This window comes from Rosa chinensis, chromosome 1 (assembly GCF_002994745.2).
Source record: "Rosa chinensis cultivar Old Blush chromosome 1, RchiOBHm-V2, whole genome shotgun sequence".
Classification (NCBI taxonomy): Eukaryota; Viridiplantae; Streptophyta; class Magnoliopsida; order Rosales; family Rosaceae; genus Rosa; species Rosa chinensis.
The window spans coordinates 58250977-58393746 of NC_037088.1; the positions used below are offsets into that span (position 1 = coordinate 58250977).

The window sequence follows — 142770 nt, forward strand, 5'->3', positions numbered from 1 at the left end:
GTACGTTGAGTATGAGAAATACAAAACTCGGAGGAGACAGAAAATTGAAAAAGAGGAGAGAAAGAGGAGAAAAGTTTTCTTTGTTTAGTTGTTTACTTGTTATTTGAAGACCGCAACATATTTTAATCATACATATATATAATAATTTTTTCCCTCCAAAATGTTGGGGTGTGCTGCAGCACACCTTAGCCCACCCCTACATCCGTGCCTGGTCTTGACATTGATCTCTCTAATCTTATTACATGCATAATGAGCTTGTGATTAACAATCCCCAACTAATAACAATCTGAATTAATTTTTGTGATTCGTAAATGCCCGACATGCTTTTTGAAAAGGCGTTCATCTGGAAGATACAACTGGCGATAAAAATTAATACATGATTAGTAAAAATGAAAATTAATTAAATTGAAAAGAAACCCAACACCCACCTAATTAAACTTCTTGCATGGAGATGAGGAAACTTTTGTATTAGTTTAAGCCTTGACCCATGAACTTTATAATTAGACTATTGCTAGATTAACAACTCAATGACTCATCAGTGTGTATTAATTATATTGTCAACTCCAAATACAAACTATTATTAAATATGAACGCTCGTCGTTTCAAAAACAAATATGAACACTCGTTTGACTGTTTGAGCTTTCGGCAAACACCGATAATCTGGACTTTGGTCTTTAGAACAGCTGGGTGCTCCCATATTCTAGTAAAGTCAAACAAAATCGCTTTGGGAACTTTTGCCGGAAAATGCTTCTTTAACATCCCAAACGCCAATAAGAACTCACTTATGGAAGAATAGGTCGGTTTATTTATAATGAAAAGTTATATAGTTCAAATATATAGCGGAAGATAGGTTTACACTTTTATTCTCGTCCAATAATTTACACCGCATTGTTTACTCTCACCCTGATTTTCTACTTATTCACGCAAATCTCTAAACAACGTACCATTTTATTTATAGCTCATCTTGATTGAAAATTATGTAGTATATGTGTTTAGTCTAAATATAAATTTCATTTTTTCTAACAAAATTTTAATGTGACCACGATGTTTACACTGTTATCGGGGCTAACTACTAAAGTAACTTGTTGGTGTGACCATATTCAAGATAACATACTTTACATTGTGATCTAAGATTTTTGTTGACTAATGATTGGTGTATTCAATTAGGCATCAAATCAAAGAAGAGCAATTGCATGCTAGTTCTACAAGAATTAATTAGGGTCATAATCTTAAATTCAATGCAATAGCTGTACCTAATGCCAAACAGATTGGGACCGAAACTAACTGGAATCGTGCGAGTTTTGACAGCAACATGCAATGACTCTAAAATTGCTCAAATCTTAGATTCAACAGGTGAGATTATTCTCATTCAAGCTTTCTGGTCCAACCACATGTCCCTTTGCATCTATCAAATTGTCATCCCCAATTGTCCGTTTGCAACCTATTTGGGACCATATCTACGAATATTGTCAAAATCAAGGCAATAAGGGAGGCCATCTGGTTTTAGGGTTTCAAACTTCTGTGTATTTGACAAAGAAAAGAATTAAGTGCACGCATGGACCAGATTGCAAATCCAAAAGCCTATGACTCCTTTTTTCCAAACAATGGGACAAAGATTTTGGCATGCTAAATGGACGGTGGTAGAAGCCTAGGCCTCCCACAGACCACAGTGGTAGATGAGAGTACAAATCGGAAGATGTAACGTTACGATACAATTTATAAGCCAAATTCCAGATCAATAAGCAAGACGATGAGTAATTGTACTAAATTCGATCTCTCAAGTTGAACACATTCACTTAAGCTGATAGGCCTAATTTTCTCAACCATACATAATTCGACCATATGTACCTTATCTCTATTGACAAGATTCACAACTTCTAGAGACATGCTAATTCTATGATTAGGGTGGAAAAGAGTATCAATTGCAGCTTCCAAGCCAATTTAAATGTCACAATCCAATAACTAGAAAAATAGTGCTAAATGAATCACTTTTTTCAGTATAATGCATCTTACATTATTTGACAGCTAACATGATATAGCCACATAATTTAATTAAACTTTATATGTTTGATTTTGTGTTATATTAACAGCCACATAAGATAAAATGTATGTGATATCTAAAAAATTGATTCACCTATCATTATTCTAATTATAATAAACACGTATATCTTAACTGTGTAGTTGTATATGATTATGAACCACAACATCCCCCACAACACTCGAAATTGACTCATAATTTGTGTAGGAATTGATTAGACGAATGGATGATGATGATTAGCTAGCTTCAACAAAGACAATATGAAAAAATAAACGAGTTCGGTATGCTTTCTCTCTCAATCAGTCATCCTCATGACCAAGGCCGAACTCAGTTGCATGCAGTTGTAAATTTTAAGATATAAAGCGATAATAGCGATTAGTTCCTTCCATTCACCCACTTATTTTGTTATTTTCTCCCAAAATTCAAGCTTTGTTTAGTCTTAGTCTCCAACACTCACTCTCAGCATCGATGAAAGAACCAATTAAACAATAAGAAACTTCTATTGAAGAAATTAGGATTTTTAAATTTTAACTCTTATACAATAAGGCATCGATCTCCAAGGTGGATTAGTTCAGTGAGAGTTGGTGACCATCTCCGGTCATGGAGAGTTTTTCGAGCGGAAAGCCTCTAACGGTTAGAGAAAGGTTGTTGAAAACGTAATCGCCAAAATGTTACTTATATATGATAAAACTCGTAGTCTACTCAAATCGATGCCAACTTCATCTAGTCTCCGACTTTAACATGAATCCCGTGGTTTTATGTTTAAATCGACACTTGACGTTTTTCCTACATTTCATATGTAATGCTTGGAAAAGAAGTAGGAAATTTATCTTTGTTACTTTCTCATTTAAATGATGTCCTACATAGTGTCGTTGAAAATGTATTCGCCAAAATGTTACTTATAAATGGTAAACCTCGTAGTTTACTCAAAATCTCAATTCTCAGATCAACTCCAACTCTGTAAAATAGGGCGACGCCCCTATCAATTGGCATTTGGCAAGTACGTCTCGGTTTGGGCTCAACCTGAGATCGAGACCCAGATCTCCAAAAATCCAAAATGATTAACCCAGGAAACATTGACAAGCAGGCCCAAGTCGATTGGACCACTAAAGATACTGGCTGAGTTTGTTTTCATCACATTCTATGTTTAAGAAGGTTAAGAATCTATTCTCAAAAAGGGCAAAAAAAAAAAAAAAGGGTTAAGAATCGGATTTTAGGGTTTAGGAAATTTTCAGACAAAAATTTTCTGTAAAATTGACAGACAAAATTTTTCTGTAAGCATTAAACTAAGTTTTCTATGAAAGTAGTTATGGAACCTACAATAAAAAAATTTCAACTCCAATTCGGTGAAAAATTGAGATTTTAACATCACAAACATATTAAATGCGTCATACTACAACAATTAGCGAGTGTTTACTTGTATTTTCATTTATTCCAACGTTTTGTGAGGCATCTAACAGGTTGTTAATGTAGAAAGATTTCTCCACAAAATGTCGAAATAACACCCCAACCCGCGAAATCCGATTCCTCCCTCAAGAGGGTTTTCAATGGTGTGACACTGTTTTGGCATATGCTAAGCATAAATCCTCAACAGAATGGTGTATGGCATCACCTGTCGCACTCCGAACCAGATGGCCTGCAATGCAAATTCACTCAAATATCTAAGATCTTCTGTCTAAATCAATACATCTGGCATGAGAGGTTTTCATTCTTACAGCTAACCAAGCACCCATTCAGGGGGATGCGTATTCTAAGATTACTCATAAGCACTTGAATAATATCTAAAGCACTTCTCCTTCAAGCTAAGGATCGAATAATATCCGGTTCCAGACACCTTCTCAAGATATTTACCATTTACAGGCGTAATACCACAAAAATAGGTACATCCAGCGTGCGCCATTTGGTTCCTCCTAATCTGTTGGCTATGCTGGGCTTATCTTTAATGCTTATTGGTTGGAACTAACAATAAGAATCTAAAAGAATATAGATGCCATGGTTGTTGAGCTAAAGAAGAAATATCTGCTCAAGACTTCCATGCAGGACCAGCTAACCAACCTAAAACCAGCCCTGCAGCCATTGATGAAACAAGCTTGGGTTTAATCTCAAAGTTCATTCTGTACTTTAAATTTGTCGATATCTCTCTGTCACTATCTATATGGGGTTTAATGGAGCTTCATTTTGCCAAACGATAAAGACACACCAAAGAACTAAAAAGAAGAGAAAAACCAATGCAACTGTGAACTGGGTAGACAATATTATTATTGCTATCTTTTAAGAAATAATGACAGGAAGAGTAAGATGGACAGTAAACTGAATCTGACTTCCACTTCCAATTACAATTTCATTGAAGCTATAACAATCTAGCTATTTTAGCTCAAGAAAGCAGGTAATCTAACTCCAATTCAGCTCATGAAACTTGACAAGGCTCTAGGATAAACAAGGTATAGGTACCTTGCTAGAGCCGCTCTTTTATGCTGCAGCTGCTGCTGTTCTTCTTCTTCCTAACTATTTCGAGCTCTCATGCGATTCTCAATCTCAAAGAATCTCCCTTGTCACCAAATTTATGCGCTCGAAACAAGAGCCGAGATTGAATTCATTCTTTCCCTCCATATTTACGGTGAATGAATTCACAACCAAACACCAATCACCAATGCTTTACGCCAAAAGCTTTTACTTTTTACCATATCACAACCCCACTGTTAACCTCCATAGACCAAGTCCTGCGCGTCCGGGCCGTGGAAGCTGGCCTCTCCGAATTGGATGGCCTCACCCTCCTGTCGTTCATCGGCGCAGGCCTCACTTCCGGCCAGGAACTCGGAGGAGAAGACGACCGAGGCGCAACTGCCCTGCCACCGCTGAAACACGAGAACAAGCCTCTAACAAACCGCCTGACTCCACCTCTGCGTCTTCCTCTCCCGCCGCTCCTCGACCACGAAACCCTCCTCGGCGCGCCGCCGTTAAACCCGCCGTCCATCTCCGTATAAACCACCGGAAGCTCCCTATCGCCGCCGCCGGCTCTTCTCCCGCCGGCGGCAAACCTCCCCACCGCGAATCCGCCTCCCGGAAGCCTCCAGATCGTCAGCGCGGCGTTCTCGCCCTCACTCAGAGCCGCCGCCGGATTCACCACCGCCGGAGAGTCCACCGGCAGCTCTTGCCGGCACACCGGACACGAATTCCGCTGCGCAAGCCACGGCAGGATGCAATCGGAGTGGTATATATGCTTGCAAGGCATCTCTCGAACTTCATTTCCCAATTCAAATTGCTCTTTGCACACGGCGCAGTGAGACTCCTCCGCCACGTGCGAATCGTCGAGCTCGATCGTCGGCAACGACTCCACCGCCGACTTCGCCGCCGGCCGCTGATCGTACCGTCCGATTCCGTTCAAATCGATCTGCGAAAGCTGACTCAACAGGCGGTCGAACCCGGACCCGAGTAAAAACTCCGACATGTTATTCGGCAAGGGCCGAAGACCCGACCTGGATCCATCGTCATAAAACAGCTCGAAACCCCTTCCCTCATTCCCCGCCTCAGTTCCGCGCACCACGATGACCGGATTGAACACCGATCGGTCACCTCCACCGCCGTTGTTGTTTCTGCGAGGTCGTCGGAGATCATGATTGGAACCGAAGCGGTTGTTGGCTCCGATCATGTACATCGCAGCAGCGGAACGGCGCAAATCCACGTGGACGGAGCGGGCCGGGTTGCCGAGCTCTTCCACAAACCCACTGCCGCAGTCCGGACACACCACCGGTGAGTCGCCGGTGCCGGTGAAAGCCCTAATGAACCTGCTACATCTGTAGCAGTAACATGACGTCGTCGCTGCGGACATGTAACACGATCAAATTCTCTCGATCCGAACACCAAAAATCAACACTGAATGAATCGAGCAAACAAATTTGAATTTGAATTTGAAATCCAAATTATGATCAAGAAGAACTCTAAAGGACTGTTTGGTAAAAACACAGAGAGGAAGAAGACGGAGTTCGGCTTTGAGTGTTAGCGTGTTGAGGGAAAAATCGATTTTATGGAGAGGGGGATCAAGTTATTAACGGCAAAAGCGCGTAGGAGTTGGCGTGGCGGTAACGCTCATGGGGAGGGGGGTACGTGGCGGGGCGTGAGTGGGCGGAGTGGTTACGACGTTTAGTAGCGTTAGAGATGTGGGACTGTGAGGTAGGAACGGAACGAGTCGGTTAATTGGGCAACGGGTGGATAAAGCCGAAAGGAGAAGGGGCGCCGTTTTTCTGAACACCTGAGCCGGCGCAAGGGTTTAGCCGAAGATTCGGCTCAGGTGGAAAATATTATATTATATTTGGCTGTTTTTCCTGGAGAAGTCTGGAATGAACCAAAAGATTTGCAGACCAGCAAATGCCGTCTGTTTTTCTGTTAGACTGACCAGGTCAACTCACATAGGACAAGTTAGATGAAACAGTAAAGTATGAAGTTACACAAGGGGCTTTTAGGGGAGAAGGACATAGGCGGCTGCATCGAGGAGGAGAGAAGTTTGCAAGACTAAAAATAGTAGCCTCCGCCATTCTTCCTCTCTACGAAACATCAAAATTTCCTTTATATGGGTTGGCATCAAAACCACGAAAAATATCTGGTCTGGGCTCCTTCTCTCTCTAGTCTTTTTTTACAGCTAATAACTTGTGCTGCTAGCTATCTCACCGCTTTGAAGTGAGCGCAAAACCATTCGATGGAACCCAATCGTCTCACCGGTTTGATCGATTTTTGGTCCTTGATCTTACTCTAAAGTAGTAGTAGAATGACCCAGACACTGAGAAATTTTTGAGGTTATTCACAATCCAAGTTTGCTTTGCTGCCATTTGTGGATGCATGTCAATGTCATCTTCTTCGAAACCAAGCATCAATTCTATCTGAATTGGATCCTTCTGCTTGGTTTTCTGTAGATGCAACTTACTTCTATAGGAAGCTGGATTCGGAGATAAATACCAGAAATCCCTCCTCGTTTTACATCACGGCACATAAATTACACTTAACGTCTCAATAACGGTCAACAAAAAGTATCCAAATTCTTAGGCTGTGAACTAGCCACGTCAGTGGGGCCCCTTTGGTCTACAAAACTTTTGGTTCATTCCAACCTACTCCATTTTTCCTAACCAAATTAACAAATTTCCCCGACACTGGGTCAATCATGGATGTGAGAGTAAAGGTGATTACCTTATTTTTAAATGAATATCATATCGATATAGTAATAGCTCAAGCCAGAAAGGGTCATTACATATCCTCCCTCATTATAAGTTAGATAAAGAGTTTGTGATAATAGCACAATGATACATAAATTAAGTCCAATCATTTGACGGTTCCATGCTCATAAAGAGAGCATACATACTATTAAGGATAAATTTCAGTTTAGTACGATGTGGTTTGGGGGTAACATCATGTCAGTCCCTGCTCTTTCAATTTGATCAGCAACACCCCTGTGTTTTCAATTTCAATTAGCCGTACCCAAATTTTATTGTTTCGTCCAATTTGAACGTTAACTTTGACTGGATTGACAAAGTAAAATTTAGATGGAACAGTAAAATTTGGTCACGGCTGATTGAAATTGAAAGCAAAGGGGCGTTGCTGATCAAATTGAAAGAGCAGGGATTGATATGATGTTACCCCCAAACCACAGGGTACTGAACCGAAATTAATCCAACTATTAACTACCACATAGTAAATAGGTAGAGTAAACTAAACTCAAAGAGACAATGACGCTTACTAAAAACCTAGAAGCATAGCTCCCTAACAAAGTAAGGAATTATTGTAGTCAAATGACTAAATTAAAAAAATAGGGCCTAGGTCAAAACAACCTAGCCCAAAGTAGCAACCAACAGCCCCAAGAAAATACCCAACTCAGGCCCAACAAAGAATGGCTTGACCCAAGCCCAAAGTCCATCTTTAACCTCATTGGTCGTCGACCGCCGCAACCCAGTGCCAAACCTCGCCGCTGCAACCCAACGTCGGACCTCGCCGCCTCAATCCAATGCTGCAACCCACGTCCAAGCCCTACTAAGCCACGCGGCGTCAAACCCATCCTTCCAAGATGCAGCCGATCCAGCACCCTTCCATCATGTTGCCAATCTTGGAGGTGCCTCGATGAAGCGCGACCTGCGTTGAACCATCGCCCACCACGCCCAAGACTTCGTCTGGTGCTCATCGTCAAACCATCTAGCCAAACCACCTCCCAAGAGACTTCCAGGCATATGGTGTTCAAACACATGTCCGACAGCAACCCATTAACGATAAGGAAGACCGACGCCAACCATGAGTGCCGCCGGACAAGGAGGAATTCGCAAACCCTAGACTCAAGATCATTCGAGCTTTTTGGAGCTCTTCCTCACCCCTTCACTTAGGTGATTACCTCATTACCTTATAAAATGTAATTAAGTTAGTTTTTTCTTTATTTGCTATCTTTTTTTTTTCTTTCAATTTTTGTCTTTTTATTAATTTTGTGTTCGGAGTGTTTTAAAATATAAATGACATTTATATATATATAAAAATTGAGTCCTCAGCTATACATTAAAATCTATTAAAGAGTATATCGGATCATGGACTATTTTATTTTATTTTTTGTAAATTTATTTACGTGGTTATATTTGATAATTACACATTTTTTATTAGTTAAATTAAGGTTTTATGAAGGGTAGGCCTGCTCACCTAAGGGACGGTTTTTAAGAGACTATAAGGGACAAGTGAATCTGACGGCTAGAAATAAATGCACAGTTTAAAGTTGTTATAATTTCTGCTTTTATATTTAATACATGCGGTTGAGATGTATTTGTCCCTCACAATCTCTTAGGTGAGCAAATCCTTTATGAAGGGTGAGGTGGTGAATAATTTGATTACAACTAACATACATCTTGAATATCAAGTATGTGATAAAAAAATTAGCAATTATACTTGACGCTGTTGACGATTTAAAGAAAAAATAAAACAAGCGATCCCCCCAAGGCCTTATATTTGTGTTTCCAAAAGTTTACATCAATTTCAGTCTTACTTACATGTTTATATTTTAATTTTTTATGACTAGTGAAGATGCTTAACACCGTAAGGTCCAAGTAGTGTGAAAGTGAAAATTAGATTACACTCTTATATAACAAATTATAATTTGTGTCTATTTGTATGAAAAGCACAAGCAAGATTGATACTCCAAGCCCTATGATCTTCCAGACACAAAACCAAATGATTTTCTTGCCCAATAAGATATTTTCATCAGTGGACACAATCTCATACTATTTTGTATCAAATGATGCCGATTTCATCAATGGACACAATCTCATACTATTTCTCTACCAAATGATGCCGATTTTCAGTAACCAAACCAAACAAAAAATATCAAACAATTAAAATCTTAGGCAAAAAAAAAAAGAACCCGCTAGAGCTTCTTATCGATTTCTTGGGTGAGAACATCGAAATAGGCAGAGCTTCTCGGCGTGAAAGAACCTTGTGGCATTGTAATGATTACGATATAGACAACCTCCTCCTCGAGATCATCAACACACCCAAAATCTCAATCTTTATCTTTGTAATCAAACTCTTTGGCAAAGATGTTGAGCCATTTGCGCATCACAACTCAAAGTTAAAATTAATGCCAAAGCTTGATTGAAGAACCTAATCGAACCATCCAGTGAAGAACTAATTGAACAACACAATCCAAGAACCTAGATCGAAGAAGCCTAAATCCCAGGCTCGATCCCCTTCTGCTTCTCGAAACCCTAATCCCAAATTCTCTGCTCTGCTTTGTTCTTCAGTTTCCCAATCCATCACTATCGAATAACTATGGTCCAGATTCCAATCGAAGCCAACCATTCAAAGCTACAACCACCGTCGAAAGATGTCAAGAGTGAGTGTCGTGCATAATAAGGACGAGAGGACGAGAAACTAGAAACCTCCAAATTTTAGGCCTTACTGGATTCGAAGACAAATCTCGAATTTAGGGCTTTTTGAGGTGGGGATTGGTACCAGAGAGTCGGGGCTTCAGAGTTGGGGTAGCTATTGAGTAAGTCGAAGAGAGAGTCGGTCAGATCGATTTGGGTCGCAACCAAGATTGAGGAACAGTAAGAAGAAAACGAAAAAATTCTTATTAATTAGAAAAATATGTAACCGTTTCAAAAAAAAAAATTGTAATAGGGATAGTTTGTACATTTTGTCCAAATTTGAATTGTAAAGCTGAAAGGTGCAGCCCAATGTCAGCTCTAGCTCAACACATGACATCACATTTAGACAAGAATTTGAAATTTAGACGCGGCTTATGCGATTTGGAAGTGCAAGGACCAACGTAATTAAAATTCGAAAAGATTGACCAAACTGATTTTCGACCCAAAGTTTTAGAGAGTAAACTGAATTTAATCTTTATTAATGAGTAGAGTTCATAGTTTGATGTAAGAACCCATCCATTGTGCAATTGAAAAAAAAAATATACATATATATATAAATTAATTTAATAAATTACTAGACTTTACAAAATGATTTTTTTTTTCTATAAAAAGAAAATAGGAGATCACCAAATTATTAAAAAAAAGGCAAGTGGCTTAAGTAATAACTGAATGTTTTGGATGAGCCTAATTATTTTAGAAATTGGCATCCAATTGCTGAAGTGAGCGAGGCAGCTATGCTCGACTTGAGAATGGCTCGGCTGGGCGTTCAAACGTGCCACGCCATACGAGCTGACTCATCATGAAAACCACTGTCCAACACGTCATTATATTTTGCTGACATCGCCTGCTTCCCTGATCTTTTTTTTTCATTCAGTGCCAATCATATATTTGTAGTCTAGCATGGAGAAAGAAATTTGGAATATTCAATTTTTATTACGATAGTTCTTCGAACTCCATTAATCCAATCCTCCATTGTACCAACATGGAAAAACTTCAATTAGTTATTTTACCTACATGCTAAATATCTTTCGAGTTTGGTGATATATGAACCAAGTTGCTCAAGCTTGCGAGAGTGATGTTGACTATGACACAATTTATGTTATGTAGGACTGACTTCGAAGTCAGTCTTTTTTTGTTTCACAATGTTATGGATGGACACCAGTAGTGGTTGTAATTTTTTAGGATAGTTTTACCTTCATTGGTGTGTTAAGCTAATAAAGTTATCATTTCGGTTGTGAAAAAAAAAAAAAAACATTCATTCAAGTCTTAGCTCATTTCGTTTATGATATATCTAATTTATAAGTGCGTGAACTTAAATTTGACTCATAAACAACTAATTATTGTGTGATTTATGAAGAAGTACAAATTTTTCTACATAACTCCTAATAAACAATCCTAGACGTGAAGAATAAAAAATAAGGTTTTCTTTGCTTGATTTTAAACTGTTATTAGTAAGATTTTATCTATTCCACTTCTTTAACTATTATTAATAATAAAAAAGAGCTCGCTATTTTAAATTATTTTTTTTTTGACTCAATTTAGAGATCCACCAGACAGCTCAATAGACCACTACTAAAAAGTTCAACTTATTTGAACTTTAGGGTTACCATGCATATCTGCAAGAAGAGCTAACTGCATGTGAATTGCCCAGCACTCACGAAGATTAGATATGTATAGGGGTGGGTTCGGTTCTGTACCGGAGCTGCAGGCCCAAAACCGCCTACCGTACCAGACTAATTTGGTACATAAAATCTTCTCCCATTACCGACCACAGAAGTCGGTATACCAAGATCTCGGTATCGGTTGGTTGGGCCTCTAACCTAGTTTATAATTGGGCCATAATCCGGCTACGACCCAACTGAAATTTTAAAAAGCCCAAACCTGCTTTGTACCTGAAAAACATAAAAGTCAACAAGATCATCCTCTACCGCACAAAACTTCAATTTTTCATCTGATACCAAAGTCCAAAACCACTTTTAAAACAACAACAATCAAAACATCGAACTCAACCTTTTCAACACATCAACCTCAAAACCTCATTCTTTGTCCCCCTTCTCCCCATTTCTTCTTATCAACCAAATTGAATTAACATCAAATCAGATAGCACACAGTTCAACAACAAAAACCCAACATGCATGCACCAGAATCAAACCCAGAACAACAAATTCTCCAAAAACCCAATAGACCCAGATCTACGAATCACACAAAACAAACAAAAGCATTGAAATTGGAAGCAAAGCAAAATAAGCAAATAGCAGCGCACCTATAAAATGCAGGTCGTACTCACCAGCAATAGGAAATCTGGGAATGAATCGAATGGATTTGATGTGATGTGAAATGAAATCGAATGGTTCGATTGAAGGAGATGCCGTCCAGGTTTGGGCTCAGGGAGTGCCAAACTGAGGGAAGAGGAAGAAGATGAAGAAGAAAGAGAAAAAAAGAAAAGAAAAAAGGAGACCGAGAGTTGAGAAAGATTGACAAAAAAAAAAGAAAAAAGAGAGAGAGTAAAGATGACGACGGGGAGAACGTCGATCTTTAGTTTTTGGAGGAGGAGCAAAGGTGGGGTTGACCGGTTGAGGAAGAAGAAGAAGAAGAAGAACTAAAGAAGAGAAAGAAGAAGAGAGAAGGAGAGGAATCTGGAATCGTGTGAGGTAGAGGAAATTTTATATTGGCAGTAGTGGAGTACCCACAGTCCCATACTATTAATAAAAATTAAAATAAATAATATTTATAAATTATATGGTACGGTACGGTATACCGTAAATGTATAAAATTACATACCATTACCGTACCGTCTTCATGTAGTCGGTTCGGTACAACCGTACCGAGTTTTTGGTTACCCAGTTTTCGGCTACCAATTCAGTTGGCTCGGCTCGGATGCGGTTGGTACGGTTTGATTCGGGAGAATTTGCCAGCCCTAGATATGTATATATACATAACAAAATTGGCGCCATTACCAAATATATGAAACTAAAATTTCAAACCAATCTCACCAAAATACGAACCCATCATCAACTTAAAACCAGCCCAACCAATCCCACCAAAATATGAAAAATAAAAACAAAACAAATTAGATATGAACAATTCTTAGGTTCACCCCTAGGGTGAATGAGCATATTCACCCCTATTGACTATTAACATACTTTTATTTAATAAATTTATAATCCAACGGTCCATATCTAAAATTAGCCTTTAAAGATTATCTCTGTAAAAAATTAAGCGAATCAGAAATCGTTTAATTATCTAATTGAATCAAACAAATGGATGGTTCTAACAACACTTACTACTATTATGATGAACCGTCCATGTATTTCATAGAAATGAATAACTGAAAGGTCTTCAATTTGATTGATTTTTTACAAAGCTAATCTTTGTATTACGTTATACAACATGAATGGTTAGATTAGAAAATTATAAAGTTATTATGCGTTAATCGACAGTGGGGTGAATATGCTCATTCACCCTAGGGGTGAACTGAAGAATTGTTCATTAGGTATCACGTGCTAATCAAATTTCCGGGTGAATTTAGAAGTTCATGTATGTGCGTTCACCATCCTCAAGCTGGAGCCAAACCTAAATTAGGATGACCAAGATTAATCTACCAAATCAAATGTCTTCTGTTAATTCCAAGACCCAAAACCATTTACAAATAATACCATCATCATCAATTACACTGGTACTTTATTTTGACAAAAACAGAAAAAGAATAAATCAACACACACAGAAAAAAATTACAAACTCAACACTCAGAAAGCATGCACCAAGCGAAGAATCATTATTCCTTCATTGTCTTTGTGTTAAACGGCATAAAGGTCCTCACAACCTTCTTAACTCCGTCAGCTAAAGAAGTACAACTGACGGTTCCGTCGTTCCCGGCGAGCACCTTGTACTTGTCCTTCCTGGTGAAGTTGGTGCATTCGAACCCTAACGTGGCGGCCAAGATCCTCTGCACGTAATTAGCAACATCGTGAGGACTCTTCCCCGACGAACAGGTAGCTTCAATTGGCAACTGGTTCAAGAACGTGACCTCATACACCGGTCTAGGGTTCATGAAGAAGAAAATGGGGTCCAAAGCCTTGCAGCCCTTGGCCGTGGTTGCATGGAAGAACCCAACCCTATAGTTCATGGCCACGGGGACAATTCGGTCCGTGAGCTCGGCAAAGAGTGCGCTGAACCTCAACAAGAAAGGCTCGCGACACGTCGTTCCTTCGGGGCAGACCACTAGATCTCCTTTGGAGAGTTCACGCTTGATTTTCTCGGCGTCCACATGTCGGATTCGGGTTAATCGGACGGTGGGGATCGGGGATATAATCTCGGAGAATCGAGAGACAGAGTATGTGACGGCTGGAATCCTACGGCCGAGTACTGTGGACAGCACGACGGGGTCCATTAGGGTTCTGTGAGTGCAGACAAATAGTACGCCAGAGTTGTTGTTTTCGGGGACTGCGGGTGGGGGAGGGGGTTTGCCTTTAACGATGACTTTGCCGCCCAGTAACCGGGACACCAAGGGTTTAGCCCACATTGGCATCATCAAGCCCACGGTTATACGAATGAAGGCTAGTAAGATGCCTAGAGGCATCCATAGGAGGATTAAGAGAGCGGTGGATGGGGTCGGGCGCTTGACCAGTCGACCGTCGTGGAAGATCACGGGGAGGGGGCGGAGGAGCTGTTGTTCGTCCTTTTGGTTGGTCATCGTGAATGGTGGGTGCATTTGTTCCTGTAGATAAGCCAGTTTCCCATGAGGTGAAATGAAAGCTAGCTGTTGGTCTTACAATTATTTTGTATATCACATACATTACACGGAAATTGTTTTTCTAAATCTTAAAAGTATGAAACTTTGCCCATTAGTTCTCTGCAATCCTAGTTACTAAATATAACGTACATTTATGCCAAATAACAATTCGTCATATATACCACCAGATACTTCCGCACATTATTACCGATTAGAATTGGTAGGTGATGAATATATCAATATAAGGAAGAGTTAGTTTAGGGAACAGTCAATAACGCAAATATTCATTACCTACCTTACATGACGATAAAAACGAAGAACTTGATGATGTAGGCCTTCCCAACCCTAACGTAGGTTGTTTTAATTCCTCTGCAACCAGCTTGGCCACCCGGTCACAGGAATGACTGGATCCAACTTCACCCTGAACGAATCCTGTGGCTAGCCCAAATCGGTTCACAACAAGCTCGCAACCGATAACTTCATCAGCACGCAAATGCTCCTTCACAAACCTCTCCACCATTATCCTCGGCATCTTTGTCACCACAACCCGCTCGTCACAAGCACTGAACACCTTCCACGCCTCCATATCGACATCCTCCACGTAAAACTTCGGCAGCACAGCTCGAGCCACTGATTTGATCTCCGATTCGCTAACTCCTGCGACAGCAAAAAAGATCATGAGCTTGAGCCCTGCCTCCTCCCTACCTATCATCTCGAGAAACCGGATCACCGGAAACATGACTAGCAACAAGGTGAACCGGAACAACCCGGACGCCTCGAATGCCAGCAACATGAAGTAGGAGAAAGGGTCGGTGTCCTTGAGGAGTGTCCCTTCTAGCTCTGAAACAACAGAAGAATGATCCATTTGTGTAACTTCTTGCATGGGTTTTTTATGTTTCCCGGTTTATAAGGCACAATAAAGCAGTTTAAACAGTTTGCCAAACTAGTTACACCAAAATCTGTATTAATTACTCATTTTGGGTTTTGAGTAGATGTATCTGCAAGGAAAAGAGGATAATACGCAATGTTATATATACACAAAAGATCGTTTTCTTAACCCCAACAACAACTTCCTGAAGGGATCATGACAAAGTCCACTTGTTCACACCTAATTGGTTATTCTACTTAGTTAGGTCGCTTACTTAGTTGCTTTAACATTTCGATAATGGTGACGAGACGTAAACATGTTGGTTTATTCTTGTTATATAAGCTTTGGGAAAAGTTTGTAGGTGTGACAAAACTCATCACCCTAAAATGATGTTACTGCGTTAAGGAAATTTCTGGGAAACTTCCATTGTCGATCTCTTTTGGGTTTTCCCATGTTTTAGTGTTTTCTATATGCATTCATTGTTCTATCGTCAATTTAGACCAAAATGAAAAGTTCTATTGTCAACTTGTTCAGAATAACAGAACACGAAGTTATTTTATTTTTTATTTTTTTATAGAGGAATAGCCTAAACGGCTCACCCCTATTGAATTTTATTTCGAAGAAAAGAAAAGAAAAGTACAAAAGGAAGGAGGGGACATAAAACCAAAACTTCTCCAAAGAAAACAATCGGAAGAGAAAACAAATGAGAAATACAAAAAGAAAGTGTAACTAACGAACACGAAAATTACGCAACCCCAAGGAGTCATTCCCACAATGAGAACGAATAAGATTTGGGGGTACGTACGTCCCACCTTTCATTCAGAACACAAGTTACTTCAATGCTGTGTACGTTTGAGTTCATAGACACACTCACATGTCGATATATTCTCATGGTTCGTGCTTTAGAGCCACTGATCGGTTTAATCCTTATCTGCCGAAATGATATATAATCCCTCATCGTCCTGCGATGTTAAATACAAACAAAAATCTAATCTTAAATAACTTCTCTTAACATTGTCTGCAAACATTTTCTGAAAACCCAGCTAGCTTGGTTGAGAGCACAAATGTGTCTTCTCTGAGAGCCTGACCAAGCAATCAGATTGTACAGTGGACTTCACAAGTGTCTTATTCTTTTCCCTTCTCAATCACGTACCTTGGTTTCTACTCTCCCCCATTAATTGTGAAAATTGAGATTGAGATGATAGCATGATGGTCTATTAGGTACCATTTGTCTGTTTGGGTGTCCTTGATTTTCTTTTTTGATACTAATAATACGCAACTTTCATTCTGAACCCTGTATTATCCCAACTCTAGTTAAGAGTTTTGTTTATCACTGGTGACTAGCTAGTTTCAACTTTTTCTTTAATTAGATATTAAGTGGGGTCTCAAATATTTACTAATGCTAATGAATATCTTCAGTTATGAGACTTGAAGGGATTAAGTTGTTAAAATCAAATGTCCCGGCTAATTAGCAGTAATATCAAGTTGTTGAGCTGATTCAATATATTACGTGATTTGTTACTGGTAAATCCACAATCTATCCAGCTTTTGGACTAATTGAGTACGTAAGCAGCCGGTAACCTCTCTAATTCTCCATCTCTTTCCTTGAAAAAATATAAATTACCCTACTTAAAAATTTTAAAAAATAAAAATAAAAAGTTATAAACGACCAAGGCGGAACCAAATACTTCGATCAGCTGATCGATTTAATGTAAGTTCTGGAAGCTATGTTAGAGAGTTGTTAACGTACTTAAAAATTAAAAATTAATTCAAAAATTAACCCAATTAAGCATATTGCCCACAGCCCAACCAGTGCTCATTAAAATGATTTGGGCAAGTCTCATTGAATCTCAGAGCTGCATGCATTATATATACAAAGCTTGTAATCAAGAAGAATTAAACCAGCTGGAGTTAGGTTAGAAAACTGAGAACCTAGTGTTGCTAAATTCTTGCGAACAAACATGCTGGTTATAAATTTGGCCTGTCAAGTTGACACGCAATATTTTTCGGCTCACAGCTATAGTTAGGTAAAGGTTTGGTTTGAAGACGATGAAAACCTCTTGTTAACCCAGGAAGGAGGATGAGAAGGTACGTACCGAAAGCCTTTTTCAGCATATATATGGGTATGTTTGAGTGCGAGGTCGGAAGTAGTATTTTAGAATGAGGTGGACTAATTTTCTAAGTGTTACAATTAACACATTTTATTCTTCTTAATTTAAACCACATCACGTAATAAACAGATCTAAAATAATCAAATAGCCAACTGATCCAAAAATCTAATATTATAACTTTTGATAAAAATTTAATAACAAAAGTCTAAGACAAAAGTACATACCTACTCAAATTGTATCATGCGCTCTTGTATAGAAGCAAAATCTTTAATGATTGACTATGGATCATTGAGTATTGTACTATCATTATTGGATGTCGGAGCAGTAGGAACATAATCGATCTCTAGGTGTTGAATCAACAATAGGAACAAACTCTCTAGGCTCGAATATAAGAGACGTGACATGGTGATGCTCATCAGATACAAGGGTTGTACTGCTATTATAATCTTCTCTTATTTTCTCGAGCCATGAATCAAAGGTTTTTACTTTTTTTGTTGGTCGATTATGTTTGTCCATTTGTATTTTATTGACTTGAAGTCTTTTGACACTAAAAGAAAATCTCTATTTATATTTTATAGTGGTAGAGATACCAATTTATTTGTTTATCTTTACACCTACACCCCATCCATTTTCATGACAGTGAAATTCGAATCTGTGATCTCTACCGTATTGATTTTAACATAGCCAATAGGCCATAGTTAGTTCACCCGCAATGAGTTGCTGTGTGTTGAATGTTAATTGTGATGTAAATGTAAAATGACCGATATAAATTAGGCAACACCCTACCCTATCTAGTACTTCAAAGCTCAAAGCCCAAGATAGTCCTAACAGACCAGGCCTGGCATCTCTATATCCCAAACCCATCCTAACAATCCCCACCCAATTCTCACCAAGTTCAATAAATGGGCTGGATTTTCAGTTTCAGCTGTAAACCCTAATCTCACAACAAGTATTCTTTTCTGAAGCACGTCGGCTAGGTCTAGGTGACATGCACTTAAGCCATGAATTGCGCTCTGCCAAATTTCGAGGCTCTGCCTCACCCTCTCATCTTCGATTTTATATCAATTACCACACTGAAATACTGGAATGAAGGATAACATAAACAAATGGCTTAGCTTTCCTGCTATAAATATATGCTTGCATATATAGTAATACCAATCACCTAAGAGTCTCGGACACTTGAGCAATGCCTTAGAAAAACCAACATATTCTCCTAACCAAAATGTTTATGCATAACTAATCTAGGGTTCGAGATTCTCGGGTTAACCTAGCCATTCTGCAGGTATGATATTTTGAATTGATTATTGTTATACACGAAGTACGGACGTGGAGTCCATAATAAATAATAATGATTCTTGTAGAGGGAAGCGCAGACAAATCACGTGACCCTCCTAACCCTAATAACCCAAGGAGTGAGGGAGTGACTGATCAATGACCTCGACTCACATCATCGAGCTGCACATGTCATCTGCAACATCATCGTTATCAACTATTGCTTCTCCTTCTCCTTCTCCTTCTTCTTCTTCAGCAAAACTGCAAAACCCTAGCCAATATAAATCTAAACCAATTAACTAAGGCTGACATAATCAGATAACTAACATTGTCATCATGCTCCCCCGCTCTCTCTTCTCAGAGTGTGACTCTGTATAGTGTATTCAAATAAGAAAAGGCATCTTCTTCTTTAATCTTTAGCCCGTGGTTTGGGTTTATTTTGTTGGCTGGTTCCCCTGCATTTACTGAAAGTTTATATTCCACAGGCTTTTTAAGTATAGTGGGTGGCTGCGCTCCTCCAGCTTGTGAAATTTTAATTACAATTCACAATAAGAAATAAAAAAGAGCTAATTGGGTTAGGATGTTTGCAAGAGACCTATAGTGGTACAAAAAAATTGAGTATGGGTGCGCGTGGGACGAGAAGCTAGCACGCAACGTTACGAACACATTTAATTTTAAAAGATGGTATTTCAAAATTTTCATCTTAACGAATACGTTGTAAATAAACATTTCACATTATTTCTAATGAGATATAATTAAATAAGAAGTTAATATTTAGTTATATCAGTGTATTTTTCACTAAAAAAAATAGCATGAAATGTTTATTTAAAACGTATATGTGAAGATGAAAATTGAAAAGTACTATCTTAATTTAAAAAAAATAATCTTATCATCCCTTCTTCATGATCTATTCTTTTTGACAAATTTTGGGTGTTGCTGTTGGAATTGTCATTAGAAACCATGATAGGTAGGTTATTTTGTGCTTGCAAACTTCATGAAAAATTATGTGTCTTATGTCCTGTTATATGAGGCTCTTGTCGTAACAAAAGATTTTTTTGCTATGCACTAACGAGAAAATCTCACTATACTCCAAATGGAAGATGACTAACTTTAAACTAATGTTGACTTTGTTAATAATATATGCACCACACAGTACTGTCAATACTTGGCTACTCACTTCGAGAATATCAATATCTTTAAAATATAATTTCGCGATGTTAACTTCACTTTTGATCACATCATCATCTCTTACAGAAAATGACCATTTATTGTTAGTTTTACAAGCTTTTAATTTTAATTTCTTTTACTTCGATTGCTACAGAAATCTGCTTGTTTTGTAATTCCACAACGATTTTACCTTCACATTATATGGCTATATTGTACTATCCACTATATGCATAATTTCAACATAATAATGCTTATGTACGTTCACGACTCCCGTCTTGAATGCTTTCAAACGCTGTCAGCAAAAGGTTACAAAACAAGTTAAGAACAAGCTAAATGAGCACGTTCATTACTGTACAGTAGGTAACATAAGCTTCAATGCACCATTACATTTTCCTTGAACTTTCAGTCAAATTAATTATCTTCCAACTAATTCATCAATTCGCTGGAGATACAGTTTCGGATAAAACAGTTTCCAGCAGCAGAGGAAGAATTTACAGTTCAAAGATGACGATAAGCAATTAAGCATCACCCCAATCCGGAAATGGCACTTGCCAATACATGGACATATATACAACAAGGGTTTGCAGGTTGCAGAGAAAAACAAAGCAAGCGACCGAAAATGAAGATTCCAAAAAAAATATTTTGTTATTTGTTCACGATGACGTGGCGGGACACCACGAGTGCAACAACAAACCTGATCTTTTTCTGCAACACAGACAATCCTCTCGATCAAGTTGGGATGTGATCTCTGTAATGATAAAGTCTCCTCTCCCCAAAATGAGAGTGATATTCTAAACTCTACAAGACATGATGATGGTAAATGTGCTTTTGACCCAATAAATTAAGAGGATGAATGTGGCAAAGTTACTACTTAATTTAATTTACAACTTAACATGATTCTAACATAACAAGATATTTATCTCATTTAAATTTGATCTTATCAAATTTAAAAGAAATAATATTATATCGAAACTTAATATGTTATACTAAAGCCTTGAAAAACAGTCTGTAGTAACTTTATCAATCACTGTTAACTGAATTCTTGAAGATATTTTATAACGGCTTCATCATTAAAGGTCAATACAAATTTATATTATGATCAATAAGTCAAATTACTATAATCATAGTGGAAACTATATATGTGGAAAACTTTGTATGAAATCTCCAATTCATAAATTCGACATATAGATTTAATCAACTTGGTCCAAAACAAAATCTTAACTGAATCAAGAATCAACTATCTTTTATAGATTCCATCGTTATGGCCTTCCTCTATTAAAAGAAAAAAGAAGAAATCAATTCCCTACTCACAATCTAAACCTTTTATTCTCTCGTTCAATCTATTTTAGGGTTAAGTCTGTATATGAAGAAAGACATTTAAATACAAAGTTCATTGACGTCGAGTGTGAGGGAATGCAAACACGTGATAAATTTTTCCTCCGACCGAAATAAAATCTCATTCGCGTAGTTCATCATAACTGAAAATACACGAACATATTCTTTTGTGAAAGCAGTCCAAGCAAGATTTACTCTATGAATTAATGAGAATATCATTGGACAAGGTCTAAAAAATAATTACCTCATGTCATTCACAAGACACGTATATTCCCATAGCTAGTATATAGACTTGTATTGACTACAAGATACGTAATTACGTATACTGAGATTTCTTCCCCCAAATACACGAAACCCTAAAAAGAAAGAAAAATCTAAAACGTGCCTTAATTGTAGAGGTGAAAAACATGCTTTAGCATGTTAATCCATAGAAATTAAAGCCCAAAACAAAAGAGGCAGCAGTTAGTCCATGAAATATAGAACCCTAAAACACTACAAATCCTAGCCGTCCCTCTCCACATCCAACGGCTCAGACTCCCCCACTGCTCGTGCTTATCATTGCCCTCTTCCTCACTTCACTGTCTCCCTCCCTCTTTTTTCTCTTTCGCTCCTCAGCAAACCAAAAAAAAAAAAAAATGGCTGCCTCCATTTTTGATCATCATCCCAGTTCTTCCCTGCTCTCAATCCGATCCTCATAAAAATCACATCTTTAACTAAGAAAACCCAAATTTTCTCCGACCCAAAACTTTGAGCGACAATCCCAGTTGGGTTCTTCTGGCTTTCTCAGCTGAAACCCAACTCAAAGCTTCAATCTTTTTTCCCCAGTTTCTGGGTTTATCGTCTTCAAAATTTGTTTGATGAGTTCTTACAGTTGTGTTTGACATGGTTACTGATACGTATTCGAAGATGATGTCCGAGATGTCAATGCGATCCATGCTTAAGAACAACGGCGATTACAGTGAAGATTTGAGCCTTCTGATTCGTCAGCAGAGGCAAGAAGTGAGCGAGCGAGAGAAGGAGCTCAATCCATACAGAAGTGGGTCGGCCCCACCAACCGTAGAAGGGTCGCTGAACGCCGTCGGCGGTCTTTTCGACGCCGTTAACGGCTTTGCGAGCGAGGAGGAGCTAAGGGCTGATCCGGCTTATCATAGCTACTACTACGCCAATGTCAATCTCAATCCGCGGCTACCGCCGCCGCTGAGGTCCAAGGAGGACTGGCGGTTTGCGCAGCGGGGCGGCGCCGGAGGAGGTTCTGGGGTCGGAGGCATTGGGGATAGGAGGAAAGGCGGGAGGGGTGGTAGTGGTGAAGGGTCACTTTTTTCGGTGCAGCCGGAGAATGGGGCGGCGGCGAGGAATGGAGAGTGGGGCGGAGATGGGCTGATTGGGTTGCCCGGGTTGGGCCTTGGGAGTAGGCAGAAGAGTATTGCCGAGATTCTTCAGGTAAAGTTTTGATCTTTAATGGTTTTTCCTTGTTATCTGAATGTTTTTATGTGTTGTTGAACTAGTTGGGGGAAGTTGTTATCTTAAAACCATTCGTTTGTTATCTGAATCTGAATAGGGTGTTGAACGTGGTTCCATGTTTGTAGTACTAGTCGAGTAAAGTTGCCATCTTGAATGGTTTTCTTTGTTATCTGTATCTTTGTGTTTTGATGAAGTTGTTTGTTTGTGTTGGAACTAGTTGAATAGTTGATGAGTACTGCTATTAAGTGAGTATGTTTCAACCTTAGTTTACATGTTTATTCATTCTTATCAAGTATGACCAAGTTCATAAATTGTGTTAGTGACAGTTGCTTGTCTGAATTGTTACTATGAGTTGGGGGTGCTTTGGGATCTGTTCCTGTGGTCTTTTGGTTTTGTAAAGTTTTCCCTGATTAACTTTGATTTTGTTTTGACTGAAAAAATAAGGTTGATTTTTCAATATTTTCATCAAAGCTGTTGTCTTTACCTTTGGTATTGTGATGCAGGATGATATACAGAATACAACTGGCTCAAGGCACCCTTCTCGTCCAGCTAGCCGGAATGCATTTGATGATGGTGTTGAAACTTCAGATACCCAGTATGCTCAGATGCATCGTGATTTGGCATCTTTAGATGCTTTGCGCTCTGGTGGAAATAAGCAGGGTATGTCTGCTGCCCAGAACTTTGGTTCCTCGGGCTCTCATACTTATGCTTCTGCTCTAGGTGGCTCACTGTCAAGAAGCACCACACCAGATCCTCAGCTTGTATCTAGGGCTCCTAGTCCCCGGATTCCACCAGTTGGAGGAGGAAGAGCTCCTTCCACTGATAAAAATAGTGTCGGTGGTCAAAATTCATATAATGGTATCGCATCCAATGTGAAAGAGTCTGCAGATCTGGTAGCTGCCTTATCTGGTATGAACCTGTCAAAAAACAGTAGGATGCATGAAGAGAATCATGCACATTCACAGATTCAAGGTGATAACCACTTTGATATGCAAGGGGATCGGAACCATATTAAACAAAATTCATATATGAACAAGCCTGATTCAGGGAATTATCATTTGCATTCTGTTTCCCAGTCTACCAAAAACTCTTATCAGAATATGGCCAAAGGCAGTGGATTTGGGAGGGACCAGAACAACCCTTCACTGATGTCTGATGGGCTAGCTGAAATTAACAATCCTGCTGTATCTTCTGCTAACTCATACTTGAGAGGACCCTCTGCCCCAGCTCTTAATGGCCGAGGAAGCTCAGTCTCTCACTATCAGAGTGTAGACGGTATGAATTCCTCATTTGCAAACTATGGGTTAGCTGGGTATTCTGTTAGTCCATCGTCACCCTCCATGATGGGGAGCCCACTGGGTAATGGTAATTTACCACCCTTGTTTGAAAATGCTGCTGCTGTTTCTGCAATGGGTGGCTTGGACTCTGGAGCCTTTGGAGGAGGTATGTCTCTGGGACCAAATTTGTTAGCAGCAGCTGCTGAATTGCAGAATATGGGGAGGGGTGGAAATCATGCTGCCGGAGGGGCTCTTCAGATGCCCCTGATGGACCCCTTGTATCTGCAGTATTTAAGATCAAATGAGTATGCTGCTGCTGCACAGCTTGCATCCCTTCATGACCCCACAGCAGACAGGGAAGGCATGTATGTGGACTTTCTGGGGTTGCAAAAAGCTTATCTGGGACAATTACTTTCGCCTCAAAAATCACAGTTTGGTGCTCCCTACATGGGTAAGTCTGGTAGCTTGAATCATGGTTATTATGGAAATCCAGCATTTGGGCTTGGCATGTCTTATTCTGCAAGTCCCCTTCTTCCAAACTCTCCCGTTGGACCAGGTAGTCCTGTCAGACACAGTGACAGGAACTTGCGTTTTTCTTCGGGGATGAGGAACATGAGTGGAGGTCTCATGGGAGCTTGGCACTCTGAAACTGGTGGAAATTTCGATGAAAGTTTTGCATCCTCTTTGCTAGATGAGTTCAAGAGCAATAAGACTAAATGTTTTGAACTTTCAGAAATTTCAGGCCATGTTGTTGAGTTCAGGTATATATCTTCTGATGCTCTCTTAAACTTTTCCCTTTAATACTTTCCTGTATCTCTACAGTGTAATATACTCATACAATTCCTTTAACAGTGCGGACCAGTATGGGAGTAGGTTCATTCAACAGAAACTTGAAACTGCCACAACCGAAGAAAAGAACATGGTTTTTGATGAAATTATGCCCCAAGCCCTTTCTTTGATGACTGATGTGTTTGGTAATTATGTGATTCAGAAGGTGATTTCTCACTCCCTCGTAGATTGATTCACCCTCATCTGCTGGTTGCATATGTTATGTGTACTAGCATGTTTATGATGTGCAGGGTTGAAAAGAGATATTTAATAGTTCTTCATGTGGCTAACCTTTGCATTTTGAGTTCAGTTTTTCGAGCACGGTTCTGCAGCACAAATTAGAGAACTGGCTGACCAGCTCACTGGGCATGTGCTGACCCTTAGCCTTCAAATGTATGGCTGTCGAGTGATCCAGAAGGTATGTTCAGTCAGTTGTGGCAGTGACATGTCATATTGACTATCTTCCACATGCTATTTGGGTTTCTTGTGTATAAAACAGGTATAGTACCTTATACAAGTTTGTACACAAAAAATGTCTAATGGGGCGGCACGCTAATGATGTTATTATGGGTTCTGAACCTTTCGCTAATGATGTCTAATGGGGGGGGGGGGAATGCTACAGGTTTATTCTCTTTAGTGGATTACGTTAACAACATGATTTTAGCAAATTGAATTTGGTTATATCACTGAGGTTTATATGCTCTTAAAGAACACTATTATTTGGGATTTTCTTCAGTTATTTCCACGGAAGTGGGATATGACCTTAGGTATAGATCATCTAAACTTGGCTTACATAGTAGTACAAAAATTTATTTATATGGTTCAGTGAGAATTTGTAAAAAGTTGTAAACTGTTTACATGGTATGCATGCCATAGAACATGGGTTTGATACACAGTCGTTTTTATCTTTTAGGCTATAGAAGTTGTTGATCTGGACCAGCAGACTCAAATGGTCACAGAACTGGATGGTCACATTATGCGTTGTGTTCGTGATCAAAATGGGAACCATGTCATCCAGAAGTGTATTGAATGTATACCTGAAGATGCTATCCAGTTTGTTGTTTCAACCTTTTATGATCAAGTTGTGACACTGTCAACTCATCCATATGGTTGTCGTGTCATACAGGTAATATCCATTTTCCAATCAAGTTTATCTGTGCATGCCTGCCAATCATCTATGTAACTTGTGATTCTTAATGATATTTTTTTTATCTAACAGAGAATTTTGGAGCACTGCCATGATCCCAAAACGCAGCAGATAATGATGGATGAGATTTTGCATGCTGTTTGCACTTTGGCACAAGATCAGTATGGAAATTATGTTGTGCAGGTTTGTTGCATTTCTAGGAAACTTATATCTTGTCATTTCATTTTCATAAAGATAATAATCTCACATTGGCTAGATAGACTCCACAGTATCAATGGACCTCATTACTCAATAGACTAAGCTTGGGTTGGATATTGATGGCATGGTAACATGGCTTTATATCTGGCTCTCCACATTTTACTTCTCATCTTAAGCTCGACTTTGGTTGGTTCTTCATTAGTGGGACGGTTAGAATAATTCCACATTGAGGCACATTCTTGATAATTGTACCATATAGTACTCTCATATAGAACTCTCGATTTAGTAGCCATTCTTTTTGGGTTGAAGCTTAATTATGAATTATAATGTTGGTTAATGATATTTGTCAGGCTTCCTGGTGTTATATAAAATCAACTGGTTTAATGTAGGGATTGAATGGAACTTAGTAAAAAGATGATAGGCCCATTTTGGGGAGTTCTTGAACTCGATGGCTGAGTTGTTTTACGCATATATTTGATTTGCCTGTATTTTTGGCGAGTTCTCTTTCGACTTTGGGCAGATCTGTTTTTGACTGAATACCTTTTCAACACATCTGTTCCTTCGCCTTGTGAATTACTTTTACATGTCAAAGCTGCTTTGCTACTCATAAACTTTGAAACAACAAATATGCTGTGACTACAGTTGAATCTAAGCACTATAAGCTAATAGTTTAATGTTAACCTGAAGTGCACCTACTTGCTAACAACCCACCATCACCAACTCATATATTGTAATTTGTGATTTAATTTGAAAAAAAAAAATGATATTACCCCCTTGTGCTGCTGTATTTATCTCTGTTTTGCACTTCTATCTATTATTTTGAACTTAGTTATTAATTGATTTATATGTCATTTTACAGCATGTGCTGGAGCATGGAAAGCCAGACGAGCGCTCAGATATAATTAGGAAACTAACTGGGCAGATTGTTCAAATGAGCCAGCAGAAATTTGCCTCCAATGTTATAGAGAAGTGTTTAACTTTTGGAACTCTTGCTGAGCGCCAGGCCCTTGTCACTGAGATGCTCGGTACCACTGATGAAAACGAACCCCTTCAGGTTTGTCTTTTATTTGGCTCTATAAGTTTAAAGCATGAACTTTTTCTGAACATATTCACTTATTGTAATTATATTTTTAATTCCCGTCTTTTCTCATTGATCAATCTTCAATATTTGACTGTGTAGTCAAGTTTACGTCTTAAGAAGCTATTCCATACAGTTTCCCATATCTTTTTATTATACAATAGCTGAAATGGTGGCCCTTTAGGTTAACCATGGGTGAAACTAACTGGTTGGAAACCAAAGACTCATTGGCTTACTTCCTGATATCATCTTTAGATAGTTGATCCTTCTGTTCGTGTTGTGTGTTCATCCAATGCTAAATATGACATTCAACTTGATGTTATGGGTTGATGTATCTATCTATCTTGTTAAACTGAATAAATTACATCCTTCCACATAGTATGAATGATACTGAACTGTAATCGATGGCTATCCTATTACTTTAGGTTAACGAGGCCAATCTATTTCTTCTATTTATTTTTCTTCTTTTCTTCCTAAATACTAGCCACTTATTTTACACGTTGAAGCTTTTGTAATTTATTTCTTTGCTTTGTTGTTGTGAGATATTCCACTAGCTGATTTTGTGTGTCTCTGATAATGATTTTCTAGGAGTTTAAGATATGTAATTTCACGTCTTCGTCAACTGCTAATGTCCATTCTTCAATTTCTTTGTATGAATTTAGGCAATGATGAAGGACCAGTTCGCAAATTATGTTGTACAGAAAGTTTTGGAAACTTGTGATGACCAGCAACTTGAACTAATCCTTAACCGTATTAAGGTTCATCTGAATGCTCTGAAGAAGTATACTTATGGGAAGCATATAGTTGCACGTGTAGAGAAACTTGTTGCTGCTGGAGGTACTGTTTTCTTTCTCTTTCGTCTTTATTTCTAATTTTGTTCTTTGCCTTTGTTTGTACTTGAGACGCAAACCTTCATATGTTCTACGTTTATCTGATTGTATTGCATGTTGTTGTCCTATCCATCAATGCACATGTTTATGGTGCTTTCAGTATGGGTGCTCTGCTACACTTGCAGACTATAAGTGATCAACTATCATACTCCAAAACATGCATATGCCCCCCCCCCCCCACACACACACACACTTATCTTACCTATTCATGTGATGAATCTACTATTAGCATATACCTCCGCATATCTTGTCTTCAATGAAGTAGCATTTGGATAAGAAATGTAATTGTATCCATTCTACCTGCAGTGATGGTTTCATATGACACAGAAAATTACTTCCAAGTCACCTTTTGGGTTTTCCCCACTATAAGAATAATTAATGCAACTTTCAGTTTCTGATTGACATGCTGACAAAGAAATGACGATTTTCGACATATGCCATATGATTTGCAGAGAACTAACAAAAATCTGAATGTTTTGCAGAGAAGAGGATTAGCATCCTGACTCCACAATGTCCACCTGCTACTGCTACTGCTTAGATGGGGCGCGCGGGAATGAAGTTGTACAGCTAACTGAGGATAATATGAGCCCCTCTCTCTTTGTTTCATGTCTCTAGTAAAGGCTCTGTCTATTGATTCAAATGGATAGGAGCAATGAAAATAAAGATTGTTGGTTGTACTTAAAAAACTGTACATTGTTAGTTTGAGGATATACCTTAGAGTAGTCGCGGCTCAGACGGTGAACAAACCTGAGGCCCCTGCAGAGGAGATAATTTTAGTGTACAAGTTTTAAGGGTGTAAAAAGCAAGGCGGTAGTAGATTTTGTGGTCGTGACTGTACAAAAAGTATGTTACCAGGTGGAGTCCTCCATAAGTTTTTTTCTTTGATGTATGGTATTTGATGATTTTATATTTCTAATTAAGGAACCTTCCAGTTATAAAGGCTTTGAATCCATTTTTTTATTTTTTTTATTTCAGTTATTTTGATGATGCTATGCTGTATGGCTGTTATATGAAATGAAATGCTTTGCACTATAGAGTTATGTTGACATATTAGATCATCTAATTGGGTGTTTGATGCTCATTCAGTGATAATTCTTTGCTGTCTATGCTTCTTTTTAGCAGCCCATCTTTGGTTTATGTCTCTGATTTTGATAAAACGCCAGAGGTATCAAGAAAATTACTGGCGTTTTACTTTTCACTTTCAGTCCAAAGAAAAACAAATATTGGTTTTTATGCTGCGTTTCTTGATATGTTGAACAATTGTAGGAAAAGAAATGGTCATCTCATTTTAGCCATTTTTGAGGCCAAACTGGTAGATATATAGTTACTCCTACATCTGTCTGGCTCCAGTTTGAATGCTGCTCTTCCAAATTTCCAATACTAGGAAATAAATTAAAGAAAACAAAGAACCAAATGTTGCATAACATTGACAATTAGCGACAAAAATTCCAGAAGTTTCCTCTGCTAAAATATCATCCCAAGTTAGGGGGACAAAATGTGATGACATACCTAGGAGCCACACAGGTCTTGAGCCCTGTAGAATCATCAAAGGCATAACTATAAGCCTTGGGACAAATAGCCTTAAAAAGATGCCCAAAAACACTAGGCTTACAACTCTCTGGATCTGCAAACTCCCCAGTACAGCAATACCTATCTGTCTTTGCAGCCAAACAAGCACTCTTACAACCCACAACCCGACCTTGTTTCTTGACCACCAAGGCAAGGGGACAGCATACATTCAAGTCAGTCTCACAAGCAGCAACACCACATCCAACACCACCACCAATCGGCACCATGGAAATGGGAACGTTGAAACCATCAACCAAGCTCACATCGTAGAAATGCAAGGCGGATTTAGGAGTTCCGAGTGTCATTTCGACGAGTGTGGCAGGGGGGACTCCACCGAGTCCCCTACATTGTAGGAGCCCAGCGCAACTACCGGTTAGGCACGAGCCCTTGCCAGTGCTTGGATCAAAGCAGCAGCCTTGCCGCCCCCAAATTCTTCCGGACCAGTTCTCAGGGACGTCAAGGAGGAGTTGCTGGCCGCTGGGGAGATGGAAGCCGCCGTCTTGAGGAGTCAGGTGGCCGGCAGTGCCCAGGATCCCGGGCCATATGCTCTCCTTGCAGTTGTTCACTATGATGAGTTGAGTCCCATCTGCAACACAATAACACATAAAAGATAATGTTATAATGCAAGCCTTGGAAATCCAGAACTGCTTTAGAAACCAAGTAAGAAGATGAGAGTATACCAGTGAAGGAGAGGGAGATGAGGAAACAGAGGACTAGTGAGATTGGCATTTGATGATATGATATGAACAATGAAGATGAATCAGAGTGTTTTAAATAGGCGATTCCTTCTTTCACGCTATCATGAACGGAGTGGTAACTTTAAAGAACAACTGCACATGTAATAACGGTTACCAATTGCAAGAGATTCTTTGTATTATTTTGTAAAGTTCGCTGAAAAGTGAAAATTCACTTGCATGTAAAAAGCTTTCGTTTTAGACTGAAATTCGCAAAGCAAGCGTTTCAAAGTAACCAGTAAAACCTCCAACTTTAGTTCTTCTTTTAGCATGAGATTCCATCCTCTTTTGCTCAGAGTCTCATTATAGAATACCAAATTTATTGTGGATTGGATCTACTAGCCTTATGAACATGAGCCTTGTCTGGAAAAAGAAGCGAACAAAAATACATTGTTATCAGAGGCTCTTCTTTTTAAGATTTTGTTAACGAGCAAGCCTCGAGTTCTTGAATGGATTTGCACTTTGCTCTACTAACCTTTTTTGATTGAAGCTCCAACTCTCCAGGTTTGAAGTGAAATTACAAAATCCTATGTAACTCTCAGCAGTCATCAATCATCTTCTGCATAATTAGGTAATTAGGCTCAACGGATACACCAACAAAGTTTGAAGTGGGATTACAAATCCTATGTGGCTCCAAGTCTCGTGGTGTTCATTTTTGCTTGTGGGCAAAATCTTCCCATAATATAAAATATAAACGGACACACTTTTGCCGACGGAACTTTATTGACAAACTCTCTTATGACATTGAATTTTTTTCCGTAAAAATTCATATGCCGATTATTTTTTCATCGATAAAGGCCTACAAAAGACAACAATTTATAAATAGAAGAGATTTAGAATCCCTAGTTGAACTTCAACTACTTTAATTCTCAAATGAAGAAGTTTGAAGTTCATCTCATGAATCTGAATTCTAGAATTGGATCTTTCATGACATTGGTTTTTAATTGCAGAAAAAAAAAAATTTGATTGGAATGCATTCATCTATTGCGCTATGCAATCTTTCTTTTAAGTTTATTTAATATAATTTTTTAAAAAAGAATATATTTAATGGTCTCGAGCTTCGTGGGTTTACTTCACTTTCTCATGTCTGACCTTTTAAGAAACTATTATCGAACTAAATAATTTTGCCACCTCAACTACGCTTATGAGTCAAAGATTACGAGATCACATAACTAGTTCACTTCAATGCACCAGATCATTCTTTGCTTTTTTCTTATCTCCGCAAAATGTTGAATCATGACAAATTCTCATATACATGAACTAGTTAGTTCATCTATTACAATTTCTTTTTCCAATATTAAAATAAGTCTTAAATTCGGGTCTCTGTCTTAAATAATTAATAGGTTATTCTAAGAAAAATCATTTCTAACTAGACACCTAGAACACAATTTTTTTTTTTTTGATCAAACCTAGAACATAATTAACCATTTTATTCACCCAAATTCTCAACCTGATCAATTGTAGCGTTACAATATGCAACCCGCACGAAGTATTTGCTTTGATAAATAACTACCACGGATCGCCGGTTCAGTCAATTCGCGGGGCGGCGGTTGGTCCGAGTTTCAACTCTAGTCACGGGCCTCACGGCTCGTTAGCGAGGCGACCGGAACGTTAGGTAACCTCGTTCCCCAAACCCGTTCGAACCTCTAACTAATATTGCTCTGACCGGATCACCGGTTAAATCTGGTCCATCACAACCGGCTGAACCAAACCCTAACCGGCCCGTCCAGTCACCCGCCCACGGTTTATAAAAATCCTCCCTAACCACCTTAACTCGGTTCTGTTTCTCAAATTGGGTTCTCTGTCTCAGAAGCTTTCAAAGAAACCAAAAACACAAGTAAGCTCTCTCTCATTTCTCTCTCAGTTTTTTTTCATTTCCGTCATTCAATTACTGAAAAAGTTACAGTCTTGAATTGAATTGCTTGGTAAAGTTTGAATCTTTGAATCGAAAATTGAAGAAGAAAATGACTGTGTTGTAATGGGTTTTGGCAATTTTTACATGGAGTGGTTAATTTGTTGAGGTTGGTTTTTTTTTTTCTGAAATGGCTACAGGTTTGGTAATGGAGCCTGTGGCGATTACGTCACAGAAACATGACCCGGCTTGGAAACACTGCCAAATGTTTAAGAGTGGGGATAGAATTCAGCTCAAGTGTATATATTGTAGCAAGTTGTTTAGGGGTGGAGGGATTCATAGGATTAAGGAACACCTTGCAGGCCAGAAGGGCAATGCTTCCACTTGTTTGAGGGTTCCGCCGGATGTTCGGGCTTTAATGCAGCAGAGTTTAGATGGGGTTGTGGTTAAGAAGAGGAATAGGCAGAAGCTTGATGAGGAGATTACTAACATTACTCCCCCGCCGGATGGTGAGGTGGACTCACTTGGTGGGATTCAGAGTGATGTCAATAATGCGCTTGAGTTGACTGGAGTTCCACTTGAGACTAGTTCGAGGTTGTTGGTGAATCGAGAGGGGATAATGAGTGTTAGGAGTATGGATAGGAGGAAGAGGGGGAGAGGGAAAAGCTCTTCATCGTCCCATGGTGCTCATGGTGTCTGTAATAGTGGTGCATTGGTTTCTAGAAAAGTGAACAGTTATGTTCACGAGGCAATTGGGAGATTTTTGTTTGATATTGGGGCACCTCCGGAGGCATTGAACTCAGATTATCTCCAACCAATGATTGATGCAATTGCTTCGGGAGGTCAAGGGGTTGAGCCTCCCACGTATCATGATCTTCGGAGTTGGATATTGAAGAATTCGGTTGAGGAAGCGAGGAATAATATTGATAAACATAGGGCAACGTGGGGAAGGACTGGTTGCTCTATTTTGGTTGATCAGTGGAACACCGAGTTAGATAATGTTATGCTAAGTTTTCTGGTGTACTGTCCCGAAGGAACTGTGTTTTTGGAATCTATGGATGCATCAGCGATTATAAATTCCTCAGATGCTCTTTACGATTTGCTTAGGAGAGTGGTAGAATATGTTGGAGTAGGAGATGTAGTTCAAGTGATTACTAGCTGTGAAGAGCAATTTATAGTTGCAGGGAGAAGGTTGACTGATACATTCCCTACTCTGTATTGGATTCCATGTGCAGCTCGTTGTCTGGACTTGATACTTGAGGATTTTTGTAGCATTGAGTGGATACATGCAGTAATTGAGCAAGCTAGATCCATCACAAAGTTTGTGTACAATAACAATGTAGTTTTAAATATGGTTAGAAGGTCCACTTTTGGCAATGATATAGTAGAACCAGGAGTCACTCGCTTTGGTACAAACTTTACAACATTGAAACGACTGGCTGAGCTGAAACACTGTTTACAGGTCATGGTGACTTCGCAAGAGTGGATGGAGTGCCCATATTCAAAGGAACCAGGGGGATTGGAGATGTCAGATCTTATAAGTGACAGGGATCAATCATTTTGGTCCTCATGCACCCTGGTTGTTCGTCTGACAGGTCCTCTCTTGCGAGTTTTGAGAATGGTTGGTTGTGAGAAGAGGCCTGCAATGGGTTTTATTTATGCTGGAATGTATCGGGCAAAAGAAGCAATTAAGAAAGAACTTGTCAAGAGAGAGGAGTACATGGTGTACTGGAATATTATAGATCAACGATGGGAACAGCATTGGAATTTTCCTCTTCATACTGCAGGGTTCTACCTTAACCCTAAAATATTTTATAGCATTGAAGGAGATATCCATAATAGTATCCAGTCAGGAATGTATGATTGCATAGAGAGATTGGTTCCCGATATAAAAGTCCAAGATAAAATCATGAAAGAGATAATTTCATACAAGAATGCTGCCGGGGATTTTCGGAGGAAGATGGCCATTCGGGCAAGAGACACTCTGCTTCCTGGTGAGAGCTCATTATATTAAAGTTGATATTTAATTCCAACCGTATATTATAACATATCTTACAGTGCTTTAGTTATTAGCACTTTTATAGAGTACCTCTACCATTGAAGGAAACATATATAAGTTGCTTGATATGCTTTACAGACACAGGTCAACAGATAAAGGGTCTTTCTCAATCACAATAGTATACATGACCATCTATAAGCACTTTTATATGTTAGATCATTGTGCTTTGTTTCTGAACTCTAATTGATAGTCATTTGGAAGAAGCTCCCAGGACTTTTATTTTTATTTGATTGGTTAGACGGAAGCTCTTTGATCTTTTGGTTGTATTTGGTCCAACTCTTGATGCCGAGGGAAGGTACCTTCTATGCATACTGTATTTGTCATGCAAGTAATATTTTGACAAAAATATATTTGCCATTGTTCAACTGCTATCTATTTATTCCTTTAACATACTTGTCTCAGCTGAATGGTGGTCAACATACGGTGGCGGTTGCCCAAATCTAGCTCGCTTGGCAATTCGCGTTCTCAGTCAAACTTGTGGTTCAATTGGGTATAGGCAAAGTCAGATTCCTTTTGAGAAAGCACACAGCATAAGGAACTGCCTAGAGCGCCAACGTCTCAGGGACCTTGTCTTTGTTCAGTACAACCTACGACTCAGACAAATGTAAGCAGAAAGCAATTGAGCCTGTATGAATTTATCAATTGGGGCCAAAAATGGGAAGAGGAAAAAATTCATTTCTTGTTGCTAATTATAATTTATCTTTCTAACAGGGTTGATAAAAACATTGGAGAAGATTGTATGGATCCTATATCATTTGCAAGCATTAGCATTGTTGAAGACTGGGTAACAGGGAAAGACGTGTGCTCGGAAGACCTTGAGAGTTCAAGTTGGATGGCACTTGACTCACCCTCTGCTAGCACGATGCTTTTAGGACCCTCAAATGATGATGCCGAGGATTTGGGCTCTGGTAATTTTATACCTGGAAATGGGAGTGTTAATAATTACTGAATGAGCTTGGTTCTTTTAATTACATTGTTTATCTTGGTCGACATGCAGGGTTTTATGATGGTGAGATTTTCAGTAGGGGGAAAGACGGGGAAAATGAAATTGTTGAAGACAATGTAGAAAATCATTAGCACTGCATCCATGAGCTAGTCCCGTGGTTACGAATCACCACCTTGTTCTCTGCAATCAACCTAGTGACAATATTGTAAAGTAAATGTGCATGGGGATGTCTGGCAAATTTTGAAGCCTCAAAGACAGGTAGTTTTAGTTTTAGAGACTCTGATAATTAGAAGCAGATAGTTTGTAGCCATTAGTGTTAGTTAGTACTTATATGCCTCATCTGTTGTTGTGGCTTACGACCTTACGAGTAATTAATACTCGCTCGAACCATTAGAATCATCACAGTGTAATGTTGTATATGCAGTGAAGAACTTTAGCATGCATGATCACCTTCTTTTTTCCTATCCATATTTGCTCAACTTGGAAGGTAGTAAGGTTCTAATCTACATGTGAGCAGTTCCTTTAGTTTCATTACGCATTGTTTGATTGCTTGCGAATATTGTCTTTTTCAGTTATCAGGGTAGATACGCAATCTTCATATTTCAATCGCAGTCAAAACGTGCTCCACTTTTTGGCATTGGGAAATAGTCTACAACTCCAAGACTTTCCATATCCCATACCAAACATGTCCTTAAAAACCTATGCAACGTGATACATTTGACTTCATTCATAGGAACCTAATATAAAGTTAAATTTGTCGGTGTACTATTTAGATCCATGTTAGTATGGTCTCGAGCTTTCTAGATGTGGAAGAACTAGGTAGTCACTTCTTCATGTTTGCTCAGGCGAATTCAGTGCTAGACGATTGTTTCTAAATGTAAATGGTTGATGCATATATTATCATTCTGGTTTTGATATTACATGAAACTACCTTTTAACTAAAACAAAGAAACAAAAAAGACTGGTTTTTTTTTCAAGTTTCATACAGAAGAACCATCAAACTGTTGGGTAACTAAGTTGTCATGAATAGGCTTTTCATGAGAATAGGATTCTATATTCAGCTAAAAATGAAAACTCACTGAAGCTTTTTTATTATGGTTTGAATAATTATCTCTATAGTCTTCACATCCAACACAACTCCTAAACCATAATGATTGATGATGACAGGTGGAGGGGAACTGTTACAGTTGATGTTATACTTTAACATAACTGGATAAGCCTTTGAGAATTGAGACTGACCTAGTGAGTATTTTTTTTTAATTTTTTTTTTATGATAACTGACCTAGTGAGTATGACTTGCAAAGAATACCGACAGTAAATGAATTCTTCCTCTTTAAATATTAGGCTATCATTTGTTAGATTTGTTTAATCTGAAAGTCGCTCAAAGTCTACTTTGGTGGTTGGAGGTTTGCAGCCAACTCTTTCACTTTAAAATAAAGCAAAGCTATCTTGTTAACCCCTCTGCACTTCTTTAACAAGACAGGGAGACCTCCACTGATGAGGATGTGGGGAATTATGATTCAATGTGATTGAACCTAGAAGTTTCAAAGATGATTCGAATTTGCCACCATGAACCTAGCTTTAAGTCCATGGATTTTGGGTTAATACCATCTACACCAATATGACCTCACATATGGATTCCGACAGCAACACAATTTGCAAGGGAAACTTGGAATCAATCATTTCATCAACACCAAATGAAATTCAAATTATCATAAAAAAAAAAATGAAATTCAAAGAGGAAGAAGAGCAGCTTTCTATAACTCTAGATCAGACGAACACCATGTACCAGATAATTTACAATCCCAGAATGGGTAGGACAATAATCAAATTTACATACAAACTACGATAGCTCTATAATATTCAGCAAGAAAATATAGATTCAAAAGAGAACAAAAAAAAAAAAAAACACACAAACAGAAAATTGACACTATCTTGGGTAGCTACCGCCAGCTTTACCAGGTTCTGAGGGAGGTGATGAGCTTGAACCAGCTTCAAAATCAACATCCCCATCATCACATGACCAAGTGCTTGCCTTGTCAAAATATGAAGACGGAGGATACGAATAGGAATGTACATAGTCCTCAAACTCACCACCAGTACTACCATCACCGCCATCTTTTGACCGTTCATAAGCCCCCGGAGACGCCACTGCCTCGGGCAGCAGCAACTCGCCTTCCAAGTACCTCACTACCTGCCTCATCGTTGGCCTTGCCTTTGGCACATTGTTGGAACACATTATGCCTAACTTGAGCACCACAACCACCTCAAACTCATCAAACTCACCCTCCAATCTTGGATCCACAACATCAAGAATGGCACCAGCTTTCCACTTATCCCAAACCCAATCGACCAAAATGAGCTCCTCGGGCAGCGCTTTCTGCTCAATGGGCCTCCTGCCACACACCACCTCGAGCAAAAGAGCACCAAGAGCAAACACATCAGAACTTGGAGTTGGTTTCCCAGTCCTGGTGAGCTCAGGTGCAAGGTAACCCAACGTGCCGACCACTCTAGTAGTTGTTGGGTTTGAACCATGCTCATATAGCTTAGCAAGACCAAAGTCACCAAGCCTCCCATTCATCTCAGCATCAAGCAACACATTCCCAGCCTTAATATCTCTATGAATCACAGTCTGCTCCCAACCTTCATGCAAGTACAACAGCCCTGAAGCCACACCCTTCACAATCTTAAACCTCTCCTCCCAGCTCAAAATCGCTCTCGGATTCTCAAACAAGTACTTGTCCAAACTCCCATTAGGCATAAAGTCATACACAAGCAGCAAATCTCCTCTTCTTCTACACCACCCCAACAACTGTACCAAATTCCTATGGCGAAGCCGGCCAATACTCGCAATCTCAGACACAAACTCTTGCAAACCCTGCCTGGATTCATGAGATATACGCTTCACCGCAACTTGGGTATCCGAATTTGGCAAAGTGCCTTTGTAGACTTTCCCAAATCCACCAAACCCAATCACCTCTTTATCTCTAAAATGCCTTGTGGCCTTCTTCAGATCCTTGTATGCAAACCTATGAGGACCAATATCAAGCTCCCAAGCTTCAATCACATCCCGGTTCTTGATCTTCCTAACTACATAGAACCCCAAAACACCACAAGCAAACACAAACACCAAAGCTGCACCAACTGAAACACCAACTATTACCTCTTTGTGTGTCTTCTTAGCCTTAGGAAACTTTGCCAGAGTCTCCAAAGACAGAGACTTTGCCTCTCCATTCATCTTGAAACTCCAACCCAATATATAGTGAGAACTAGCCAACATCCCAGTTGATGCTGAAAACCCCACATACATATAATCTTGAAAAATCGGGGAGAGATCTACATCAAACGTCAAGATCGCAGTTCTAGGTTGTACAGAAGTAGGTGAAAGCTTCACAGTCACCTGGTTCTTCTCTGCATCGTAACTCACCCAAGCTTGGATCACATCCCCACTTGTAAGATTGAGCACTTTCTTTGTCGAACTCCCAGTCTCGTAATACCCAGCTGCAGTGGAAGCATTAGAAGTCAAGCTGTTTATATCAATCCCTACATGGTTGTCATTAATATCACCGAACTCGAAGTCTTGTACTGTGTCGAACTCAGCTGCGAATATGTGGTTGGAGAAGTTTCCGACGACTGTGGAGTTGAGAATCCCGAGGTACTGGCTCGGAAGAGAGCCCGGTAGCTCTTTTGACGGCGAGATCACGAAGGCGAGGCCGTGGCCGCCGAGTTTTGGATACTCCGGGTGAATAGAGAATGCAAAAGCGGTGGAGAAGGAGAAGGCTTTGCGGTTTGTGGAGTTGCGGAATCGGACTGGGGAGGAGTAGAAGGCGTGGCCGAGGACTCGGAGAGTGTCGTTTGTGAGCTTTAACATTCCGTTGGGTTCGATCTCTGCAACGCCGTTAAGGGTCATGTTGTTGCCGTTGGGGCCGTTAAAGCCGTTGCACATGAGCTCGAGGTCATCGGAGGTTGCTGGGTTTGAGAGGAAGAGGAGCAAAAGCCAGAAAAGGATGAGTCTTTGAGCCATAATGGAGGGGAGAGAAGAAATGGGGTGGTGTTAATTTGTGAAGAAATGAGAATGGTACGTGATGGGTTTTGATTGAAATTGTTGTTCTTTGTTCTTCCACCTTTTTTAAGTGCTTGGGTTTGGCTGGCTGTGGAAGATGGGAGAGAGAAGGGAGGACAAAAGAAGACAGGAAAGGGGTTTAGGGATGGTGAGTTGTGAAGAGGGAATATCTGCCATTTGATTGAGGATTATGATTGAAGGCTCCTTTACTGCTTAGTACAAATAGTCCTCCAAGCACTAGTTTTGGCTCTTTCTTTGAAGCCACAACTTCAGGTATCAAGCTTTTCCACACATGTTTTATCTGTGGTAATTAATCAGAAAAGCTTCACCAAAGCATATTCCATCAGAGATTCAAAAAGTAGTTCATGGTAAATCCTAATTCCTCGTCATTGACTCATCTCTCAAGTATACTTTGGACAAAAAAATTGCCTATAAAGTTTCTTCACCAAAGCATACTCCATCAGAGATTCAAAAAGTAGTTCATGATAAATCCTAATTCCGGGAGTGTATTCAGTGCACCTACAGTGTTTGGGCACTGACAGCACGTGGTCACGTGCCTAACGTTTTAAAAGCCTCCGTTAGTTTAGATTTGGTTAGTCAATATATGAAGTCTGTCCACCGAAAAAAGGTAAAAGGCAGTAAGATGAAAATTTTACCATCCCCACACACGGTGCTCGTGGGCGTAACTTCTAAACCTCCAAGGTTTGCCGCCGACTCCGGTTTTCTCAAATCTGAGATGAGAGATGAAGATTTTGAGTTGCAGCATGTATTTGAATCGTCGGGTGGCCCAAGTACGTTCTGATATTCTTAATCTTTTGGCACCCCGAAGTGAAAATTTCAGAAAATTGTGGCGTCCTCCTACTTTAATCTGTTTTTGTTAAATCCTTGGTATTTAGTATTGGTTTTCTTTCCTGCGCATTGTGGGATACATATGGGTTTTGGCAAGGAGGTTTTGATTTTCTGATGATGAGCTATTGTTTGGCAAACAAATTTTTCCTTTTACAGACATATGCGGTTATTCGGCTATAGAATTAGGTGGTTTTAATCCCATCTTGTTATTGGTGACTCTCGGATGAATTCTTTACTTGATCAGTGCTTATTTTAAATCTGGATTATGATATCTACAGTCTCAATTTTGTCAATGTGTTGGGTTGATTCCCTTTATCTTCATCTGTTGTGGCACTAAATTCATCTGCATTGGGATTACATTCTCTGAATTTTTGTTGTCAAGTGTGATTGTTAGATTTCTCTTTTACGGGATTTGTTTGTTTAGTATGATAGGTTTATGCTCTCTCTGTAGGGGAATTCTAAGTTATGCCTTCATCTTAGGTGCTACTGACCTTCTGAGTTGAATTCCTGCTTTGGATTAGCCTTGCTGTTGTTGGTATGGTTTAGAGGCTATGCCTCATTCCCAACTTTCAGGTGTTTCCTTCAGTATGGCTTTTGCTTCTGAGTGATTCATGGTGCTAATTAATGGAGTCATTGCCCGTGGCCGGAGAGGAGGAAGTCTACCCAATCTCCTCAGCAGTATTGTATGATAGACTTATGGGCATTCTAGGGTGAATACGCCGGAAGTTGCTGCGTGGAGATCACATGATTCAACTTAGGCATAAGGCCCCTATTGTATGTGTCATTACAAGCTAAATGATTAGGCAACAACAGTGTCGAGTCCTTTGATTTGTTTGTGTACTAAGCCAGATGCTCTTTTAAAGTTTGTGACATGTATTTGATTAGTTTAATCTCACTCTCGAGTGTTTATTGTTTTTCCTTTCTACTATGATTTCCTAAATGCCACCCAAGTCTTTTAAATTTCACAGAAGGTTGATCTAAACAAGAACTATATAAAGTTGGAGTTAAAGCAAAACAAGTATTGTACAAAGGGAAATTGTGGACTTAATTTTGATTAAGATTAAAGCCAATGCAAATGAGAAGTAGGAGTTAGACGAGATCAATCAAAGGTCTTTTTGTTAATAGCTTCAAATAAAGATCTAGGTCAACTGAAGATTTCTTACATGTCAAACCTTCTATCAAAGGCTTTCAAAAATACACAGTGATCACCCGGTGGAAGATTACTAGTTCTCAAATGCACGCTGATCACCGGGGACAACACAAGCAGTAAAACAAAATTTGTGTAGTAATCTTCTAGTTGAAGTAAACAAAAAAGTCAAAATATGCCATGTAATGTGCAAAATGTATGGAATATTGAGGGAGGAAATGAGAAGCTAATATTTAGAGTGGGTTTGATTTGACAAAGTAGAGTTAAAAGGCCAAAATGATATGACCAATTTAATAAACCACGAGTAGGTATATGGCTGAAAATATGGCAACTATAAATCAAAAGCACGAGAGCATTAGTATCAATGGAAACACATAAAATCCATTGTCCACGAGGTTTCATTAGTATGCAATTTTGAATAGAAAGGCTACTAATCAATGCACATCCAAGAGGTAACATAATACAACAGTCTGAATTCAAAAGGCCATTAGTATTTCCATAAAACCCATTGTCCTTGATATAAACTATCCTAGAAGGCCAGAACTACACATCCATAATGTTCCGTTACTGGAACAGTGTGTGTCCACCAAAACAACTGATGATTACAGATTTTTCAGAAACTGATCCCTGACCGCTTGTCAATCCTGACCAAACCATTTCCTAAACTTTGGAAAGCGACCTGTAGAAAATATAATAAATTATATGACTGAAATACGAACCCAAACAATGTTAAGGTTTAAACATCCTATATGTATGCATAGCTTGTCACTCCCCAATCCATACATTATGACATAAAGAACTATGACTACGTACGATACAAATAAGGAAAAGCAGAATAAAAGAAAGAAAGAAAAAACCTGCATTTAAAGAAATTCAATTTGGAATTGGAACTAAAATATTGCTTCTTTCAAAAGTCTAGTATGTTTCTACTTTCTACCATACAAATATAGAGATACAGATTTCAAAAGAACACATTCACAAATCCCTGACACCTAAGGGATCAGACTCAAAAGGTTTAGAAGATAGTAAGTTACTAACACAAAAACAAAACGAAAGGAAGAGTGGCAAAATTAAAACTCTATGCACTCTGCACTCATTCCATACGCTGCAACCTAAGGATCTGCACAATAGAATGTTTTAAGAAACAATTCTCAAACAACTTAAGGGTATGTCAAAAGGTGCTTAATAGGACTCAGAAATTAAACTAACGGAACCCAGAAATGAATGTCAACATAGTTCCGATTCTCCCAAAAGGAAATATGGAAAAGAAATTAGATTGAAAGAAATCAACCTTAGCACTCTGATAAAAACCCAATCTTCTTCCTCTCATCAGCAGTCAAACTGAACCCTCAAGTTGTCTCTCTCTCACTCCATACTTGCTCAAAAGATCCCTCATCATCACACAAGAAAAGTCTAATGTTCTTCTCTCTTAAAACACAAGTCCTCCCAGCAACAAAGAGCACCCACTGTCCACACTCTTCCAGAAAACTTGTAGATAGAACCAAAGTGAAAAACAAGAAGGCAAAATAATATATGGATAAACTAAAAGGTGTAGATAAAAGTTTCTATACCTTCTATGGTTGCTATTACGGAAAGAGCATGAGCAAGAGACTACACAACTTATTTCGTTCAACATAAGTTCCCTGCCCTAGAAAATAGCACTTTCAATACAAAACTCATCTCTATCCAGAAGCCATATTTTAGATGATTTCTAGAGATAGTATGCAAGTAAAAATACTCCCAAGAGACCAAAGACTATACTTGACCATTTACTCTATTATGCTAAACATGGGGAAATTGTCACAACCAATAGAAACCTTTATTTACACTCTATCTAATCAAAAACCGAAATGAGCAGAGTTGGAACAGGAAATCAAAATCATTAGAATACAAAGATGTAACTATGCAATCGTATTTGCATGAATGAACAAATAGAGTATAGACTATGGTAATTCAAAAATTGCTTTTCTTTAAGTAATATGACCTCGGTATATGAAAAAATTAAAACGTCCTGATAGGATTCTATGTCCTCAAAAACCATCAATAAGGAATTGACTTTGCTCCATAATTTGGATTCTCTAATCTAAATTGACTACACCGTATCAGTACAATCAACTCAATCGAAGCAAATATGTAGCAAACTCAATAGCCCGACTGCCCTAATTAACCATTAACATTAACTTAATTAAAAAAAAAAAAACAATGAAATTTATGATTCTCAGAACTGAATTGAGCATATTGAATATGGAGTATGCAAACCTGAGCTCACTGAAACAGAATCGGTCCCTGGATATCCATAACAAAACCACTTGATTTTGTTCTTTCCAAAATAATTATCAGAGCGTACCATTTGATTACATTCTGATACGGATTTCGATCGCCGACGAAACGCAGCGTTTTGATCAGCATCTAGTCTCTCTGAGCAATGCGCAGAGAGGTACCAATGTGCTTGATTCTCATCACAGAAGAGAGGCGAAAGAAACAGAGCTGGGTTTCTGAATTGAAATTTCTAGGTCAGCAGTCGGGGACGTACAACACCAGCAAGAGGAAATGAAATAGATCCCAGCCGAAACCCTAAAACTAAATTTGTTTTTATATATCCTCTCAAACGATGTCGTTCCATTCCTGACCTCGGTATACCAAAAAAATTGAAATGTCCCCCCAAAACAATTAAAAATTTGAATATCCCGCCTAATACTCCAACCCTAAACCTAACATCTCAATGATCTCATGAGTCATGATAAACCTTCCGGTAAAAAATTTGTGTCGATTCTAAATTCTAAAAATCTCAAAATTTTAAATTATGAATGTTATGTATAGTCGTTTTAATGAGAAATCCATTTTAGTAATTGTCTTACTTGACATCAAATGAGGTTAATTTTTTTCACAATACATATTGAAAAAGGGAAAAATTCACCAACGATTTTTGGACACTTTGGTGACTTTCAGAATGATACCTGAACTTGCAAAGTTATCAATGTAATACCTGGACTCATTTTTTCATATCAACGTCGTATCTATGAACAGTTTCTGTCACGGAGCCGTTAAATTTTGCACGTGCGATACACGTGAGTCACTTAATGAAGATAAAAAGACAGATTTACCCTAAAATTTGTTTGGAAAAATTCACCAACGGTGTTTGGACACTTAGGGGACTTTCAGAATGATACCTGAACTTACAAAGTTATCAATGTGATACCTGGACTCATTTTTTCGTATCAACGTCGTACCTACGACCAATTTCAGTCACGGAGCCGTTAAATTTTGCATGTGAGTAACTTGATGAAGACAAAAAGACCGATTTACCCTCAAAATTTTTATTCTTCTTCTCTTTCTTTCTTTCTTTATTCTTCTTCTTCTTTTTTGTTTTCTTCTTCCCCTGATTTGAATCTTCATGATTCAAATCATCTTGCTCGGCCTATTCCCACCGTCGATCGACGATCAAACACCGCTGTTGAGTCTTAATCCACCTTCATGCACCGCAGATGCTTCTGGTTCCTCCCACTTCAAATCTTACAGCAAATTGAAATTGTGCATTGAGTCTTCGCTGCTCACTCCGAGTTCATCCCCGCCCCCGACGACTTAGCCACCACTACTCTTGTTCTCTCCTCCGACCCCCTTTTATACACCATTGATCAGAAACTCAGACCCTGCCAGCCCTCCACTCTCAAATCACAGCTCCAATCCCACCTCGCCATCATCTCCCTCATTCTCGACATGCAACACCACCTCCACACCATCCTCACCTGCAACTTCACCAGTCTAGCGGACAACTTCGGCCTCCAGCCTAACTTCAATCAGAGGCAATTATCGGCAGACAAAGATTAACATTAACTTCGGCCTCCACACCATCCTCACCTGCAGAAAATTCAAGCTGTTCTGATTCACCAGCTCCGCCACTCCACTGCTGCCCACCATTGCGCCTCGCCAATTAGCAAACAAAGAACTCGGAGCCTCCACCATTGAGAAATGGCGGTGTGGGCGGCGAGCTGGACGTGGTGGTCCCTGCGGCCTTTGGCGGTGCAGACCTTGCTGTGGAGGTCCTTCCGGCCAGTGGCCCTTAAAATGTGGCCTCGAGCCTCCATGATTTCGCTAGCGGTGGAGGAAGAAGCAGTCCTTATCCCCAAACCCAATCAAGAAGCAGCGGAGGACGACGTCATTGCTCGGTGGTGGAGGTTGTTGTGGCTCTCCCCCATTTTTCTTCCTGCATATTCGATGGTGGGTTCATTACAATTTTTGAAGAACAGTTTATTGAGAGCGAATGTCAGGCTAAAAACATGGAGCTCGGCCATGTGAGAGTGTGGTTACGAACCTCCTAAAAACTAGAATCGTGACATAGTCTGTATTAATGTTTTAGGGAAGAAGGCTATTTTTATAATTTACATAGCATTTTTGGACAAAACTAAAACTATAATTGAACAAATAAGGATGATGTTCTCTCTGGCTGTGATTAAGGGAGTATAGATCAATGGGTGCAAATGTTCAATAGAGAAGAACATATAAGATTATGGATGTAGTGGCGGCTTCCAATTTAAGTTAAGGGGGAGGGGATTCAAAATCGAGATAAAAAGATGTGGGATGGCGACGATGACTATGACTAGGTCAAGAACGAAGAACACCTGAAAAAGCAAACTGAAATTTATTTAGCGAATTACACAAAACTAATTTTGTATTTATGTCATGTGAAAAGATTACCACATTGACTGGCGCAGGAAAAAAACGATGAAGAAGACTAGTTTTTTGACATGGTGCCTATTATGACTAGCTATACATGGCAAGGTTGGATCCACCATTAGATATTTATGATTTCTCAGACTGCAAGAAACCGTGGTGTGCTTATTAGTGTTGTTAAGTATATTCATTGATCATAAATAAAATATATCTCTCAAAACACATGAGTGGGATAAAAAATCAAAATTGACAAAATTAACTTTTAAATGCAATGTTTGAAAATTTTATGCGTATGGTAAAATTTTTATCCGCTTTCATATTTGTTTTTACCTCAATCTACATGGTTGATCGCAATGGCTATACTAATCTTAAAACTAAAATTCTCGTAAATGGTATGTTACAAATTATGTTCATAATAAAATTCAGCCTTACGTCTCGTGAAGTCGAGAGTTACATTTTTATTCATTTTCAAATTCATACAAGCAACGTAGTTTTATAAACGAGAGTTTCTATTGGGACCTCCAAATCTGCTCACTTGACCTCACTCTATTATGAATTATTAAATGACATATATAACCTACTATAAAATGACTATTAAGGACAATAATTATACAAAAAAATATTATATTTATTTTATGTAAACTTTCCAATTCAATAATATTAGATTGTATTTCTTATTATTTTCCTTATCTATTTTCATTTTCCAATTTCACTACAAACTCATTAAAGCATTCATATATATTTAATAAGAATTAAAAATATGATTAAGATCATTTGACATAAAAATGTATGATATATATGTTGAACGCATATTGGTGAGGGAAAAAAAAAATCCTCATTTGATTTATGATCTAAATCTAAGTCAATCCATTATATTTGCAAAATATAAATAAATAATCATGTGGTACAAAAAATACAGAAAAAAATTAAAAAACAAATGATTTTTTTTTTAGAATAAAAACAAATGTTTTCTTCATTTTTTTTTTTGCACAGCTAAAATAGAAAAAAAAAAACAGAATAGTTCATGGCATTTTCTTGAAATGACTAAATTTTTATTTTAAAGATAACATAATTTGTTTACAAATTATATGAGTGAGGTTATTTGAGGAAGTTTAGTGAGGTTTAGTGAGTAGATTTAATATTTGAAAATTTAATAAGAGGTGTAAAGAGCATAGAGGTCAAGTGGAGTAAATTTGGAGATTCCAATAGAAAAACTTTTTATAAAAATAATAAACCACCAAGTTTTATTTAAGTTTCTGATCTAAAAAAAAAAAAGGAAAAAAATGAAGTTTGATTTAAGTAGTAGTTTATTAAAAGAAAAAATTTAAAATCATAAAACAAATAAAAAAAATAAAAAAAATGAATAACTTCCAGTTGGCAGCCATGATTATTGATTTATTGTTGTATACCTCAGCCACTGTACCCAGGCATCAGCTGTTCAAAACTTGCATCCATTTTTGCCAAACATTCGAATTAAAAAAAAATAATAATTGGAAATTGAGGTCGATCTGAAACCTTCTTCTCCGTCACCGACTATATCAATCCACCGGACCCAATTAGGGATCTACTCCTCCATCACTGCTTGTGCTTCAATACCAGACTGAATTAAAATTGCTAGCCATCACCATCACTCGGACCCAAACCTTGCCCGGTTTTGACTCACCGCACTAGTTCACCGTCGACGCCGAGACCGACAGGACCTCTGGCCGCCGGATTCCGCATTGACCCCTAAATCCCTAATTAAGGACCCGATGATTAATTGTTTTCATGCCCAGGAAAATTATTCACATGGAAGATAGATAAACCCTCCTGCTTGATTGCAAGCTGACGAATCCAGATTTTACCTTTGTTTAATATTAATCCATCCCATGAGTTTTTACCGTGTTGACTAACCTTTTTTTGGGTTTCAATTGTCTTGACGGTCATCAAACAGACGTTAGTACCACGTGGGACCACAAAATAAGCTGAATTGCTCCCATTGGATATTGGGTATTATTTTAAAGGCGATTGTTAACCACGCGCGTCAGTGCATGTGCACTGACAGTGCATAGAATCCTCTTCCCTTTCCTTGTCATTGACTCATCTCTCAAATAAAATCCGGACAAAATTAATTGCCTATAAAGTTTCTTCACTAGAATAATAAAAAAAAAAAATGTTGCCTCTAAATTATCATTTAATCTCTAGATTAATTTATAGTACGCAATAACGGGTATAAAAAACAATAATAAATTTCATGAAAAGTTGGTGAATAGTGTAATCGGTGTAAGTGCATTAGCATCCAAATTATTTCATCGTTGATATAGTTTTGGTAGGCATTCTCTTTAAATAAAATTGATTTTGAGTTCCAACGCACAAAACATCCAAGTTGCTCCAATTTGCTTCATGCTCCCACATATGAAACTAAAACATTCAAATGCACTATTTGTATAGCTTGAGAAAGGAGACTTCTGGGAACTTGCTTTTATTTAATTTCTGGAGAAAATGCAGAAAATAGAACAGTTTTTACAAAAGGTTTTTATATCCTGTCTAGTGATATATTAATTATTCTGGTATTGGTTTGGTATATACCAGATTTGACATATAAATCATCACTCATAAGTCATAATCTTACTTGAAACATTGCATATTATTTTCTCATGATTAGGGCTGTCAATTCCAACACGACTCAATAACACGACTTGAAACCAGCAAGAAATAAAACTGATGGAACCCGTACGATTAAAAAGCGGGTTGACCGCCGGTCAACCAGTCATGACCCATTTAATAAATGAGTCGGCCGCGGGTCAACCCGTCAATACGAAGTGAACCCATATAACCCGATTATATATGCTATATTTCTTCATGAAATTTTGGACATTGGGAGTATTTGATCTTAGAATTGAACAATTTGAAATATTTTGCTTCATCATTATTGGATTTAATTATTTATGAATTATATATAATTATTTGTACTATTCGTCTTATAGAGTTTTTAGTGAGTTTAATCAATTTATGCATTTTTTTAGTTAAATGGGTCGCAGTGTTAACCCTTAAATGAGTCATTTTGTCAAACACGACACGACCTATTTATTAAATGGGTTAGACAGGTTGAAAACAGGTACCCCGTTTAATAAATAGGTTGAGTTTGAGTTTAAATTTTCAACACTATTAGTAAATGGATTTCGCTTTGTCTCTTGTGACACGACATGTACCTTGAGGCGACACGAACCAAACCCAACACGACCTATTGACAGCCCTACTCATGGTATGTGATTATTGATCAAGAACCCTATTATGTGATTTTTGTCCACCCTTCACAATTACCCCACTATTTCGACATATACAATACCTTAATTTTATGCAATAATTACGGATCATATATATATATGGCTACAACGTGTCATAAGCAGTAAATTAATATACCGGCTCCAAATTTCAGAATTTCATTACTCTAAAACATTATAGACACCTTTATAATAATTGTTATGTAAATCAGGCACATGATTGTGCATTGTTTGTCACTCTTCTTGTTTGTGGCCATTCACGATCGTCTTGATCCCTACGTAGTGAATTGCTGGTAAGATTTGTTGTTGTCGAACCATAGGACAGAGAAATGCTGTCCACTCTAAATTAAATAAACCAAAAACGTTACAAGAAACAAAATAATAAGAACCAAACACGTTTATTTATTTCACATAAAGAAAATCTCTGAAATGTTCATGGTGGAGCGTTACCGCGCATGATGTTCAATGCAACTGGATTACTAATTAACTGGTGTTATTACTGATCAATGCATGAAAGCACTTTTACAATGTAGTCATTTATTTCAATAAAAAGTTCTTTCATTTGTTTGTTTATTTAAACAGACAGAATTTGGAGGAGAATTGGAAATTTTTTTTTTTTTGATCAAATAAGAACTTCATTGACTATGAATCAATTACAATGAGTTGTGGAAAGACTGTAAGCAACCACCAGGATGATGAAATGCCCAAAGTTTTCCATACTAGACTTCACACTGAAAGTCCATACTGACACACTGATGGAGCCACTCAGGCCCCGACTCCAAACAAAGAAAAGGCTGACTAATTTTTAAGGCTTCCTTTGCTAGCCGGTGAGCAATTCCATTGCCTTCCCGTTTCACAAAGTGCCCACTACATGAACTAAAAGACTGAACTAACAACTTAACTTCATCCAAAATATGTCCTTCAAGACTCAAATCTTCAAAACTATTAGTGAAACTACTAATGACTGAAAGAGCATCACCTTCCACCTCCAGATGAACGAAGCCCACGTGCAACGCAAACCGTAAACCATGCAACAATGCCAAGGCTTCCACCGATCTTGGAGGAAGATTACCAACTTGTGGTACTGCCATCGCGCCTTTCAACTCTCCACGACAGTCTCGAAAAACCACCCCCAGCCCACTGCGACCGTTCTTCATATCACAGGCTCCGTCAAAATTCATCTTGATACAGTCAACAGAAGGTGGTTGCCAGGTGACCTGAGTTTGACGAACTGCCACCTTAATGGATTGAACCTTTTGTGTAGCCTTTTCAAATTCCATTTGCCACTCATTAGTAGCTTGTACCAAGGCATCCGGTCCCAGGCTTTTCTCCCCATGTCTGTGTAGATTCCGGTTACGCCAAAGCCACCATGAGATATAACAAAATTTAGTCAGCTCAGATATAGAGGCAGCAGAGTAAACATGATGTATAAGGTCAAGGAAGGATGGTTCCTGCCAACTTGTATGGGCCCCACGTAGAAAAGACTCTTTCCAAACTGCTTTTGCTCTAGGACAATCCCACAAAATGTGAATCACGGACTCCAAAAAGTCCCCACACTGCCAACAACTTGGAAATTCAAGAACTTTTCTAATTTTCAGATTTAGACCACATGGTAGGTAGTTGTTTGCAGCCCTCTACATGAAGACTTTGACTTTGTGGGGTAGATTGAGACTCCATAGTTTATTCCACAAGGACTTGTTGCCATTATGACTAGAGCCCGCCATTGTCCCATTTTTTCGAAATTGCAAGTCTCTAGCCACCCAATATCCTGATTTCACACTATAAATACCAGACTTAGTGAAATGCCAAACAAGCTTGTCAGGTACAGTTCTCAAACCAATAGGCATACTAAGTACCATATCAGCTTCATGAGGTAGGAAAATAGATTGCACCAGAGGCACATTCCATGCTCCCGAGGCAGTGAACAAACTGTCTACCTTCTGATGGACGGGGATTGGGACCGGACTTACCACCTTAAAACCAATTGGACAAGGCAACCACCGATCCTTCACTATACTTACTCTTGCTCCGTTCCCAATTCGCCAGCGAGTACCATTATCAATCACTTGTTTTCCCCACAGCAAACTTCTCCATATAGCTGAAGGTGTGAGACCCAAGGAAGCATCTAAAAAAGAAGAATTTGGGAAGTATTTAGCTTGAAGTAATTGGCTTACCAGAGAATGTTTACCCCAAAAAATCCTCCAAACCGTTTTTGCTAGCATGGCTTGATTAAAGGCCCTCAAATCTCTAAATCCAAGACCCCCCTCCTCCTTTCTTCTACAAAGTTTGTCCCAACTACACCAATGGATTCCTCGCTTCTCACCTCCTCTTCCCCACCAAAACGTACTTACTTTTGATTGAAACTTCTTGCAAACTCCAATAGGCAACTGGAACACACCCATGGAATAAGTGGGAATTGCTTGAGCAACTGCTTTAATCAATACAAGCTTACCCGCTTTTGAGAGGAACTTCCCTTGCCAACCTTGGAGATGAAAATCAAGCCGCTCATTTAACTTCCTGAAGGCTTCTTTCTTATTCCTTCCTATAGTAGTAGGGAGCCCCAGATGCTTTTCATGAAATTCAACGATCGGGACATTCAAAACATCTTTAATTTCATTCATCACTTGACTATCAACATTCGGACCAAAAGACAGGGCTGATTTCTGATAATTGATGCGTTGGCCTGCTGCTGACTCATAAAGAAGCAAACACTGCTTTAAAGACACACTCTCCTGAGTTGTAGCATTGACAAAAAGAAGGCTATCGTCTGCAAAAAGAAAATGTGAAATAGAAGGTGCTGTAGATGCTACTTTAACTCCCTGTATCAACCCAGAAGAATCAGCATGATGTAATAAAGCCGAAAGGCCTTCAGAAACAAACAGGAACAGGTAGGGAGACAATGGGTCTCCCTGCCTAATACCCCTTGTTGGCTTGAAATTACCAATTGGCTGACCTTTCCATAAAACTGAAAAAGAGACAGAGCTGACACACTTCATTATTAAGTCTACCCAACCCTCCGCAAACCCCAGCTTTGACATCACTGCCTTCAAGAAAGTCCATTCCACCCTGTCATACGCCTTACTGATATCCAACTTAAGAACTAACTTAGGAGATGCAGTGCCTTTTTGTGTTCGGATCGTATGGATAGTTTCAAAAGCTGCAATGACATTGTCCTGAATGTTCCTCCCAGGCACAAAAGCACTCTGTGTACCAGAGATTATGTCCGGGAGAAAAACCTTGAGCCTGTTAGCTATAGTCTTTGAAATTAGTTTATAAACAATGGAACAAAGGCTAATGGGTCTGAATTCTGTCACCTGTTGAGGACTTACACACTTAGGGATCAGAGAAAGAAGTGTATGATTGAAATCCTGAATCTCTTTACCATCATTCAATACTCCAAGACAAAATTCGCATACTGAATCACCCACTACTGACCAATAAGTTTTGAAAAATAAAGCAGACACACTTAGGGATCAGAGAATTGGAAATTTGATTTGTAATTGTAAATATAAATACCATTCAATTAACGTATTAAAACAAGTAATAAGACTTACATCAAAAACATTGATATAAATATGAATGGATAAATACGATATATTTTTTTATATTTCGCTACGTTTAGAACCTAGCTAATATACTGTTCTTTACACTCGTGTAAATTGGGTATATTTTTTTTGTAAGATATAAATCATATAATACGTCGTACATCATCATATGTATGTCACCCATGATGCAGATAGAATAAGTATTAATGTGAAGACAACAACTGTGACATGAGTCACATGAAAGCAACTTAAATAATCAAATTATTATTGACTCGTTGTTCCCTCAACTCTATTTTCTTCCATTTTGTTTCCTGATAGGTATTATTATTATTATTATTATTAATTTTTTTTTTTTGGGAGATGTTACATTCATGATTCATCAAGTGTTTCTAGACTTAATATTTTTAGCTAATGATTGTAGTGCTAAAACTAATTCCATTTTGGGTGCCATGCATATATATAATGGTTTGGAGAAAGAAATAGCTAAGTCACATGTTCTTTGTGATACATGCATACTGAAAATGAAAGTGATATTTTACAGTCAAATTAAAGTGGGTACCCTATCTCTCTGATTAATTTGATGATCGATCTACCTGGTGGGTAGACTATGACTACCTTCGTACGTCTGAACTTGAACATGGAGATTTGGTCGATTTCCACTTCTCCAATCGTATTGATCCCTACGGTTTTACCGCATCAACATCTCAATGTCTTCTCTTTGATTATTGAAAGTGCTGGTTATGCGTCTATGTGTGGAGTGTTTGTGTAAATGCCTAGCTTATGTCTCTTTAATAAGCAGGACTAAGCTTAAAGTATCAAGAGTGATTCTTTATCTAGGGAGGGTCTATGTCCATCCACAGTGTCTGGATAGATACGTTCTCACACCTAAGCCTAACCTAGCTCAACATATAAATGCATGAGAACACAGATTATAAGGTCCAAAAGGAAAGTCGTTGTAGGGAAGAAAGACTGAAAAGTTTGACCGCTGTGGATCTCTCCTTAGTCCTTAGAGCAAGTGCAGCGGTTGCCCTTTGTCCGGGCAAATTGGGGGAATGATGGTGTGTTGACCGGTCAAAGTCATTTTGTTGCTTCTACCGGTCCATCTTTGACCAGGCAAGCCTTGCCTTTTCATGACCAAGGCCAAAGAAACGGGCAAGCAAATGACTAAATTCTTGACTGGGGTTGAGGCCTGCCAGCTCGGCTGAGGAGAGAGAAGAGAGAGTTTCAGGGGTGAAAGTGAAGAAAAGCAGAAAAATCTATCCTTATGAAAAAGGACAAGAAATTTTTGCTATTTATAGAAAATTTTTAAATTTTCAAAAATTTATAACTAATTCATACGAACTCCGATTTTTGCATTCTACATATGCACGAACTCGTATCGACGATCTCTATAACTTTTATGAATGAAGTTTTCCCAAATTATGTAAGTGTAAAAAGTCGATTTTCGAGACCCCCCCTACAATTTTTTCTAACATCTCACACCCAAAAAAATTGTTTTCAATGAACAGTTAAAAAATATAATAATGAACAGTCTTGACCGGTCAAGAAAAACAACGGGTGTAAACCCATGTCCAGTGGCAGTGAATAGTAACTTGACCGGTCGAATTCTTGACTTCTCCAATTTGCCGTTTCTTGACTACGGGTGAACTTGCTCTTACTCTTGGAAAGTCCATGCAAATGAGTCGTTGTCCGGAACTCCGGAAGGAAGACTCTGTAAAGTTCCACCACCGTGGATCTCTTCCTGTTTTGGAAAGGCCATGCATTTGGAACGTTGTACGGAAGAAAGACTGTAGAGTTCCACCGCTAGCTGTGGAACTCTTCCTCTCCTGGAAAGGCCATGAAAATACGCTATTTGGATGGTGATGAAGATTCACATGTTTTTTTTAGCAGAAGCCAGTGTTCCTCGTGGGGGTGGTGATCATATATAAGATCAATTAGGGTGGGCCGGTCTATATATAACCCCACGTGTTGTTTTAGAGTTGAAAGTCCATGGTGAGTTTTTCTTTGAGGGAGAATTGGAGGCGTCAGAGCAATGAAGAACGTGGATTTTGTAATTAGTGCGTCGTAATATGTTGAGATTTTTGCAATCTCGTAAATATAATAACCTTGCATATTAGAAGAAGTTGTGTTTTTTGCACATTATTATGTTCATAGAACTGGAAAGCACTTGCAAGTGAATTTCTTCTTCTTTTATCTTGTGAAACGCACATGTACATGTTAAGATTCTTGAACTCTAGAAAGAGTCAAATTGGTCAGGAATTCTTCACATAATTAATGTAAGTAACTTTTCTACATTGTGAAAGGATTTCGAAAATCAAATTACGTATATATTATAGATCATGGCTAGGAAATCCCTTTGAAAGAGAAAAATAAATTAAAGAAAGGGAACCGGAATATCTTCTTCTTGGCCTATGCTATTGTATCCTTTGGAAAATCACGTCGTGTTTTGATACCCTTGTGTTGCTTTGTTCTCATAATATTGTATTGCATATCACACTTACATGAAAATTAAGGTCAACACCTACTCCAAGTCTCCAATTATATGGCGTATACATATATCCATTCGGTGTAGCTTGAGAATCAAGTAGAACTGCTTTGACTATGATGTGCGTTTCAGATACATTAGTTGTTAATTTCTCTTAATGATACCACGTTAAACACCACGTTAAACACTATAAAGTAAACTACGTACGTACTGCGTACGGACAAAGCATGCATCTCAATCCAGAAGCGTTAGGAACATTTTTCAATACATCTCTTACAGGATCATGAGATTAATTGCTTCGTTAATTCTATCTAACTAGAGTAAATTGTAAGTCAAATGAGATTAATTGGGTCATAGTATTATGCGCGCAGCTGGATCAGTATAGCCTTTAGAAACTGGAACAGTGGAACATTAATTTACTCGCTGTGCTGCTTTGCCGGCACCAAATACAATCACAGAACCTCAGTAAAACGTACGAGTTTTCGGAACCAAACACGTTCATAAAATTGTAACGGCTCTTAAGATAGGGTTATTAGAGTGGAGGAGAGTCTCCCTTCATGTTCCATATGTCTTTGTTCGTAGCGGATATAGTTAGTTTTACTGAGTCAACATATTATTGTCTTCTCAGTTCTCATTGATTATCATAATAAAGTATTGGGTGTTTGCGCAAATGATTAGCTTATTTCTTTAATAAGCAGGATTAATCTTAATGTGCTAAGAGTGATTCTTTATCTAGGGCAGGTCTATGTCCATCCACACCCAACCTAGTTTTAAAGAGTAAACAAAAGTTCCAGCGCTTTGGAACTCTCTCTCTCTCTCTCTCTCTCTCTCTCTCTCTCTCTCGGAAAAGCCATACAAATACGCCAATTACATGGTGAAGAACATTTACGAGTTTGATAACAGAACTAGTATTCCTCGTGGTGGTGATATGGGATCATTAGGGTGGGCTGGTCTATAACCTCATGTACGCGTTGTTCTAAAATCAAATCTCAATGGAGTTTGACGTTTTTTGTTCGAGGGAGAATCGGAGGCGTTGGAGCAATTTTAAGAAATGAAAATAAGGGTTTGCAGCCACAGAGGTGATTTTCCTTATTCCCATCTCATCTTCGCAGTATGTTAGAGATTTCTAGTAGAGAATGTAGCATATATATTAAAGAAGTTGTGCTTGTTCACACACAATATATAATATATGCTTAGAGATTGAAATGAATATATGATCAGAGCTGTAGAACATGCAAGGGAATCTCTTCTTCTTTGACCTCTGCTCCTATATATATATACTAGAACAAAACACACCCAACGAGTTTGGATAATTATTAATTAAATAGATATGAAATTTTTTTTTCAGAATACTTAATTACAAATAATGGGAAATTTTGTCTTAGATGAAATACACAGAGTGGGTAAGTGGGAAGTTATCTGCAACTAAGTAAATTATTGTTTTCTTATTTTTTTCAATTTTAATTTTGTTATTTACCTTCTTATTCCTTAGTTATTAAATATAATTTCAAATTAATATATGATGTAAGGATCTATATGTAATTTCATATGCATTTTGGCTAACAAAGCCTCTTTTCTTAATAATATACCAGACACCAAACACACCCTATAAGTGTGGATAATTATGTGGAAAGTTATTCCACAGAATGTGGAGAAAATTGCTGCACATATTTTGTTTTTTTTTTAATTTTTTTTTTATAAATTTATTTTGTTTTTCTTTTATTTGTGAATTGACAATTTTGTCTTTCTCAAATATTTCAGTTCAAATTTTTTTAATATTTGAGGGATATTTTAGTAAAAAAATTCTGTTTTGGCTGACAAACTCTCTTCTCTTAATAATAGTATATATATATATATATGTATGTATATGTATGTATGTATCCTTTTAAAAATCACATCGTATATTTTGGTTCCATTTTGTTGCTGGTCGATCTCGTATTGTGTTGATCACTTGCTATATTTTATGGTGCCATAAGTGGTCTACGACGTCATCCATATACGCGAAAGGTCAACAACTACTCCAATTAGATGGCATTCTTGGACAAATTAACCAACGATGCCCTAACTTAGTGTCTATTAACTAACACTAATCATAAATATGTTTCTACATTTATTTCGGATTTTTGGTAGCTTGAGAATTAAATACTTTGATGATGTGCGTTTCAGACACATTAATTGTTAATTTCTTTTAACGATACCACGTTAAGCACTATAAATTAAAATAAGTACTCATATACAATTAACAACATGCATCCCAATATAGAAGCTGTGCAGAATTCTCACTTGAAACATATTCTAAATATTATGAACAGTGTGATTGTGATTTGGCACTTGTAGCATGCTATATAATATCAAAACATGTCAAACCATACTAACACTATTTCTTATTGAAATTATCCTATTTTATAATCTCATTATTGGTAAAATATGATTTTTAGGAACTTGAAAGTGATAGAGCTAAAAAATCTCAACTCAATTCTTTTCTATGATTTTCTAATTTGAAAAAAAAAATTATTAAAAAAATAGAGTCAAGATTTTAACTTCCCTAAGTTCTTGAATTACTTAAAAATATGATTTAAGGGTGAGAAAATTTTGGCAAGAAAATAAAAATATACAATTTTAGCAAAAAAAAACCATGTGCTATAGTCCATACTCTTGAAAGAGAATCATTGTCACCTTTTTTCTTTATCAAAAAAAGTTTTTAGGTGGTTGTAAAAGCATATGACATTTTTCGATATGTTTAACCTCGCTTAATGAGGCACAGTTAGCCTCGCTTGCATGGGCATGAGATCCAACCCCTTCGTGAATTTTATATACCTGCTATCTAGCTTAGTTTATAGTACATTAATTGTAACACAATCTCACCCTTTTTGAATGTGTTTCAGAATTACGTAATCGCTCTTTACTTCTGTATTTCATTTCTATAACAGTGATCGATATGACATCAAGTAGTTTGTATGTGAATTATAATTCCATATTTTGCAATTTCGTCCCTGTTCCAGATTGACTAATTTTACACCCTAAACCAGAACAATATAACCGAGGGCAAAGGGCCTAAAATTCTAACTTTCTAAGAGTATTTTTTTATCTACAGCAGGTGAAACAGTATCTGTGTAGATACCCATATTATTGTTCTCACATCGAACCTCATGTATGCATCAACGCATGGATATTAGATAAGGTCCAAACGCAAGTTCTTGTACGTACGGAAGAAAGACTTATAATGAACGAAGTTCCAGAGCTGTGGAATTCTATCCATTTTTGGAAAGGCCATATATATAAACACACACACACACAGACAGAGAGAACTTATTCAGGGCGGAGTTCCGCTTTGAAATTAAGGAGTGAAATTCGAGTTTTGGGTCACTTTTAGGTCGTATATCCACATCTTAACCGTTCAGTTTTTAGGTACTAGTGTATAAATCATCTATGCAAATTTTCAGCCAAATTGATGATCATTAAGGCATTAATAACTGCCTTAAAGATAGTACGGTTTAGGTTGATAGATTCAGTCTGTCCATTGGTTTAAGCGAGTTAGATACCTTAACGATAATCAATTTGACTGAAAAGTTTTCAAAGATGATCAATACACTAGTACCTAAAAACTGAACGGTCGAGATGTGGATATGCGACCTAAAAGTGACCCAAAATTCGAAGTTTACTCCGTAATTTCAAAGCGGAACTCCGTTCTAGATAAGATCTATATGTATGTATATGTGTGTGTGTAGCATAACTAGAAAGGGTTCTAACTAGGTTTCTTCCGGGTGGTGATCGAAGATAGATAGAGTCATTAGGGCCGGCTGGTCTATAGAATAGCCCCATGAATTGTTTTGAAATCAAATGTCAATGGTGATTATGAACTCGTTTGATGAAGAATTGAAAGCGTTGTTTGAGCAATTTTAAAATATTAAAAAGATTTTGTATTAGCAAATATATATTTTTCTGTACTTTTTTTTTCTTCTGATGTAAATGTACGTACATTCCTGTTTTTTCCATCTCCTCTTCGTAACATGTTGAGATGTTTGCAAAAGGGGTCAACAACTGCGTACTCCAAACTAATCTATGGCATTCTTTGACAAATGAACCATGATTTGCTCCATGTTTTCTACCAATTCATGACTCGATCATTTTATCATACGTACATTATGTATATATGTAGTATGAACTCGCATAGTCGCATATATCCATTTGTCTTGTCTCTTGAGAATCATGCAAGCACAACAATTTTGAATATGATGTGCGCCCGTATTGGATAATATATAGTGTGTACCACGCCAAACATAATTAAAAGTACAAAATTATGCATGTAATATTTCTAAATCTAGAAACTGTGCCCTCCTAACTTATCGTATCAGGCCCTCAACTTATGCTAGAGTTACAAAAGTCGAGGAATCAAATCTGTTCTTGAATACAGCTTGAAGCCTGTGTGCCTTTGATCCTCTTTTTAATAAAGTAAAAAAGAAAAAAAAAAAAACTTGAAGCTAGCCTGTGTGAATAGCCAAGAGAGGTACGTAGCAATTAGTGGGAACCATTTTTAGAGAAACATGCTCTTTAATTTTTGTTTCTTGGGTGAAAACTTACCCTTTTGATGAACAATTTATAATTTCACAACATGTTGAAATAAGTTTTCAGCACATTCAACGTACTCGCATGAGACAGTTATAGCATAGCTTTTAGAATTCTGCTATTGACTTTAGCACCTTGAACATGACTTGCTATCGTGTTTGCGGTACGTGTCAGAGATGGTTACCCTACTTAGTTTTATTTTTTTATTTTTTATTTTGGACGATAATGTAACTTCCACCTCATCCTGATGTCTATGAGATTTAAACCCATGACCTCTACAGTATTAGTTAGGCTAGCTAACCAACATGTCACGGCTCACCGACTGCCACCCTACTTAGTTGGAGTTAAAGGAGGACAATACTTGGCTGACCAGGGCTGGTCAGCCCTTCCTAACCAACCCCTGTGTGTCACACTCCCAATCCAACACGTGTCCTTTTTTTTTTATTGCCTCTCTTTCTGTTCTCCTCCTTCCTCTTCCTGTACTCCGTCTCCGTCTCCTCCAGTCTCTATCGGCGACCAACTTGACCATCCTCAACCCCTTCTCTACTCCCCATCGTCGGTTTCCAGTCACCACCACCGCCTTCCCCAGGATTATACTTCACTGACCAGGTATTGTCAGCTTTGGCTGACCATATCCACTAGCTTTGGCTGACCATCGCGCTTCCAGTCGCGATGTTGGTGAAGGCTTTGATTGAGAGGGTGGGGAAGGCGGTGGTGGTGACTGGAAACCGACGCCGATAGAGACTGGAGAAGAGGGAGACGACGCCGATAGAGACTGGAGAAGAGGGAGACGGAGTACAGGAAGAGGAAGGAGGAGAACAGAAAGAGAGGCAAAAAAAAAAAAAAGGACACGTGTTGGATTGGGAGTGTGACACACAGGGGTTGGTTAGGAAGGGCTGACCAGCCCTGGTCAGCCAAGTATTGTCCAGTTAAAGGATCTTCTTTTTTCGATCTCCTTCAAATTTTTCTTGTTGCACGTGTTTCCGCATCTGTTCTACATGAATTGAGCAGGCCGCAAGGCCCAAACAAGAGTAACCTCTCTTGGTTTTACATATGTCATTTGGACTCCCACATTAGATATTGCAAGACAGAAGCACAAGACGAGTAACTGAACTATGTGAAATTGGTGGGTTGAGAAGAAGAAGCAGTAGAAGAAAGGAGCAAAGCACCATGATTGAACAGTGTGTACATTACAACACAACTTTAGAGTTTAAAAGACACGAATCCAAGAAAACAAAGATACAACAACATAATTGTTTATCTAAACATCCTTAGAAAACAAAAGGCACCTTCAATTCTCTCCTTCCATCCAAATACCTAGAAAAAGGCCTTAAAATTAAAATGTGTACAAGCAGCTTCCATCATCACTCCTAGCAGTTGGATCATAGTTTTTTGCAGTTGCATCAGTACAACCTTCAGGAACCGGAACATTCACTTGCTGCGCTGCTTTGCCTGCACCAAAACAATCACAGAGCCTCAGAAAAACATTAATTTTCTGAACCGAACACATTCATAAATCTGAACCTCTAGCTCTTCAGATCAAAGGCATATGCAAACCTCTGATACATGAAAGGACCTAACCGAAGAAAGTTCCTCTATCAATGGCATCAGAGTTGGCATCACCAAGAGCAGCCTCGTTCAAGTACTGGTCGGCCAATTGGACTCTCTTCACATTCTCTTGCTCTTGCACAAGCATGTTTCCGTACTCAAGGAGCTTCTCAATTGTCATCTTGGGCTGCTCGAAAGTCGGGGGTCCTTCCTTTGAGTTCACAAGCTTCTTTCCAACGGTGTCCACACCAACACCGGAAATCCACTTCCTCACTTCATCATCGTAAACTCTGGCCCTAAGGGCACCAAAGAAATCTGCAAAACCATGTGGCACGTGATCAAATATCATCCACAAGTTATGCTATGACGCTGTTGTCATTGTGATTCTTTACTATTTATTCAAGGTGTGACAACATAACATTTTCAACAATTTGGTTTGGAAACTTACCGATGGATTGGCCGGGGAAGGTGTCAACTAGCTTGACAATATCGGATTGGGCAACATTGTCAGATTTGAAGATACCAGTGCAGACACCAATACGATCTTCTCTTGTAGGAGCCCAGTAGAACTTTTCCATACGCCCATCACGGATGAGAGGAGCATACAATGTTGAGAAATCGTTACCGGTGACAATGATGGGGACACGGGGGTTCTCCTCCTTGTTGTACATACCGGGGAGCTGGACATTGGTTGGGTTATCAGCAATGTTCATGAGGGTGGCGTTAACCATCTGGTTGTTCACAGTGTATTGGGTGGTTCCACCCATACGACCAGCTCCTGCATCAAGATCGTTGATGAAGAGGGCGCACATTTTCCCCTTCCTGATGATATCGGCTGCCTCACGGTACCTTTGCCTGATCAACTTTGCGGGTTCTCCAGCGTTTCCACTTTCCAATTCTCCGGCACTCATCATGATAGGGCTGAAAAAAATTCATCAAGAGCTAGATTAACACCCATCATACACTAGTAAAATAGATTAACATAGGTGGATATTCTCTTGCTAGATGTCTAGCATGTTATTAAACTACCAATCTAATTGACACATTCATTGAAATAAGATCTTGCTTTACTAATAATGTTGATTGATAGTCTAGTAACATAATACATAAATGTCATATATTGTCTCAAGAAGATAAATTGTTTTCTAATGAAGCATGCAAGAATAACAACAATGAAAAGCAAGAAATTAAACTTACTTGATTCCCATCTTAGCAAACACAAGCTCACACTGGAAAGATTTACCCTGACCTTTGCCTCCCCAAATACCAAGGATAAGGGGAACCTGTAAACAAATTGATGAAGCAATGTTTAAGTTAATTTCTTCCATATAGTTACGGTTATAGAGGAATTATGAGTAATATTGAGTTTGATATAGACCTTGATGTTAGGCAAGCTCATGAAGTTCTTTGTGATATGAACAACAAGCTTGTCCATGAAAGCAGGAGCAATGTATAAACCATCCTTCATGTTGTCCATGTCGTACCTAAATCAAGCATCATGCATATGTAAACACTGATCAGCTGTTTGGTTCAAACTAACAAAATAATGTGTCGGGGATTTATAGCTCTAGTGGTTGATTAGTATGGAAATTAATAATATTAGTTACTTACGTGCGAAGTCCAGCGCTGACATAGTCATAAGAACTCATGATGGCCAAGTGAGTTCCGTCGCCCATTGGAGCTTGGAAGAGGGTATCAACCATACCCTTTCCTCTGGTGATGTCTTGTTGGTCATCGGAGGTGTCAAAGGCAAGGCCTTTCCATTTGTCCTTTTCTGTCTGCTTGTCTTCATCGACTGTCTCTGCTACAATCTTGAAGCTCCCGGATGAGACTTTGGAGTTGGGGAACCTTGAGTTCACTTTCTTCAAGCTGCTTCCCATAAAGCTTGAGCTTGGAACTGAAGCACTGCCGCTAGATCCATTTAAGCTCAGCTGATTCAATTATAAAAGTAAAACCATTACTATGATAAGTTGATAACCTTTGAAAATCCAAATACCCATGTCTAATTCTTTCCTCTAAAACATATACAGAGTAATGTTTCTTGCGAGATAATCCGAGTACTTAAAAGCATGCATGTGTTATTGCCAAATCGTGATTTCAAGCAAGAATGAACCATAATCAACGGTTGAAAACTCCATATTTTTATTCACTAGTAACAACATAACATCCGCGCTCATGCTACCATACTATATCTAAGAAAAGAGAATATTTCTGTATATTTATCATGCACAAGATTAAATGCTTCATATATTAATTAATTGTTGGATTAACTGTTATTTTACTACATACTTACCATGTTAAACATTTTAATTAGCTTCTTATTGCAACTGTAAATAAGTGAAGGCATATATGAAAAAAGGGCGGGAAAGACACAGTACCGGGACTCTGTTGACAGCTCCGATGGTGGAGACGGCGGTGGCCATTGTCAGAGATCGGAAGGGTTGTGATGTAATATTGGAACTGAGGCCCAGAGAGGAACTAACCAGTTGCCTGCAAGCCCAAAGCAAAGAGTGGTCTTTGAAATGAGGAACTGGGTTTGAACTTATAGTCGTTGTGTTTGAGCTAGTGTACAGAAATTCACATCCTGAGGATTAGCTTACTCAGTTGTTCACCACCATAGAATCAAGATTGGCTTGCTTCCACGTGGCAAACGGAGACTGTATGCAGCCGATCAGTCCACATTAATTGGTTCTCTGAGGTTAGTTTTCAAGGGCTTTTCTTCACCACCAAAAATTAGGGTAAGTTAGTACCACAGATTTCAGAATCGAAGACTTCGGAAGAAAACCATCTCTATTATTTGTGGGTCTTTTTTGGTTTTTTTCTATAAAATTATGGGAAGGAAAATAATAAAATATAGAGTTGGAGATGAGGTGAATAAAATGTTTGTGATTGGCAACAATTTTCCATATCTGTTTCTTCTTGGATTTATACAAAAGTTCAATATTTTTACAAATAATTCTCATTTCTTTGTTTTTTCTTGGATTTATACAAAAATACAATAATTTTACAGAAATGTGTGCGCGCGCGCTAGAATAGACTAAAACAGGTCCCATCTGCACGTGCTGGATCAACATCAGTAGGTTCCGGGTCCAAGATCAGGGTCTACATTCTTCATTTTTCCTAGCCCACTGAAGACCAAGATCAAGCTTCACCGATAGCCTCAAATTAAGAGTCCGGCCCAATACCAAAGGTCCACTTCGATCCCCTAAAGTGAGATTAAGATCTTGACAATTTGAATACAACATTTGGCACGTTGAAACATGCTAACACTATTTTTTTTTCTTCTTGAAATTCTCTTGTACCATAAGCTCATCATGATTTTAGAATGTGTTTCAATGAATAGAACACCGAATAATTGAACAAATTTTTCACTTTGAAAAATTTGTAAAAAGAATTTCTGTCTGTTTTAGTAGTGGTTAAAAATCATTATTTGAGAAAATAAGAACATGTGATTTTGACATCCGTATTCTCAGGATTGGGGGGGGGGGGGGGGGGGGTGGTATAAACAGTTAGAGCCTGAGTAATAAATTAAAATATTAAAATGACGGCCGTCGCTAAAATGATACCACGTAACATGAAACATCAACATATCAAGTTTACAATAGAATTTTGCATAAATAGACCCTACATTCTATAGTTTCATGGGGTGGTATAAACAGTTAGAGCCTGAGTAATAAATTAAAATATTAAAATGACGGCCGTCGCTAAAATGATACCACGTAACATGAAACATCAACATATCAAGTTTACAATAGAATTTTGCATAAATAGACCCTACATTCTATAGTTTCATTCACTATTCTTCTCTTTTTGACCACAGACAGGGCAAAATTACAATAGAATTTTGCATAAATAGACCCTACATTCTATAGTTTCATTCACTATTCTTCTCTTTTTGACCACAGAGGGAAAAATCACAATGGCATTGGTAACATAACAATGGTCGACACCCAAAAGAAAGTAAAAGCATATATTCGATGAGCTTTCCTTCAATATTGTTAGGTTTCTGTCTTAAAAGTTGAATTCTTCAAGCTGCAGGATGTGCAGCTAGAACTACAAAACAAAATGCAGAAAGCAAGCGAATTAGCACATCAAGCCTAATATTCCAAATAACCACCACAATGCATGCATGATTCCCTTAACTTGATTAAACCCTCGAACTTTCACAGAAATCTGTCACAGATTTTCAACTTTAAAAGAAAAACTTGGATCAATTACTTGATCCAGTTGATGGCAGCTCAAATATTCAGAGAAAATAATCAGAAAATTAAGGATTCAGAAGCAGACTTATCACGTAGCCCAGAAACTGTACAGGGTAATTAGGTTTATTCAAACTCACAAGCACATGCATGCTTCATAGTTCAAAAGAGACACACTGGGAGATCTAGCTAGCTATAAGCCTACAATAACAACAAAGAGACCCTAGCTAGCATTTGCAGGTGGTACTAGAAAATGATAATTGAAGCATGATAGGGAAAGACACTTTCATCGTTAAACTCGAAAGCTCGAAAGCTCCTCCCCCACCATCCCCATAGCATTCCATTCCCATGCATTTAATTTCACTTGAACCCAAAAACTTCACAGTCCTGAAATGACAGAAAGTAGCTACTCATTTAACTGGTAATGGCATTCTGTCTCTCCAATAATGCTTTTATATCTAGAGCCATGAAGCACACGAAGTCACGAACATATAGGTAGATAGGTAGATAGTAGATAAAAATTGAAGTTTAAGCACTTTGCAACTCTCTCCTCTTTGTTTGGCTTCAGAGATTTGGGAAAATTTGGAAGCTTGCTGTGTTTGAAGCTTTTTGTGGTGTTCTGAAAGACAAGAACAGTTCAATTAGCACCGACCCACAAGTAAGTAGTGGCCAACAGCCAACCTGATAATGTACGTTTAAATTTGCAAATGGGGTACCAGTACATGCATGATCATTTTAAAATTAGCATAATAATGGAGAATTGGATATATAGAGACAATTATAGACGCCATGAGTCAGACTCTATGCCAAATCCCTAAGCTAGGAAACTAGCTAGCAATGTTGAAACAATGTATGTAAATATTATCTCGATAAGGTTAAAAGCATGACATATATAGCCGAAACGGCCACCAACCCCATCATTTGATTTTGACTGAAAGGTTTATAGTAACGCTCTCGCTCGGTCGATTCGAATCTGTTATAAATATTATCAACTTCAAAATAAAAGTTTTCGGTTTTAAAATTGAGGTACCAATTACTAACTAAAATTTTCAGTTTTTAATCATATCTATTAAATTCAGTATTTTAATTTTCGGTATTACCAACTTTAGAACAACTAATTATTTGTAATATAAATTAGAATGAACATAATTAGGTTTTTCAATCTTATAGCCGTAAACTTCGTATTCATCTACTAATCATAGCTTTCTTTTGTATATATGACATTAAATTTTAGTCATTTTCAATAAAACTAGGTTATTTAACCATCTTGGACTAGGTTACTCAAAATACATGTTATATAATTAAGTCAATTCTTGAGAGAATGGTTAAATTTTTACACTACCATATATGCCCTCACATAGTATAAATATTAATAAACAATTTTTTTTAAGAAAATAGATAATTTCATTACTTATCCATGGCCAGAAGACATGTACATCAGATGTTGTCTCATACCAAAAAAACTAAATGGCACAAGCCGCCAAACAAAAAACAGGTGACCCTCATTGTTAACACATACGTTCACTTATTGAGCCTAAACAACAAGAAATCAAGTCCTCACTACTAACCCCTCTTTAAAAAGTAAACATAATCACCTAGAGACCTCAATTGGTGTACAACTAGAGTAAACTAAGAAGAAAATAATAGAAAACCCAATTTCAATTGGTAGGCAAAAGACCAAGACAACCTAAGGCTTTCCTTTGCCTTTATCTCTAGGGCTAGAAACTGAACCTCCAATTGCAGTTACTGGGACGTTGGCTCTTGTTTTTACTTTTGGCGGTCTACCCGTCTTCTTCTTCAGAGTGACAAGAGGCACATCATTGCCATCCTTGATCAAAGGTTTGCCAAGTAGAAAAGATTGGGAGGACCTGCACACAGGACCATCACCAATCTTTCCCAGATCTGGGGCGCTACCACCCGCTGCGAGAGCAAGAGGAACACCAGAGCTTGCTGTGACGGCATCTATGGAGGCCATGGAGAGGAGGAAGCGATAGCAAGAGGCTAGAGGCTAGGGTGTCGTAGAAGACTAGGTTGAGAGAAATACTCTCCTAGGGTTTTGTGTATATTTTTTTCTTTTGTGACTTGTATTTGGGTTAATTGATCACATTCCTTAAATATTAATAAATAAATTATTTCTATATGAGGATAAGATAGTCAATAAACTATATCATATTTCAAAAATTTGCAATACATCCCATGAAAAAAATGAGAAACTTCCCCAAAATCAGGAGATAAATTGCTGTAAATTTTTTTAATTTAAAAAAATAAAAGTCAATTGATATGAGCGGAGCACATGTTAAGGGGCTAGTATACTATTAATGTAGTATATTGAGTAATGTTCATACTATTATGAAAATTTTTATGTTTATTTTTTAATATACATGTATGTATATATTGAAAACCATAGTATATAAAGTTAATATATTTAGATAGTCGGCAGATTCGGTATTTACTAAAACCAAATTTATTTCTGTAATTTTCATTTTCCGTTTTATCAGTGTCGGTTACCAAAAAGTCAGTTTACTAAATCTAAAGTATCAGTTGGTATTCGGTCGGTTTGGTAATTACTAAACCAAGTGGCCGCCCTAATTTATAGTAATGTTTGGTACAAGTTTCTTACTAAGCCCTCATGCAATTACTGGCTTATGGATTCCTCGAATAGCTGCCCAAGTAAGTGGAGATCATCACCTCATTACGCCTTTAGGAAAGTAATTAGCATGGTTGATTATAATTAATGCCTCTGAAAGGAATGCTAGTTTGATATACAGTTAGCCCAAGTATTTGATAATACTTTGGTTTTGTTAAAATTTTAGTAAATATGGAACTTTATTTGTACGTCACTATGTTTATGAGTAAGTTGAGATGCATGTAGTAGTTAGCTTGATATACTTGTTGGTCAAGGCATGTCATCTAACAACTAATTAATTGTTAAAGAACATTTTGATTAAGCTTTTGTTGTTTAGTTGAGTTTGGATTTACTGTCATACAAATGCCATGGATCAATTGCTACCCAGAAAGCCATAGTTAGCAAATAAACAAGATATCATCAACTGCAAATATTGATAGCTAACAGATGGTTTCCTAATTGTTTGAAAAGTGAAAGGCCACTAAAAAAAAAAAAGTGTGAAAGGCCACTTCTTCTACTTTTCCTCATAAATGTTCTTTTGAGCATGATGAGCTTTCCATATTTGATAAATAAAGTTAGATATGGCCACTGTACATATGTACTGGACCCACTATATAATAAAGCTTAATGTTCTAGGCCATGATTTCCCATCTTTTCGAGCCCCAGCTTATGATGATGATGATTAGGTCTTCCATGAATAGTCTCATTCTTGAAGATTCTACCTTTAGAGAGGATTAATTATGAAGAAATGCTTACCCAATTTGAGATTAATAGTGCAGGCCATAAAGGAGACCTAAAAGAACAATACCTTTCATTAAAGTAAAGAATGTCCATTATGTGATGGCTATAAAGACTCACAAGCACTTTGGATGTAAACCAGTCACATTATAGTACTAGCCACCACCTGAAAAATCAATCTCAATCTCTTGACACTACAGGTTAGTACCACTAAAAGCTTAAAAAATATGACAGGATTGGGTTCTTCATGTGGAGCATGCAGGTTTCTGAGGAGAAAATGCACAAGTGAGTGTGTGTTTGCTCCTTACTTCTGCTATGACCAAGCTGCAACCCATTTTTCAGCTGTGCACAAAGTGTTTGGTGCAAGTAATGTCTCGAAGCTACTGCTACACTTACCAGTACAGCATCGAAGTGATGCTGCTCTCACCATGTCTTATGAAGCAATAGCTCGGATGCGTGATCCGATTTATGGGTGTGTTTCACAAATCTTTGCACTTCAACAGCAGGTAACCTTCTGTTAGCTTCATGTGCATATATGGTCGTCTATTTTATGACAGCATATAAGCTTTTCGGTATTGTGCAGGTTGCGTACTTGCAGGAGGAGATTGAAACTCTTCTGGGGAACCAAATGATTAACTTGGCATCTGGGAATTCAAGTACTTGTGGAAGTTCTGAAGCAAATAGTAACTCCAACTCATTCAATTGGTTACAAGTATTTTCACAACAATATGATATTGCTGTTGACACACAAAAGTTTCAGATCCAACCTGAACCACCAATACTACTTCCACAAGTAGGAATAGCAAGTACCAACCAAAGCTTTAGTAGTCATGAGATGGATATTCAGATGCCTCCTTTACATGAATGGGAAGAAGTCAAGATATTCGGTGATCACTCTATGCAAGATCCTTTAGAAAGATTTCTTGAAGGTATCGACCAAGAGAACTTCGGACACAATCCGTGGTTGAATGACCCTTCCATCGCCTGGAACTAAAAAAGAAGAAGAAGTGCTGGTTATGATTAGAATACGCGTGAATGATCTCCAACCGTATATGCACGTAAGTCCTGCCATGGAGCCTACAAGCATCAACGGCTGGGAGTCATCATCGTTGTATACCACTGTATCTAATCGTCGTGCACCACCTAGTATTTTAAGCTTTTAAAAAAATCAGGAGCTGGTGTAATGATTAGAACTCCAAAGGTTCGGAGGGACTAGATTTTGTACTGGCCTAGTCCTGATTTTGCTATGTGGTCAGATGGTCACAGCTTCCGAGTCTTTAATTTGTGGTTTTTTTTATCCATTCAGCTTCAAGCTAGTCATAGGTGCTGAAATTTGGTAGTTTGAATCTATAAATAGCACCCCCTTCTATCTCAGTTTGAAATCGAAACCTTATAAAACAAGCATCGTTCTCTATTATAGATGTGAATACGATAATAAGGGTCTTTATTGAGCAATCAACCTTCTTTCATATACCTAAAACTAAAAGCACTTTTTAGTTGCTATAAATCTTTGACTGGAATAGATAAAAGTGATTTCACAACATTTAAGAAACGCTAGGAAACGATTCCTTAAATGGCTTTCTAGGTGTCATGCACAAACCTATGCATTATTATCTGCGGCTCTGAGCTATTTTAAAGATGAAAGCTTGAGCTAGCAAAGAGATTCACATGAACCAGAAGATAAAAAATCTTAGATTAAAGACTTAAAAGTTTCATATACAGTGCTGTTATTAATACTCACACATCTACAGAGCATCCCCTTCATCAATCGTTTACACATTTGCAAATATGAACAAGGAAAATTGAAAGGTCTTTTTCAGTACCCCAAACAATGTAAATAGTATGGAATTCACTAACCAGTGACAGAGTTTTAACACTTGAGAAGGAAGGACTCAAAATATTGTCATATATGCTATTGTTTCCAATTTTACAAAAAAGAGAAGACCAAATAACCATAAAAAGAAAAGGAGAATTGGATGACCCTTGATTGTCTACAATCACTGGCAACTCTGACCAGAACAAATAATGCAACCCGCCAACCCCGATGGTTAACAATATCTGATAGCTTCACAACGAGGCTCCTAATGGACATGACTGTCTTGGCCCCTCAGGCAACAACCCCATATTTCTGAAAGCTATGAAACACATTGACCAAGTTAGTCTACTGTACATCCCAATTTTTTTTTTTTTTTTAAGCAAAGCTCATCTAAATGCATTTTATTTTTTTTTATGATGAAAGCACCCAATAAACTGACAAGGTTATTTCTCAATGGAAGACCTTGTTTGTGCACGAGCACGTCATACATGATCATCTGATCCAGCTTTCAGTGAAAAGACACATGTTACATACTAAGCAATGTTTTAAAACGCTAAGACGTAGGCTGAGACGTTTTGGGGAGAGCCTCAAGAAGGCGTTCGCCTTGAGGCTTAAGGCTTAAGCCTTACGTATAAATGAGCTGTATAACTATATTTATGTAATTATTAATCTTATATATAAAACATGTATTGTAACAAAAAAAAAACATTATAAATTATCATCTATTCATAATAAGTATGTACTAAAACCATATGTAATCTAGTTGATAACAACAGTCAGTCCATAATGTGATAAAGATACAGACCATGATGTGATAAAGATACTGACGAAAGAAAATTGATCCAGCATGCTAAATATCATATTGTTAGATACCAAGAAACCGATTTAATCGCCTCTCAATTTCATAGTTCATTATTGGAAGTTAACAAAGCTCACAACTAAAATAGAGTCCTAAAAATTAACAAAGCTCACAACATGACCTGCATTTGTGAAATTATTTGCATTAATACAATTGTGTCTCTATTATATCTCTGCAAGACAACCTATTGAAGAACTAGTGGTAATATGATTGCAGATGATAAAATATCCAATAGACTCAAGCTAGATGGTAGCTTGTAAATCCAATCAAAAATGTCAGTTTGTAAATCTCAAATTGCTACATAACGACGTACACAAAGTACCCTACTCTATCAAACACGTCATCAACAATCAAAGGGTCAGCACGGTAATAAAATCACGTGCATGCCATGTGCACCAAAAACAACAATCAAAGATTGAATCGGTTTCTTCTTCTGCATTTTCTCCAATAGATACGCAAAGTTTTCAGGGGCTCCGGCGGGAACCTAGCCGTCCGGCCATCTCTGGCAGTCGTACCGGCGCCAATTTCTTCGTCTATGTCCCATCTCCGGTCTTCGTTCATCGAATCGTCAGGTTTGGAGAGCAAATCGACGGTGAGAAACTTGAAGACTCTGACGGTTTTGCAGCAAATTCCGGCTACTCAGCTGTAAAACAGAGGCGTTTTTCCGTACGCCTCAAGCACATGAAGCCTCAAGGCACGCGCCTTTTAATTCATTGGTATATACATACTGTAATACTCCGAAAATCCAAATTATTTTCCGAGGAAATTTTTGAATGATTTCGTGGTCATGGGTGATTGTACGAAGCTTGGAGAAGTGTAGAAGTAGTTCGATCGATTTTATTTCGAAATCGTACGTATTTAGGGGCGTCTCAAAAATCGACTTTTTATACGTACAAAATTTGGGAAAACTTCCTTCATGAAAGTTGTAGAGCTCGTCGATACGATCACGTGCATATACGGAACGCAAATATCGGAGTTCGTATGAATTAGTTATGATTTTTTGAAGTTATTTCCAAATTGGTATAAAAGCTACTATTTTTGGAAATTTTCCAAAAATAACTCACTTCCGGTTTTGGAAACCGGCCACCCTTTTCTCTCTCTTCCCCGCGTCCGAGACGGAAAAACAGAGCACGAAGCTCCGGCCACCTTTCTCCACCCACCGGCCACCATTCGACGCCGGACCACCTCCAGAAGCTTCGCCTCCCTCCTCCGAACCCATATGTGGCCACCTTACACGGCGGCGTGGCCCCTAGAGGCGGCGGCGGCCCGGTTTCGATTAAAGCTCAATTTTGGTCAACGACGGTTTTCTCCTAGCTCCGGCCACCAAAACTTCCGATCCTTGGCTCCATGAACTCCCCTCAACCTGCTGATCATCATACTAGGAGGATTACACCTAGAGTGACCGGTTTCACGTTCGTCGGAGCTCGGTACGTTTTCGATCCGAAACGAAAATCTTTAGATCGGTATATCTCGAGATGTAGTGCATCGTTTTGATTGATTCGTTTTCCAGTGGGTTCAAATTGATGTTCTTAACAACTCTCTAGAAGGAATCGAGGCCTGAAATTGAAGTTTTTACGTCAAAAATTGAGCTCGCCGGTTTCTGGAAATTCTCGCCGGTTTCTGGAAAATTTCCGGCCACATTCATACTGTTCAAGGTAATTTTCGACCCCTTCCGGTCATTTTCAGACTTCGTGCTAGTTATGAAAGTTGTTCAGCTTGATGAGAGGAAGAGGAGCAGCCAGGCCCCGACACCATTGGCGGTGGTCGGCTGCGGCTCTGCCTCTTTTCCGGCGGCCCTTTTCCGGCCACCTCCGGGGGTCAAAAATGTGATTTCTTTACAGTTTTAGATTCTACGTTTCTATACGATCGTTTGCATATATAATTCATAATTTTTGGATATCGTATGATTTAATTATGAATTTTTACGGTTTCGATCGATTTCGATAACCCAATTATTGTTTTTCGAAGATCGGACCGTCCGATGGACTTGTAGTTTTGATATGTTGATCGTATGACTGTCCCGGTGACCTTGTGAGGTCACAGGCGAAGATCCGACTTTTGGATCTTCGTATAATTGTGAATTAGGGTTTTGGAAGGCGATTCGTGAGAATCCGACCGTCGGATTTTCGTGAAAATTTGTAGAGATGTTTATAAGGACGATTCAGGAAGATCCGACCGTTGGATCTTCGTAATAATTTTGGGGGATGATCCTATGGGCGATCCGTGAGGATCCGGCCGTTGGATCATCATATAAATTCGATCCGACCGTCGGATCGTCTTTATTTTTATTTATGAGTTGTTGGCTAAGTTTTGAATCATATTGGATTTAGGTGATTGACGGCCTTCCTTGGTGAGCGGTTGTGGCGTGGTTTGTGAAATTGAAGACGCAGCGGGATTAGAGGTGAGTAAATCTCACGCGGTTCATATTACGAACCGAGTACTGTTAATTAATTTATTTTGTCGTAATTGTGTGAAAAATATTTATGGAATAAATATTTGTTTTTAATCATATGGACTTGATCAACTACGGTCCATAGGTAAGTAAAATGTTTTAATTATACAAAATGAATTTCCTGATTTTCTTGTGTGTGATTTATAGTTGGTATTAGTGATTATCCCTGTGCGGATAATTACGTATATATATATTTACGTGGATATATATATGGAATGGTGTGACATTGAGGTGGGTGTGGAATTGCGATGATTATTTATTATGGTTTGGGATGTGACTTACCTTATTTATATGTGCTTTATACGTGACTTACCATACTTATATGTGCTTTATACGTGACTTATCATATTTATACGTGATGATTATGATCTCTGAGTCATGTAGATTTTATGATGGACATTGGGGGATGTGTAGAGGGTAGAATTGTAGTGCTCTGAGGACTGGGAGTCCGAAGACCGCCGGTTAGATAAGAACCGAGATGTAGTTGTAGTGCTCTGAAGACTGGGAGTCCGAAGACCGCCGGTTAGATAAGAACCTAGAGGGTAGAATTGTAGTGCTCTGAGGACTGGGAGTCCGAAGACCGCCGGTTAGATAAGAACCGAGATGTAGTTGTAGTTGGATCCAAACAGTTGGGATGGACCAAAGTAGTGATATTGTGGATTTGAAGATTGTGGAAATGTATTCGTTGTGAATGTTCCGTGTTTTGGTTTGATGTTTCCTTACAGATGATGTGATTGTTGATTTTTACTTGAGTTAAAATAAATGTGTTATAAAATCAACATTCCCTTCTTATTTACTCACGAGCTGTCAAAAGCTTACCGGGTTTGGTGTTGTTGCAATCCCGGTACACTATTCAAATTGTGTAGCAGGAAATCTTGCAGGTTAGGAGATTCAGGACGGTGATCGTACGGGTTAGAGTAATAGTTATAGTTTTACAGTGTTTGTAATAGCGAGGTGAGTGATGCTCAATTTGAGCCTTACAATTTTGTTGTAATAAATAATTTGAGTTTTGAATTTGAGAGTTTTGTGTTTTTAGTTATATATTCATGTCTCGGATTTATGAATTTGTTATTCAAAATTCGGGGCGTGACACATACAGTATTGGTTGGAATATCATCTTGCTAGCCAGTTAGTTCACTTATGTAATATATCTGACCTTCTCATAACTTAATACATCACTCTTTATAGGGTTTAGCTTTCATGCTAGTTTTATAGTTTTTGAGCAAATTTTTCATTCACAAAATTAGCATGCTAGTCTTGCCTAATTCTCTCTCTGTTAGATGCATAGACTATCTTGCATTTTTTGTTGATACTGGTAATGAAGGATATTAGATCCATACCATGAATTATTTTTCAATGTAATTAGTATTTTTCAGATAAAACAAACCAAAACAGAAACACGCCACAACTCTCACCACCCCCGCCCCCCTTTCTTTCCTCTGCAATGTAATTAGTATTTTTCAGATAAAACAAATCAAAACAAAAACATGCCACACACACTCACAGAGAACATAACACTGTCAACAAATCAAATGTAATTGAAACTTCAACATAGTATATAGACTTGAGTTTAGAGGTAGTTGTGCCCTCCTGATAACTACTGTATCTTATGCAATTGGATTAGTTATTAAACCCAATTCCTAATGTGATGAAGGAAAAATATGCAGGGTGAGAAGTCGTTAAGTACAGCCTGTCTGGAGACCCAATTGCTATACAACACCATGATAGAGTGATACACTAGTGTATCAAGCAGCTATGGGATGTCTTGAATCAAGGCCTGGTCATCCAAAGAAGAAGTTTTACAGTCTCCATGGAAGCGTTACACTGACACTATAGAGAGATAAACAACTTGTGATTGTTTAATATAGGGATGACTCTGCTGCAAAACAAAACGAGCCTATGATGCTTCCAGCAAAGATCGATTTACATATCATGAGGGCAAGATCGTTTCATATATTGACAGTGATTGACATGAAGCTGACCCATACAGTGTATAATCTGAAGGTGGAAATTCAGAAGATCCTCGGTCATGATCTTTGGAGCCAGAGGTTGGACGATGGCGAAAAACCTTTGGATGACCAGGCCATGATTCAAGAAATCCCAAAGTTGCTTCAATCACAAGTTGTGTATCTCTCTATAGTGTCAGTGTAACACTTCCGTGGAGACTGGAAAACTTCTTCTTTGGATAACCAGGCCTTGATTCAAGACATCCCATAGCTGCTTGATACACTAGTGTATCACTCTATCATGATGTTGTACAGTAATTGGGTCTCCAGGCAGACTGTACTTAATGACTTCTCACCCTGCATATTTTTCCTTCATCACATTAGGAATTGGGTTTAATAACTAATCCAATTGCATAAGATACAGTAGTTATCAGGAGGGCACAACTACCTCTAAACTCAAGTCTATATACTATGTTGAAGTTTCAATTACATTTGATTTGTTGACAGTGTTATGTTCTGCCTCTGTGAGTGTGTGTGGCATGTTTCTGTTTTGGTTTGTTTTATCTGAAAAATACTAATTACATTGAAAAATAATTCATGGTATGGATCACGTCATTACCAGTATCAACAAAAAAATGCACGATAGTCTATGCATCTAACAGAGAGAGAATTAGGCAAAACTAGCATGCTAATTTTGTGAATGAAAAATTTGCTCAAAAACTATAAAACTAGCATAAAAGCTAAACCCTATAAAGAGTGATGTATTAAGTTATGAGAAGGTCAGATCTATTACATAAGTGAACTAACCGGCCAGCAGGATGATATTCCAACCAATACTGTATGTATATACTAATATTAAGTTTAAAAGAGAGCCTCAATCTCCAAAGAAGAGGAATCTAACAACCATCAAGCACAAACCTAGCAAATAAAGATTCTTAGCACAAGAATGGTTCGCAAACCCCAAATGTGAAGTAAAAATATTAGCAAAAGACATCCGACAAGCCTTAGGTAAGGCTGATATCACTATATATAAAGACCCAGCAGGGAGTTCATTGTCCCTTGACTCAGTGCATACTATGTATTTAAACCATCCAAGTCATTCCTAGAAGCTATACTTTGATCGATAATGTGAAACAAACCAAGGGAACTCATACATTTTACAAAAATAAAATTGTCCTCCAGGAATGGGATCAAGGTGTCATTAATATGAAATCTAACGTAATTCTCTAAGGACAATTGTTTTCTATGCTTAAGAAAACATGTTTTATTCCTCTCTTTTCAAAAGGGAAAAGTCACTTTCAACCCAATGTTCTATGATTCTAATCACACTTTTCCAATTCCAAATAAATCAATCTTCCACTCAGGTCAGCAAGACATCATTGAGGTGAGGAGTTAGGTTATTTAGTCTGCGTGTGTATCATCACCAGACTTCTGCATAAGCCTCACAATGTATTCTTTTCATAGAATGTCATAGAATGTCATAGAATGCCACTTGAGAAATCCATATCATAGAATGTCAACAAACAAATACTACAAAACATAAGCAAAATTCAGAATAATAAGGTATTGATATATAATGTGATACTGTGCAGGTACATTACAAGGAAGACCCTTATTAACTAGTCGGAGAAGCTTAAGAGTTGAACAAATAAAAGAACATACTTTCTGGGTCTGGTTGGAAGCGGGGTATTGATTTCTGCTTCGCTTCGGCTCTGTGCACCATTTCACAGTTTGCAAGGGCAGCTTTCAAAGTCTCCAGCGCTTTCAGGGTAACCTCTGTACATCCGTTTGAAATAAGTGATTAGCCGGTTCACTTACCCAATAAGCACAAACAATTTCGCAGGAAATTAAATTTCAAAGCCGAAAAGCTCAAAAGCCTCATCTTTAATAACAAAGGTAGCATCTTTCATTGGTTGTTTTTTTTTTTTTTGGTTAAAGCACGAAATCGTTCGCATACTGTCAAGAAACCTCATTCTACTGATTTCAATTTAAATCAGAGGTATCAATTACCAAACGTATTCATATATCCATTACATTAGGAACGTGAATAAGGAAGTGTGTATATAATCAGGTTACGAACATACCTGTTGGTACCCATTTGCTGTTGTGGTCGTTCATGCATCAGAAACAGAGGGAGTGTTAATGGTGGACATTGATACGAGGTTGGATCTGGAAAATGGAGTGGATGTGGGATAAGGATTTGAGAGAAGAATAGAGGTGGTGTGTGGGTGACGATGACTAGGTCCATGACATACAGGATCGTGGGACATTGATGGCTATAATCAATTCATACATAAATAGATGGCTATGATTAATTAAACCGGAGAGTATAAGAGTATATTTGATATGACTAGAAACTCATGAATATCAATGATTTTAGTGTAAAATTAAGTGTGGTAAAGTGAATTTAGATTTTCTTTTTTATTAAAGAAAATACAACGAAAAGCCCCTTAGTCTTCCCTTCGTAAGCGGGAGATTGTGAGTTCGACTCACCAAAGACTAGTTGTAGTATTTGAGTTACTTATCTGATTAAAAAAAGACAACGAAGAAAAATGGTGTTTATTTTCTAAGGAATAATCTTAAAGTCATCATTTCGGACAAAATGGTAATTCTGGTCAAACATATGAAGTGCATATCCATCCTCTCAACATATAAGATACCTAGATAAATTCGTTCTAGTCATACAAGAAAATCAATTACACGTGCTACATGAGTTTAAATTTGAGAATTTCAAGCTTAAGCCACAAAACAGAGAGTGGAAAAGTGATGACCACTGTGGCTAAACTTGTGGCAAGTTTACTTATCTGGAATGAAAAAAATCATTAACTGGAAACAACTAGAATGGAAGAATGAAGGAATCATTAGGGGAATATTTCATTCCCATTAAGATGTTTACTTACCATATGAAATCGTAATAAGAATACAATTGATTACAATTGTTGTTGTTTACTAATGTTCATGAATCGGAATTAAAACTAGTTCGATTAATAAAATTGTAATAACCCGAAAATTAGTGTCAACTATAAAACACTATATTATTAACTATATTTGAAAAATCTTTGTTATTGAGCTCAAGACTGTCATCTATGTTATTTTTGTGATGCATGTCATTTTAGTACTAATTATTGTAATTTTTAATTGGGTAAATATGGATGTGTATGTGTGTGTGTGTATATATATATATGCATATATATATATATTTAGCAAGTGGATTTATGCTTTCTTTCTTTTTACTTTTTTTTAATTTTATTCTATCATTTTAATCATTTAACCTAAATAGTAATTAGTCACTCACCTTATAATAATTTGTCACTTACTTATTTTATGCTTATTTCTAGCCTATTTAAGCATATGATCTGATCATACTTCTTACAAGCTTGAAGATCAAATGCAAAATTGATCTAAAACTCCCTTAGTTGAAGAGAAAACTCAACTAGAAGTTATTCACACAAATCCTTCATCCTATTTCTCTTAAGAAGTTTCCTTTTTGTGAAAGAAGTCCAAAGTTTGATCACAAGACCTTCTGAGTTTCTTAAGTAAGTACATGAATACATTTTTTATGTTCTTTTGTCTTTAAGATTTATCAAACTACATAATCAATGATAAGATGGAAAAGGATCTGCTTTGCTGCAAACTAGTATTTTCGTATATAAAAAAATCTTTTTTGTCAAAAATAATTACAGTATTAAATTCCTCATCAAAAGTTCTTCAATTTAGGCTTTTGAATCACAAAAAAAGGTTAAGAAATGAAGAAGTTATGGCTAATCAAAGTTTTCAACTTTTAAACTTGCTGGAAACCTCATACAGCCATCACAACTTCAAAAATTCATATCTCCCTCATTTCTTATCCATTTTCTACAAACTTTATATCAATTTGAAGCTTAGGACCTCTACTTCTGATATGGAGAGTTTGAGAAGTAATGGTAAAATACACTGTACGTAATTACTTAGACATCAAAGGACAATATCAAAAATATCGGTTTCTGCACTGTTATGGTTCTTCACCATTTCTGGACTATATCACTCTGATTTGGACTACATGACTTATTCCATTGCATTACTTGTGAAAAACCCTTTCAAATGGTGTACTCAATTGACTAATTCGGACTTGTGATGGACAACATAACACATCTTGAAGTTTGATGACTCTAATTGGAGAAACATGAACATGGTTGATGAACTTCAATGGATTTGGACATAAGGACTGAAATACTAACTATAATATAATTTTGTTAAATTGTTTATAGTTACTTATTTAATGCTTGTGCTTTATTATTACCTATTTTACTTGATTTCAATTATGTATAAGCTTCTTTTTAATATTTATACTAACTATAATTTAATTTTGTTAAATTGTTTATAGTTACTTATTTAATGCTTGTGCTTTATTACTACCTATTTTACTTGATTTCAATTATGTATAAGCTTCTTTTTAATGTTTATACTAACTGTAATTTAATTTTGTTAAATTGTTTATAGTTACTTATTTAATGCTTGTGCTTTATTATTACCTATTTTACTTGATTTCAATTATGTATAAACTTCTTTTTAATTATGTTGTTTGCTAGTGAATTTACTTATTTGTGATATACAATTATGTTATACATGTTTTCATATGAGATTATTCCTAAGTATATGTATCTATATGTGTGTGTACATATACATATATTATGATCTATAATTCATAAAGATTGTATGTTGTGAATTTGATTATGTCTGAAAAGTATAATTGTGAAGCTGGGTGATTACAACAACCCCGTGCTTAAGTGAATTACTGGTAAATGTGTTTTGGTGCTTCGTGGTTATGCTTCGTGGTTGTTAAGCTGTGGGCCCTAGTCCATTCAGATAGTGCACTATTATACTCTTAGGAAGGGTGCTTACTTTGAGTATACATGCCTTGGAAGTGTCCTTGGTATGCTGCGGCTTACCCGTGCTTTGGTATTATGGACCCTAGCATGTGGATTTATGATTTGTTACCAGTCAACCTGGCTTTCCCGTATTTCGGTATTATGGACCCTAACACGTGGATTTATGATTTGTTACCAGTTAATCCTAAAATTCACTAAAAAGAGAAGTGTACTTATATTATTCGATCAAATATCTATCTATGATATATTTTTAATATGTGATGGTGTGAGTAAAAAGAGAATCAAGCATGTATTGCTTAAAGTTTATTTCACATATTAATGGTGCAATATTTGTTGGTTCAATAAGGAGATGTGATTAAGTGATTTATTACCAGTCTCATAAACCATTCACACAAATGAATATATTTGTATATATGTGTGTGTATGTATTGTGTGTATATATATATACATATTTAAGAATTCGTATGAACTTAAATGGTTCTTGGTACATTTTAACTTGGTTGTTCAGTTTTGATTTCTTATAAGACACATTAATATAAGAATGTAAGTTGTGTACTTACTGGGCTTGTGTTGCTCATGATGCTACACCTTCTTGTTTTCAGGTATTGAGTAGATGCTTGGGGAAATGAGATGAACCTACTAGATAAAATAATATTTTTCTACTACTATTTCTAGTAAATACCTGTACTGATTCGAATTTTGCTTAACTTTGGTTATGTAAATATATTACCGATATTTGTTTTCTAATAAAGTACTATTCAAACATGTATATAATTTCTTTTACTTCTTGTTGATTTATTCAAGAAGAAAATTTTATTTGTTTTGACTCACGTCACAAATTCACGAGCCATATTTCAGTACAATATTGGCCTTGGATTTGGAGGCGTGACAAAAATACCCCTACATAAATAAATGTTCATGAGAGAGATATATATATAGTTCAATTTGTAAACAACGGGATGCAAGGTTCTCATATTCCAAGTGTTCAATTTGAAGCCTTAGGGTTGTAGTAGTCATGAACTCATGATTTCTACCTCATAAGGAGATTTAAAAAAAAAAAAAAAAAATTCCATTGATAATAAGTATCAATACATACAACCGTATTAGGTCAGGCTAGAGTAACCATATTGTCAAAACAGTTTCAATATAGCGTCAAAGCCACAAGCCGGATAGACCAGAAACCACTTTAGTCACACCATGTCAGCACAAAACAGGCTCGAACAGCCTGGATCCGAAACTGATCAATGCTCCTTGATATCCCTGTTTCGCTAGCCTCCGATCTACTGGAAACCATAAGACCCTGTGCGACTCTTGTAGTCAACGACATGTCGTCTCCTCAATTCAAACAGCCACAACCCGAAAATTGTTGTGCGTCGACGATAGACACCCCATGGAAATTCGCTATCATGAGTAGGGTTACACTCACACCCTTGGGTTTTATATTTTTGGGCTTCCCTCTTGTTTTTTTTTAAAAAAAATTATTTCTTATCAAATTTTTTTTTAAACCCTTAGCACACTCCACCTTTACATATGTCAGTAAGAGTCGAACCCATGACGGGCCTGATGGCATGACCTATACAGTGTTGGAATTATAATTTTTTTTTTAGGGCTTTCCTCTTGAAAATAGCCACATTTGACGCTTTATGATACCTCACATTCAAAAAAAAAAAAAAAAAAAAAACTACTAGTTAATAGTCCAATGGGGTTTAACTGTTCAACCACCAAGGGCATGAAATTTAATGAGGATTACGGATTACCAACCCTTTTCAATTGTATTTATCCCTTTAGGATTGGTATTCCTAGTCGGATACTATTTCCCAGCCTAGTTTAGTTTTCAAACCTACGAGCTCTATAAAACCACCCATCTCCTAGAAAATTTGCACACCATCTTTGCCAAACTAATTTGTTACAGATCCAACCCTCCAGTTTCTTACTTTCTATTACTTTGTGCGTAAGGTTTTGGAAGCAGATCAACAAGGACGATGGAGAAGAACCAGAATGGCGTAGTTGGGGAGCATGACATGTCGAAACCTCCGGAGGTCAATACGTTTGACCCTTCATGGAGCGACGAAGGGATTCTTCAACTTGAACTCGTCTCTTTATCTAAGAGATACCCTAAACACCTAGAACCATATTTGCTACAAAGTTTTCCAAAGACGCAACAAGTGTTTAGCATCATTCGATTTACGTATATGGTGGATCCCTATAATAGTTGCATCACATTGTCAACAACCAGGAAGGAACCAGCTGTTATTCGCAGAGCCAAGGAGTTTCTTCAACTTGTAGTTCACCACATGCCTACACAATTAGCATTTAAACTCTTTACTGGATGGCTATCATCTGACATCATCAAGATCTGGCGTCAAGATGGTGGCCTTTGCAAAGACATTGGGGTCAGCGGGGAACAATTTCATGAACGGAAGAATCTTTTCCGGGACTCCAGAGACGCACTTGAAAGGTTGACGTCCTGCAAAATTATCATACAGTCTATGACTATCGTGGTTATCGGTAAATCCGAAGGAATAAAGATTGTCAGGGATATGGTGAAAGACTGCTTTGTTTCCAATGAGTCTCCTGCACCAAAGATCAGGAGAGCCGAGAGAGAACTGGCGAGGAAGGATATTGAGGCTGTGCGCCGCCGACTTCACGAGAAGCAGCATTAGAGTTGTACCCTGCTGTTGTCGTTCATGTATCAGAAACAGAGGGTGTTAATGGTGAACATTGATACGAGGTTGGATCTGGAAAATGGAGTGGATGTGGGATAAGGGTTTGAGAGAAGAATAGAGGTAGTGTGTGGGTGACGATGACATAGAGAATCGTGGGACACCTAGGATAAACAAGATCTATGGCTCTAATTCTGCTGCGCTTCGCTACCATGTTCCAATCTCTCACCAACTATTGTTTACGAACTTCTTCTTTATAATTTAACGCATGTTACTGTATATTTTAATAAATTTATGGTCCTGTTTTTTTTTTGGCCGTTGACTCACAAGAATTATAAATAAAAAAAATAAAAAAAACCATAGCGAGAATACGATTTTGTGAGGACAATTCTTAGGTTCACATTTTAGGTGAATGAGCATATTCACATTCTCTTGCAATTAACGGATAATAACTTTATAATTTTCTAATCTAACTATTCATGTTGTATAACGTAATACAAAGATTAGCTCGGTAAAAAATCAATCAAATTGAAGACCTTTTAATTATCGATTCCTATGGAATACATTGACAGTTCATCATAATAGTAGTAAGTGTTGTTAGAACCATCCATTTATTTGACTCAATTAGATAATTAAACGATTTTTGATTCGATTGATTTTTTACAAAGATTATTTTTAAAGGCTAATTTAAGATATGGATCGTTAGATTATAAATTTATTAAGTCAAAGTATGTTAATCGACAATGTGGATGAATATGCTCGTTCACCCTAGAGATGAACCTAAGAATTGTTCTGTGATATGCTCAATTGTCAATTTACAAAGAGTGATACTATCATTTGATCATTCATCTCTCTCTAACCCCAATAGCGACAAAAAGAAATAGGGTAAAATAGTTTTTTTTTTTTAAATCTAACAAATGAAGAAATTAGAAAAAAATATTTTAGGTAAAAAGATAGAGACTTATTAGAACAATCCTATTTAAGTATGACTTGCCAAGAACAAAAAGGTGGTAGAATTAGACTTTTGAAATATTTACATTATATCTTCAACTTTACACTTAAAAATTCCAACAAAAAAGAAATTGTACACTTGAAAATCGTTTGTACTCGTGGACTTCTTATTTGTCCTTGTATTCTCTCTAATTCGATTAACCATAGCCAATTCTTATATAATCCATCAATTTCTGCATGAACTGTAGACATAGTTAGACAAATCAAACTAGTTTTCGACTTTGAGTCACGCAGAAAACACACCCTTAATATGGACAAGGCTCAAATTAGTTTTGAGTTTACTCCCCATGTTATCAATTCATTCAGAAATTGATCAATAGTTGATTGATGGCTATGATTAATTAAACCGGAGAGTATAAGAGAATATTCGGTAAGACTAGAAGCTGATCATAAATATCAATGATTTTAGGTGTAAAATTAAGTGTGGTGAAGTGAATTTAGATTTTTATTTATTTAAAGAAAACATGCTATGACATCGAAAAAGAAAGAGTTTATTTCCTAACATACATGATTTTGGACAAAATGGTAATTTTCGTCAAACATATGAAGTGGATACATCCACTCAACATATATGGTATCTAGATAAATATGTCCTAGCCACACGAGAAAATCAATGACACGCTACGTACACGAGTTTAAATTTGAGAATTTCGAGCTCTGTTTTATGGCTTGAGACCGTGGTCAAAGTTATGGCACGTTTATTTATTTGGGACAGAAAAAATCATTAATCGGAGACAACTGAAATGAGAGAATGAAGGAATTATTAGGGGAATATTTCATTTTCATAAAGATGTTTACTTACCATATGAAATCGTAATAATTAAAAATACAACTGATTATAATTGATGTTGTTTATTAATGTTCATGAATCGGAATTAAAACTAGTTCGATTACTAAAATATCCCTACAAAAATAAATGTTCATGAGATATATATAGTTCAATTTGTAAACAACGGGATGCAAGGTTCTCATATTCCAAGTGATCAATTTGAAGCCCTAGGGTTGTAGGAGTTATGAACTCACTATCTCTATCTCATGAAGAGATGTATTCCAAGTGTTCAATTTGAAGCCTTAGGGTTGTAGGAGTCATGAACTCATGATCTCTATCTCATGAAGAAATGTCTTTTTTTTTTCTTTTTTTTAAGAGGGGGATGAAAATATTCCATTGATAATAAGTATCAATACATACAACCGTATTAGGTCAGGTTAGAGTAACCATATTGCCAAAACAGTTTCATTATAGCGTTAAAGCCACAAGCCGGACAGACCAGAAACCACTTTATTCACACCATGTCAGCATAAAACAGGCTCGAACAGCCTGGATCCGAAACCGATCGACGCTCCCTGACTTCCCTGTTTCGCTAGTCGCCAATCTGCTGGAAACCACAAAACCTTGTGTGCCTCCTGCAATCTATGACAGGTTGTCTCCTCAATTCAAACCACCACAACCCGTAAACTGCTATGCGTCGACGATAGACACCCCGTGGAAATTCGCTATCATGAGTAGGGTTTCACTCACACCCTTGGATTTTAGGTTGTTCTTGGGCTTTCCTCTAGTTTTTTTAAAAAAAAAAATTAATTTATTATTTTTCTTAATCCCTTAGCACACCCCAGCCTTACATATGTCAGTAAGACTTGAACTTATGACCTACACAATGTTGAAATTATAATTTATTTATTTTTTTGGAGCTTTCCTCTTGAAAATAGCCACATTTTGATGCTTTATAGTTTATAATACCTCACATATCCTTTAAAAAAAAAATTAAGAAACAATGGGGTTTAACGGTTCAATCACCAAATTTTCATGCCCAATTTAATGAGGATTACGGATACCAACCCTTTTCAATTGTATTTATCCTAGTCGGATACTGTTTCCCAGTCTAGTTTAGTTTCAAACCTACGTGCTCTTTAAAATCACCCAACTCCTAGAAAATTTGCACACCATCTTTGCCAGACTAATTTGTTACAGAGCCAGCCCTCCAGTTTCTAACTTTCTATTACTTTGTGCGCAAGGTTTTGGAAGCAGATCAACAAGGACGATGGAGAAGAACCAAATTGGCGTCGTTGGGGAGCATGACATATCGAAACCTCCGGAGGTCAATACGTTTGACCCTTCAGGGAGCGACGAAGGGATTCTTCAACTTGAAATCGTCTCTTTATCTAAGAGATACCCTAAACACCTAGAACCATATTTGCTACAAAGTACTCTCATTCAAATGAGTTACAACATCAACCTTATAAACTCTATTGAGGGTGTGACACTTACTTGTCCAGTGGTCTCCAGTAGAAATATTTTCACTACTTAGCTTGCGCATCACCATATTCAAGTTTTTCTTGTTGACCCCAATAATCAGACCAAGCTTTTCAGCTAGTATTTGGAAGAGACACTTTCCTAGCTAGGAAATGTCTGTGAGGTCAAGTTCCCTTTCCCAAATCAATGTGAAGCAACACACATTCATCTCCGAGGTTCAATTCCTTGAAAAAAAAAAAAAAAAAAGTAAGAAGCATTCTAGCTGCTAGCAAGTCTCGAACTTGGAGCCTGGTGAAAACAAAGTAATCAAACAAGCCACTGCGCCAAATGCGCAGCACTTATGCATTGACGAATAAAGCTGAAATTTATATATATAAATAATTTTGAAAAAAATATAAAACTCCAGGTGGACGGACCTGGTCCCACGTGTGGAGGTTTTCCCTCCAAGATATCAAACGACGCCGTATTGGAGTCGATTTTCTGGGTTTCGCTCTCTCAATTCTCCGAGTGCATACCATTTCCGATTTAAGCTCTGAAAACCAAGACTGATTTCTCCCCCCACTCATTTCCCCAAATTTTCACATTTCGAAACCCTAACATTTCAAGAAAATGCCGATCAATGTCATTCACCAATTCCAATTGGCCGTGCCGAGCACAGAGCTCACCGTCGCCGCCGTGAAGCTAATGGTGCACCACCGTGTGGGGATTTCTCCGGCGAGGCAGTCCCTTTTCTTGGACGGAGATGAGCTCACCGGTGACGGGACTTTGGCACAGTTCGGGGTACAGCTCGACTCAACACTGATCCTCACCGTCGGAGATCCTCTTCCGTCCGGCGAGGAAGAGTAAGCGGCCATTGAAACGAAACTGTAAAATTCTTAGGGTTCAAGATTCAAGCATGACGGTCTTTAATAGCTGCTCTAATCTTTCGTTTCTTTACTTTTCTTACTGATTGAGTCGGCTTGATCAGGATTGCTGGAGGCAATGGTACTAGTTACTATCATCACCAACCACATGCATATGGTTTCAGTTATCCTCACTACATGTGAGTCTCTCTCTCTCTTTTTTTTTTTTTTTGATTATGAACGTTTCTTGTTTCTGAATATTCAATAATGATTATTCAATTATAGGCACTTCAATGGCAATCAATCTTTCCTCGCTTACAACTTTCCTGCATACAACTATCCTGCTTATAACCATATGTAAGTTCTTGGTCTTTTAGTCTTTTGGATTTAGGTGTGAATGTAGCATCCATCTAATTATGTTCTTTGTTGCTGATAGGCAATGGAATGCTCCAATTGTAAACTACTGGGCACAATCTCAGAATGCACATCACCAGTAAGTTTGGAAACTCATGAGGTTGATACAGTTCTATGTAGTTAGTGTTTGTTATGTATGATTCTCCCTTTTCATATAAGAATGGAATTGCAAGAGGAAATGCATATGTGCATGTGCTGATAGTTTGTGGGGTTATCCTTATATTATAATTGCAGTCTTGTAGATAAACCTCCTGAAACTTAAACTTACATTCTGAACTCTAAGACTCTCGGAAGAGAAAAAATAGTCTTAAGAAATACAGTATTGGAAACACATTGTTAAACATCATTATCAGAGGAATATGCATAGTCTGCATACATGATCAAAGGTAAATCAATCAAGATATCCCAAAACCAACAACCATGCAACATATCTGTAAAGTCCCCAAAGTTGCCCGAGCATTCTTTTATTCCTATCGACCAAGCTGTGGATCTCTTCCTCATGGAAATACCTTGGTTCTGTTGCTGGAATATCAAAATGCTATCCAAAAAACACAATCAAACTCAAATAAAACATCATTTACATGTGTATGGAATTTGTTTTTTATGTGTAGTTACTGCAGTAATATGTATCTTAAGACTCTCAGTTATATGTCTTGTGTTTAATATAGGGATGACTCTGCAGCAAATCAAAATGGGCCTGACATGCTTCCAGCGAAGATCGGTTTACATATCATGAGGGCAGGATCATTTCATGTATTGACAGTGATTGACATGGAGCTGACCCATACAGTGTATAATCTGAAGGTGGAAATTCAGACGATCCTCGGTCATGATCTTTGGAGCCAGAGGTTGGACGATGGCGAAAATCCTTTGGATGACCAGGCCATGATTCAAGACATCCCAAAGTTGCTTGAAACACAAATTGTCTATCTCTCTATAGTGTCAGTGTAACGCTTCCATGGAGACTGGAAAACTTCTTCTTTGGATGACCAGACTTCTGCATAAGCCTCGCAATGTATTCTTTTCATGCCACTTGAGAAATCCATATCATAGAATGTCAACAAACAAATACTATAAAACATAAGCAAAACTCAGAATAATAAGGTACTGATATATAATGTGATACTGTGCAGCTACATTACAAGGAAGACCCTTTATTAACTAGTCGGAGAAGCTTAAGAGTTGAACAAATAAAAGAACATACTTTCTGAGTTTCTGGGTCTGGTTGGAAGCGGGGTATTGATTTCTGCTTAGCTTCAGCTCTGTGCAGCATTTCACAGTTTGCAAGGGCAGCTTTCAAAATCTCCAGCGCTTCAGGGTAATCCTCTGTACATCCGTTTGAAATAAGTGATTAGCCTGTTCACTTACCCAATAAGCACAAACAATTCCGCAGGAAATTAAATTTCAAAGCCGAAAAGCTCAAAAGCCTCATCTTTAATAACAAAGGTAGCATCTTTCATTGGTTGTTTTTTTTTTTTTTTTGTTAAAGCACGAAATCATTCGCATACTGTCAAGAAACCTCATTCTACTTATTCCAATTTAAATCAGAGGTAGCAATTACCAAACGTATTCATATATCCATTACATTAGGAACGTGAATAAGGAAAGTGTGTATATAATCAGGTTATGAACATACCTGCTGGTACCCATTTGCTGTTGTGGTCGTTCATGCATCAGAAACGGAGGGAGTGTTAATGGTGGACATTGATACGAGGTTGGATCTGGAAATGTGGGATAAGGGTTTGAGAGAAGAATAGAGGTGGTGTGTGGGTGACGATGACTAGGTCCATGACATACAGGATCGTGGGACATTGATGGCTATGATCAATTCATACATAAATAGATGGCTATGATTAATTAAACCGGAGAGTATAAGAGTATATTTGATATGACTAGAAACTCATGAATATCAATGATTTTAGTGTAAAATTAAGTGTGGTAAAGTGAATTTAGATTTTCTTTTTTATTAAAGAAAATTTTTTATTAAAGAAAATACAACGAAAAGCCCAGTATTATTTGGTCTAGTGGCTTGGTCTTCCCTTCGTAAGCGGGAGATTGTGAGTTCGACTCACCAAAGACTAGTTGTAGTATTTGAGTTGTTTATCTAATTAAAAAAAGACAACGAAGAAAAATTGTGTTTATTTCCTAAGGAATAATCTTAAAGTCATCATTTTGGACAAAATGGTAATTCTGGTCAAACATATGAAGTGCATATCCATCCTCTCAACATATAAGATACCTAGATAAATTCGTTCTAGTCATACAAGAAAATCAATGACACGTGCTACATGAGTTTAAATTTGAGAATTTCAAGCTTAAGCCACAAACCAGAGAGTGGAAAAGTGATGACCACTGTGGCTAAACTTGTGGCAAGTTTACTTATCTGGATTGAAAAAAATCATTAACCGGAAACAACTAGAATGGAAGAATGAAGGAATCATTAGGGCAATATTTCATTCCCATTAAGATGTTTACTTACCATATGAAATCGTAATAAGAATACAATTGATTACAATTGTTGTTGTTTACTAATGTTCATGAATCGGAATTAAAACTAGTTCGATTAATAAAATACCCCTATAGAAATAAATGTTCATGAGAGAGATATATATAGCAATTTGTAAACAACGGGATGCAAGGTTCTCATATTCCAAGTGTTCAATTTGAAGCCTTAGGGTTGTAGGAGTCATGAACTCATGATCTCTACCTCATGAGGAGATTTTTTTTTTTTTTTTTTTTGAAAATTTTCCATTGATAATAAGTATCAATACATACAACCGTATTAGGTCAGGCTAGAGTAACCATATTGTCAAAACAGTTTCATTATAGCGTCAAAGCCACAAGCCGGATAAACCAGAAACCACTTTAGTCACACCATGTCAGCACAAAACAGGCTCGAACAGCCTGGATCCTAAACCGATCAATGCTCCTTGATATCCCTGTTTCGCTAGCCTCCGATCTACTGGAAACCATAAGACCCTGTGCGACTCTTGTAGTCAACGACATGTCGTCTCCTCAATTCAAACAGCCACAACCCGTAAACTGTTGTGCGTCGACGATAGACACCCCATGGAAATTCGCTATCATGAGTAGGGTTACACTCACACCCTTGGGTTTTATATTTTTGGGCTTCCCTCTTGTTTTTTTTTTTTTTTTAATTTATTTCTTATCAAATTTTTTTTTAAACCCTTAGCACACTCCACTTTTATATATGTCAGTAAGAGTCGAACCCATGACGGGCCTGATGGCATGATCTATATAGTGTTGGAATTATAATTTTTTTTTTTTTTAGGGCTTTCCTCTTGAAAATAGCCACATTTGACGCTTTATGATACCTCACATTCAAAAAAAAAAAAAAAAAGTACTAGTTAATAGTCCAATGTTAACTGTTCAACCACCAAGGGCATGAAATTTAACGAGGATTACGGATTACCAACCCTTTTCAATTGTATTTATCCTTTTAGGATTGGTAATCCTAGTCGGATACTATTTCCCAGCCTAGTTTAGTTTTCAAACCTACGTGCTCTATAAAACCACCCATCTCCTAGAAAATTTGCACACCATCTTTGCCAAACTAATTTGTTACAGATCCAACCCTCCAGTTTCTTACTTTCTATTACTTTGTGCGTAAGGTTTAAACAAGGACGATGGAGAAGAACCAGAATGGCGTCGTTGGGGAGCATGACATGTCGAAACCTCCGGAGGTCAATACGTTTGACCCTTCATGGAGCGACGAAGGGATTCTTGAACTTGAAGTCGTCTCTTTATCTAAGAGATACCCTAAACTTCTAGAACCATATTTGCTACAAAGTTTTCCAAAGACGCAACAAGTGTTTAGCATCATTCGATTTACGTATATGGTGGATCCCTATAATAGTTGCATCACATTGTCAACAACCAGGAAGGAACCAGCTGTTATTCGCAGAGCCAAGGAGTTTCTTCAACTTGTAGTTCACCACATGCCTACACAATTAGCATTTAAACTCTTTACTGGATGGCTATCATCTGACATCATCAAGATCTGGCGTCAAGATGGTGGCCTTTGCAAAGACATTGGGGTCAGCGGGGAACAATTTCATGAACGGAAGAATCTTTTCCGGGACTCCAGAGACGCACTTGAAAGGTTGACGTCCTGCAAAATTATCATACAGTCTCTGACTATCGTGGTTATCGGTAAATCCGAAGGAATAAAGATAGTCAGGGATATGGTGAAAGACTGCTTTGTTTCCAATGAGTCTCCTGCACCAAAGATCAGGAGAGCCGAGAGGGAACTGGCGAGGAAGGATATTGAGGCTGTGCGCCGCCGACTTCACGAGAAGCAGCATTAGAGTTGTACCCATTTGCTGCTGTTGTCGTTCATGTATCAGAAACAGAGGGTGTTAATGGTGAACATTGATACGAGGTTGGATCTGGAAAATGGAGTGGATGTGGGATAAGGGTTTGAGAGAAGAATAGAGGTGGTGTGTGGGTGACGATGACATAGAGAATCGTGGGACACCTAGGATAAACAAGATCTATGGCTCTAATTCTGCTGCGCTTCGCTACCATGTTCCAATCTCTCAGACTCTCACCAACTATTGTTTACGAACTTCTACTTTATAATTTAACGCATGTTACTGTATATTTTAATAAATTTATGGTCCTGTTTTTTTTTTTGGCCGTTGACTCACAAGAATTATAAAAAAAAAAAAAAACCATAGCGAGAATACGATTTTGTGAGGACAATTCTTAGGTTCACATTTTAAGTGAATGAGCATATTCACATTCTCTTGCAATTAACGGATAATAACTTTATAATTTTCTAATCTAACTATTCATGTTGTATAACGTAATACAAATATTAGCTCGGTAAAAAATCAATCAAATTGAAGACCTTTTTAATTATCGATTCCTATGGAATACATTGACGGTTCATCATAATAGTAGTAAGTGTTGTTAGAACCATCCATTTATTTGACTCAATTAGATAATTAAACGATTTTTGATTCGATTGATTTTTTACAAAGATTATCTTTAAAGGCTAATTTAAGATATGGACCGTTAGATTAAAAATTTATTAAGTAAAAGTATGTTAATCGACAATGTGGATGAATATGCTCGTTCACCCTAGAGATGAACCTAAGAATTGTTCTGTGATATGCTCAATTGTCAATTTACAAAGAGTGATACTATCATAACCCCAATAGCGACAAAGAGAAATAGGGTAAAATAGTTTTAAAAAAAAAAAAATCGAACAAATGAAGAAATTAGAAAAAAATATTTTAGGTAAAAAGATAGAGACTTATTAGAACAATCCTATTTAAGTATGACTTACCAAGAACAAAAAGGTGGTAGAATTAGACTTTTGAAATATTTACATTATATCTTCAACTTTACACTTCAAAATTCCAACAAAAAAGAAATTGTACACTTGAAAATCGTTTGTACTCGCGGACTACTTCTTATTTGTCCTTGTATTCTCTCTAATTCGATTAACCATAGCCAATTCTGATATAATCCATCAATTTCTGCATGAACTGTAGACATAGTTAGACAACTCAAACTAGTTTTCGACTTTGAGTCACGCAGAAAACACACCCTTAATATGGACAAGGCTCAAATTAGTTTTGAGTTTACTCCCCATGTTATCAATTCATTCAGAAATTGATCAATAGTTGATTGATGGCTATGATTAATTAAACCGGAGAGTATAAGAGAATATTTGGTAAGACTAGAAGCTGATCATAAATATCAATGATTTTAGGTGTAAAATTAAGTGTGGTGAAGTGAATTTAGATTTTTTATTTATTTAAAGAAAACATGCTATGACATCGAAAAAGAAAGAGTTTATTTCCTGAAGGATAATCCTAAAGTCATGATTTTGGACAAAATGGTAATTTTCGTCAAACATATGAAGTGGATACATCCTCTCAACATATATGGTATCTAGATAAATATGTCCTAGCCACACGAGAAAATCAATGACACGCTACGTACACGAGTTTAAATTTGAGAATTTCGAGCTCTGTTTTATGGCTTGAGATCGTGGTCAAAGTTATGGCACGTTTACTTATTTGAGATATAAAAAATCATTAATCGGAGACAACTGAAATGAGAGAATGAAAGAATTATTAGGGGAATATTTCATTTTCATTAAGATGTTTACTTACCATATGAAATCGTAATAATTAAAAATACAACTGATTATAATTGATGTTGTTTATTAATGTTCATGAATCGGAATTAAAACTAGTTCGATTACTAAAATATCCCTACAAAAATAAATGTTCATGAGATATATATAGTTCAATTTGTAAACAACGGGATGCAAGGTTCTCATATTCCAAGTGATCAATTTGAGGCCTTAGGGTTGTAGGAGTCATGAACTCACTATCTCTATCTCATGAAGAGATGTATTCCAAGTGTTCAATTTGAAGCCTTAGGGTTGTAGGAGTCATGAACTCATGATCTCTATCTCATGAAGAAATGTCTTCTTTTTTATTTTATTTTTCTTTTTAGAGGGGTATGAAAATATTCCATTGATAATAAGTATCAATACATACAACCATATTAGATCAGCTTAGAGTAACCATATTGCCAAAACAGTTTCATTATAGCGTTAAAGCCACAAGCCGGACAGACCAGAAACCACTTTATTCACACCATGTCATCACAAAACAGGCTCGAACAGCCTGGATCCGAAACCGATCGACGCTCCCTGACGTCCCTGTTTCGCTAGTCACCAATCTGCTGGAAACCACAAAACCTTGTGTGCCTCCTGCAATCTACGATAGGTTGTCTCCTCAATTCAAACCACCACAACCCGTAAACTGCTATGCGTCGACGATAGACACCCTGTGGAAATTCGCTATCATGAGTAGGGTTTCACTCACACCCTTGGATTTTAGGTTGTTCTTGGGCTTTCCTCTAGTTTTTTTTTTTTTTTTTAAATTAATTTATTATTTTTCTTAATCCCTTTGCACACCCCAGCCTTACATATGTCAGTAAGACTCGAACTTATGACCTACACAATGTTGAAATTATAATTTATTTATTTTTTTGGGAGCTTTCCTCTTGAAAATAGCCACATTTTGATGCTTTATAATACCTCACATTTCCTTTAAAAAAAAAAAAAAAACAAATGGGGTTTAACGGTTCAATCACCAAATTTTCATACCCAATTTAATGAGGATTACGGATACCAACCCTTTTCAATTGTATTTATCCTAGTCGGATACTGTTTCCCAGTCTAGTTTAGTTTCAAACCTACGTGCTCTAGAAAATATTAAAATCACCCATCTCCTAGAAAATTTGCACACCATCTTTGCCAGACTAATTTGTTACAGAGCCAGCCCTCCAGTTTCTAACTTTCTATTACTTTGTGCGCAAGGTTTTGGAAGCAGATCAACAAGGACGATGGAGAAGAACCAGATTGGCATCGTTGGGGAGCATGACATATCGAAACCTCCGGAGGTCAATACGTTTGACCCTTCAGGGAGCGACGAAGGGATTCTTCAACTTGAAGTCGTCTCTTTACCTAAGAGATACCCTAAACACCTAGAACCATATGGGCCATCAAGCAAGGCACACTCAGAAACACAAATTAAAACCCAATGTGATCAAAGCAATTGATCAAAGTCCCATAACACCAAAATCAATCCAACCAAAGCAATTGAAGCAAAAACATGACACACCCACTATTGAAAACCCAATGCAGAACGTCAATTAGCTAATCACCTCAGTAATCTTCAATCAATAAACAGACCCAAGTTGAATACAATGCAAATGAGATTGAAAAAAACAGACCCACAACACTTGAAAAAACAATAAACAAAATAAAACAGTGAGGAACTAGAGAGAGAGAGACTAGTAATGAAGGAAGAGCAACAACTACAAGTTGGGAAAGAAAAACCCAAATCACGAATGAAGCCAGAAGCGGATTAATCAAAGCAACCTTAATAAATAAAACCCAGAAGTGGATTAATCAAAGCAACCTTAATATATAAATGAAACCCAGAAGCGGATTAATCAAATTATCAAAGCAATAAAGACAAAATATCTCAGCTCAGATTTCTTTCGCAGAAGATGAACATGAACTGAATAACTGATGAAGGTACCTTGTTTCAGAACCTGTTTCCAAATTCCAATCCCAGCTCAGATCTCTCTCGCTCTAAAATTGTGGATGAAGAAGAGAGAGACGAAGGGCGGAGCCTAGTCGGCTACGAGAAAGCCATTGTTGGATAACTTGGATTGCTGAAAGAGTTTTAATTTTGAGAAATGATATAACGGGTTCCAACGGCCGTATCGGGTTTAGCACGGCCCGACCGGTTAATTTATGGGTTTTTGGCGTGCCGGCTTTTTTCAGCATTGATTAAAAATTGGGCGGGTTCGTGCGGGCTTTAAGCGTGCGGGTTTCGTGCGGATTTGCGGGTAACGGGTTCAAATGCCAGACCTACCTAGGATAAACAAGATCTATAGCTCTAATCGCTCAACAACAATTGTTTATCGTATACTTTAATAAATTTACGGTCGTTTGACTCATCAGAATTATAAGTAAAAAAAAAAAAAAAAAACGAAAACCATAGTTAGATTATGATTTTGTGATATGCTCGATTATCAATTTCTGCATGAATTGTAGACACAACTCAAACTACTTTTCGACTTTCAGTCACGCATAAAACACTCTTGAAATGGGCAAGGCTCAAAATTAGTTTTGAGTTTACTCCTCGTGTTATCAATTCACACATAAATTGATGGCTATGATTAATTAAACCGGAGAGTATAAGAGAATATTTTATAAGACTAGAACTCTAGAAGCTCATGAATATCAATGATTTTAAGTGTAAAATTAAGTTTGGTAAAGTGAATTTTGATTTTCTTTTTTATTAAATAAACGACAACGAAAAGCCCAGTACCATTTAGTCTAGTGGTATAGTCTCTCATTTATAAGTGGGAGGTTATGAGTTCGACCCACGAAACACTAGTTGTAGTATTTGAGTTATTTATCTGATAAAAAAGAAAAAGAAAAAAAAAGACAACGAAAAAAGATGGAGTTCATTTCCTAAGGAATAATCTTAAAGTCATCATTTCGGACAAAATGGAAATTATGGTCAAACATATGAAGTGGATATCCTCTCAACATGATACCTAGATAAATTTGTTCTAGTCATACAAGAAAATCAATGACATGTGCTACATGAGTTTAAATTTGAGAATTTCAAGCTTTGTTTTATGGCTTGAGAGTGGAAAAGTGATGACCACTGTGGCTAAACTTGTGGTACGTTTACTTATCTGGAATCAAAAAAATTATTAACTGGAAACAACTAGAATGGGAGAATGAAGGAATCATTAGGGGAATATTTCATTCCCGTTAAGATGTTTACTTACCATATGAAATCGTAATAAGAATACAATTGATTACAATTGTTGTTGTTTACTAATGTTCATGAATCAAAATCAAAACTAGTTCGATTAATAAAATACCCCTACAGAAATAAATGTTCATGAGAGAGATATATATAGTTCAATTTGTAAACAACGGGATGCAAGGTTCTCATATTCCAAGTGTTCAATTTGAAGCCTTAGGGTTGTAGGAGTCATGAACTCATGATCTCTACCTCAAGAAGAGATGTATTCTTCTTCTTCTTCTTTTTTCTTTTTTTTAAGAGGGGGATGAAAATATTCCATGATAATAAGTATCAATACATACAACCGTATTAGGTCAGCTTAGAGTAACCATATTGCCAAAACAGTTTCATTATAGCCTCAAAGCCACAAGCCAGACAGACTAGAAACCACTTTAGTCACACCATGTCAGCACAAAACAGGCTCGAACAGCCTGGATCAAAAACCGATCAACGCTCCCTGACGTCCCTGTTTCGCTAGTCGCCAATCTGCAGGAAACCACAAAACCTTGTGTGCCTCTTGCAGTCTACGACTGGTCGTCTCCTCAATTCAAACTGCCACAACCCTTAATTTGCTATGCGGCGACGATAGACACCCCGTGGAAATTCGCTATCATGAGTAGGGTTTTACTCACACCCTTGGATTTTAGGTTCTTGGTCTTTCCTCTAGTTTTTTTTTTTAAATTATTTATTATTATTATTTTTCTTAAACCCTTAGCACAGCCCACCCTTGCACATGTTAGGGAGCTGAGTTGAACTTATGACCTATACAATGTTGAAATTTTATATATATATATATATATATATATATATATATATATATATATATTTGGGAGCTTTCCTCTTGAAAATAGCCACATTTGATGCTTATGTGAGGTATTATATTCCTTTAAAAAAAAAAAAAAAATAAGAACAGTAGGTAATAGTCCAATGGCGTTTAACGGTTCAATCACCAAATTTTCATGCCCAATTTAATGAGGATTACGGATTACCAACCCTTTTCAATTGTATTTATCCTTTTAGGATTAGTAATCCTAGTCGGATACTGTTTCCCAGTCTAGTTTAGTTTTCAAACCTACATGCTCTATAAAATTAAAATCACCCATCTCCTAGAAAATTTGCACACCATCTTTGCCAAACTAATTTGTTACAGAGCCAGCCCTCCAGTTTCTAACTTTCTATTACTTTGTGCGTAAGGTTTTGGAAGCAGATCAACAAGGACGATGGAGAAGAACCAGAATGGCCTCGTTGGGGAGCATGACATGTCGAAACCTCCGGAGGTCAATACGTTTGACCCTTCATGGAGCGACGAAGGGATTCTTCAACTTGAAGTCGTCTCTTTATCTAAGAGATACCCTAAACACCTAGAACCATATTTGCTACAAAGTTTTCCGGAGGCGCAACAAGTGTTTAGCATCATTCGATTTACGTATATGGTGGATCCCTATAATAGTTGCATCACATTGTCAACAACCAGGAAGGAACCAGCTGTTATTCGCAGAGCCAAGGAGTTTCTTCAACTTGTAGTTCACCACATGCCTGCACATTTAGCATTTACACTCTTTACTGGATGGCGATCATCTGACATCATCAAGATCGGGCGTCAAGATGGTGGCCTTTGCAAAGACATAGGCGTCAGCAGGGAACAATTTCATGAACGGAAGAATCTTTTCCGGGACTCCAAAGACACACTTGAAAGGTTGACGTCCTGCAATATTATCATACAGTCTAAGACTATCGTGGTTATCGGTAATTCCGAAGGAATAAAGATAGTCAGGGATATGGTGAAAGACTGCTTTGTTTCCAATGAGTCTCCTGCACCAAAGATCAGGAGAGCCGAGAGGGAACTGGCGAGGAAGGATATCGAGGCTGTGCGCCGCCGACTCCATGAGAAGCAGCATTAGAGTTTTTTCAATTTGGTTTTAGTGACTTCTGATTTCTTTTCAAATTTGGTTTTAGTCAATCTTGAATCTGGTATTGTCTCGTAATTAATGTGGTCATTTGGCCAATTTGGAAGTTCTATTGGAATGCTTTATGCAAAGAGTGTTTACTCTCTACTAGAGTTGTATCTACTAAAACAGGTACAAATGTAAACTGAGAAGACGTATACAGTTGCTGTGAATGTACAAAAAAATTTTATGAACGAAAAAAAGAATTCCAATCAACGCAGTTTCCACATATTAAGCTAAAAAAACCCAACTTTAAGGAACTTGATATGTAGACCTGATAATTAGAATTTAGATACAGAAAACCTTTAACCGCTGCGGTCCTAATTTTATTATGGTTATACGCTCGCGTAAAACCTCTTGAATTATTTTCATTAAAACCGGATGATAGCAAAACAATGCGGGAAACTCCAACCCTGACTTTGAATTAATTATAATTTTTTAATGAAACTGATACTTCCACATAAAGATAAAATGCGGGCCTTGTTACACAAGGGTTGCTAGAACATATGATGATTCATTTTTCCTGGTGCAGCAGTCACCTAAAAGCCTTTCAAGTCAAAAAATTGTTACAGGATCCAATGTTGAAGGATATACTGTAGTCAGCTGCAGATCAAAATTATGAAGTAGAAAATAAAATATCATTCTTCACATTTTCATTCATGAAATAAATATAATGTGCATCTTTTCAAGTTTTGAACACAAATCCTTGTACACTATACAGTTCTTGTATGCACTAATATTAGTGCTTTTAACAATATATACAGTGTCACAACAATCACTTTTCAACCGTTTGTGACATCTGAGAACAAAGTGAAAAGTGAAAGTGAAAGATTATGAACAAAGTTATTTATTTCCATCATCTGAGAACTGCGCAAACTGAATTCATGCCAATTTGAAATAATAGTAACAGCTTCATATATATGTTCTTAATGTCAAACATTACACCTAACAGCAGAAGTCAAAGATCTAGACCTCCAAAATTTCAAGATAATAACTGCCACTTCAGCTTTCTGTATTTTTTCAACATCAGTTTCCAAAGTGGGGGAACTACTACTAGTTTCAACAACTATGACCTGGGCAAAGAAATTATTGGTTCTCTCTTAAATGTAACATAGGTATATATCAACATATATCCAAGGTTTGGAACATAGGTTAGTAGTTGTATCTATATTATGTCTTATCTATAAACTGGAAATATATTCAGAACTTTGCTACAATACTTTCAATTATCTCTTCACAACTTGGTTAAAGAAAGAACTGTACTTGCAGAGAAAGGAGAGTACAGCAATAAAAGTTCATATCCAAATTCTGAACTTGCAACTAAAATGCTTGCAACTATTAAATTAGAACAATGATCCAACGTACTTGTTTCTGATGAACAACAATAATTGGTCCCAAAACATTTAAAGAAAAGGAAGAAACAGCATGTAATTAATGCTGAAGAACTTGCTCTACCCAAGTAATTCAATGAATGCCGTGTTGCCCTAACCAATATCACCACGATTGCAGCTAAAGCCCCTCTCCATGTTTTACCTCATATAATCATAAGGTTCAAAATGCCTAATCTAGGCCACATGATCTGCCTCCTGCTTCAATCTAGACCAATTTAATAAGCTATTACCATTTAGATTTTTGTTTCCTAGCTATATGTCAATATGCAAAGGAAATTCTCTAGAATTATAGAACAATGACGTAGATTTGGGGCTACCACAGTGGTAAGTGGAGTCCAATTCCATATAATGGAATTTGAAAAGTGATTCTTAAACAGTTTTTAAAGACCAAGTTGCAATTATGTATACTTGGTCAAAGAAGCACCCCTCAAATCATAAAAGCCAGGAACCCTAAAGCCTGGCAAGCATCAAACAGACAAAGCCAACTTGCTCCTAGGGCTACCCAGTTCTGGAAAATTCTATACAGATGAACCATACAATAATGCTGTGATTGCTGTCAGAGTACGCACTTATTCTGGAATTCAACTTTCAAAAAACTCTGGTTGAAATGACATCCAATTTAATTTACGTTGCAAGATCAAATAACCCCACCATTCTCTCTCCTCAATTCTCTCTCCAACACTATGCTTTCTAGGTAAGCATCATTTGCTACTTAAACTATACAATGCAAGGAGACATATTAATGAAGAAGTTCATCCACACAAAAACTTGCAATGAAATGTTAAGAGCTCTAACCCCCGTTTCTTGATTAATACCTTCTTCTTTGCCTACACTACACCATCGTGATTGTCTTCTTCCACAAGAAATGAATCGAAACAACAAGGAACAAAGACATCCACTAGATTTTAAAACATCATAACTAGCTAATCCGAAACCTAAAAACAAGCTAAATATTAAGAGTTGCTTCACAAGCAAAAGATATAATGAACAAAATAGCTAGTCTAACCTTGCTTGCTGTGCCTACAGAAAGAAGCTGCCGAGACATTTTGCACAAAACCAAAAAGAGTCGGTGAAGATCAAACCAAGCATCTACCCTTGTTCCTTCCTCAGTAAGCAGGCGGAGGTCTAGGCGGTGGAGGACCCCAGTACACATCAGGGGGCATCTGACCATTTGGAAGCAAAGTCGGAGGCAAAGCGTAAATGGGCACTTGTTGCTGCTGATCACTCAAGCCCTGAGAACCCGAATTCCCTCCGGTCCCTGCCGAATTCACACCGGATTGCTGCTGCTGCTGTTGCTGTTGCAATTGCATCCCTTCATTGCTCTCATCCTCAAGCGGCAGTCTCTCATAAGTGGCATTAGTGAACGTCGCCGCAATGATCATCACCGGCCCGGAAGCCAACAGAGCTCCAACAACAGTCCCACCAACCACCTGCCCCTGCCCGCCGCCCAAGTACACGGTCAGGCCACTAGCCCCCGGCGGCGACGGGGCAGGCAGAAACGCACCGTTTAGGGACAGAATCTCGAACCTTCCGTGGAGCGTTATGACCCCGCTCGGCGCGGCCGGCTGACGGAGAGTGACGTTAGAAACAATGCCGCTGCCGCTTAAGACGGAGACTCCTCTGTGCCTGCGCTGTGCGAAGGTGGCAATGCTCTCGACGATGTCGCTGCCGCTGCTGATTTCCAAGACATGGCTCCGGAGAGCGTTGGGAGACTCTTTGGTGATGATTATCGGCGGTTTCGGCTTGTTTTTCGAGCCGGGGGGACGGCCTCTGGGCCGGCGGTTGCTGGAGCCAGGCTCGAGGCTGTCGGGGCCGCCGGAGCTAGGGTCTTGATTGTCAACTTCTCGATCGTTGTCACGGCTGTCCTGGTCGTCGTCCTGCTTCTGAGGTGGAGTGTTGTTTGGGTTGCTGGTGCTGCTGTTGGTGGGTGTGTTGTTGTTGTTGTTGTGCTCTTCGGCTTCAGAGTTTCTAAGATGAAGAGACGGTGGTGTCGAGGCGGTGATTGAGTCATGAGCTCCCATCGCAACATTTCCAGCCCACCATCGATTCGCCATGGAAGGAGAAGGTAAAAAAAAAAAGACCCAAATCTTAAACTAGCTAGCTAGCTTGTCTGTTAGTTTTTCGTTTGCAGACTCTTCGGGACTCCTCTGGATAAAGACAAGCACCAGAGGTATAGCTAATTAGGGAAGGGCCAAAGCCACAGCTTGGATTCTTACACCAAAAAAGAAGTAATCTTTACCCTCTTGCAAACTACCTCTTCTCCCTATGGTTTGTTTTCTTGCTGTAATAGATTGACTGAGATTCCTGAAGAAGAAAAAAACATTAATAATCCAACACAGAAAATCCAAAACCTTATCCCTCTTTTCTCACCAGACTCCCTCCAACCCATTTATCCCTTTTCCATCTTTGCTCACATGGGTCTCCTTTGCCTTTGCATGAAAAAACCCTATTCCCAATCCCAGAAATCTAATCGATCGCCACCGCCCTCTAAACCCCTATTATTCCAGGTGACCCAAACGCTATTTACTACGCTGGTCTACCTACCACTACGTGTGAGTAGGTACCGGAAAGTGCATGGCTGCTTCCTCCCGCTAAAGGAGCCCGAGATTTTGTGGTGATTTGGTAGGGGCCTTGTTCTTCGCCTTTTTTCAGTAGTAAGAGTACTTGGTCTTGACCTTTTACACAGTCCCTTATTATTGGGATGCGTTCGTTAAGAGAACACTGCACTCCCTGGCGTACGATAACAATTCGTGCATCACTGTACCACAAAAGGAAAGCGGTTTTGCAGAAACCCGGTTTTCTTCTGTCCCTGTTGTGCAAGTTCCAAGTTGAGAGAGCGAGAGAAAGAGAGAGAGAGAGAGAGAGATAGCTCACAGTCTGCACTCTCACCCATGAAGAAATGGGCCGTTGTGGGTTGCGCTGAGAGATTACGGGTTTGCCCTTTTGGTTTAACGTGTGGGATGGTGATTTGACCATAACGGGGATACAGCTGGGTTTGGGTTTTCTTAAGAGTTGGTCTTGCCTTCTTCTTATCTCTCTCTCTCTCTCTCTGTGACACAGAGAGGAGCGTGAAGCTGAAGATGAGAGGGTGTGGGGTAACGTGCGCATGGAGTAGTGGGAACACGTCACTGTCTTCGAGTCCCGACAAGCTATCGAGAATGCCAAGGTCTGCTGCAAAACACAGCACCTCACCGCCAAAAACCGAGCCATACATGACCGAACAACAACTAGACCTAAACCAGTAAACTGTCATAAATTTTTTTTAAAAAAAAGTGACCTAAACCTTAGGACTAGACTTGGTCTTCGTGTCTTGGGTGTACAATGTTTATCTCCATAAAAAGTTATACAGTGTTTCAGAGTTTTTATATAGATCCGAACATTTGCGGTAGCATACATGTTTACGGTTCAGTCCTGATTTAAGTTTCAACCCCCCGGTCAGCAGTCATGTGCTGAGTCTTGCGATTTATATCCGAAGACTACGGTGACAAATACGTGTTTTATGTCAGTCCTTCATAGGTAAGATTGTAAGTCAAAAGCGAAAGTGTGTGAAAATTTTCTCTCTTTAAATTTTTTGGGTTTTTTTTTGCTGTTAAACAAAAAAAAAAAATTGCGATAATATTAGAATTTCCGAACTGACTGAGACTGTTTCGGTTGTAAATTCACGATATCTTATCATTTAATTTGATAATCGACGATTTCAAACTTTAAAATTTCAAAAATGTTTGTGCATCGTAGAGCACTAATTGTGCTATCTCATTATTTTTAAATTTGTTTTGCTTTACCAACGCTGACAGAACTGGCGTTCAAAAGTTGATGTGGGCTTGTGAACCAACTTGGACCTGCTGCACAGGCTTCTAAGTCACTGATCCATCAGGTATAGAAGTTTCAATTTTTACTCATCACCCCAAAGAAAAACGTAATCAAGTTCTAGTCATGCACAGGTGATAGTTGAAGAAAAATTCTTGCGTACATCACACGTACCAGATCTGACCAATCAAACACTAAATTTTTTTCTCTTTATTTCAAAATTGTCCCTATTTTTTAAAAGTGCAATATCTAAAATATCCTCTTATTAGGCACTGATTGGTCAGCCGCACTGCCACGGTGCAGCTGCTCCACGCAAGAATCTTCCGATAGTCAAGTATTACCAATGACGTTCAATGTTAACTAACTAACCAACTTGACCTAAATTAGTAAATTGCTAAACAAGCCTTAGTGGAGGAGCTCAGGCTTTTTGAGTGGTGTCATATGTGATTTGCTTTAGCACAGTTTCCAGATTAGCTAACCAAAGCTTACTAGAGAACAACGTAGACCAAACAAAACTGCAACGCTCTTCCAAAAGTTGTCTTCTTGGTGCGACCGCTGTGCAACTGTGTGATGGTGCGTCCACAAATCACAATTTATATATGTACGTGTGTTTGGAAATTCTGAACTTACACCTTACCTACTCTCTTACTGGCCTATCGCACCATACACGTGACATGACGGCTTTATATCTTATAAGTGTCCATTGAAATTCTAAACTTTTCTTTACCCGCTCTCTTTTTGGCCTACCCCACCATACATGTGACATGACCGCTTTATGCCGTATAAGCGTCCATTAAAATTCTAAACTTTTCCTTACCCGCTCTTTCATTGACCTACCACACCATATAAGTGGCATGACGGCCGTTTTGATTAGATAAAGAGTGATGTGTCAATTGTCATGATCCTTAAATTAGATAGAGTCAAGATTTTATGAAATTGAAGTAAATTCACACTTTCCTTAATTTAGAAGAGCCAGATCCTATGTTGAGTATGGCATTTGGAACTTGTAGACATGATTTTCGTAGAAATTGGTAAAGGTTTGACATCACTCTGTATCCATACAATTGTACAATGTTTCAAAATCTCAAATAAATTCGCAAAATAATATAAAGTTCGAGTTTTCTACTACGTTATTCAACATCGGTGTAGAAACGTGGCATTGTGGGTCGATCAAAAACCAAAGCCGCCAAGTCGAACGTTTAGAGATGTGGTCAGCTCTCGTGGCCAACAATATGAGAAAATCCTAGATAGTCTTAATGGTCTTGTTTGGGATACGACTGGAAAATCAAGATTAAAGTGTGACACGGCATTTGATATTAAATTCAAAGGTGAACAACTTTTTCAACAAAATAGTCATTCAACATCCAATTCACAAGCATTGCATTAACAATCAAACCGATAAAAGGTGACCGAAATAACAAACGAGAAGCAATTCATGAAGCTGAAACCACTACCTATGACACGCATGGCAGAAATACTGTCCTGAGTAAAATGCTACTAAAAAGTAGCACATCTTGAATAGTTCTGTACATTGTTGAACAAATCAATACAAAAATATTCACCATCTTAGGAATAAATCAAATCATTACTTCCCTTCCAGATTCTCAGTATGACAAAATTGGGGAGGGGAGAATTATACACCTAAGAAAAGCACCCTGATAGAAAACAAGACGGATAAAATGAAATCTTCAGAGAAATATACTTATCTGGGGAATACACTACAACAAAGTTTATATGGAGGACAGGTTTTGAAGGAAGACGAAGATCAGTAAGATACCGATCCGCCATAGGTATATCAGTTCCATCCGTGTGCTGATTCACATTTAGCAGCTCTACCACAAAACTAAGATGTCGCTGGCCAGTTTCTTCAAAACCAGATTTCAGAACAGAATGCCTCCCAACTACAAGACCGAATCAACCTGCAACAACTATGCAACACCCTACCCACCACAGCCAGAACCTCCAGAGGGTATTGTTTCAGTTGAAGAACCCTTTTCAGCAGATACTCCTGTTTCACCCTGCTCAGTATGTGACTGCACTAGAATTTGAGCAAGCACCTCAGCTTGCAAAGATGGAGCAATTCTATTTACATTTAGCCATGTCTGCTCCCACAAGCCATCCTCACCTGAACCACTCTTTTGAACAAGCACTCCCCTTAAATTCATTACAAGCAAGGTGTTCTTAAGTAGCTCAGGTACTTCGTCCTGAAGCTTCTCACTTTTCCTCCCTCCAACTTTCACCTTCATATAGTTTTCCATTCGACTAATAACACCCAGCCATAGTTTACAGAAGGTTGTTAAATGTGATAGGTCAGGAAGTAGCTGCAAAAACACTTTGGACAAGAGCTTCATGGCCAGGATAAGAGTGCCTTCCATGTTGCGGTACTCCTTTTGGGAGTGAACCTGTGCAATTTCAAGCAAATCATCAAGCACTGTGAAAATCACAAGATCAAAGCACTGCAACCAGAGACCATATGGAAGAGGGATCCCATCAACTCCTGTCAAGCAGTTCCGTAACATCGACAAAGCATGGTTCCTAACCACTTCTCTTTGGTCTAAACAAACTTTTCTCAATCCCTGAACAAGCCTCAACCACATTTCCCCAATATCCTGAGACATTTTCACAGAATCCTCCTCATTCATAGATAGCTTAGCCTCACAGGCCCATCTTGCTAAACAATCAACAGAACCTGCCATAAGATCCAGTGCACAGACAGACCGATCTGCCTGCCCAACACGAGACTCAGCAAACTGCCGTGACGCATCGACACAGAGAACATAATTTGCTGGCAACAAGTGAGTTCCACCTGACATAATGAAGAACAGTGCGTCAAAACCAGCCTCAGAAGCATCCGGGTGCCGAGCAGTGATTGAGAGTAGGGACGTAATTGTGCGCCACCCCAATTGAGATCTGATGTGAGAGGCATTTGCCTTTACAAGCCTACTGACTTCCAGTGTAATTTGCTCACAGTATGCATCGGCAACCCGAGCATCAAGCTTCAAGACAAGCTGCAGTGACCTCAAAAGATCATCAGCAAGGTTTTCCTTATAGGGAAGCAGCCGCTGACAAATCCGAAGAAGTCCAAAGACAGCCTTTTCTACCAAGGCACAAGGCATGACAGTTGACTGCACAATGTTGGATATGAAATCATACACACCCTGCCAAAGAAGCATAATCCTATCCCTATTATTCAGGGTAATAGCAATCAGCAACTCCAAGCAAAAGACAACAGTATCTTCATCCTCAGCAGAGTTATTCCCTTTCTGAAGTCGCCCTGCAGCCCAGATCAGTGCTTGTGAAAGCTGTAAGAGGGATTCGGCCTGCAAAAACTTGCTTTCGGTAAATATGCTGTCAATGTGGCACTCTTCAACTGTCTGTACGGTGCGCTGACGAGTAGCAAGTTCTTCTTCAGTTGGCTGTGGTTTCGGCTCCTCTGTATCAAGAGATAAGAGCTGACTAAACCGACCCATGAATCCAGAGGATTTCTTAGGAGTACTAACAGAAGGCGTATGAATTTTAGATTGGGAATTTGTGATAGGTTTTCCATGATCTGTCTCAGAGGGAAACTCCGACTCATCAGCTGCATCTTGTGCCACACGAGCCGGAAGAAGACCAAGCTTGTGTAATCTTAATATACAATCAATAATATTTCTCCATCCTGTACGAATGTAATCACCATACCGATTCGCAATTGTGAAAACTGTCACAGTTGACATTCTCGCTTTTATATCATCACCAAATTCTAGTTCAGGTTCGTCATGAAATGATGAATTTAAGAGGGTTGTGAACTTACAGAGAGACACAACCAGATCATCCAGAACATCTTCAAGATGATAGCATGCTGAAATCTTGGCAACAGCTAAAAAGCCATCGAGACATGTTTGGTAAACCTCTTCCTGTTCAGCATTATCAAATACCACAGATATAGCAGCAATTGTAGGTCCAGACACTATAGAGAACATATCCTGATCAAGGTAGGCTCTGGAATCAGATACAATAAATGGAGCATTCTTCTTGGATTTGTGCATCAAATCAATCCATCTGCTTGGAGTCATTTCAGGAAAACCAGCACCTTGTTCTGGAGTAGTGCGGATCTCATTCTTGCATATTGAGTGGTAAAGCTCTGACAGGAACTCTCGGGGAAGATCCTCGCCACCATTGATGTGCCGATTATTTCGAATGAAATCCTCCTCTGTCATCTTCTTCTTCACCTGAACATTGTGCTGATCTGTATTGAGCATTATGATTGAATAAGATAAAAGAAGAGCAGCATCCTTGTCAGCTAGAATTAGTGGGGATTGCTCATAGTATCTCTCTGAGAATGCTTCAAGCACCCTCTGTATTTTCTGTGATTCACCAGGCAATCTAAAAGTTTCCAAAAAAAGGCGGAGTGCAGTATCCAAGTTCATATCTTGGAAATCAAAGGTACCAGCAAATTTATGAAGAACCTGAATGCAAAAGTCATCATGATTTCCCAAGAAATCCCCAATAAGATTCTTGTCTAACCCAGCCGTATACCTGAAAAAGCATGCCACACTTTGAGGATCAAGTTTCTCAGGCAAGAGATGAATTCCTTGGAGGAATTCCAGCCCTTTCTTTGGGTCATGGTTAAAATGATCGGCACCAGTTATCAACCTTCGCTTTATGTACTTCGTCTGGCGAACAAATGGAAGCCAATGATTAGGATCACTGTAGTTGTCACACTTCACCATCCAGAATGGAGTATACTCCTCAAGAGTCACTGGAGTATGAGATAAACTATAAGATCCATTCTCTACCCTCTCTGTCATTGCCTGAATAACAGCAATAAGGCCATCCAAAGCAAGAATGTGAAAGGAAGACAAAGGGCTATTAACTGGGAATGCACTCTTTGACAACAGATTAGCAAGCTCTTCAAAGATATTACTGCAAGTTATGTCACAATCTAAATTAGCATACATCTCCACCATGAAATTTTTCTGCCTGCAGAAATCAACTAGAGCTTCCATGGCCACCTCCTGCTGTTGATAAGAAGCTCCATACCTACTTTGTGCAAGCCTCAGTATCACGCAGGAAAAGAAAGCCTCAAGCTGTAGTTTAAGTTCAGTGCGCAGATGGTGATACAAATTAAGAACAATGCTGCATACCATTGAAAGAATAAGTGGGCTCGTTGACAGGCCAAATTGCATTAGATTTTGAAACAATTCATCCCGAACCAAACTCAATAACTTGGGGTGATGCTGAATGGAGGACCCACCCAACTCTATAGCCGAATTAACCAGGGTCAAGGCAAAAAGAGGCACATCTTCATCAAATGCTATGGGATTAGATTTAGGACCCGATCCTATATGCTCAACAACGTTTAACAAAGAACAAAGAAACTGAAAAATTTCCACCATGCTGGGAACCCCAAAAGGCTCAGTCATGAGATTCAAGTCATTTTGCACAGCATCTTTCCTGTCAGAAGCCCCGGTTGTCTTCTCACCCATCACAGATTCTACAATGCCTGGTGAAGCATGCAAAGCAGGATTTGTGGATAATAGTTGACTGTCATACTCAGAACTAATGCTGCCATTATCCAATTGTCTACTCTCAAGTGCATGCTCATTATTGAGCCCTGAAGTCTGCACAGGAAAACATCCATAAATTCGTAAAGGGGATTTTTTTTTTCATTTTTTCTTTTAAGACTGTATATTTTCAAGTTAATATAACTATTTCGCATTCCGTAATCAACATATGACATCTAGGCTAAAGCACAATAATACATGGTAAATTGGTAATGTTGATCGTAGAAGTACCTCTTGTTTGAGGGAATTGCTTCCATTTGACAATGCATTTTCGGTGCTGCGGATATCTGGAAGGTGTGAGAAAATACATCTAACAAGCTCATGCATTGTGTGGCGAGCTATCCGTTGCAACAACTCACCTTTTGTTCCTGCTTGATGAACTATACGGAAACATGTATTCACTATAGTGCAAACCTGCTGATTACTCAACATAAAAGATGCTTTACTCTTCATGCAAGCCAGAAGAACCTGTAGTATCTTCATAAGTACCACTTCTTCTGATGCAGGGTCAGTCACCTCAAATCGGCAGCCAGTGATAGCATCAACTAACAAGTGCATAGCATCTTCAACGTTGACAGAGTTCTGATCAATCACATCCAGTGTTAAGATATTGTACACAGATGCCAGAGCAACACCAGTGATTGGTGCACCAGTTTCGTCAGATCTAATCACATCCAGAAATGGCTTGAGATACACAGCTGGACTGATGCTATTCAACTGATGCTGCCACGAAAAAATTTTCTTGCGCAAAGCCTTCAAAGACTGGATTAGAGAGTGTTCCATCTGATCATCATCCGATGCATACCGTCCTCCCCATCTTACATTCCTCCTCATAACCGCTAATACAGTACCTATTTCTGAGTTAATAATGCATGCTAAAGTAGCTTTGTCGGAATAGATTCCATCCGAGTCCTTGAGTTCTCCCTCAACTGCCTTGATCCCACTTTGCACCTTTAGACGCCCCATCCTTGACAGAACCCAAGTTATAGCTGTTCTTCCCAACTTCTACCTACAGAAGCCAAATACGCATACGCAACGCATACCTTCACAATTCACCGATGCACTGCAACACACCTAGCAGAAATTCAACATGCCAAATCAGCTGAATGAAATGCAACAAGTAATGGAGAAGAATCTCATTCGAAGCTTCCGCAATCAATCATAAGCAGACAATTCAAAACACATAAACCATTACCACCAAACTTCTAACTCTAACAACCATCATTGCCACTCTAACCAATTCTAACTTCTCAAAATCTAGCACTACAATGTAAATCTCTGCACACACTAGCAATCTCTTTCACCATAACTTCGAAAAACAATGTCAGCTACTATGTATTCACATAAATCTCCATCAACAATTGAAAAACAAAAACAACAATAACAGCAAAAAATAAAATAAAAAAATTAGATTCCACGGGACAGAATCGGAAATCATTCTTCGTTTTCAATTCTAACATTGTGATTAGAAATCTCAATATCGGATTGTGAATAGAGAACTTACAGCTCAAGTTGGATGCGAATTGTGCAGCGGTAACAGATTTGGCTGAGAGTATGAATTCAAATTGTGTATATGGTTTTGGCGACCTCGACGGCGATCCGAAGCCTGAAGGCTGTGAATTCCGATTCCGATTCCGATGTCTCTGGCGGCCGTGACTGAAACTTCGGGTTCGACCCGTCGACACTAGTTAGGTACCAGATCGGTTACTGTGAAACAAATACGGTGCTGCCTTCTTTTTTGGGGGGGCATGAAAATCAGAAAATGAGATCTTGTCAGGACAAAAAAAAAAATTGAATTAATCAGATCTTCTCCGTATGGTTTCCGTAACGTGGACCGTCTGATGTTTCTTCATTCCTGTAATAATTTAACGTTTTAATGTACCAATCAAATGTCGTTTGAAATGTTTCTAAGAAGAAAATTGAAAAATGTCTCTGTGAAAAAAAAAATCAAAGAGATTGGTTTTATGGTTTTGATCCGAATTCAATGTTACAAAATAAAAGAAAAATATTTCAATTTGATAATCTAATACGTTGAGCTTGATTTAAGTTGGCTTGTTTATGAAACAAATTTGAACTTAAATTTGCCTTGATTTATCCTATTGCGGGATGAATCTGAAGACAAATTTGATTGTAACAAGTTTAGGTAACGATGATCAAATATATGAACCATAAACATTCACAGACAACTTAAAATCATAAATATACTCTTAGAAGAAGAAAACCTAAAGAGCAAAGAGTACCAGTTCTATGAGTTGATAGAGTGAAAACATACGAAAGTTCAACCTTTACTTACCATCTAACGAATCCATAAGCAGAAATATAGTTAAACACACATCAAACTCAAATTGTATCAAGCCATTGTACTTTGGAAGAAAAATAATTTATTTACATTAATACCAAAAAAAAAAACGACAAATTGTCCATAAAAATCCAAAAATAAGAAAACGCATGGTTATTTCAACTAACATGAAATTTGAAAACCCAGTAAGAAAAGCTTTCTACAGTATAATCTCATACAATGATTTTGAAACTCGATGACAGTACTCCAATGATGAGCAGGGTTGAATTTTTTAAACTGCAGGACAATGACTACATAATAAGATCCCAACTTTGCAAAAGTCATCACTTCATCGTACCACATCACTAGAATAACCAACAATCTGCAAACCACGATACAGCAATTTATCCATGTCAAGCATGGCATGATTTTAGTTTCCATGCCGAGTAAACCTACTACTTAAAAGTAAATCTGGAGTTCTGTACATTGATGAACAAGGTTACAAGGCAATACAAAAATATAGACGGATTCACTGGCAACCTACTAGAAGGCAAGAAAACTGACAGATATACAATCTTTTAGAGAAAACCAATACCATCCGGGGAACATAACACTGCAACAAAGTTATCTGGAGGTAAAGATGACGAGAACTTTCGAAGAAGATGAAGACGAGTATAAAGAAATAAGCAATCTTCGAGTTCTCAGGTTTTTAAACGACTAGTATATCGGTTCCCTCTCTGCTAAATCCTAATCCACATATAGCAGTTCTACAAACAAAATGTCATCTGCTGGTATCTATAGCATCATATTCAGAACAGAACACCTCCTAATAACTACTCACTGACTCATGATCAAGCATGCATATTAACATGCCTTAAGAAGAACAGTTCGAGCTGCCAACTTCACAACATGCTAACCTCCAGTGCCAGAAACTTCAGAGGACATCGTTTCAGTTGGAGCTACTTTACCCGCTTCATCAGATACTAGGCTTCCCCCAGTTTCGCCTGTCTTGGTCTCTGACTGCTCCAAAGTTTGATCAGGGAAAACCTCTGATTGCAAGGATGGAGAAATGTTGTTTACATGTAACCATGTTAGCTCCCACAAGCTATCTCCTCCTAAAGCACTCCTCTGAACAAGCACTCCCTTCAAATTCATCACAACCAAGGTGTTCTTAAGTAGTTCTGGTACTTGGTCCTGAAGCTTGTCACTTTTTTTCCCTCTAACTTTCACCTTCATATATTTTTCCATTCGACTGAGAACACCCAGCCATAGTTTGCAGAAGGTTGTTAATTGTGACAGGTCAGATAGTAGCTGCAGAAACACTTTGGACAAGAGCTTCATGGCAGAGATAAGTGTGCCTTCCATGTTCCGGTAGTCCTTTTGGGAGTGTCCTTGTGCAATTTCAAGCAAGTCATCAAGCATTGTGAACATTACAAGTTCAAAGCACTGTAACCACAGACCTTGTGGAAGAGGGATCCCATCAACTTCTGTCAAGCACTTCTGCAACAATGACAAAGCATGGTTCCTAACCTCTTCTCTTTGGTCCAAACAAACTTTTCTCAACCCCTGAATAAGCCGCAACCACATTTCCCCAATATCCTGAGACATTTTCACAGCTTCATCCTCATTAGTAGCTTGCTTAGCCTCGTGGGCCCACCTTACCAAACAATCAACAGAACCTGCCATAAGATCTAATGCGATCACAGATCGCTCTGTCTGCCCAACACGAGACTCAGCAAACTGCCTCGACGCATCAACACATAGAGAATAATTGGCTGGCAACAAGTGGGTTCCATCAGACATAATGAAGGACAGTGTGTCAAACCCAGCCTCAGAAGCTTCGGGGTGGCGGGCCGTGATGGAGATTAGGGATGTAATTGTGCGCCACCCTAACGAGGATCTGATGTGAGAGGCATTTGCTTTCACAAGGCGACTGACTTCCAGAGTAATTTGCTCACAGTATGCATCGGCGACCCGAGCATCAAGCTTTAAGACAAGCTGCAGGGACCTCAGCAGTTCATCAGCAAGGTTTTCTTTGTAGGGAAGCAGCCGCTGGCAAATTCTAAGAAGTCCAAAAACAGCCTTTTCTACCAGGGCACAAGGCATCACAGTTGACTGAACAATGTTTGATATGTGCTCATACACACCCTGCCAAAGAAGCACAATCCTATCCCTATTATTTAGGGTAATAGCAATCAGCAATTCCAAACAGAAAACAGCGGTATCTTCATCCTCCGGAGAGCTATTCCCTTTCTGCGGTCGCCCTGCTGCCCAAATCAATGCACGTGCAAGCTGTAACAAGGATTCAGCCTGCAGAAATTTGCTCTCAGTAAATATGCCGTCAATGTGGCACTTTTGAATAGTCTGAAGGGTACGTTGATGAGCAGCAAGTTGTTGTTCAGTGGGCTGTGATCTCGGCTCCTCTGTGTCAAGAGATAAGAGCTGACTAAACCGACCCATCAATCCAGAAGATCTCCTAGGAGTACCCACAGTAGGCATGTGAACAGAAGATAAAGAATTTGTTATTGGCTTGCCAGGACCTGCGTCAGCAGAAAACTCTGACTCATCAGCTGCATCACTAGCCACACGAGCAGGAAGAAGACCAAGCTTGTGCAATCTTAAGATGCAGTCCAGAATATTTCTCCAACCAGTGCGAATATAATCACCATACCTATTGGCAATGGTGAAAACTGTCACAGTTGACATCCTAGCTTTTGTGTCATCACCAAAGGCTAGCACAGGTTCCTCAACTGATGATGGGTTTAACAGAGTTGTGAACTTACAGAGAGACACAACCAAATCATCTAGTACATCTTCAAGATGGTGGCATGCTGAAATCTTTGCAATAGCTAAAAATCCATCAATGCATGTTTGATAAACCTCTTCATGTTCTGCGTGATCAAATACCACAGAGATGGCAGCAATTGTAGGGCCAGACATTATAGCAAACATATCATGGTCTAGGTAGGCTCTGGAATCAGATACAATGAATGGAGCATTTTTCTTGGATTTGTGCATCAAATCAATCCACCGGCTTGGGGTCATCTCAGGATAACCAGCACCTTGTTCTGGAGTAGTGCGAATCTCATTCTTGCATATTGAGTGATAAAGCTCTGTCAAGAAATCTCGAGGTAGATCACTGCCTCCATTGATGTGTCTATTATTCCGAATGAAATCCTCCTCTGTCATCTTCTTCTTCACCTGAACATTGTGCTGATCTGTATTGAGCATTATGATTGAATATGATAACAGAAGAGCAGCATCCTTGTTTGCTAGAATTAGAGGTGATTGCTCGTAGTATCTCTCTGAGAATGCTTCAAGAACCCGTTGTATCTTTTGTGATTCTCCAGGCAAACGAAACGTCTCCAAGAAAAGGCGGAGTGCAGTATCCAAATTCATATCTTGGAAATCAAAGGTACCAGCAAATTTGTGAAGAACCTGAACACAAAACTCATCATGATTTCCCAAAAAATCCCCAACAAGATTCTTGTCTAGCCCAGCTGTATACCTGAAAAAGCAGGCCACACTTTGAGGATCAAGTTTATCAGGCAAGAGATGAGTTCCTTGGAGGAACTCCAACCCTTTCTTTGGGTCACGGTTAAAATGATCGGCTCCGATCATCAATCTCCTCTTTATGTACTTCCTCCGGCGAACAAATGGAACCCAATGATTAGGATCGCTGTAGTTGTCACATTTCACCATCCAGAATGGAGTATACTCTTCCAGATTCACTGGAGTATGCGCAGAACTTACTGATCCATTCCCTACCCTTTCTGCCATTCCTTGAATGACGGCAATAAGACCATCCAAAGCAAGAATGTGAATTGAAGACAAAGGGCAATTAACAGGGAATGCACTCTTTGACAACAGATTAGCAAGTTCTTCAAATACATTACTGCAAGTTATGTCACAGTCCAAGTTAGCGTACATCTCCACCATGAAACTTTTCTGCCTGCAGAAGTCAACAAGAGCCTCCATAGCAACCTCCTGCTGTTGATAAGAAGCTCCATACTTGCTTTGTGCAAGTCTCAATATCACACAGGAAAAGAAAGCCTCGAGCTGAAGTTTAAGTTCAGTGCGCAGATGGTGATACAAATTAAGAACAATGCTGCAAACCATTGAAAGAATAAGTGGACTAGTTGATAGGCCAAATTGCATCAGATTCCGAAACAATTCATCCTGAACCAAATTCAATAACTTGGGGTGATGCTGAATGGAGGCCCCACCCAACTCTATAGCTGAATTGATTAAAACCAAGGCGAAAAGAGGCACATCTTCGTCAAATGCTATAGTATTAGATCTGGGACCGATTCCCATATGCTCAGAAACATTTAACAAAGAACAAAGAAAGTGAAATATTTCCACCATGCAAGGGACCCCATATGGCTCAGTCATTAGTTGCAGGTCGTATTGAACAGCCTCCTTCCCGCCAGAAGCCCCAATTGTATTTTCATCGATCCCAGATGCTACCAGACCAGAGGAACCATTCGAGGCGGGATATGTGGATAATTGTTGAAGATCATACTCAGAATTTATGTTTCCGTTCTCTAATTGTCTACTCCCAAAAGCATACTCATTATTAACTCCTGCAATCTGCACAGGAAAGACAGCCACATATTTGTTAAGAAAGGATTAAGATCTGCAAGACTAAATTTATTATTTCAGCCTCCATAATCAACAGGTCACTACTGGGCTAAGACTTATAAAACTTGTCAATGTTAATAGTAGTAGTACCTCTCGCTTGACAGTATTGTTTCCATTTACCAATGCACTTTCGGTGTTGTGAACGTCTGGAAGGTGTGAGAAAATACATCTGACAAGTTCGTGCATGGTGTGGCGAGCTATTCTTTGCAATAATTCACCTTTTGTTCCAGCTTGATGAACTATCCGGAAACATGTGTTCACTATAGTGCAAACATGTTGATTACTCAACATAACAGATGCTTTACTCCTCATGCAAGCCAGAAGAACCTGTAGTATCTTCATCAGTACAACTTCTTCTGATGCAGGATCAGTCACCTCAAATCGACAGCTAGTGATGGCATCAACTAACAGGTGCATGGCATCGTCAACATTTACAGAATTCTGATCAATCACATCAAGTGTTAAGATATTGTAAACAGATGACAAAGCGACACCAGTGATTGGTGCACCAGTTTCATCTGATCTAATCACATCCAAAAATGGCTGGAGATACACAGTAGGATTGATGGTATGCCACTGATGCTGCCATGAAAAGATTTGTTTGCGTAGCGCCTTTAGTGACTGGATTAGAGAATGTTCAAGCTGATCGTCACCTGACATATAACGTCCTCCCCATCTCACATTCCTCCTCATAACCGCTAAAACAGAACCTATTTCTGAATTAATGATGCATGCTAAAGTAGCTTTATGAGAAATGGTTGCATCACATTCCTCAGGTTCTTCCTCAATTGCCTTGATTCCACTTTGCAGCTTCAGACGCCCCATCTTTGAACAATATCCTATTAACAGAGCCCACTGTTTTTACCAACTTCTATGTAGACAAGGCAATGAACTATAGGCAAGGCATCCCTTCACAATGTATGGAGGTAGTGACACTGATACCTATCAGCATACCAGCATATCAAATAAGCTTAATGATGTGTAACAAATGATATACAAAATAACCCCAAAAAAAAAAAAAAGATCCGCATTCTATACTTTCACAATTATATCATAAACAAACAATGACCACCAAATTCCAACAACCATGGCTGCCCCGCACCCACCCTCAGTGCCACTTTAACCAATGCGACAACCATAACTATGAATCTCAGACTCTAATGTATATTTCTTTTCGTGTAAATAGGCCGTCTAGATACACTAGAAAAATCTATTTTACCTTCCGCCTTTACAAGCAATTTCTCATGGCATGTCTCATATATCTACGAACGGTTGAACAAGTAATAATTCAAATCATAAATTCTTCGCCAATTTCAATCACGCATTGTCATCTAAACCTAAGAATTTGAATCTGAACTAAAAACTTAAAGCTAAAGAAACACTTCTAAGCTCCAAAACTAAACTCGCTCCATCTATTTCATGAAAGTGGAACTGATTTTGATTTAGACGCCAAATGTGCTCCGATATCATATATTTCCAAGACTACAAACTCAAATTCCAAAGTTTCATTTAGCCACTTACCCGGTACTCCTCCGCTCCTGATTTCAATTTCGCCGGAGATCGAACCCCCGAAGCTCCTCAAATCCGATTCCTCGCTCGCTCACCCTGTGCGAGCCCTAATTGCGAACTTCAGGTTCGACCTGTGCTCTGCTCTGGAACCAGATCGGGTGTGGACCACGCGATCCATCAAAATCAGAAACAAGAAACGAAAACGATGAAATCGAAATGCGAGTTCGGAGATTAGTGAGAGAAAAGTTTACCTGGCGATTTGAAAAATGGAAGAGCGAAGTCGAATCCCTAGTGTCCGGCCTAGGATCTAGAGGAGGAAGAAAGAAATGGAGAAGGAAGTAAAACAACTGGTGGTCGACTAAAGACTAGTCCGCAGTCCAACGTGTTTTCGAATAATAATTTTCTAAAAAAGTTTCATTTTTCAGTAATTTCTTTCCTAACTTATTTGAATAATCCATCTATCTTAAGGATGGTTTTCTTCTCTTTTTTAATTTTTAACGTTCAATCAAATCCTAATCATCAGAAATTATGGATTATGACCTCGCTATTTGGACTAATATGATGAGTTTAGTAATCGGTGTTTTACGATAACAAGTTCATATCATTTAATCCAAGTCAGAAGAATAGTTACATATATATATATATTCTCTGCTCAGATCTGTCGAGCACTTAAGAAACTTGGTACTACTCATTATAACATTAAAGCTCACCTATTTCAATAAGCTTACTGCTTACAATACTACGCTAAGTATTCTAATACAAAATTAAACTTTATATGAGATTTCCTTTGCCAATGCATTTAATTTTGGTGCTTAAGAAATCTCTCCAATTCACTGTACAAAAACATCATAATACGCAAGCAGAAAACTTAAAATATTAAATATTGTAAGATTCTTCTGACTCTTCGGATTGTGGCAAAGAGATGCAATTGGATATGTTAAGCAGAGACGTCTAAGAGTCTTTTGTCTCTTCTTTGACTTGATCGGATTTTTAATTTTAACTCTTAAATAGCATCCATGATTTTTCTGGGCTGGCTGAGACTCAGATTCAACTAGAGCAAGAACATTGTTCAACTAGAGCAAGAACATTGTACTACCAAGTGTCTCTATCAGCTCCAAGGATTTTGCAGTCGACCTTGAGCTAAATTCAAGAAGTTTGATCTTATTTAGTGAAATCAAGCCTATTTGTTCATCATTGAAAGCCAAAACGAGGCCACCCTTAAATGTTTTTTTGGAGACACCGTAGGGGTGTTAGCTCTTCCCCTTTTCACTAGCTGACAGTCTTCAACTAATACCAGTGTCAAAGCATTACTTGATCTGCTTTCCAAGTCTTTGATCACCCACAGTTTGCATGTCCTTCTTCGGCATACCAATTGATTGTAAATTGGCAAACAATACTCTTTTATCTTGTTGCTTTCCACCGTGATATACATTTTCTCAAAAATATATCAATCTTAGAATTTTTGTAGCTTTTTTTTTCTTTTCTTTTTGACATTTAATATAGTAACATGTGTTTTAAAAATAAATTACTTTTTTATGCAATTATATGAGAAATATGTTGGAAATTTTTTAATAATAATTAATTTATACAGAGAATGCTATCCTTTCAAAAAATAAAAAATAAAGAGAATATTATTCGTTTCTCCTGGATGCTCTGCAAGCTTTCATTGAAAACGTCCATAACTTGCCCAGAGAGCTTCCACCAGTTGGCTTCCTTTCCTGTACCGATGCCTCTGGGGATTGAAGAGTGCTTTTATTTTTATTTTTTATGCAATTATATGAGAAATATGTTGGAAATTTATTAAAAGTAATTAATTTATAAAGATAATGTTATTCATTTCCCCTAGCTGCTCTGCAAGCTTTCATTGAAAACGTCCACAACTTGCACAGAGAGCTTCCACCAATCGGCTCCCATCAAATACTGCACCAGTGCTTCAGGGGACTGAGGAGTGCTTCACTTTTTGCTTCTCAACCTTTTTCCATTGTTGGATGCCTGAAACAGTGGAATAGATTGAGTAGAGATCACCTGGGTTTAGATCTAATATGGTATTGGTGAATATACTTTTGTGGATATGATAATAGTTAGTTAATTCAGGAGTAGTTTAGTTTAGTTTTGGGTATTATAAATAGTTCAGTTAAGTTCAGATTTTGAATGGTTCTAATTTACTTCATTTTTGGGGTTTGGTAGTAAGCCTCCCTTCAGGAATCATTATATATTCATATGTAGTGGTCATAATTTTTTGCAAAGGGGACTGAAATTCACACCCTATTTTATAATCTACACTTCATGTTTCTTCTTTTCATATCTCAACCTCACATTTTTACAATTAACACTACAAAAAGTCAAAACTTAATATACTAAAAAAGAAACATGGAGTGTGGATTGTAAAATAAGGAGTGTGAATTTTACAAAAGACAAAAGAACTGATCATATCGGCTTTGATATATATTGAAATAAAATGTTTGTTTGATGGAATCAGGAAAAAAAAAGAGGGAAAGTTATTCGTTTTAGAAAAAGAAATAAGATAACATATGCTTCGGCTAATTATGAAGCAACGTACTTTATCAGAGAAAGTATGGTGAGATGTGCCTCTTCTATTTATCTTGTCGTATTATGAGAGTGATATTTTAAGTCTTTTGCAGTTAGATTTCGTTAATTTTTGTTTCTTTTTTTCTCATTTCTTCTAGGCGTTTTGGTTAGATCTCATCCATTGTCATCTATCTTCTTTAATTTATAAACTAAAGTGTTAAGGAGGTTGTTACTCTGCTATTACCCCTTTTATAGTAAAATAAATGCAATGTAATTCAACTATTGTTCTTAGCTTGTTTAATTAACATAGTTAATTAAACAATATCGTATATGTATGTAAATGACATGTGTGTATTCTACGGATGGAAACATGGAGAGTTTTTTTTTTTTTTTTTTTTTTTTTAAGGGAGCACTTCTATTTCATTTTGTATATAAAAAAAAAATAGCACTTCTATTTCATATATTAACTATAATTGTGCTGGTAGATGGGAAGTGAAAAATCATAATACAACACCATAGGAATAACTTTACTTAGATACTCCTAAAAAAAAAGAAAAAACTTTACTTAGACAAGTTGAATTTTAAAGTCACCAGAGTTTATGCAAATAACGAATCAACTCAACGTCTACAAAACAAACGATGAAATTTGATTTACATTCAAGAATAATCAATGTGTCTAATACTTATGGTTATGGATGTTTTTAGTTTTTTTCAGTGACAAATAATTTTAATCGATCAAAAAATTATGATTTATTTTGAATTTAGTGTGAAATTAACTAACACGTATAACAACAACACCACTCTAAGAGCATAATCTTAAAGTTTAAGGTTTAGATTTTTGTTATGAAGGAAAGTAATTTTTTTTTTCGTAACTTGACCTAGCGCTCTGCTAGGGTTTATCGTCAGCCTCCTCCTTCGAAAAAATTCCCAAACTTTCAAACTTCAATGGTCATGGCCATTGGTAGCCTTGTGGCTAATTGTCTTCTTCTTTTTGCTGCTTTCGATTTGGCACTTGGAGTACCACCTTGGACAAGGAGCCCTGTGGTTTCCTTCAACGATGGTCGTTGTGTTTTCATGGCTGATCTGAGGCTGACATCCGATGGTTTGAAGCCGTGGTGGTCTGCGGAAGATCGACGCGTCTAGGTCGTGGGGTGGGCGACCGTGGCGAGAGTATCACAGTCGGATTTGATGGTGGTCTCTATCTCAAAGGCGGGGCCTTCCTGGATCATGGCTGGTTCACAACGGCAAGTTATGGTGACCCTGTTCCCGATCTGGGTCTCGCATCTAAGCTTTGGGTTGTTGGTTGGCGGGAGCGCTACAGCGGTGAGAATCTTGGTTTACATCTTCCTGATTGCAGCGGCGATCCTTTCTGACGAGGTTGTGCTGGGTTCCCTGGACACGGAGGGTCTGATCTGGTGGCGAGTACTGACGGAGAGTACTGGCGTCGTGGTTTGGAGGTCGAAGGTGATGGAACAGTAGCACTGACGGCGAGTACCGATGGTGACGCATCTGGCGGTCTTTGGTTGGAAAATCACCGATGGGCTCACTGGGCTAGGGCTTTGAGTTCTCCTACTATTTGGGTCTGCGTAGTGGTTCAAGTGGGCTGGATTAATCTTTTGTTATGGGATTGGATGGATTGGGTCTTTATGACCCATAATACTATTTAATTTTTGTTTAGGTCGCAAAAACCAAAGCCTTAGTTGAAACTTTTTTATGTCTGCTTCGAGGTTTCTTGGTTTTTGTGAGAATAATGGTGCGTGGACCTCCTAAAAGGTGGGTGTACTAGGGATTTCTTGGGATGTTATTTTTCTAGAATAAGGTTTTCATGAGGTTCTATGGAACGATTATTTCTGTCGACCCCATAGGAGTGTTTCGTTTTTGTACTGCTTACTGAATTTAATGAAAGGGTTGACCTATTACTCTAAAAAAAAAAGTTTAAGGTTTAGATGCTCATTAGTTTCACTGCTGACACATGCAAACGAATAATTGTAATGTCATTCGACTACTGTTCTTAGATTGTTTAACATGGTTAATGAACATAAACAATATCGTATGTGTATGTAGATGAGATGTGTATCTTCTATGGATGAAAACATGGTGAATGTTTTTTTTGAAAAATATTTCATATATTAACTATAATTGTGCTGGTAGATGGGAACTGAGAAATCATAATACAACTTTTCAAAAATAACTTTACTCAGACAAGTTGAATTTTAAAGTCAGTAAATCTTATGCAAATAATGAATGAACTCAACATCTACAAAACATACGATGAAATTTGATTTACTTGAATGAATAATAAAGGTGATATTTATGGTTATGCAAGTTCTTAGCTTTTTGAGTGGCAAATAATTTTAACCAATCAAAAAGTTATGATTTAATTTGACCTTAGTGCGAAACAACACCACTTTTTTTTTTTAGAAGATATAACAACACCATTTTAAGTGCATGATCTTAAAGTTTAAGTTAGAGGCTCATTAGCTAATTATATAACCTAGCTCCGAAGCAACATTTATATTTTCTCGATATAATCATTAAAATTCAATTTTAATCAAAACCGGCGTTCTAAAAATATTGCATCAAAGTGAAACCATTTTGTACGAGACTTTTGTCTATATAGACATATAGCAAAATGGACTTGGATAATAAAAAATAAAAAAATAAAAAAAGATGGCTTAGGGAACTTGAAAGCATGTATAATCATGAACATATCATATTAAATATGATTTAGGGGTTTTTGCCTTGTATCCCTAGCAGACAGGGGTTTTGTTCCCACATAATGAGAGTACTAATTAACTTGCTTTTTCGACATAATTTAATATAGTCACATAGATGTCTTTTTAAGATATACTTTGAACAAAAATTTTAGTGAAGGGAAAAAAGGGAGACTAGGTTTTTCAAAAAAGGGCTCTGAGCGGCGTGTCCATGGACACTGTTGTCGGATAGGATGTGTTGTTGGGTGATCTTTGTTCCCCATATCGAGGGGATTGGTGTCAGGTGGTAGAGGCGATCAGGATTGTGGAGTGGCGGTGGTTCAGCTCTGGCAGGTTGATGCGGTGGGTCGGATGGGCGGCGGTGTCGGGTTCTGTAGTGGTTGTTCACAGGCAGGTTGGACGAAGTGTGATGGTGATTCTGTTTTTGATTGGATCTGTGAGTTTGTTCAGAGCTAATCTGAGTAGGATGGATAGGAGGGCAGTGGCTTGGGACAATCGGGATGGAGGTGCATTGTCGGTGTCAACTCGCAGGTGGAGGTTCGATGCAGGCAAGGGCGATCTGATGCAAGTGGTAGCGATTTGTTGCAGAAGGTGGTCTGACGCAGGTAGAGGTCCGACGCTAGCGGTGGGCTGAGGCTGGCGGGTAGCGATCCGTTACATATAGTGGCGACCTGTGGCAGGCGGTGGCGGCTCTCTGCAGGTGCAGTGTCAGAATTGGGTCGGGCTTTACACAATGGTTGTGACCTCCTTACTCTCTGGGCTGTTGCTTGGGTTGGGCCATGCCCAGGCTATTTTTTTATTTAAAGTTTTTAGTTATTTTTATGTTTTAGTTTGGTTGCGCATTTTGCGAGTAATAAGTCCCTACATCTTTAGTGTAGGGTTAGTGGGGCTATTCGTCTGTGTGTGCACTCAATGTGCCTTGTCTGCTCTGGGTAGGCGACGAATTTCTTGCTTTGTCAAATTGTCGCTACCTCCTAGTGGCAGGGTGAAACTTGGTGTCACTGGATATATTTTCCAGTAGCAACATGGTGGGAAAGCTGTGAGAATGGATATTATGATATGCTGTATTTGTTAACGTTAGAGATTGAGCGGTCTCTAGTTAGCTTTAGAGAGAGAGAGAGAGAGAGAGAGGGAACGACACAAGATGTATAGTGGTTCGTTTCCCGCCTTAGCGGGAAACTACGTCCACTTGAATGTTGTACTAGTGTGTTGAGCCTTGCGGCCCAAGCGCATTACAAAGTGTGTAATGGGATTGAGATGGAATGAATGGTGTTTAAGTGGGAGGAGGCATTCCTTTTATAGGTGAAGGAAGCCATCTCCTTTACATTTTCTTAGATGTGGGACAAGAAAACAACTATTCTAGTATAGAAATGCATATTGTGGAGGCAACTTGGCAAGGCCGGAAAGGTGGCTTCCCGGCGACGGATTTGCGACTTCCGGATACCATAGCGTAGCTTGAACATAGGGCTACAAGATGCAAGTGGCGGTTGGGCCTTGCCATGTCTCGTGGATGTCCAAAAGTGGGTGTTACTTATGCTTGGTGATGTAGAGAACTAGCTTGCTAGTGTAGGTATAAACAGTATTCGAGTTGCAGATCGAGTTATCTTTATGTTGTGTCACCACTGGGAAGCAAATAGAATCGTCTGGAGCGAGTTCTTTGCTAGTTGGTGCGTATTTGAATACAATTGTTTAGTAGAGACTCATGATATTATTTCAGGATGTACTCTAGGTGCCTATTGTAATAAGGGGTTTAGGCTCAATGTCCCCCCTTATATTCGATGGTTTCATTACTCAAGGCTTGAGGGCAGCCGCACCAGCCCTTTATTCAAAAAAAAAAAAAACTAATGTGATATTGATATGTGAACATACGTAAATTTTGATCCAAAAACAATAAGGCCATTGCTTATATATTAAGAACGTTACAAAACAGGTTTAGCTAAATTATATTAAATGCAGATTTGCTCACCTAAGCAGAGGCGAAACGTCATTGGGGCCAGAGATGGCCGGGCCCCCCAAGACATATTATAATCTGATGTGGCCATGTATAATTGGTTGGAGTTTATTGAAAAATTGAAAAATAATTATGTTGTGGCCCTCCACATTCTAAATTACTCTATTTTATATGTTTTGTTAAAGGAAAATACTAATAAATTCCTTGATGTATGGGATTTCAACCTATTAGTTAGTGCTTTCGAGAAGGAAACATGCATGTTAAGGAATCAAATTTAAATGGAAAACATTAACACATGCTTTAATATCTATGCTCCTAATGAAAAGAATAAATATATTTTATGTATTTTTTTATAAATAATTATTTATTATTTTTTTGGCCCCTCCAGAAATAATTTTCTAGTTCCGCCACTGCACCTAAGGGACAATTTTAAGGGACTGTGAGGGACAAATACATCTTAACCACATGTATTAAATATAAAAGCAGAAATTATAATAACTTAAAACTATGCATTTATTTTCAGCCAGCAGATTCACTTTTCTCTCACAGTCCCTTAAAAACTTTCATATTAAATGAGTAATATTATAGAGGCATATCTTTTTTGGCTCCCCTATTTCTGCCTTCTTGGCTTCCTCAGACTAATTATGGCTTATTATAATATGTACGTATGACCTTTTAGGAACACATGTTAAGACTTCTTAATAAAATATGCATGTGGTGGTCCAAGCTATATAAATCACTTTAATATGTTGGGAAAAACTCATAGACAGTACCTGAGCTATCGGCCACTAATAACTTTTGTACCTCAAGTTAAAAAAAAATATCAGATTGGTACCTAGACTTTTAACCCCGACCCAAGATACGTACCTAGGAACAGTAAAACCGTTAACGGGGTTAACTTTTCAAGGGTAGAGTCGTCATTTCACTGTTCATCTTCTCTTAAAGCCCTCTCCTATCTCTCTGCAATATCAGAATTTTTCTTCTTCTTCTTCTTCTTCACACATAAGTAAAAATGAGAATAAATTCTATTATGGCAATGGGTTTTTGGTTTGTGTTGGTTTTTGGTGAATGTCTGGGTATATATTTGATTTCCGCTGAACCAATTATCTTTCTCTCTCTCTCACTCGTCAATGTGACTTCCTTGAAACGATTCATTTCACTCTGCAAGAACGATGCCAAGCTCTAGTTCTCCATGTGCGACCGCCACTGGGGCTCCAAGACCCAGATCAAGAAATGGGATAATGGCAAAATCACCTACTGAATCCTCTAAAAGACTCTGAGCCGGTGGAAGAATCGGAATGGGTTATAGGGCCAAGGTGGTCAGGCCACGTCTCTGCCTTTGATTTTCTTCAAGTAAGGCCCTTCGTTCCTCACTGGGTCCCAGGTCTCTCCGGCCAATTACGGCAGCTACAGCGTTGTAAAGGCCCCGTTCTTGCGTATGAGCCTCTCGCTGGAGGGCCAGGTTGTTAACTTTCTCGACCCAGAAGGGCAAGCTGAGATTATGGTCGCAATGTTAAACTCCGGTCAGCCCAATTTCTCGGATAAGGATTTGGGGTCAATGAATTTGAGCTTGATGAGGAAAACCCATTTTGTTGTGGACGAATATATGAGCTTTGCCGCTAACATAAATGGAGGCAGACCAAGTTCGAGTGCAGTGAGTATTGAAGGTGGGATTTGTGAGGATTTGATTGAATATGAAAAGATAGTTGGGTTGTCAATGTGTGTGTGTCCAACAGTGTTGATTCATTTTGTGTTGTAGGTACATAATACCGCATTTGCAACTTGGAATTGAAGCAGTCTTTGTTTTAGTGGTTTTGTGGGTCAAGTTTGAATCTTTGCTCATACATTATGCAAAACTACTGTTGATCATAGGTTGACTATGAGGTAGATGAGGACAGTGATGCCAATTTCAGTGCAAGTTATATTACGAAGAAGAAGAACAGTGTTATCTTCTTTGGAGAAGAACAGGTATGAAGAAGAAAAATTCTGAGATTGCAGAGAGATAGGAGAGGGCTTTGGAGAAGACGAACAGTGAAATGACGACTCTACCCTCGAAAAGTTGACCACGTTAATGGTTTTACTGTTCCTAGGTACGTATCTTGGGTCGGGGTTAAAAGTCCAGGTACCAATCTAATATTTTTTTAACTTGAGGTACGAAAGTTATTAGTGGCCGATAGCTCAGGTACTATTTGTGAGTTTTTCCCTAATATGTTTTAGTCCTAATTATTAGCTTTCGATAATTGCACATGCAGCTAGGCTAGTGGTGAAGTTTTTGGCTTAACCAGAGGTCATCGCTTCTGTATAATTGCATGGCTATGAGACTTACGAATTGTACTTCTATTAAAGCCAGACTTTCCTTGGTAAATAAGATTCATTCAGAATTATTATTTATTTTATTTTATTTTTTGACAAGAAGGAAATGCATTAAATAACCAAACCAGATTACAGTAAACAACAGAAGGGAAACAAACAACCACCTACACTAGACTGAAATTTAAACTGGAGTAGAATCCACATCAAAGATAAGAAAATGAGATAAGGAGGAAGGAGGATGATACCACCAATCATCCGGACACATCCTCCTGCGAGCCAAACAAGCTAAGTGATCTTCTGCTTGATTAGCCAACTTGCTCGACCAAGTCCAGCTATACGAAGGGAGAGCAATTGTACGATCTTGAATATAATCTATCAGGGGCGTCAAAACCTAATCTAAAGATGAACATGATTTATTAAAGAGATAAACTAGTTGAAAGGAATCAGATTCAAATAGGAAAGAATCCACTTGAATATGCTGATGAAGAAGGATGTGAGCAAGATTAGCAGCTACCAGAAGAGCTAGAGCTTCAGCATAGAGAGGACTCAGAGCTGAAGTGATCAGAGAGTGGACACCACCAACCACATGTCCTGTACTATCTCTAGCAATAGCAGCCACACCAACAGACTGATGAATCCAAGAAGTATCACAATTTATCTTTAATTGTTGAGGCAGAGGAGGAGTCCATTTTGGTTGCGGAGGTGGTCTAGACCGCACAGAAGAGTTGGTGGACAGGGTGTTCGTCTTCTTTTGTGAGGACATAAATTCTACAGAGGCATCAAATTAAAGTTGTGGTTGCAACAAATCTAGAATTTGTAGTATGGTTAAAAACACAATGAATCTATGTTTCCAAATGTGCCAGAGCAGGAAACTAATGACACATAACCTCTTTCTGATCAGATTTCCTTGTAGAGACTGGAAAAGAGAGCTGACAGAACCAAGTATCAAGAGTTGTAATTTGCTGAAGTTGGGAACGATAACCAATTGGATGATACAGCCAAGTTTTTGTCGCCCATGGACACGCAAAAAGAATGTGTTCCAAAGTTTCCGGAAAATAGTGACATAAAGAACATATTGGATCAACGGATAGCTTGCGAGCAAATAAGGCAGCTTTGGTAGCAAGTATATTTGACAAGCCTTTCCACATGAAATTCCTAATTTTTGGAAGAGTTTGGATGGACCAAAGACGCTTCCAAATACTGGGATCAGGTATATGAGAGGTATGTGAATGAGGCACAAGTATACGCTTCCAAATACAGATACGTAAGACTTTAGTGGTTTATAAATTCAAGTAAAAACCCAAAACCCTGATGTTCCAAAATACATTATGCAATGAAACGAACAACCATAAACATAAAACATGATCAAGCATGGAATAATTTAGGATATAAAGAAAGCATCATGGAAAAAGGATAGCAACACATTACTAAGGGAAAAATTCACTAACGATGCCTGGACACTTCGGTGACTTTCAGAATGATACCTGAATAACTCTTAATGTTATCAATGTGATACCTGGACTTTATTTTTAGTATTATAATCGTACCTTTGGCCAACTTCCGTCACGTCTCCATCAACTGTGAGCACATGTGGCTCACGTAAGACCAAAAATGAGGGCAAAATGGACATTTTCGTGGATCCAACCCTAATATCAATTAAAAATTGAACTCCCTCCAAAGGAGCAGTTGAGTGGCATGCCTTATGTTCATGCCATTTGTGCTATTAGAAGCAAAGGAGCAGAACCTGTAGTATTTTGTGATGATCTGTTGATGCCTTCCTCTTATATGGAGGCATATAATTCCATTATTCATCCTAGTGCTGGTGAGGATGATTGGGAACAAGTTGAGTATCCAATTGCACTTCCCCCATATAAGAAACAAGCAGGAAGACCAAAAATGAAGAGAACCAAGGAACCTGGTGAGAAAAAGCTGCCTCCACCAACACCTAACCAAACAGATAACACAAAAAAGATGCCTAGAACCTACACCAAGATGACCTGCCATGTGTGCTTCAAGAAAGGCCATAACAAGTTGGACTGCCCAATCACTAAGGCAAAAAAAAAGCAGCAGCAGATCAACAAGCAGTAAGTCATTTAAAGTTTTCAAAATTGATGGTTTGTTGTTGGTCATAATCTTGCATTTAACTTGTTTTAATTTTCATTGCAAGGAGTTCCAATGGAGCCCAGCAAACTAGGAAGAGGCAAAGAAGGTAGCAGGTTTGTGTTTTCCTGAATCTTGTTGTTGTTTTTTGTGTTTCTTGTAGTAATTTTCTGGTTATGGATTTATGATTGTTGAGTTGAAATGGATGTGTGATTGTGGATTTATGATTGTTGAAGTTCAAATGGATGTATGATTGTGATCTATTGACAATTGATGGATATGATTGTCTATGTTTGTGTGAACTTATGATTTGTTTAAGCTTATGATCTATTGGTTAGGGTTAAGGTTATGGATTTCTGGTTGTGATGGATATGGTTCTGTTTTCATATGCAGGTACCGAAAGTTCCAACCTCAAATGGTAATAGCACTTTGAGGGATCAGATCATCAAGTCTAGGAGAGGTTGGAAGAAGCTGAAGACCATGGATGGCAACCAAGGTGCAAATGGAGGGGCTTCTAGTTCACAAGCAATGCATGAATCTCCAACTCAGAGTAGCCAAAATCCTGCAACAAAAAAGACATAGTAGAAAGGCCAAACTGAATCTTAATGGGTAGGATTTTGAGGCAAGTGTTGGATGCTGAAGAACCAATCTACTTTTTGTATGGAACATGTAGGGTTATGATGTAATGAACATGACTTTTGTAATTGCTCTCTTTTGTTGAATTTCTTGAACAATTTGCCGGTTTGAAAAGGCAATTAATTTCTATTTGGTTTGCCATTTTTAATTTCTGATTTTTATGAAGATAGAGTGTTTGTTAAGATAGCAGATTTGCCTTTCATTTGGCACTATTTTATGTCAGTTGCATTCTTTGTACCAATTTCATGTGAAACAGGTCTTGGTCAAATTTGTTAGCATGATTAATGGATTTTATGTAATTTGGAGGGAAAAATTATCAGTCGGGCCTACTTTGGAGGGAAGAAGTCAACAAATTTGGCCCAAATCTTGTGTTATGGAGGGAATACTGGGTACAGATGGTGGTATAAAACAAATTGAAGGCATATCAGACATTTTGCCCTCATTTTTGGTCTCACACGAGCATCATGTGCTCACAGTTGACAGAGAAGTGATGGAAGTTGGCTAGAGGTACGACGATAATAAGAAAAATAAAGCTCAGGTATCACATTGATAACATTCAGAGTTCAGGTATCATTCTGAAAGTCACCAAAGTGTTCAGACCCCGTTGGTGAATTTTTCCCCATTACTAATTGTCGTAAAACGAAAAGTCAACATTTTAGCTAGCTGATTAGCCACACTATTTTATAGGTTCAGTTAGAAAAATCTGTTTGATATAAAGGTTGATTAGAAGGTTAGGCATTGTATACAATCTAATTGATCTAACCTCCTATATAATCTATGGTCTAAGGAGTTGGACTTTGTATCGAGTCTGAGAGCTTCCATTAATTTATTACAATTTCTTGCTTTTTCTTCAATTCATGGAGAGATAACTGAGGCTTAGAGTCGTACTTGTCTTCATCATTACTATAACTTCAATTTTCTAATTCAATGAAAATCTCTATGAGCTTCATTGTGTCTAATCATAATAATGATTCAGAATCAAAATTAACTTCAACTTAATTATTGTTAGAAATATGAAAAGGGTAGTATTGTAATTTGCAATTGTTGCCTATAAATAGGTTGTTTCTTTCTCTATAGAATTGACTTGATGCATATACTCTCGCAAGCGTAAGAATCGTGTCAAGATAGGGAAATATTAAACCCAAAATTATCGTACCACGGGGATTAGTGGCTAACCCACAATCTTTGAGTAGTCAGAACTAAAGACACTTAGCATGCAAAAGAAGAACAAAATAAACAAAAATTCTACTCTAAGGCACCAAGCCTAATCAATACTAAGAGCCTAGTGGAGGTTATTTACAATAAGTCGGAGTTTCAATATTTTGAGAGAGAATTTTAGATTAACAAAATGTAATGAAATGTAAAGCAATTAATAAAAATGCAAAGAAATTAATAAAAGTGTAACCAAATAAATGGGAATGTCGGGTGCTAGGGAGGTTTCTTCACCCAAATTCTATGTGTCGGAAGCTAATCTAATGTAGATGCAAATTTCCTACTTTAGCGATAGTCGTATCTAAGGTGGTTCAAGGCTCAAGGACCGAAATTCTCTTTCATGGTATTTCCACTCCGGTTCAAGGGTTGTAAGAACTCATTTGGCATGAATTAGAGTTGGTTCAAGGTCACTAATTCACATCAAGAGGCCTAGAGATTGAGGAATTAGACTACTAAGCGACCCGCCCGGGCAATCACGCAACGGGTGTAAATCACCATGCTTATAATCCCTCGAATACGAAATTGAAGGTTTCTAGCTTAGGAATTAGAGGCAGTCAAGCCTCTAACTCTGTCCTAAACAAGCTCAAAATACACACCCTAGAGTTGACTAGGTTCTTAGACATGCATTTTAACCCAACAAAAATATATATATAAGCATCCATCATATGAAAATTGCATCATTACATTAAATTACACATCTTTTACACAAAATTTGGGTTAGGGCATATAACCCTAACCCCCAACAAGGAAATTACCCACAACCCATAATTATGAACATCAATGATACAAAATTCAAAGAGAAAAGAGTATAGAAGTGTAGGAGAAAACAAGGGTCGCCACAATTAGCTAGAAAGCTAACATGACTATCCTTGAATTACAACTCTCACAAATGCCTAAATCTTGAATATTGTATACTTTGATGGATTCCTTGAAGTTTTGTGTGAATGGTTCTCCAAATGCCCAAAAGAATAGTAAAGAAATGAGAAAAATGGAAGGGGAGGAGGGAAAGGGCAGTAGCCCTCCCCAAAGTTGTTATGTCTTTTGGCACGCCCAGTGGGACCACATAAACAAACCACACATATATATTTATATATGTTCATGCACAAAGTGAGCATGCACATGGCTATATATATATATATATATATATATATATATGCTCATAATTGTTTTTGGCCGAGTTCTTTGCCTTGGTTGACTGAGACGTTCGGCTTACCATGACCAAGTCATTAGTTTAGACATCCTGGCCCACTTGTTCCCACTGAATGCCTCGGTCAAAGGTTTCAAATATTGATTTTCTAAGCCAAGTTCACAAGTGTTGGACAGTTTGATAAACATGCATGGCTGAGTCTCGACGCCTCTATCAAATGTCCAAGTAGTACACATGACCGAGTAGGGAGTCATGGTCGAGTAGTAAGCATGAACCGAGCCGTATGCCATGGCCGAGCAATTTTTGTTATCCCAGGCAACCTGACCAAGTTTCAAACCTGGGATGTATCGGCCAAGTCTTTCAAGTTTTGCATGTCAAGGCCGAGTTTTGAAGGTTCAAGTGGTACAACCAAGTTCGAAGTATCACGACCAGGTATGTTTTGAGATCTTCCATTTTTATTCAAGTCTCATCACCATTTGGCTTGAGAGCCAATGCTTATGAAACTCGGGGGGCAATGTTTGGACCTGAACTTTGCCACTCTCGTGTACGACCATGTTGAGAAGAAATGGGACTGAGTTGGCACCCATTCAGGATAAATAGTTCGGGAAGTTATACAACCAAGGGAAAAGTGTCGGTTGGTCACCCAGGCGCCCAGCTTGATTTGAGGTTTTAGGAACGGATGACCGAGGGAAATGTGAAGTCATACAACCGAGGGAAAAGTGTCGGTCAGTCACCCAGCTTGATTCAAGGTTTTAGGAACGGACGACCCAAAAATCAGTGAGTTGGACCATGTGGCCATATGTTTGGTTTAGTCCGAGTTCAAAAGGGTGGTTACTCATGTGGGCCGAAATGAGAATTAAAAGTGTTCGGCCAAGTTTAGTCAACAGTGTCGACTGAGGAATTCTCGCAAGGAAGGAGTTTCGAGTCAATCTATGATATTAATTGTGAAGATCTCGGATATCAGCAAAGTCAGAGTTTTACGAGACGAATCAATCCTAGAAGGAAGGAGAATCCTACTTCAATTCCACGTCTTGGAGGACAAGTTAGTTAGGGTTTTTGACTTGTATATATAGCACCTTGTAACTCATTGTAAAAGGTTCGGCACCACACAAACAAATCAATATACAACTTTTACTCAAACTTTTCTCTTACTCTTTCATAGGTACTTTGCCTTCTATTCAACTTTCGTAACTTGTTTTCATTTTTAGTTTCTTACTTTTATTTCAGTCGTTACATTCAAGCATTTTACTTTCTTGTTCTTTATTTTATATGCACTTTACTTTTCGCACTTAGGAGTAGTTCGTAACGTAGAGTTGTCATCCATTGATCTTTTTCGGCCAGTCCGGATTGGATTGATGCGATTCGCCATTCACACACATATCATCTCACAACGTTTTGACAACCGAATCCACTTTACCTTCGTCTTTATCGTGATTTGCGAGTATCTCCACCCAATAGATCTCTCGCTTGTCACCCGAACCTTTGAGTTTACCCAAGAAGTGAGTGTGATAGAAGATCCCGGTCAGGATTGACACCTAACTGAAGTCCTTGCAACAGAGGCCTCAGAACCTAAAGGCCGAGAGGGTTCCTTCCTCGGCCTACAATCATTTGAAAGAAGTCAGATCACGCACCATTCAAATCAGAAACCTCGCTTGGCCATTCGGCAGCAAGTTGGTACGCCCGCGCAATTTCAGAAGGACGATTCAACCACAAGTCCCTCGGCTCTCATTTCGGCCGAGACGATTTTGAGGCAAACATCTTTTGGCACGCCCAATGTTTGGATGTTCCAGGTATGGGTGCAAACTTACTTTCGTCAGCTTCGACCAAGTCATCCCTTTGATTCCGCTGTGATTCTCGGCCGCCAGATCATCTCTCTTGGTCCCCATGCACATTCGGTAGCAGAATGCTTTGCTTTCTTCCTTTCGAAAAAGAGCCTAACCAAGGAAGAGTTTGCCATATGTTATAGCCGAGATTATCATTCTTGTCTTGCATTAAACATAACGAAACCATGGGAGAGGTCTTTGGACTTATCAGTACTTCTACCTTGGGGGAGCATTCTGATTTCTCGAGATATAAACTATGGTCTCAAGGGAACACTGGGTCAGCCAGGGGTTGAGGTTTATCTTCCAAACTTTGTTGCGCGTCAGCTTGGCATCATACAAAGCTGTCTAGCCTTCTTTCTAATTTCCCGGAATCATTTTTCTTCATGGAGAGATGGGTTTACAGACACTGCGCATTGTTCGGCCGTCACTCTTTATTATCAGACTCAGTTTGGCAATTTTGAGAGATCCGGCCTGAGTGCCCAAGAACCTGATCACAGAGCAACTCTGACTTTCCAAGCTTGGTGGTCAACATTTATCAAGAAGAAACTTGGAGAGGACTTGCGGACAACCGAGCGTATTGCCTTGTATGGATTCCCGGGCTTGTTCACCAACAAGGGTGAGTAATCTCAACCAGACAACGTCCTTTGTTCTCAAATACATTTCTAACGTTATGCTTTGTGTTCTAGGCAATGGCAAGAAAAAGGCACCGGTTGCCAAGTCGAAATCCAAAGAAATGTCCAAGGAAGGTAAACCCCAACTCATTGTCCGACAATCGCTAATTTCTTTAATTGCTAAATTTGTTTTTTTTTTGTTTTTATCTTTCAGAGCAAACCTCAAAGAAACGAGGATCAAAGTCGGAAAGAGCTCTGCCTACCAAGAAGGTAAAGAAGTCACCTGACGTGGTGGAGAGTTCGGTCACGAATCCGGCTAACATTATGGTTAGTGAAGACATAATTTTCAAGGGTGATATGGATAATAGCCAAAATGCTCTAGCTGAAAATCACATCATGTCTGGAGCTGAGGATGCGGCTGAAACTAGTGATGCCTCAAACAACAACACGGGCTCGGCCAACAGCGAAGGTTCGCCTGATGAAGCACAGTCAGAAAACTTTGAGCATAAGGTAGGTTCATGATTTAAAGTTGTGTGTTTCTCTCGTCTTGGTTATATGAATTGTGCCGGCCTAAATGACTCTCTTTATCTTGGTAGAGAGATGGCCGCATTGATCACTCTTCGCATCCTCCTGAAAGCTCCATGGTTGAAATTGACATGGATGTAAGTTTCTCATATTCCCTTCTTGGATTGTATTTCTTGCTTGTCTGTGATTATTGATTCTCTTCTTTTGCAGGACTTGGGTGAGAACCAGCTTCCTAATATCGACCAACCACTCGCAAACTCAGCTAACCTTGCTAAGGATGCGGAAGACATCGGTGCACTTGGCCGAGAGGCATTTCCCAGCCACCAAACACTTGTCCCGGTAAGATATTTCTATCCGGCTTGGTATGCATTGCTCCCATATTCTAGAAACAACTTGAACCTTTACTATTTGTACAGGTACGAGGAACTCAAAGCAATTCAACCTTGGAGTTGGTTCTTCTCAATCCAACTGAATCAAATCCTTCTATGTCCGGAATGCTTACCTCCCCTCTTACTGAAGGGATGCCTCGAAATGATCAAGCTATCATTTGCGCCCCATCGTCGGCTGAGCCTGTGGTGAGTGATTCAACAACTTCAGGATTTGTTCACCCTAGTTGAATTAAATCAATCTAGTTTTTAATTCAAGTAATTCTTTTTTTTTTTTTTTTTAGGATCAAACAACAAGCGATCTTGGTCTGGAGTTACTTCAATTTCTCGATACGCTAGACAACAACGCGAGCCCGGTGGAGGAAAAGCTTGAAACAACCGAAACCAAGAAGGCACTTGAATCGGTCAGACAATTTTTGGGTTGTGATACGAGAGCAGTAACCGAGGCTAGTTTTCTTGCTTTCAAGGAGGCGGTTGAAGTACTTATTTCAGCCAACCATTTATCTCAAGTAGAAGCTTATGAAGTTCATGCCCTTTTGTCCTGTGCAAATTTTAGTCTCTCTCCCTGCCTAGAAGCCCAAAAAGAGTTTGAAACCGGCGAGAAATTGATAAGTGAGTATAAAGACATTCGACAGTCTACCGATCTTGGCCAACTTCATAAGTTGAAGACTTCTTTGGACGAGGGAAGGCAAAAAGTGCGTGATTTGAAAAAGCAATTGGTCGAAGCTGAAGAGCAAGTCAAAATCACTTCAGCCTCCATCCGAACCATTGTTCCTCAACAAGATCTCACTAGGTATAGCTTGATTTTGTCATCGGTCAAGTCGTACAATAAGAAGAAATGCATCTTGAAGCGAAAGGTCGACCAAGGTATGGAAGACTTGGAAAAGGTTAAGGAAGTTCTTCGGTCCCTTTTACCCTCTGACATGTAGTTATAGTGGGATTTGGTATTCATCTCGGCTTATATTTTGTACATGGTCCTACGACCACAACTCAGCCGGTTGCCTTAATTTTGTCAAGTCTAACCGACCTTATTTGTAGGACTCACGTTCTATGACCGGTTGATCATTCGGCCGCTATCTTGTCAATGGATTCAGCCTCTTTTGACTTCATATATTTCGGCCAACTAGGTCCTAATACTTGTTCTGCACCTTCTTTTGAGCTTGGTTAAACCAACATCTTCAGCTTGGCTGACCCTCCTCTTCACCTTGGCTAAAATTACCTTTGTTGATTCGGCCGACATATTTAACTCGGCCAAATGAATTACTTGATTCTGGATAGTACAATTTTGGTTGATTCGGCCGACACTTCATGTTTAACTTTGACCGACAAAATAAAAGTAAATTCCAACGGCGTAAATAAAGGGATGTCAAGAGATACTTAAACGTTGTTTATGCAAAAACACACAGCATAACATAGGCGGCCGAGCTTACAAGTCTAATACTCGGCCGATGTTCCCTAGGTGGTACACTATAATTCTTGCTCCATCATCTCCCAGGTAGTGGGGTAATATTTCTTGAGGAATTGCCCGTTGATAGGCGTTGCATGAAGCTCTCCATCTTGATCTCTCAATTGATATGCACCTTTTCCTAACACTTGATTGATGATAAACGAGTCTTCCCACCTTGGCGACCATTTTCCGAAACGTTTATCTTTAGTTCCGATAGGCAAAACGGCTTTCCAAACTAAATCTTCCTCAGCAAACGACTTAGACTTAACTCGTTTGTTGTATGCACGGGCCACAGCCTTTTTTTGTGCTTCAATTCTGTTGTAAGCGTCTATTCGCTCTTGGTCAAGTTCTTCAAGTTCCTGAATCATGGCCTGAGTGTAGTCGTCAGCTACCATTTCATTTTGAGCAACGAATCTAAGTGATTTCAATTTCACCTCAACAGGTAACATAGCATCATGCCCATACGTTAGCGCAAAAGGCGTTGTTCCTGTGGCTGTACGTTTGGACGTTTGTACGTTAGCATCATTCTCTTGAACCATCTTCTTGAGTATATTTATAATGCCTTTATTACTGGCTTCGGCCTGACCATTTGCTTGGGCATAGTAAGGTGTCGAGTGAGTCAACTTGATACCTAGACTATCTGTGAGTTCATGCATTGCTTCGGCTATGAAAACCGAACCTCTGTCAGCCGTTATGGTTTCAGGTATCCCAAACCTGTGTATAATGTTTTCCTCCACAAATTTGATCACTGTCTGACTAGAAATAGTAACGTGTGGTTTTGCCTCTACCCATTTAGTGAAATAATCAGTGGCAACCAAAATCCATACGTGTTGTTTTGAGGATGGTGGTCTAATACTCCCTATAATATCCATGGCCCAACCTCGAAACGGCCATGGCTTAACAATTGGATGGAGGACGTCGGCCGGAACTCTTTGCACAGGTGCATGAATTTGACATTTCTTGCAGCTCTTTGCGAATTCAATGCAATCCTTTAGAATTGTTGGCCAGTAGAAGCCATGCCTTCGAATTAACCACCTCATTTTGATTCCGGCCTGATGTGCACCACATATCCCCTCGTGGACATCTTTCATGACTTCCAAAGTCTCTTGCCCCCCTATACAAAGAAGGAGTAGATCATCGGAGCTTTTGCGGTACACTACTTCTTTGTATATAACGAAATGTCCAGCCAAGTACCGAGTCTTCCGGTCATGATTACCTTGAGGATTTTTGTGGAACTTGATAATGGGGAGTCTCCAATCATCTGGCTCGATGTCGATAACAAAAACATCCTCTGAGACTCCTCTCTCTTCTAAAGCCGGGAGGGTATGTTTGGCAATCTTGATGACTCGGGAGTCGTCTCCTTCGGGGATCCGTAACCCTGAGGCTAATTGGGCCATCTCATTGGCCTCCATGTTCTGTCCCCTTGGGAGGTGGGCGAAAGAGATTCGATCGAACGTGTTGGCGAGCTGGTCAGCTAAAGCGTGATAGGATAAAAGTCCCCAGCTTGTGCATTTGAATTCCTTATTCATTTGGTTAATGACCAGTTGAGAATCCCCGAACACCAGAACTCGCCGTGCTCCCATCTCTTGGAGAATCTCCAAACCAACAATAAGAGCCTCATATTCTGCCTAATTGTTTGTGCATGTAAAGTCTAGTTGGAAGGCGAACTGGAACTTTTGTCCCTCAGGCGTTTCAATGACAACACCAGCTCCGGCGGAAAATTCAGTACTAGACCCATCAAAATACATGGTCCAGTGGTTATTGGTCATGGAAGCCACATATATGATCCCAATATCAACCTCCTCGGCTCCCTCAAACTCGGTCGAAGGGTGATGAGCAAGAAAGTCGGCCAATGCTTGACCCTTGACTGACTTTTGAGACACATATTGAAACGTGAACTCAGACAACGCTATGGTCCATTTTCCAATTCGGCCTCATATGATGGGCCGAGTCAGCATGTACTTTACTAAATCGGTCTTGGATATGACTTAGACGACCGAGGGTAACATGTAGTGCCGAAGCCTAATGGCTGAAAAGAATAATGCAAGACAAAGCCTCTCAATAGGCGTGTACCGAGTTTCCGCATCGGTGAGGATCCGGCTCAAGTAATGAACAGCACATTCCTTGCCATTGTCGTTATCTTGCGCTAGTAGGCTTCCTATTGAGTTATCCGATGCTGATATGTATAACTTCAAAGGCCTTCCACGCACTGGGAGTACCAAGATGGGTGGGTTTGATAAGTATTGCTTAAGTAGGTCGAATGCCGCTTGGTGTTCTATTTTCCAAACAAACTCATCTTCGGCCTTGATTCTCAAAAGTGAAGAAAATGGCTTAATTTTGCCGGCCGAGTTAGAGATGAAGCGCCTTAGAAAATTTACTTTTCCCAGGAATGATTGGAGTTCATTCTTCGTGCTAGGAGCAGGTGCATCCATAATTGCCTTGGCTTTATTTTTGTCGATTTCAAATCCCTTTTTATGAACTACAAAACCAAGGAACATACCGGTTGATACTCCAAAAAGACATTTGTCAAGATTCATTTTTAGTTTGTGAGCTCGCATCCGCACGAATGTATGCTGAAGGTCGACCAAATGACTTTGCTTCTTGGCCGACTTTACCACAATGTCATCAATGTATACTTCGACTGTGTGACCAATTAGGTCGTGAAAGATCATATTCATGGCCCTTTGATAGGTTGCTCCGGCGTTTTTGAGTCCAAATGGCATAACTAGCCACTCAAATGTTCCTATTGCGCCTGGGCATCTGAACGCCGTTTTGTGAACATCCTCCTCAGCTATAAAAATTTGGTTGTAGCCAGCGTGCCCGTCCATGAAAGAAAGAATTTCATGTTTGGCCGCACCATCCACGAGCAAGTTGGCCACGGGCATTGGGTACTCATCCTTGGGTGTGGCCAAGTTTAGATTTCTAAAATCAACACATATGCGCATTTTGCCATTCTTTTTTCTTACTGGCACAATATTAGATAACCATTCAACATACCTGGCCGTTCGAATAAAACCGGCCTTTAATAAAAGTTCCATTTCTTCTTTAATTTCAGGCAAAACCTCGGCGACACATCGCCGAGGAGGTTGCTTGTAAGGCTTACAATTGGATTGTATAGGCAACCTATGTTCTACTATACTTCTATCTAAACCAGGCATTTCATGGTAACTCCATGCAAAACAATCTTGAAACTCAGTCAGCAGAGCCTTCAAGTCTTCCTTCAACTTGGGTGGTAGGAGCTTGCTGATCCTAACTATCCGAGGCTCCTCGGTGGTCCCTAAATTCAAGTCTTCTAGTGGGTCTTGAGTTTCAGTAAGGTCGTCTTCCAACTCGGCCGGTGCAGGGCCGATGTCTTCTAGCTTCAGTTCATCCTCTGGTGCTCCTTCTGTGATAAATTCTAGCAAATTCATGGCCGAATCACTCTGAAAAGAGTTTTCAGCCCAATGGGCCAGCAGTTTCCTCATTGTTGATTCAACCGCGGCCAATGGTGTCTCCTTCTCTAGGTCACTATCCATGGATTATGGGATCAAACAGGTCTGCCAATGCTGGTCGCTCCGAGTCCTCGTGGACTTTCTCGGCGCCTAGGGCCAGTGCTCTTCACATGGTTATCCTTGTAATTCGGCCAGTACCATCTGCCCTCTGAATTTCTGAGCACCCAATTTCCTCCTCGTAGTATTGGGCATCAATTGCATTGGCCGAAGCTTTCAATGGTTGAGAGTCAGCTTCCACTACTTCCACGGTGTCCCCATTCCAAAAAACCAGAAGCTGATGCATGGACGACGGGATGCACATACTCTGATGTATCCAGTCTCTCCCAAGGATAGCATTATAACAAGGTTTGGAATCTATGACAAAGAAACCGGTCATCATGCTCTTGTTGCCTACTATGACCTCTAAGGGTAGAATTCCCTTGGTTTGCTTCCTACCACCTGAAAAATCTCGGATGGCGATCTTAGATGATACAATATCTTTGTCGGTCTTCTTCAATTTTTCAGCAATCGAAATAGGAATAACATTCACAGCTGCTCCACCATCTACCAACACTTTAGAGATCGGATATCCCTCGAAATGAGCCGTGATATACAATGGCTTGATATGCTTAGACATAGCTGGTGTTGGCTTTGGAAAGTAGGCTTTGGCTAGGTCCTGTGCCAGAGTTTGGCATTCAACTTCTTCTCGCACATCCCCTTCCATTCCATTCAATTGTCCCGGCTGAGCTTGAAACTCGGATGGAAGCACATACACCATATCGATGGCTGTTTCTCCTTTATCTGCGGTCTGAGCTGACCGTACGACCTCGACTTCATTCCCATTCCACAAAACAAGAAGTTGGTGTACTGAAGACGGGATACAAGTATTCTGGTGGATCCAATTAGGCCTCATCAAAAAGCCCGCGGATCAAGTGGGCCGATGGAGGCCCGCCGGCCCTGAGGGCTTTTAGCCCGGCCCGGCCCGTCAAAAAAGCCTCAAAAGCCCGCCTGGGTGGGCCGAGGGCCGGCCTGCGAAAAGCCCTCAAAAACCCTGCCCGGCCCGTAGGCCCGGCCAGTAAAAGCCAGTAAAATATTTTATATATATATATATGTGTGTGTGTGTGTTTATAAA

At 38.5% G+C, this 142770-nt stretch overlaps 13 protein-coding genes and 3 long non-coding RNA genes across 35 annotated transcripts; 6 read left to right on the forward strand and 10 right to left on the reverse strand.

Annotated features, from left to right (window-relative positions):
* Positions 1-4332: 4332 nt before the first annotated feature.
* LOC112182787 (E3 ubiquitin-protein ligase RDUF1) lies at positions 4333-6048 on the reverse strand. The gene has a single exon (XM_024321327.1). The coding sequence runs from the start codon at positions 5865-5867 to the stop codon at positions 4716-4718; it is 1152 nt and encodes a 383-aa protein (XP_024177095.1). The 5' UTR covers positions 5868-6048; the 3' UTR covers positions 4333-4715.
* A 7472-nt stretch (positions 6049-13520) lies between these two features.
* Positions 13521-15629, reverse strand: LOC112197204 (glycerol-3-phosphate acyltransferase 5). Its single transcript, XM_024337810.2, has 2 exons — positions 14949-15629; positions 13521-14638 (listed from the first exon to the last, which is right to left on the reverse strand). The coding sequence occupies exons 1-2, from the start codon at positions 15534-15536 to the stop codon at positions 13697-13699; spliced, it is 1530 nt and encodes a 509-aa protein (XP_024193578.1). The 5' UTR covers positions 15537-15629; the 3' UTR covers positions 13521-13696.
* A 6348-nt stretch (positions 15630-21977) lies between these two features.
* LOC112182790 (pumilio homolog 1) lies at positions 21978-29242 on the forward strand. Of its 2 annotated transcripts, XM_040509497.1 has the most exons (10): positions 21978-22846; positions 23371-24595; positions 24701-24905; positions 24997-25138; positions 25283-25390; positions 25886-26098; positions 26192-26302; positions 27177-27371; positions 28058-28232; positions 28768-29242. In XM_040509497.1, the coding sequence occupies exons 1-10, from the start codon at positions 22289-22291 to the stop codon at positions 28821-28823; spliced, it is 2988 nt and encodes a 995-aa protein (XP_040365431.1). In that variant the 5' UTR covers positions 21978-22288; the 3' UTR covers positions 28824-29242. The 2 variants fall into 2 exon arrangements, with proteins under 2 accessions (XP_040365431.1, XP_024177102.1); XM_024321334.2 differs by having other exon boundaries at positions 23371-24905.
* Positions 29243-29618: 376 nt separating this feature from the next.
* Positions 29619-30629, reverse strand: LOC112182793 (thaumatin-like protein). Its single transcript, XM_024321338.2, has 2 exons — positions 30535-30629; positions 29619-30440 (listed from the first exon to the last, which is right to left on the reverse strand). Exons 1-2 carry the CDS (start codon positions 30581-30583, stop codon positions 29758-29760), a joined length of 732 nt encoding a protein of 243 aa, XP_024177106.1. The 5' UTR covers positions 30584-30629; the 3' UTR covers positions 29619-29757.
* Positions 30630-32270: 1641 nt separating this feature from the next.
* LOC112182792 lies at positions 32271-35894 on the forward strand. Of its 2 annotated transcripts, XM_024321336.2 has the most exons (5): positions 32271-32425; positions 32641-34434; positions 34902-35103; positions 35211-35407; positions 35497-35894. In XM_024321336.2, exons 2-5 carry the CDS (start codon positions 32649-32651, stop codon positions 35574-35576), a joined length of 2265 nt encoding a protein of 754 aa, XP_024177104.1. In that variant the 5' UTR covers positions 32271-32425; positions 32641-32648; the 3' UTR covers positions 35577-35894. The 2 variants fall into 2 exon arrangements, with proteins under 2 accessions (XP_024177104.1, XP_024177103.1); XM_024321335.1 differs by lacking the exon at positions 32271-32425 and having other exon boundaries at positions 32631-34434.
* Positions 35895-37181: 1287 nt separating this feature from the next.
* Positions 37182-39700, reverse strand: LOC112182795 (L-type lectin-domain containing receptor kinase S.4). The gene has a single exon (XM_024321339.2). The coding sequence runs from the start codon at positions 39467-39469 to the stop codon at positions 37376-37378; it is 2094 nt and encodes a 697-aa protein (XP_024177107.1). The 5' UTR covers positions 39470-39700; the 3' UTR covers positions 37182-37375.
* Positions 39701-41871: 2171 nt separating this feature from the next.
* On the reverse strand, positions 41872-44092 carry LOC112181546. The gene is made up of 2 exons (XR_002928945.2): positions 43764-44092; positions 41872-42183 (listed from the first exon to the last, which is right to left on the reverse strand). It is a non-coding gene; the product is annotated as an uncharacterized LOC112181546 (long non-coding RNA).
* A 17090-nt stretch (positions 44093-61182) lies between these two features.
* On the reverse strand, positions 61183-64118 carry LOC112182799 (ribulose bisphosphate carboxylase/oxygenase activase, chloroplastic). The gene is made up of 7 exons (XM_024321342.2): positions 63961-64118; positions 63194-63513; positions 62961-63066; positions 62780-62865; positions 62031-62503; positions 61592-61897; positions 61183-61486 (listed from the first exon to the last, which is right to left on the reverse strand). The coding sequence occupies exons 1-6, from the start codon at positions 64003-64005 to the stop codon at positions 61611-61613; spliced, it is 1317 nt and encodes a 438-aa protein (XP_024177110.1). The 5' UTR covers positions 64006-64118; the 3' UTR covers positions 61183-61486; positions 61592-61610.
* Positions 64119-65811: 1693 nt separating this feature from the next.
* Positions 65812-96528, reverse strand: LOC112182882. 15 transcript variants are annotated; one of them, XR_002929600.2, is made up of 4 exons: positions 96364-96528; positions 89904-89988; positions 77881-77994; positions 70868-71280 (listed from the first exon to the last, which is right to left on the reverse strand). XR_002929600.2 is itself a non-coding variant. In XM_040512875.1 (3 exons), exons 1-3 carry the CDS (start codon positions 89935-89937, stop codon positions 66240-66242), a joined length of 309 nt encoding a protein of 102 aa, XP_040368809.1. In that variant the 5' UTR covers positions 89938-89988; the 3' UTR covers positions 65812-66239. The 15 variants fall into 15 exon arrangements, 2 of the variants coding, with proteins under 2 accessions (XP_040368809.1, XP_040368808.1); XR_005804900.1 differs by lacking the exon at positions 70868-71280 and adding an exon at positions 76246-76575; XR_005804902.1 differs by lacking the exon at positions 70868-71280 and adding an exon at positions 76246-76588.
* On the forward strand, positions 69246-70542 carry LOC112182710 (LOB domain-containing protein 33). Its single transcript, XM_024321233.2, has 2 exons — positions 69246-69651; positions 69729-70542. The coding sequence occupies exons 1-2, from the start codon at positions 69373-69375 to the stop codon at positions 70137-70139; spliced, it is 690 nt and encodes a 229-aa protein (XP_024177001.1). The 5' UTR covers positions 69246-69372; the 3' UTR covers positions 70140-70542.
* LOC121051042 lies at positions 73419-77938 on the forward strand. Its single transcript, XR_005804904.1, has 4 exons — positions 73419-73475; positions 74151-74221; positions 75139-75226; positions 77811-77938. It is a non-coding gene; the product is annotated as an uncharacterized LOC121051042 (long non-coding RNA).
* Positions 96529-98873: 2345 nt separating the features above from the next.
* On the forward strand, positions 98874-99554 carry LOC112170757 (KRR1 small subunit processome component). Its single transcript, XM_024308066.1, has one exon. It carries the CDS (start codon positions 98874-98876, stop codon positions 99552-99554), a length of 681 nt encoding a protein of 226 aa, XP_024163834.1.
* A 499-nt stretch (positions 99555-100053) lies between these two features.
* LOC112182801 (AT-hook motif nuclear-localized protein 15) lies at positions 100054-104271 on the reverse strand. 2 transcript variants are annotated; one of them, XR_005805061.1, is made up of 2 exons: positions 101997-104271; positions 100054-100202 (listed from the first exon to the last, which is right to left on the reverse strand). XR_005805061.1 is itself a non-coding variant. In XM_040513011.1 (1 exon), exon 1 carries the CDS (start codon positions 103042-103044, stop codon positions 102097-102099), a length of 948 nt encoding a protein of 315 aa, XP_040368945.1. In that variant the 5' UTR covers positions 103045-104270; the 3' UTR covers positions 100491-102096. The 2 variants fall into 2 exon arrangements, 1 of the variants encoding a protein (XP_040368945.1); XM_040513011.1 differs by lacking the exon at positions 100054-100202 and having other exon boundaries at positions 100491-104270.
* A 1962-nt stretch (positions 104272-106233) lies between these two features.
* Positions 106234-112251, reverse strand: LOC112182802 (ARF guanine-nucleotide exchange factor GNOM). Of its 2 annotated transcripts, none has more exons than XM_024321347.2 (3): positions 111848-112251; positions 110575-111406; positions 106234-110400 (listed from the first exon to the last, which is right to left on the reverse strand). In XM_024321347.2, the coding sequence occupies exons 2-3, from the start codon at positions 111307-111309 to the stop codon at positions 106738-106740; spliced, it is 4398 nt and encodes a 1465-aa protein (XP_024177115.1). In that variant the 5' UTR covers positions 111310-111406; positions 111848-112251; the 3' UTR covers positions 106234-106737. The 2 variants fall into 2 exon arrangements, with proteins under 2 accessions (XP_024177115.1, XP_024177113.1); XM_024321345.2 differs by having other exon boundaries at positions 110575-111417.
* A 701-nt stretch (positions 112252-112952) lies between these two features.
* LOC112182803 (ARF guanine-nucleotide exchange factor GNOM) lies at positions 112953-119169 on the reverse strand. 2 transcript variants are annotated; one of them, XM_024321350.2, is made up of 4 exons: positions 119026-119169; positions 118787-118912; positions 117356-118207; positions 112953-117214 (listed from the first exon to the last, which is right to left on the reverse strand). In XM_024321350.2, exons 3-4 carry the CDS (start codon positions 118088-118090, stop codon positions 113534-113536), a joined length of 4416 nt encoding a protein of 1471 aa, XP_024177118.1. In that variant the 5' UTR covers positions 118091-118207; positions 118787-118912; positions 119026-119169; the 3' UTR covers positions 112953-113533. The 2 variants fall into 2 exon arrangements, with proteins under 2 accessions (XP_024177118.1, XP_024177117.1); XM_024321349.2 differs by having other exon boundaries at positions 118787-118917.
* A 16191-nt stretch (positions 119170-135360) lies between these two features.
* LOC112182944 lies at positions 135361-136473 on the forward strand. The gene is made up of 3 exons (XR_005805323.1): positions 135361-135815; positions 135886-136320; positions 136407-136473. It is a non-coding gene; the product is annotated as an uncharacterized LOC112182944 (long non-coding RNA).
* The last annotated feature ends 6297 nt before the right edge of the window (positions 136474-142770 follow it).

Coding starts and splice junctions, on each gene's coding strand:
- LOC112182787 (XM_024321327.1), bottom strand. CDS start 5,867: ATGTCCGCAGCGACGACGTCATGTTACTGCTACAGATGTAGCAGGTTC.
- LOC112197204 (XM_024337810.2), bottom strand. CDS start 15,536: ATGCAAGAAGTTACACAAATGGATCATTCTTCTGTTGTTTCAGAGCTA. Junction 14,639..14,948: donor CGTTTTTATCGTCATGTAAG/GTAGGTAATGAA, acceptor GCTTATCTACAG/GAACAAATGCACCCACCATT.
- LOC112182790 (XM_024321334.2), top strand. CDS start 22,289: ATGGTTACTGATACGTATTCGAAGATGATGTCCGAGATGTCAATGCGA. Junction 22,847..23,370: donor GTATTGCCGAGATTCTTCAG/GTAAAGTTTTGA, acceptor ATTGTGATGCAG/GATGATATACAGAATACAAC. Junction 26,303..27,176: donor ATGGAAATTATGTTGTGCAG/GTTTGTTGCATT, acceptor GTCATTTTACAG/CATGTGCTGGAGCATGGAAA.
- LOC112182793 (XM_024321338.2), bottom strand. CDS start 30,583: ATGCCAATCTCACTAGTCCTCTGTTTCCTCATCTCCCTCTCCTTCACT. Junction 30,441..30,534: donor CATCTCCCTCTCCTTCACTG/GTATACTCTCAT, acceptor ATTGTGTTGCAG/ATGGGACTCAACTCATCATA.
- LOC112182792 (XM_024321335.1), top strand. CDS start 32,631: ATGGCTACAGGTTTGGTAATGGAGCCTGTGGCGATTACGTCACAGAAA. Junction 35,104..35,210: donor AACCTACGACTCAGACAAAT/GTAAGCAGAAAG, acceptor TCTTTCTAACAG/GGTTGATAAAAACATTGGAG. Junction 35,408..35,496: donor TGCCGAGGATTTGGGCTCTG/GTAATTTTATAC, acceptor GTCGACATGCAG/GGTTTTATGATGGTGAGATT.
- LOC112182795 (XM_024321339.2), bottom strand. CDS start 39,469: ATGGCTCAAAGACTCATCCTTTTCTGGCTTTTGCTCCTCTTCCTCTCA.
- LOC112182799 (XM_024321342.2), bottom strand. CDS start 64,005: ATGGCCACCGCCGTCTCCACCATCGGAGCTGTCAACAGAGTCCCG. Junction 63,067..63,193: donor GTCAGCGCTGGACTTCGCAC/GTAAGTAACTAA, acceptor TGCTTGATTTAG/GTACGACATGGACAACATGA. Junction 62,866..62,960: donor TGAGCTTGCCTAACATCAAG/GTCTATATCAAA, acceptor ATTTGTTTACAG/GTTCCCCTTATCCTTGGTAT.
- LOC112182710 (XM_024321233.2), top strand. CDS start 69,373: ATGACAGGATTGGGTTCTTCATGTGGAGCATGCAGGTTTCTGAGGAGA. Junction 69,652..69,728: donor TCTTTGCACTTCAACAGCAG/GTAACCTTCTGT, acceptor GGTATTGTGCAG/GTTGCGTACTTGCAGGAGGA.
- LOC112182882 (XM_040512875.1), bottom strand. CDS start 89,937: ATGAACGACCACAACAGCAAATGGGTACCAGCAG. Junction 77,995..89,903: donor CAGCAAATGGGTACCAGCAG/GTATGTTCATAA, acceptor ACGGATGTACAG/AGGTTACCCTGAAAGCGCTG. Junction 66,401..77,880: donor CTTCCAACCAGACCCAGAAA/GTATGTTCTTTT, acceptor CTTGTCTTTCAG/AACACCACAAAAAGCTTCAA.
- LOC112170757 (XM_024308066.1), top strand. CDS start 98,874: ATGGAGAAGAACCAGAATGGCCTCGTTGGGGAGCATGACATGTCGAAA.
- LOC112182801 (XM_040513011.1), bottom strand. CDS start 103,044: ATGGCGAATCGATGGTGGGCTGGAAATGTTGCGATGGGAGCTCATGAC.
- LOC112182802 (XM_024321347.2), bottom strand. CDS start 111,309: ATGGGGCGTCTAAAGGTGCAAAGTGGGATCAAGGCAGTTGAGGGAGAA. Junction 110,401..110,574: donor GCAATTCCCTCAAACAAGAG/GTACTTCTACGA, acceptor TTTCCTGTGCAG/ACTTCAGGGCTCAATAATGA.
- LOC112182803 (XM_024321350.2), bottom strand. CDS start 118,090: ATGGGGCGTCTGAAGCTGCAAAGTGGAATCAAGGCAATTGAGGAAGAA. Junction 117,215..117,355: donor ACAATACTGTCAAGCGAGAG/GTACTACTACTA, acceptor TTTCCTGTGCAG/ATTGCAGGAGTTAATAATGA.